The sequence below is a fragment of the Xenopus laevis genome, chromosome 2L, assembly GCF_017654675.1.
Source record: "Xenopus laevis strain J_2021 chromosome 2L, Xenopus_laevis_v10.1, whole genome shotgun sequence".
NCBI classification, from domain to species: Eukaryota; Metazoa; Chordata; class Amphibia; order Anura; family Pipidae; genus Xenopus; species Xenopus laevis.
The window spans coordinates 9,152,879-9,256,665 of NC_054373.1; the positions used below are offsets into that span (position 1 = coordinate 9,152,879).

Genomic DNA, 103,787 nt, shown 5'->3' on the forward strand with positions numbered 1-103,787 from the left:
GCAACTAAGCCAGGAGATGGAAGTGTTGGATCTCATGGGATGTTTATGTACAGACAAGGCCCTATATCAAATTGTGGGGTTGGTCCCCCTTGGGGTCCTCAAGAAATGTCCGTGGGGGGTGGGATTCAGCTAGAAGACTAATGAGTGAGATTTAGGGGAAAAGCTTATCTGCTCCCCAACTTGGAGAACCAACCGACTTGGGTTGTTTAACCTGAGGATACACCACATTCCAATCTATGTTGACTCTAACTGCAGAAATGGTTGGGTTTTAGTAGTACCTTATACATGTTAAATCTCTCTTAGCAAAATAATCTACAGACGATTCAGGGTTTTGCCCGATCTGATTTATTTGAGTTTTTTAATTAATAATAGGGATGCACCGAAGCCACTATTTGGGATTCGGTTGAATCCCCGAATCCTTTGTGAAAGATTCGGCCGAATACCGAAACGAATCCGAATCCCAATTTGCATATGCAAATTACGGTCAGGAAAGGAAAAAGTGTAAAAAATTCTTCTTTTGTGATAAAAAGTCACGTGATTTCCCTACCGCCCATAATTTACATATGCAAATTAGGATTCGGATTTTGTTCAGCCACACACAAGGATTTGCCCGAATCCTACTGAAAAAGGCCGAATCCTGGCCGATTCCCGAACCGAATCCCGCACCCCTAATTAATAAATAAGGTCAAATCAGGAGTTTGGTTGTGGTTTTTTTAATTAAAAAATTAGATAAATTCAGAGTTAAAAAAAAAACCCTCGGGTCCATTTATTAAAGGTCACATTTTAGTGGTATTTTAGCATTTTGAAACCACAATTAAACTCTATTTATCTAAAACCATGGTGACTTTCAGACTTTTATGGTTTAAACCTCCATATAGGTTTAGCATTCAGTCATCCGACTGTTCAGGTTGAGACTCTTGGGGGCAAATTCACTAAGATGCGAAGTTGCGCCAGGCGCAACTTCGCCACACTTCGCCGCACTTCGCCAGGCGTAGTTTCGCCAGGGCTCCGCAAATTCACTAAAATCCGAAGTTGCGCACAGGGGTAGCGTAAGGTTGCGGACTTGCGCTAGTGTTGATTCGCTATATAAAGCGAAGTTACGCTAGCGAAGGCTAATTTGCATACGGCGCGAAATTCATATTTCAATGGAGGAATACGTATCTGCACTACAAATGCCTAGAAAACCTTTAAATCAGCAAATAAAAATTGTATTTTGCCCTACACATGTGCCCACTGTCTAGGTAAGTTGCCATGAGTCAGGAAATGTAGGGGGGAGGAAGGGGAGCCCCAAAAAATTTTTGATCTTTTTCAGCCTATCAGCCATCATGTAGAAAACACGCCAGCGTTTTTTGGGACTTAGAAAAAAAATTGACTTTTTTTTAAACAATCCCTATCTACTCTATTGCGCTTCGCCAGGTCTGAGGTGGTGAAGGAAGTCTAGCGTAAAAGGTAGCGTTCAGTACACTGCGCAAGTTAGTGAATTTGCGTAGTTTCGTCGCTAGCGAAACTTCGCCTGGCGTAAGGTTGCGAAGTAACACTAGCGAAACTACGCCAGCGTTCGTTGGTGAATTTGTGCAGTAGCGAAAATGCCAAACGCTAGCGAATTAACGCTAGCATTCGGCGCTTCGCGGCTTGGGAATTTGCCCCTTGGGAGGATCACTAACATCTATGCATAGTCCCTGGAGGAGTAACAGGGAACAAGTGTAGGGTAATATAACTGGTCATTGGATGAATAATACCCTAAGGCAGTGATCCCCAAACTGTGGCTCATGAACAACATGATCCTCACCAATCCCTTGGATGTTGCTCCCAGTGGCCACAAAGCAGGTGTTTATTTTTGAATTCCTGGTTTGAAGGCAAGTTTTTGCTGCATAAAAACCAGGTGTACCACCAAACAGAGCCTCCTGTAGGCTGCCCGTCCACATTGGGGCTACCATTTGGGCATTTACAGCACTTATTTGGCACTCCAGGAACCCTTTACATGTTTAAGTTACTCTTCAACCTTTTTTACATTTGAATGTGGCCCATGGGTAAAAAAGATTGGGGACCCCTGCTCTAAGAGATTCTAATTCAGTCCTTTTTTTCTCTGGGATGAGAAGCAGCATTATGAGGGGTAATATATGAAGACCCAAGACAGAAGTGCAAGAGAGCACCCCTGAGTACTCATACAAAGAGCACTTATGTCCCGTCCCAGATCTGGGAAGGCCACCAAACCTTTCACTTCAGGAGGAGTCCTCTGCTACTTGGGTGCTGCCAGGTCTCATCGTGAGAAGACCATGGAGAGAGTTCTGGGCAGACAAGGCAGAACATTGTAACTGGAATAGAGAACAAGAAGCGTGGTCGAAGAACAGGCCGGGTCGATACCAATCAGGGGACAGGTAGGGGATAGAGGAGAATGCGCCCTGTAGAGAGAAATTCTCGCAGTACAATAGCTTATTTCTTACATTCCCATGCATAAAAACTGGGTATAATAGTAAGAAACAAATGAGTAAAGGTTCGTGTAAAGCCATGAGCTTACGTACATCTCTAGACACAGGAAACAGTTACACCTCTACATTTAAATTCAGCCCCGGAAATTCCAAATTAGCTGAACTTCTCTCAGGCATTGGTTGATGGACCCTGGAGAATAGAGAGCGTAACGCTTGCATTGCTGCTGTTGTGCGGTTATTCATAGAAGGCGATACTTGGAACATGAAGCATGACCGTTGTGCGTCACGTAGAAACAAGACTGCTTGTGGAAAGGCACAGAGCGTATCATGAAAGAGAACACAGACACAAGGTGAATCACAGGAATAAACTGGGGAAGGTGGGGGAGAAGCGTGCGGCCAGTAATAGGGGGCTTCAACAGTTTCACTGGATTCGAGTAGCATTTTATTCAAGATTGGTGCCAGCTATGCCCCAATTTTGTTGCAACTCCCGCACAACTGGCAACTTGCGCATTTTATTGACAACCTTCTGACCGAGCCGTGTGTCATGTTACATAATCATTACACATTCCATGGCTATTTCAGGCCCAAAATAGCAACACATTAGTTGCCTGAGCTAAAGGTGACTAATTGGAGGAGAACGCCGGGGCATGGGGTGAATTTCAGCATGAAAACCGAAAATTATGATAGATAGAGCAGTAAAGAAAACACTGTGTGCCACTGGCAGTCTAAAACTGCAGAAATCAAAAGAACTAAAAGAAAAAAATTCATTAAATTGCAAGAGTGCTCAGATGATTTTAAAATGAAAACAAATTAATGTTGCTCACAGTCTACTATATGTCAGACCAGTAGATCTTTTTCCATAGACTACTATACCTCAGACCAGTAGATCTTTTTCCATAGACTACTATACCTCAGACCAGTAGATCTTTTTCCATAGACTACTATACCTCAGATTAGTACAGGGCCAGAACTAGGGGTAGGCAGAGTAGGCACATGCCTAGGGTGCAAAGCTTGAGGGGTGCCAGGCACGTACCTTTCACTGCTACCTACCCCTAGTCTGAGTAAGGCAATTTGTGCGCATGCGCGTACATGAGGGGAGAGCGTACCTGGAGAGGAGAGGTCAACGCAGCCGGTTAGCGTGCCTCCTATGCGTGCGGTCAGTGCGCATGTGCAGCGAATGGGGCGTCATGGCTGGCTGGGTTGCCTGGGGTGCCCAGCCAGCATGGCCCGGCCCTGGACCAGTAGATCTATTTCCATATACTACTATTCCTCAGACCAGTAGATCTTTTTCCATAGACTACTATTCCTCAGACCAGTAGATCTTTTTCCATAGACTACTATTCCTCAGACCAGTAGATCTTTTTCCACAGACTACTATACCTCAGACCAATAGATCTTTTTTCATAGACTACTATACCTCAGACCAGTAGATCTTTTTTCATAGACCACTATACCTCAGACCAGTAGATCTTTTTTCATAGACTACTATACCTCAGACCAGTAGATCTTTTTTCATAGACTACTATACCTCAGACCAGTAGATCTTTTTTCATAGACCACTATACCTCAGACCAATAGATCTTTTTTCATAGACCACTATACCTCAGACCAGTAGATCTTTTTTCATAGACTACTATACCTCAGACCAGTAGATCTTTTTCCATAGACTACCATACTTCAGACCAGTAGATCTTTTTCCATAGACTACTATACCTCAGACCAATAGATCTTTTTTCATAGACTACTATACCTCAGACCAGTAGATCTTTTTCCATAGACTACCATACTTCAGACCAGTAGATCTTTTTTCATAGACTACCATACTTCAGCCCAGTAGATCTTTTTCCATAGACTACTATACCTCAGACCAATAGATCTTTTTCCATAGACTACCATACTTCAGACCAGTAGATCTTTTTCCATAGACTACTATACCTCAGACCAATAGATCTTTTTTCATAGACCACTATACCTCAGACCAGTATATCTTTTTTCATAGACTACTATACCTCAGACCAGTAGATCTTTTTCCATAGACTACCATACTTCAGACCAGTAGATCTTTTTCCATAGACTACTATACCTCAGACCAATAGATCTTTTTTCATAGACTACTATACCTCAGACCAGTAGATCTTTTTCCATAGACTACCATACTTCAGACCAGTAGATCTTTTTCCATAGTCTACTATATCTTACACCAGTAGATCTTTTTCCATAGACTACTATACCTCAGACCGGTGGATCTTTTTCCATAGACAACTATACCTCAGACCAGTAGATCTTTTGCCCATAGACTACTATACCACAGACCAGTAGATCTTTTTCCATAGTCTACTATATCTCACACCAGTAGATCTTTTTCCATTTTTTTGCCCATAGTCTACTATATTATAGATCAGTGTATTTTATTGCCCTACTATTCCTCAGACCATAATTCTGATTGTCATAGACCAGTAGATGTTATACTCCTTTGCCTACGATAACTCAGGCCAGTACATATGTCAGCAGACTTCATTTTCAAAGCCAGACTGACTCTTAAAAGGTACACTGTCGTCAGAATTAAGTGTTCACTTGTGCCTGAAAACAATGGGTAACATCATATAAATAAAGGTCATTCTTACGTTACTGCTTGGAAAGGTATTGTCACTTTTAATTCTTGCATGGAGGAAGCCATTTTTCTGGTAATCATGTGCCTTTTTCTATTTCCTTTCTGAGCAAATAACAGAAACCCCCATATTGTTTTGTGGCAGGGCTTCCAGATATATTCTCTCTGTCTCCATAGAATTCACTAGACTGACGCTTGGATGCCATTGGCTGAATAATAATTTTACCAATGACACCACGACAAATTGGCCACTTGCTTTTATTGGAGACAGTTTTTGAACATTCAGTTTTGGTGCCTTTCCTGGGGGGGGGGGGACTTTCAGTTTACCTAGGTAAACATTATATTATATTTTTCAGAACAACCTAAGCTTTTAATATATGCTAGAATTTTGATGCAATTCTACTTCTGTAACAAGATATAGGCTTCTAAATATCAAAAATGTAAATAAAAAAACATATTTATCCATTATATAAACTCATATAGTAGTAATGTCATGTATTTTATACATGAAAATACAACTGATTGTCCCATGTCTCCTGGGTGCACCAATACCAAAAATGTATAATTTTAAAGGAGATTACTGGGATTTCTAACTTGTATAGTTTAATAACTCCCAGTAGTACACCACCAAAATTCCAAGGTGCTGCTCTTGGAGCCCCAAAATGAAGACACCCCATTTCTGTTGTTCCAGCTACTGCAAAATCAACACATTTACTGCATTTTATGTAGGGCAAAGCTATAAATAAGTACATTAATCCCAGAAAGTCATATATTTTTGAAAATATACATTCCCCTGAATACAAAATTGGTAAATGTGTTTTTCTTCTTCAGAGTACCAACCCGCAAATGCTTTCCTAAATTTGTTGGTTTTAATGAAATTTCTGAAAATCACCTCAAAGCTCACCTCCCACATATCATTAGGTACCAAGATAAATCACCCTAAATATGAAGGTCAGGGGTCCACTGAACAGTTTGATGCCAAATGTCCATAGGGTTACCTAAGTGTGTGGCCTCTAGTGGAGTAAAGCTACAAAAAGGTAAGCTAACCCCAAAAAGCCACGTGTTTTTGGAAAGTACACAAACCCCCGCATCCAAAATTCAAAATGGGTAACCATGTCTTTCTAATACAATGTTCCAAACCACAATGATTTACTAAAGTTGTTGCTTTGTATGAACGGTGTATGAAATCACCTTAAAGCTTCCAATTTGCAGCATCTTTAGGTACCACCCTAAATTTAAAGGGCAGGGGTCAACTGAAGAGTTTGTTGCCCAATATGTATAGGTTTATGTGACATGTAGGGCCCCCAAAATGTACCTTGTGTATTCTAATTTGATGGCTTATACTTCACTAATTCATAAATACACCGCCAGATTTACATGTGGTAAAAGCTCCAAAAATAAGTATGGCAACCCGAGAAAAACGTATATTTTTGGAAAGCACACATTCTAAAGAATTTGAAATGGATACATACTGTATGTCTTTCTACTACCAAATTGTAAAACTTTACTACGTTGTCAATTTTAATGAAATTTTTAAAAATCAGCTAAAAAATTTAGAAATTTGCCGCATTTATCTCACACAATTATTTATATGCAAAGGCAAATCACCCTAAATATAAATGCCAGAGGTCTGCTGAACAGTTTGATGCCCAATATGTATAGATTTACCAAAGTATGTGGTATGCACAGACCCCAACAGAAAAAAATGCAAATTAATTTTCAAGCCTGCTACACACAGAGCCCACTGATTGCATATTATGTGCCATAATCTGGGTCGGGCCAAACCAACTGGGCACCCTAAACAACCCGGCTGGCTACCTTGCTTGAGGTGGGGGATCAGGATAGAGGCATCAGTGGTGAACCTGGGCAGCAGGAAACACTGAAACCCAGACTAGGGGTAGGCAGAGAGCCCTTCAACCGGCATCTGCTCAGTGCCCCCCCATTATTGCGCCTTAGGCAGGTGCTTTTTCTGCCTACCGTTAGTTCCAGCCCTTGGCTGTAAGACACCCTAACAAACAAAGACCACCAAGAACCATATATTTTTGGAAAGTACACATTCTGACAAATGCAATAATGAAAAATATGCCTTTTTATACCAAACCAACAAGCTGCAAAGCTAAGCTAAATAATACATATGGGACAATAATGCAGGGATAAAATTGCAATAAAACCACAAAAATTGTGCAAATCAATGAAATAACAAAATAATCCAACAGCATAATTAGTGGCCAAAATAGATGATCCATTAGTCATGCTGCCAAAATAAACATTTTAGTGGTAAAACAAAATACAAAATGGTAAAATGAATAAGAAAATGAGAAAAATGAAAAAAAAAACCTCTTTGTGATTTTTTCGTGTATACGTGTGTGTACTTTTCTAAAAGTTGTGTGACAGTGTGTATATAAGTGTATATAAGTATGCAAAAGAGTGTGCAAAATAAAAAAAACAAAAGAAAGGGAATCTTTACTAAAATGTGTATGTAAGAGTGTGTACATGTGTGTAAGTGTGTATAAAGGCCACTTATCATTCCTGGAGCAGGAGGGACAATGTCATCACTGGAGGGGTCCTGAAGGTCCATGCCTGCAGAGTGTTGTGCATCAGAAAGTGCATGGGCGGTGCTGGGGGAACAAGGCAACATAGCAGACGCATGATCCAATCGCTTCTGCTACTTGGAGGTCAACCCTGCAACAATTGCGTCCCAGGACCAACATGACAGCCCCCAGCCTCATTGCTGCACACTCTCTGCAGAGGTGGCCGAAGCCACTGATGTAGAGAACCATGCATCTGCATAAGAACGTACTTAGTACATTCTTGGCAGATAGAGCACCTGCCTGCGAGCTCGTATGTCGTATGCGCTTGCAAGGCAAAAGGATAAGGTGAAATATTTTAATAATAAATACTGTAAGTCACAGATTCATCTCATAAGAATCTTTCTAAGTTTTATCATTTCAAAAGCCAATTCAAATAATCACGTTGCCCTTCACTATCCCCCTCTCAGCAATCTGTCTCTCTACATGCAGCTTAGAGTCAGAGTCCGTTATATTGAAAAGCATTGATCTTTTGTACATTGCCTTGGCAAAGAAAGCAAAAACCAATGCATTTGACGTAACTGTTAAAGGGGTGGTTCACCTCTAGGATAATGTTTAGTATGTTATAGAATGGCCAATTCTAAGCAACTTTTCAATTGGACTTCATTATTTATTTTGATATTTTTTTTAATTATTTGCCTCCTTCTGATTCTTTCCAGCTTTCAAATGGGGATCATTGACCCCATCTACAAACAAAGGCTACAAGGCTACAAATGCATTGTTTTTACTTATTTTTTATTACTTATCTTTCTATTGAGGCCTCTCCTATTCATATTCCAGTCTCTTATTCAAATTGTCACGATCGCCGCCCGGAGCAGGACCAGGAGCTCCGGGCGGCGCAACTACTTCCTCCGACGCCGCTCCCAAAATGGCGGCGCCCATGGCCGCCACGTGGGTAGCGGCGCCGGCGCAGAGACGCCTGCGCGCAAGTGCGCAGGCGCGAAGACGTCACAACGGTGCGACGGACGCAGGCGCAGCGCGTCGGTCGCAGACGTGCTGACGCCGACGCAAGGGCGCCAAAAAACCCCTTTAAAAGGACGCCCGAGACGCCAAGATGGCGCCCGAAAATAGGATCTTGTTCCTGATTTGATTCCTGGGTTCCCTGTTGCTGTTTTCCCTGAGTATTCTATTGATTGACCTCTTGTTGTTGACCCCCTGCCTGGACTTTGGACTCTGTTTATATTCTGCCTGCCTTTTGACCTGTTGCCTGAACTTGATTACCCCTTCTGCTGAATCCCTGGATACCACGATCCTGATCCCTCCTGAGGGGCTTCCTCCTATATCCGGACAACTCCCCAGAGGGAACTCCCGGTTCCCTGACATTATTTTCGGGCCCATGGATTCCTCTGAGGAAGCTCAGCCAGATTTCGGCAGGGCCTTTCGGGGCCTACATTCCCGCATGGAGGCGTATGAAGCCCGGCAGAATTACGTGGGACACACGCTGGAGGCGATCTTGGAAAAGCTCTCCTTGTTGACACCAGCGACCCCCCTGCCGGCACCTCCTCCGCAAGCGGCTGCTGCCAAGGCTACCCAGCCCTCTACCTCTGGTCCACATATTCCTGCTCCGCCTCTCTACGATGGCGATCCTCAAGCCTGTCGAGGATTCGTGAATCAGTGCCAGATTCGATTTGCCCTACACCCCACTGAATTTGACTCTGAACGTGCCAAGGTGGGGTTTGTGATTACTCGTCTGGCAGGGAAAGCTCTCGAGTGGGCATCTCCACACTGGGAGAAGCAGTCCCCACTGATGGATGACGCGGAAACATTCCTCAAAGAATTTCGGATCGTTTTCGATGCTCCCGGCCGGGTGACATCCGCTGCTTCCCGTCTGTTCCAAATCCGCCAAGGGAGTCGCAGTGTAGCGGAGTATGCTATTGAATTCCGTACACTTGCTGCTGAGACTCGTTGGAACAACGACGCATACCATACTGCATTTTATAATGGTCTCTCCCTCCGCATCAAAGATGACCTGGTCTCCCGGGAATTACCCACGCAAGTTGAGGACCTTATCGCCTTGGCTGTTAAGGTGGACACTCTTCTGAGAGAGCATCAAACCCTGAGGGATCGTGTCAGGAAGTTTCAACCCACGTTGGCACCCCGCTTCCAGAGGCCTCTCCTGCAGGCTCCTGTCACCCCGCCTGCCCAAGCATCCATTTCTCTCCAGGAGGAACCCATGCAAGTGGGAAGAACTCGCCTCACTGAACAAGAGAGACTCCGCAGACGGACGTCAGGCCTGTGTATGTATTGTGGCGGACATTCCCACTTCGCTAATGCCTGTCCTGCAAAGGCTAAGAGTTTTGTACCCCGAGGTATGTCTATGGTAACTCATGTAGGGGGCACGACTCAAAAGTCTCGAGATTGGTCTCAGGGGAAGACCCAAGGAAACTCACACAGGTTTCTCCTTCCCTTCCAGATTCGTCTGACTGATAAGACCATCTTCGGGAATGCTTTCCTCGATTCCGGAGCCGGGGGTAACTTCATGGACGCTCTCTTTGCTAAGTACATGGGAATCCCCCTATTTCCTTTGCCTTCTCCCATGAGGATTTTCGCCATAGATGATAAACCCCTGGAGTCTGTACTCACGATGACCACTGGCGAACTACTTGTGCAGGTTGGGACCCTGCATAAAGAGAGACTTTCGTTTCTTATCATCTCTTGTCCCGATGTTCCTGTTGTTTTGGGTCTCCCCTGGCTGCGCCTGCACAATCCCACCATAGACTGGTCCACAGGGCAGGTTTCTCGTTGGAGCCCATTCTGCCTACAGCATTGCCTTCCTGATAAACCCCTCAAGAAGGTAACTATCTCCTCAACCGAGTTAAAGTCTCTGCCCTCCTGTTATAAGGAATTCTCCGATGTGTTCTGTAAGAAGTCTGCGGAATTCCTTCCTCCACATCGCTCTTATGACTGTCCTGTCGAACTCCTGCCAGGAGCCATGCCCCCCCCCCCTTTCTCCTGCTGAGACTTCCGCAATGAAGGAATATATCCAAGAAAATCTCCAGCGGGGGTTTATCCGCCCTTCTACCTCTCCTGCAGGGGCTGGGTTCTTCTTTGTGGAGAAGAAGGACGGAGGCCTTCGGCCATGCATAGACTACCGGGGCCTGAATAAAATCACTGTCAAAAACAGGTACCCTCTGCCCTTGATCGTAGAGCTCTTCGACCAGCTGAAGGGGGCGAAGATATTCTCTAAGTTGGATCTCCGAGGGGCGTACAATCTCATTCGCATCCGTGAGGGTGATGAATGGAAGACGGCATTCAACACTCGTGACGGGCACTATGAATATCTCGTTATGCCCTTCGGCCTTTGCAATGCCCCTGCCGTCTTCCAGGAGTTTGTTAACGATGTATTCCGGGATCTCCTAGGAAGGTTCGTAGTCGTATACCTGGACGACATCCTGATCTTCTCTAAAGACCTAGAAAGCCATCGCTCCCAGGTGAAGGAGGTACTCTCTCGTCTGAGGAAGAACTCTCTCTTCGCCAAGTTGGAGAAGTGCGTCTTCGAGGTGTCTAAGATCCCCTTCCTAGGATACATTATCTCTCCTGAAGGTTTTGAGATGGATCCCGTGAAAGTGTCTGCCATCCAGGAGTGACCTATCCCATTGAGTACCAAGGCAATCCAGAGATTTATCGGATTTGCTAACTACTATCGGCAGTTCATCCGGGGGTTCTCTTCCCGCATTGCACCTATCCTGGCCCTCATCCGGAAAGGGGGTAAACCCAGCTTGTGGCCCCCATCTGCCATTGAAGCTTTTCAGTCTTTGAAAGAGGCCTTCACGTCCGCTTCTGTCCTCCGACACCCCAATCCTGAACTACCCTTTAGGGATGTCGCGGACTGTTCGCCGGCGAACTTGTTCGCGCGAACATCGGCTGTTCGCGTCCGCCGCAAGTTCGCGAACGTCGCGCGACGTTCGCCATTTTGGGTTCGCCTTACCTGGCGCTTTTTTTTGACCTCTCACCCCAGACCAGCAGATACATGGCAGCCAATCAGGAAGCTCTCCCTCCTGGACCACCCCCACACCCCCTGGACCACTCCCCTTCCATATATAAACTGAAGCCCTGCAGCGTTTTTTCATTCTGCCTGTGTGTGCTTGGAAGAGCTAGTGTAGGGAGAGAGCTGCTAGTGATTTCACTGATTTGAGGGACAGTTGATAGTAAGTTTGCTGGCTAGTAATCTACTTGATACTGCTCTGTATTGGAGGGACAGAAGTCTGCAGGGATTTGAGGGACATTTTAGGGTAGCTTTGCTGGCTAGTAATCTACCTTCTACTGCAGTGCTCTGTATGTAGCTGCCTGCTGTGGGCACTGATCTCTTCTGATCTCATCTGCTGACTGCTGTAATAACCCAATAGTCCTTGTAAGGACTGCTTTTATTTTCTTTTTTGTTGTTTTACTTTGCTACTTTAACAGCCAAGTGCTATTAGTCTAGCAGTGTTGGGGAGTGGGACTGGTGTGCTACTGTGCTGCTCCTAGTAGTTCAGCAGCACCAACCCGAGAATATTTTTTTTTTTTAATATACATATAATTTTTTTTTTTATTTTACTTATCTTACTGTTCTTTAAGGTGTCCAGTGCTGTTTGCTGTTCTTCATAGTAGTGCACCAATAGTAGTGCACTTGCCGGCATTATTTGCCCAGTGGCCATCTAGCTGTGTGAGCTTGTTCACATTCTGTCTAAATATCAATAATAATACCGTCTCCAGAAACACCACCTGAGTGACGTTTTTCAAGCAGCAATAATATATTCCGTATCCACCACTGCTGTAGTGTATACGTTGACCTTGTAGGCATTATTTGCCCAGTGTGTTCTTCATTTTCAAACCACTGCCACTTAGCTGTGTGAGCTTTTTCACATTCTGTCTAAATATCAATAATAATACCGTCTCCAGAAACACCACCTGAGTGACGTTTTTCAAGCAGCAATAATATATTCCGTATCCACCACTGCTGTAGTGTATACGTTGACCTTGTAGGCATTATTTGCCCAGTGTGTTCTTCATTTTCAAACCACTGCCACTTAGCTGTGTGAGCTTGTTCACATTCTGTCTAAATATCAATAATAATACCGTCTCCAGAAACATCACCTGAGTGACGTTTTTCAAGCAGCAATAATATATTCCGTATCCACCACTGCTGTAGTGTATACGTTGACCTTGTAGGCATTATTTGCCCAGTGTGTTCTTCATTTTCAAACCACTGCCACTTAGCTGTGTGAGCTTTTTCACATTCTGTCTAAATATCAATAATAATACCGTCTCCAGAAACACCACCTGAGTGACGTTTTTCAAGCAGCAATAATATATTCCGTATCCACCACTGCTGTAGTGTATACGTTGACCTTGTAGGCATTATTTGCCCAGTGTGTTCTTCATTTTCAAACCACTGCCACTTAGCTGTGTGAGCTTGTTCACATTCTGTCTAAATATCAATAATAATACCGTCTCCAGAAACACCACCTGAGTGACGTTTTTCAAGCAGCAATAATATATTCCGTATCCACCACTGCTGTAGTGTATACGTTGACCTTGTAGGCATTATTTGCCCAGTGTGTTCTTCATTTTCAAACCACTGCCACTTAGCTGTGTGAGCTTGTTCACATTCTGTCTAAATATCAATAATAATACCGTCTCCAGAAACACCACCTGAGTGACGTTTTTCAAGCAGCAATAATATATTCCGTATCCACCACTGCTGTAGTGTATACGTTGACCTTGTAGGAATTATTTGCCCAGTGTGTTCTTCATTTTCAAACCACTGCCACTTAGCTGTGTGAGCTTTTTCACATTCTGTCTAAATATCAATAATAATACCGTCTCCAGAAACACCACCTGAGTGACGTTTTTCAAGCAGCAATAATATATTCCGTATCCACCACTGCTGTAGTGTATACGTTGACCTTGTAGGCATTATTTGCCCAGTGTGTTCTTCATTTTCAAACCACTGCCACTTAGCTGTGTGAGCTTGTTCACATTCTGTCTAAATATCAATAATAATACCGTCTCCAGAAACACCACCTGAGTGACGTTTTTCAAGCAGCAATAATATATTCCGTATCCACCACTGCTGTAGTGTATACGTTGACCTTGTAGGCATTATTTGCCCAGTGTGTTCTTCATTTTCAAACCACTGCCACTTAGCTGTGTGAGCTTTTTCACATTCTGTCTAAATATCAATAATAATACCGTCTCCAGAAACACCACCTGAGTGACGTTTTTCAAGCAGCAATAATATATTCCGTATCCACCACTGCTGTAGTGTATACGTTGACCTTGTAGGCATTATTTGCCCAGTGTGTTCTTCATTTTCAAACCACTGCCACTTAGCTGTGTGAGCTTGTTCACATTCTGTCTAAATATCAATAATAATACCGTCTCCAGAAACACCACCTGAGTGACGTTTTTCAAGCAGCAATAATATATTCCGTATCCACCACTGCTGTAGTGTATACGTTGACCTTGTAGGCATTATTTGCCCAGTGTGTTCTTCATTTTCAAACCACTGCCACTTAGCTGTGTGAGCTTTTTCACATTCTGTCTAAATATCAATAATAATACCGTCTCCAGAAACACCACCTGAGTGACGTTTTTCAAGCAGCAATAATATATACCGTATCCACCACTGCTGTAGTGTATACGTTGACCTTGTAGGCATTATTTGCCCAGTGTGTTCTTCATTTTCAAACCACTGCCACTTAGCTGTGTGAGCTTGTTCACATTCTGTCTAAATATCAATAATAATACCGTCTCCAGAAACACCACCTGAGTGACGTTTTTCAAGCAGCAATAATATATTCCGTATCCACCACTGCTGTAGTGTATACGTTGACCTTGTAGGCATTATTTGCCCAGTGTGTTCTTCATTTTCAAACCACTGCCACTTAGCTGTGTGAGCTTTTTCACATTCTGTCTAAATATCAATAATAATACCGTCTCCAGAAACACCACCTGAGTGACGTTTTTCAAGCAGCAATAATATATTCCGTATCCACCACTGCTGTAGTGTATACGTTGACCTTGTAGGCATTATTTGCCCAGTGTGTTCTTCATTTTCAAACCACTGCCACTTAGCTGTGTGAGCTTGTTCACATTCTGTCTAAATATCAATAATAATACCATCTCCAGAAACACCACCTGAGTGACGTTTTTCAAGCAGCAATAATATATTCCGTATCCACCACTGCTGTAGTGTATACGTTGACCTTGTAGGCATTATTTGCCCAGTGTGTTCTTCATTTTCAAACCACTGCCACTTAGCTGTGTGAGCTTTTTCACATTCTGTCTAAATATCAATAATAATACCGTCTCCAGAAACACCACCTGAGTGACGTTTTTCAAGCAGCAATAATATATTCCGTATCCACCACTGCTGTAGTGTATACGTTGACCTTGTAGGCATCATTTGCCCAGTGTGTTCTTCATTTTCAAACCACTGCCACTTAGCTGTGTGAGCTTGTTCACATTCTGTCTAAATATCAATAATAATACCGTCTCCAGAAACACCACCTGAGTGACGTTTTTCAAGCAGCAATAATATATTCCGTATCCACCACTGCTGTAGTGTATACGTTGACCTTGTAGGCATTATTTGCCCAGTGTGTTCTTCATTTTCAAACCACTGCCACTTAGCTGTGTGAGCTTGTTCACATTCTGTCTAAATATCAATAATAATACCGTCTCCAGAAACACCACCTGAGTGACGTTTTTCAAGCAGCAATAATATATTCCGTATCCACCACTGCTGTAGTGTATACGTTGACCTTGTAGGCATTATTTGCCCAGTGTGTTCTTCATTTTCAAACCACTGCCACTTAGCTGTGTGAGCTTTTTCACATTCTGTCTAAATATCAATAATAATACCGTCTCCAGAAACACCACCTGAGTGACGTTTTTCAGGCAGCAATAATATATTCCGTATCCACTGCTGTAGTAGTGTATACGTTGACCTTGTAGGCCTTGTTTGCCCAGTGTGTTCTTCTTCTTCTTCATTTTCAAACAACTCCCATCTAGCTGTGTGAGCTTGTTCACATTTTGTCTAAATATCAATAATAATACCGTCTCTAGAAACACCACCTGAGTGACGTTTTTCAAGCAGCAATAATATATTCCGTATCCACCACTGCTGTAGTGTATACGTTGACCTTGTAGGCCTTGTTTGCCCAGTGTGTTCTTCTTCTTCTTCATTTTCAAACAACTCCCATCTAGCTGTGTGAGCTTGTTCACATTCTGTCTAAATATCAATAATAATACCGTCTCCAGAAACACCACCTGAGTTGTTGTTGTTTTTGTTTTAAAAATAATGCCAGGCAAAGGCAGGCCGCCATGCAGAGGCACTAGGGGCCGTGCTGCTATGCTATCCTGTGGCCCTAGGAAATTGCCCAGTTTTATAAAGGCAATGACCCTGAACTCCCAAAATGCTGAAGAGGTAGTTGACTGGCTTACACAGCACACCCCATCCTCTACCGTTTCTAACTTTACCACAACATCCTCATCCTCCACTGCTATGGGCACCCCACGTAACACTTCCTCCACCACCGGCGCCCCTTCTTCACTGGAGTCAGAGGAGTTATTTTCACATGAGTTTCTTGAACTGAGTGATGCGCAACCATTATTGGCAGAAGAAGATGAAGGAGATGAGGACGTTACACCAGATTTAATTCTGGCAGAGAACACAACAGAGATGGACATAATGAGTGATGACGAGGAGGTCCCCGCTGCTGCTTCCTTCTGTGAGCTGTTAGAAGAAATTGATGCATCTGAGGAGAATGATGATGAGGAGATTGATGTTTTGTGGGTGCCCAGTAGAAGAGAGCAAGAGGAGGATAGTTCAGATAGAGAGACGGAGAGTCAGAGAGGCAGGAGGAGAATAAGACTTAGAAGAAGCAGGGAGGACAGCTCGCAGGGAACAGTAGGGCAACAACATGTATCGGCACCTGTGGTCAGCCGGCCAACGCACCCGCCAACGCCGCCGACTTCTACTTTTACCCCCAGATTGCCAGCCTCAAAAAGGTCAGCAGTGTGGGATTTTTTTAATGTGTGTGCCTCTGACAAAAGCGTTGTAATTTGCAATGAGTGCAGTCAGAAACTGAGTCTTGGGAAGCCCAACAGCCACATAGGTACAACTTCTATGCGAAGGCACATGAACGGCAAGCACAAAGCACTTTGGGAGCAACACCTCAAAGGCAACAGGCAAACTAAAAGCCACCCTCCTTCTGGTCCAGCATCTTACTGCTCTACCTCTGCTGTCCTTCACCCGTCTGAACCACCCTCCACTCCGCCTTCCACCTTGACCACCAGTTCCCATTCCCAGTCATCTGCCCCCAGCCAAGTTTCTGTGAGGGCCATGTTTGAGCGTAAGAAGCCAATGTCTGCGAGTCACCCCCTTGCCCGGCGTCTGACAGCTGGCTTGTCTGCACTCTTAGCCCGCCAGCTTTTACCATACCAGCTGGTGGACTCTGAGGCCTTCCGCAAATTTGTAGCAATTGGGACACCGCAGTGGAAGGTACCCAGCCGCAATTTTTTTTCAAAAAAGGGAATACCACACCTGTACCACCATGTGCAGAGCCAAGTCACCGCATCTCTGTCACTTAGTGTTGGGCCAAAGGTCCATATGACTACTGACGCATGGTCCTCCAAGCATGGTCAGGGCAGGTATGTCACCTACACTGCCCACTGGGTGAACTTGGTCATGGCTGGGAAGCAGGAAATGTGTGGCTCAACAACGACAGTGGAGTTGGTGTCACCGCCACGGATTGCACGCGGTTCTGCCACCACCTCTACTCCTCCTTCGCTCTCTACCTCGTCTTCTTCCTCTTCTTCGTCCTCTGCTGCTGGGTCCTCCTCCTCCTCCACACCTGTGCACCCCCAGCTCCCCCTAGGCTATTCGACGTGCCAGGTACGCCGTTGTCATGCTGTCTTGGGGATGACGTGCCTGGAAAGCAAAAACCATACCGGATCTGTACTCCTGTCATCTCTGCAGTCACAGGCCGATCGGTGGCTGACCCCACACCAACTGAAGATCGGAAAAGTGGTGTGTGACAATGGAAGCAATCTGTTGGCAGCACTGAGACTGGGCAATTTAACACATGTGCCCTGCATGGCACATGTTCTGAATTTAATAGTACAACGTTTTGTCTCAAAGTACCCAGGATTCCAGGACGTTCTCAGGCAGTCCAGGAAGGTGTCGGCCCATTTCAGACGTTCCTATACAGCCATGGCACGCCTTGCTGACATTCAGCAGCGGTACAACATGCCAGTCAGGCGTTTGATTTGCGACAGCCAGACTCGCTGGAATTCAACGCTCCTCATGTTGGAACGTCTGCTGCAACAACAAAGAGCCGTCAACGAATACCTGTTTGAACTGGGTGGTAGGACTGGATCTGCAGAGCTGGGGATTTTTTTCCCCCGTTACTGGGTGCTTATGCGCGATGCCTGCAGGCTCATGCGCCCTTTTGAAGAGGTTACAAATATGGTCAGTCGCACCGAAGGCACCATCAGCGACCTAATACCCTTTGCTTTCTTCCTGGAGCGTGCCGTGCGACGAGTGACAGATGAGGCTGTAGACCAGCGTGACGAGGAGCAGGAAGCGCACGATTTCTGGTCGGAATCACCAGAACGAACCCAGGCACCTGCTGCAACGCAGGGAGAGGTGTCAGAAGTGGAGTCAGAGGAGGAAGGTGGCTTTGTGGAGGAGGAGGACCAACAGGAGCAGGCTTCCCAGGGGGCTGGTGGTGACCTTTTGGGGGACCCCTGGTCTTGTACGTGGCTGGGGGGAGGAGACCGTGGATGATGCAGTCCTTGATAACGAGGAAGCGGAGATGGATACCTCTGCATCCAACCTTGTGAGAATGGGGTCTTTCATGCTGTCATGCCTGTTGAAGGACCCCCGTATCAAGAGGCTTAAGGAGAAGGACCTGTACTGGGTCGCGACTCTACTAGACCCTCGGTACAAGCATAAAGTGGCAGAAATGTTACCAACATACCACAAGTCTGAAAGGATGCTGCATTTACAAACCAGCCTGCAAAACATGTTGTACAATGCTTTTAAGGGTGATGTCACTTCAGGAACTCATCAACATTCCAGGGGCAGAGGTGCCAGTAATCCTGCCACGAGCGCACCTGCAAGGACAAAGCACTTTGGCCACTCTGTAACGTCAGACATGCAAATGTTTTTCAGCCCAAGGCAGCGGCAGAACCCTTCGGGATCCACCCTCAAAGAACGCCTCGACCGGCAGGTAGCGGACTACCTGGCATTAACTGCAGATATCGACACTCTGAGGAGCGATGAACCCCTGGACTACTGGGTGCGCAGGCTTGATCTGTGGCCAGAGCTGTCACAATTTGCCATGAACCTCTTGTCTTGCCCCGCCTCAAGTGTCCTCTCAGAAAGGACCTTCAGTGCAGCAGGAGGGATTGTAACTGAGAAGAGAACTCGCCTAGGTCACAAAAGTGTGGATTACCTGACCTTTATTAAAATGAATGAGGGGTGGATCTCGGAGGGTTACTGCACGCCGGAAGACTTGTTCTGAGTTTCTGATTCTGACTCCCCATGCAGCTGTCCTTCTCTGCACGCCTCATGACTCCACATACAGCTGTCCTTTAGCGTCCTCCTCCCTCCACCACCGTTACAAACTAGGGTGCAAACCCTACTGGTTTAATTTGAATCCAGGTAAATCCTGAGTTTTTCTGGCCTCTGTGCTTCAGTGGCTGCGACCAAAAAAAACAGAATATTTTCAGCATTTATATGGCATATTTTTTCTGGCCTCTGTGCTTCAGTGGCTGCGACCAAAAAAACAGAATATTTTCAGCATTTATATGGCATATTTTTCCTGGCCTCTGTGCTTCAGTGGCTGCGACCAAAAAAATTGAATATTTTCAGCATTTATATGGCATATTTTTTCTGGCCTCTGTGCTTCAGTGGCTGCGACTAAAAAAAACAGAATATTTTCAGCATTTATATGGCATATTTTTCCTGGCCTCTGTGCTTCAGTGGCTGCGACAAAAAAAATTTAATATTTTCAGCATTTATATGGCATATTTTTCCTGGCCTCTGTGCTTCAGTGGCTGCGACCAAAAAAATTGAATATTTTCAGCATTTAAATGGCATATTTTTTCTGGCCTCTGTGCTTCAGTGGCTGCGACTAAAAAAAACAGAATATTTTCAGCATTTATATGGCATATTTTTCCTGGCCTCTGTGCTTCAGTGGCTGCGACCAAAAAATTGAATATTTTCAGCATTTATATGGCATATTTTTTCTGGCCTCTGTGCTTCAGTGGCTGCGACAAAAATAAATGAATATTTTCAGCATTTATATGGCATATTTTTTCTGGCCTCTGTGCTTCAGTGGCTGTGACAAAAAAATGAATATTTTCAGCATTTATATGGCATATTTTTTCTGGCCTCTGTGCTTCAGTGGCTGCGACTAAAAAAAAACAGAATATTTCAGCATTTATATGGCATATTTTTCCTGGCCTCTGTGCTTCAGTGGCTGCGACCAAAAAAATTGAATATTTTCAGCATTTATATGGCATATTTTTTCTGGCCTCTGTGCTTCAGTGGCTGCGACAAAAATAAATGAATATTTTCAGCATTTATATGGCATATTTTTTCTGGCCTCTGTGCTTCAGTGGCTGTGACAAAAAAATGAATATTTTCAGCATTTATATGGCATATTTTTTCTGGCCTCTGTGCTTCAGTGGCTGCGACTAAAAAAAACAGAATATTTTCAGCATTTATATGGCATATTTTTCCTGGCCTCTGTGCTTCAGTGGCTGCGACCAAAAAAATTGAATATTTTCAGCATTTATATGGCATATTTTTTCTGGCCTCTGTGCTTCAGTGGCTGCGACAAAAATAAATGAATATTTTCAGCATTTATATGGCATATTTTTTCTGGCCTCTGTGCTTCAGTGGCTGTGACAAAAAAATGAATATTTTCAGCATTTATATGGCATATTTTTCCTGGCCTCTGTGCTTCAGTGGCTGCGACCAAAAAAACAGAATATTTTCAGCATTTATATGGCATATTTTTCCTGGCCTCTGTGCTTCAGTGGCTGCGACCAAAAAAATTTATATTGTTAGCATTTATATGGCATATTTTTCCTGGCCTCTGTGCTGCAGTGGCTGCGACAAAAAAAAATTAATATTGTTTGCATTTATATGGCATATTTTTTCTGGCCTCTGTGCTGCAGTGGCTGCCACAAAAAAAAATTAATATTTTCAGCATTTATATGGCATATTGTTTCTGGACTTCTGGTTCAGTGGCTGCGACAAAAAAAACATAATTTTTCAGGAAAGTACACATGCCTAATTTTTCAGGGTTCTGCAACAGTGGCAAAATCGCATCTTTTATGGTCACCGCAGGTGATCAATAAAGTAGACCAAAACTGGGCCCACACTGCAGAATCAGTGTTTTTTGGTTCGCTTCACTGTACATTGAATTACCTCTGCCTGACCGTGCACGTGCGCACAAGCACGGTGACTGCTAAACACACCACTACAGAAATATTGCCACCAACAGGACGAACATCCTGGAGGTGACAAGCAACTAGTAATTAAAAACTATTATTTGCTCACTTGACGGTATCATTCATTAAAGCTCTTTGCGTCTTTTTGCGTTGCAGTAAGCACCGCGTTTCGTCTTTGCGTGTGAACAGGCTGTAACTTTTACACGACTTGATTGGCATGTAGACGCCGGACGTTTTAAAGCATTTTATTACACAGGTTTAGAAATGTAGTGTGATTTCTGCCCTTTACAGCACAAAACGCAGCGCTGTGTCAACAATGGATTTTTTAGAAACATTTTTGCCCTTGATCCCCCTCTGGCATGGCACTGTCCAGGTCGTTGCACCCTTTAAACAACTTTAAAATCATTTTTCTGGCCAGAAATGTCTTTTCTAGCTTTTAAAATTCGCCTTCCCATTGAAGTCTATGGGGTTCGCGACGTCCGCATTTTTGACGCAAGTTCGCGAATATGTTCGCAAACTTTTTTTCCGACGTTCGCTACATCCCTACTACCCTTCTGCATCGAAGTAGATGCTTCTGAAGTCGGAGCCGGAGCCATCCTGTCTCAGAGACATCCCGCTGATGGGAAGTTGCATCCCTGTGCTTATTTCTCCAAGAAGTTCTCGTCCGCAGAGCAGAACTACGATGTCGGGAACCGAGAACTCTTGGCTGTTAAACTTGCCCTTGAAGAGTGGCGTCACCTCCTGGAGGGTTCTCTGATTCCTGTTCAGATTTTCACCGATCATAAGAATCTCGAGTTTATCCAGTCCCTCAAGAGGCTAAACCCCAGACAAGCAAGGTGGGCTCTCTTCTTCTCTCGGTTTAATTTTATCTTGACTTTTCGCCCAGGTTCCAAGAATCAGAAGGCCGATGCCTTGTCTCGTAGCTTCACTCCGGTGGACCGCTCTCCTGAGGGACAAGAGCCAATCATCCCTCCAGTCAAGATTATTGCCTCCCTGTATCCACAGTTTGCTGACCAAATCCTGGCTGGTCAGTCTTCTGCTCCTTCAGATACTCCCATTGGAATGGCATTTGTTCCTCCTGAGCTGCGTCTGCCTATTCTGCAACAGACCCATTGCTCCAGGCAAGCCGGACACCCTGGTCCAGCTAAGACTCTTGAACTATTACGACGCCTGGTCTGGTGGCCTGATATCCGCAAAGATGTGAAGGACTTTGTTGCTGCTTGTAATGTTTGTGCCACATCTAAGTCAAGCCATTCCCGCCCCAGTGGGTTACTACAGCCATTGCCGGTTCCTTCCCGTCCCTGGACCCACCTGTCCATGGACTTCATTGTCGAACTTCCTCCCTCTTGTGGGAACACTGTGATCTGGGTTGTCATTGATCGATTCTCCAAAATGGCCCATTTCATCCCTCTGAAGAAGTTGCCCTCTGCGGTGGAGTTGTCCCAGCTATTTATCCAGTACATCTTCCGCCTGCATGGGTTCCCGGTGGAAATCGTCTCCGATAGAGGCACCCAGTTTACTGCCAAATTCTGGCGTTCCCTATGCAAAGACCTGGGAATTGTTCTTCAGTTTTCATCTGCATACCATCCGCAGACGAATGGGGCAGCTGAACGTGTCAACCAAGCCCTGGAACAGTTCCTGAGGAACCACGTATCCCTCTGCCAGGATGACTGGTCTGATCTCCTCCCATGGGCGGAATTCGCTCATAATAATGCTTGTCATTCCTCTACAGGAAGGTCTCCGTTCATGTCGGTGTATGGGCAGCATCCTCAAGCTTTTCCCCAAGACTTTGTACTTTCTGACGTCCCGGCTGCTGACGATTCCGCAGCCCATATGTCTGCTATTTGGGCTGCTACCAAGTTGAACCTAGAGAAGAGCGCTCTTGTTCATAAGACTTTCGCGGATCGTCGTCGAAGATCCTCTCCTCCCTACAAGGTGGGTGATAATGTCTGGCTCTCTTCCAGGAATATCCGGTTGAAGATCCCATCTCCCAAGTTGGGTCCAAAATTCGTGGGTCCATTTCCCATCTTGGAGATAATCAACCCTGTGGCTGTCAGACTTCAGCTTCCACCAGAGATGAGAATCCCCAACGTGTTCCACGTGTCTCTGGTGAAACCCGCTATCACCAACCGGTTCTCTGGTGGTCAATCTCCTCCTCCTGCCATCTCTGTGGAGGGTCAACTCGAGTACGAGGTGGAGAAAATCCTAGACTCCAGGATCTCCAGAGGGTCCCTTCAGTACCTCATTCAGTGGAGGGGCTTCGGTCCTGAAGAATGCTCCTGGGAAGGACATTGTGATGTTCACGCTCCTCGTCTGGTGAGGGATTTTCACGCCAAGTTTCCCCAGAAGCCTTGTCTCGGTGGTCCTGAGGCCCCCCGTGAGGGGGGGGGGTACTGTCACGATCGCCGCCCGGAGCAGGACCAGGAGCTCCGGGCGGCGCAACTACTTCCTCCGACGCCGCTCCCAAAATGGCGGCGCCCATGGCCGCCACGTGGGTAGCGGCGCCGGCGCAGAGACGCCTGCGCGCAAGTGCGCAGGCGCGAAGACGTCACAACGGTGCGACGGACGCAGGCGCAGCGCGTCGGTCGCAGACGTGCTGACGCCGACGCAAGGGCGCCAAAAAACCCCTTTAAAAGGACGCCCGAGACGCCAAGATGGCGCCCGAAAATAGGATCTTGTTCCTGATTTGATTCCTGGGTTCCCTGTTGCTGTTTTCCCTGAGTATTCTATTGATTGACCTCTTGTTGTTGACCCCCTGCCTGGACTTTGGACTCTGTTTATATTCTGCCTGCCTTTTGACCTGTTGCCTGAACTTGATTACCCCTTCTGCTGAATCCCTGGATACCACGATCCTGATCCCTCCTGAGGGGCTTCCTCCTATATCCGGACAACTCCCCAGAGGGAACTCCCGGTTCCCTGACACAAATCAGTGCATGGACCCTGGCAACCAGATGGCTGAAATTGCAAACTAGAGAGCTGCTGAATAAAAAAGCTAAATAAACTCAAAAAATACCAATAATTAGAAAATGAAAATCAACTGCAAATGATCTCAGACTATCCCTCTATACATCGTACTAAAAGTTCATTTAAAGCTGAACAACCACTTTAAAATCTGAGGAGTTACTTATTTCAGAAGCAGTACAGAATTTCTTAGTTGATTATACCATTATTTTCATGAATTGAAACCACTACAAAAATGTTATTTTCATGACAGTTCACCTAATGCAAAAATGTCATAACTAAGGCAGGCGGCAAATGTGTTACATTATGTCACGGTCGGCACCCTAAATTCAGAACCAATGCTAAGCACCCTGTTCACGGCTCTTGCTTCTGCCTTTAACAGCCACCTTTCACCTCGGGAGGAGCCCTCGGCTAATTGTATGCCGCCAGGTCTTAATGAGAGCGGTGCCAAGCTAAGAACTCTGGATGAGCAAAGGGGCACGAACGTAAAGCGAAAGTCTTTTGGGCAGAAGGTCACAGTACAAGGCGTAGGCAGAAAGAGTAGTCAAATCAGGCCGGGTCAGGGCAGGCAGAGTACAGCGGAGTCAGACAGGCAAGGGTCAAACCATGAGATCAATCAGGAGGGATACGGATATAGAAGAGTCGGTTACCAGGCAGGGTCAGGATTTCAGAATTCAGAATTGTCAAAAAGAGGCAAGGGTCACAGCAGGTATCAGATAACAGGAGCTTTACAGCACAGAAGCACCAGGAAAACTCACAAAGAAGATCCTTTAACGGACACTGAGAAATACAATTTGTCCCTTTAAATACATTTAAATTTCGCAGCATTGCGAACTGGCGTCATCACGCCAGCGCGCCTGCGCCTATAAATAAAGCGCGCCCTTAGTTTACAGGCGCAACTAAGAAAGTAAGAGGAAGAGAATCCAGGATGCAATCCCTAGTAAATCAAGGCAAACGCTAAAAATGGACATGTCACTGAGGATCTAACAATCTACAACATATGTTACCTTTTCAAAGTTCATTTATAAGAAATCCCTATTCCCCTTTGCTGCTGATGAGACAAATCCCACTCACAGACATTGTTTCTATCTTATTAGATTTCTTCTGTGCAAGATATACAGTGAAATTGCTTCCATGAGGGAAAATGTCTTCTATCATGTTTTCTAACAACTGCTCTTTTGATGGATATTAAATCCCTATGGTAGAACAACGGCTTCTGCTATAAGGTAGAGGCTCCATCATGAGATTGTTGATTCTTTCATGGAATAATGACTGTGATAATGGAAAGATTGTTTGGAATCATAAACCTGGTATTTGTATCATGGAAATGTGTCTTCTGTGATAGAACAATGGCTTTCCTGGTGTAGGAGAACTTGGTGAACTTTCGAACAATCTTCAAATGAGAAAATACGTGGATACAAACTGTATTTAGAACTGTACTTATATATCATGGTTCTCTAATGGTAAAACACTTATAAAAACTTAAAGATAATCAAAAATGACCTTTTATGATGGAATGCAGGTCCAAAATGTCATATGTGAGCATTCATAAACAACCTGTCTTTCAAAATAATCTTTTTGAGAAAACAACCACTTATACATTTTTGCTAAAACTGTGGAATTATTTAGGGTGATGTGGCTCCAAAGAAAACCTAATTTCTTAGCAAAAATAAACAAATTGCTCCCATGTTGTGCAAAGGTGTCACTACTAATATTTTTTTTGCTAAAACTGTGCTTGGAATTATTTAGGGTGGTGTGGCTACAAACAAAACCTAATCTCTTAGTGAAAGCAAAGTAATTGCTCCCAAAGGTGTGACTACTAATACCATTTTGTGGTGTGCGTCCATTATCCACCTTGTCTGGGCACATGATTAGTGGAAGCCTTGAAGTATATTCTCTTTGCAGCTACACCCAACTAAATATATGCTTTGAACGCACAAAGGGAGACCAATGTACAGTTTGACATTTTTGGTTGTTTGCATTATTGTACGGCATGGTTTGGTGGAGTCAGGAGAAAGTTGTTGACACTGTGGAATGCACATAAATTTGTCTGCACAAACACATAAGTCACTGTGTAATTTTTGAAAGGTGAACACAAAAAATTTAGAAGCTTTTGGGCATACGACCTACCAGAGTTTAGAGGGAACGTTGGTGGCACAGTGGCTTGGTGGTTAGCACTGCTAGACAGTTTGTATGTTGCCTGTGGATACTTATAAAGGAAGCCATCCGAATCCTCAGTTTTGAGGGTTCTCAAATCGCTGCTGTAGTGTAAGGAACTCCCTGGTTTCACACCAGGAACCTATTGTGTTCCAGACACTGCTCCTCCTGCTTGAGCCACAGGAGGCGGTGTGGTGTTGGCCTGGCTCTAAGATGACTGTGGCTTTGCTTCCTCCTGGTCAGCCTGTCTTAGTGCACACCCTCAATCCAGCTGAGGGCAATTTGTCATTTGAGCATTATTTAAATCTGTTTTGCCCCACACCCTGTGCTGGATTATTAGCCCAAACGCTGAATCCAAGCCTCTTGTTTTCTTGTTCCTGAATCCTGTTTGTTCCTCAATCTGACCCAGTAACCTTTGTTCCTGAATCCTGTTTGTTCCTGAATCTGACCCGATAACCTACTTGTTTTTGTTGCTTTTTGTACTTGATCTCCCGGTTCTGATCTTGGCTCGATTTTTGCCCATCTTGACCTTTTTGCCCGTATCTCACACTGTTTTGTCTGCCGCCTGCCCTCGATTTTTTTCAGCCTAATTTTAGACTTGTGTTTTTGTTGCCTTACACCTGGATTTGTATTTTTTGCTGCATTATATCTTTCTGCAAAAGTCTACTTATATTTTTTGTTTAATAAATTACTCAGCACCCTGGCTCCTGTCTGCAAATCCTACCAGTCATTCCTAACATGTAGATAACAAAAAGTCTCCCAACACTGTAGTGTTGCTCTGGGATTTCCAGTTATTTCATCCTTACCATGAGTTAAGTAGAGTTCATAACCTAATTTTCCTATGACAAACCCACAACCATGACTTCAAGAATAATATCAGGAGTCAGTTAACATAACAGAATGTTATTGTGCTCTGGGGTGGAAACTAGAGCATTTTTCCAAGGGCAAGACATCCAAACTTCATGCAAGGGGTGGCATAGTAAGTAACAATTTCAAGTGATGGAAGGATACCAAGTTCTTAGTAAGGGCCTCTTGCTTCATTACTGTAAACATGGAACAACAATGCCATACAGAAATGGTTTCTAACTGACAGTTTGGCATCAAATAGCTCAAAGTCCTTATTTGTGCTGAATATAAATAAGGACACACCTGGTGGTTTTAGAACATAATGAAAAAGTGGGGTGGGGGGATTGGTAGGAAAATGTTAGGAGAAATGCAGATTGATACAGTATGTATATCTCTCTAAGTCATGATTTTATGTACTCCCTATTGTTAAAAAATAAGGTCTCTGAGGAGTTACATGACCATATTAAGGTACAAGGCTGAAGGCCAAGGGCTTTTAGACAGGTCTTGAAACTTCATTGTAGAGGAAAGGCTTCTGTAATAAGGTAGAGCCTCTGTAATGAGATTGTTGATTCTTTGATGGAATAATGACTGTGATAATGGAAAGATTGCATGGAATTGTAAACCTGGTATTTGTATCATGAAAATGTGTCTTCTGTGATAGAACAATGGCTATCCTTGTGTAGGAGAACCTGGTGAATGTTTCCTATAATGTTGGTCATCTTCAAATGAGAAAATACATTCATACAAACTGTATTTAGAATTGTACATATATCTTGTGGTTCTCTAATGGTAGAACACTTTTAAAAACTTAAAGATTATCAAAATGACCTTTTATGATGGAATGTGGGTCCAAAATGCCATATGTGAGCATTCATGAATAACCTGTCTTTCAAAATACTCTTTTTGAGAAAACAACCACGGATATGTTTTTGTTAAAACTGTGCTTGGAATTATTTAGGGTGGTGTGGCTCCAAAGAAAACCTAATCTCTTAGCAAAAATAAACAAATTGCTCCCATGTTGTGCAAAGGTGTCACTACTAATACTATTTTGTAATGTGCGTCCATTATCCACCTTGTCTGGGCACATGATTAGTGGAAGCCTTGCAGTACATCTCTTTGCAGCTACACCCAACTAAATATATGCTTTGAAATGTACAGTTTGACATATTTGGTTGTTTGCATTGTTGTACGGCATGGTTTGATGGAGTCAAGAGAAAGTTGTTGAAACTGTGGAATGCACATAAATTTGTATGCACAAACACATAAGCCACTATGTAGTGTTTGAAAGGTGAATACAAAATATAGAAGCTTTTGGGCACATGACCTACCAGAGAATAGAGGGACAGTTGGTGGCACAGTGGCTTGGTGTAATGTAGGGTATCCCAAACCCAGAACCAACACTAAGGTCCCAGTCAGGGCTCACTCTTTTGCCTATAACTGGCGCCTTTCATTTTCGGAGGTATCCTCCACTACTCAGATGCTGCCAGGTCTTAATGTGAGAGGACCAAGGAGAGAGTTCTGGGCAGGCAAGGGAACCAAACATGTACAGAATGGGAGCTGGTAGAGTAGTCGTGGGACAACCCAGGTCAATACCAAATTAGGAAGCAGAAGCATAGTTGAGATCACAGGCTGTAGTCAAAACCAGTAGCGTGGTAAAAAATCAGGATCCCAAGAGTGGTCAGTAACAGGCAGGAGCCAGTACAGGCGGCAGAACAGCAAGGGCAGGAACAGAGAAGGGTCAAGGACAAAGATCAGACAATATAAGCACAACCAGGAACTATGGAAATAGACCTACGATGGGCAAAGAACAGCTGCGGGCCATTTAAATATTTGAATTTTGCCCAGAGAGTGATGACGTCAGACAGAGCGATCTTGTAAAAACTGGAAACGGCGCATCTATTGCGCATCAGTGCACGAAAGATGAGGAAGCGGTGAGCGTCCCCACTTGACCAACAGGTATTCTCACACTTGTGGTTAGCACTGCTAGACAGTTTGTATGTTGCCCATGATTACTTATAAAGGAAGTCTTCTGAATACTCTGTTTTGATGGTTCTCAAATCACTGCTGTAGATAAAAAAAAGTCCTCTAACACTGTATGACTATATTAAGGTACAAGGATGAGGGCCAAGTGTTTTAACAGGTCTTGAAACTTCAAGGTTGACTTTTTATATCCTCATATTTTACAACAGGGGTGGCAATTCAAATACACAAGTTTCAGTGAGTCATGTGACAGAGATGACATCACTAAGCACCATTTATAAGGACATAATTTAGAGGATAATGATGGCTCTTGTGCATTATATACTTTTTTTTAAAGCAGGTTCTCTGGACAAGTCTCGTCTTTATGTCCAACTAAATATGAATAAGGCAACAGGGCAACTCACAGAAATATTCTCACACTCTTCTAACATGGGGCGGAACAGTATGAATAGCACTCGTGTCTTTGATACCAACATAAGTTGATAAGGATAAAGTGACGAAGAGAGGAACTAATACAGCCAACAAGAAGTGGTTACTGGAAACACTATTCTATTCATTTAAATAATGGTGGGGTAAGAAAAAGTATATAGTAAGGATGCGAAGTAACACTAGCGAATTTACGCCAGCGTTCGTTAGTCAATTTGCGAAGTAACGAAAATTACCAATGCTAGCGAATTGACACTAGCGTTAGGTGCTTCGGATTCGTAGTTGCGCCAGGCGTAACTTCGCCGCACTTCGCCAGGCGTAGTTTCGCCAGCACTCCGCAAATTCACTAAAATCCGAAGTTGGCCTCAGGGATATCGTAAGGTTGTGAAGTTGCGCTAGCGTTGATTCGCTAAGTGAAGCGAAGTTATGCTAGCGATGGTTAATTTGCATACGGCGCCAAATTCAAATTTCAATGGAGGAATACGTAGAATCACTACAAATGCCTGGGAAACCTTCAAAACATCAAATAAAATTTTTTATTTTGCCCTACACATGTGCCCACTGTATAGGCAAGTTGCCATGAGTTAGGAAATGTAGGGGGAAAGAGGGGAGCCCCAAAAAAATGTTCGATCTTTTTCAGCCATAATATAGATACCCATAATATAGAAAAAACGCCAGCGTTTTTTGGGACTTGGAAAAAATTTTAACTTTTTGTGAAGCAATCCCTATCTACTCTATTGCGCTTCGCCTGGTCTGAGGTGGCGAAGGAAGTCTAGCGTAAAGGGTAGCGTTCAGTACAATGCGCGTGTTAGTGAATTTGCGTAGTTAGTCCGTTGCGAAAATTCGCCAGGCGTAAGGGTGCGAAGTAACACTAGCGAATTTACGCCAGCGTTCGTTAGTGAATTTGCGAAGTAACCAAAAATGACCAACGCTAGCGAATTGACGCTAGTGTTAGGCGCTTCGGCGCTTAGTGAATTTGCCCCTATAAGTTTATAGAAACACAGTAGAACTCCCATTTTACATTTTCCAGGGGACCAAAACAAAAAGGTGCAAAATCTGGGAAAATGCTAAAACTGGGAAATATAAGATGCATAATATATTGGTGGGACCACAAAAATTTATGTGACATGAAAAACTTAAAATGAAAAACTTTAAATTAGCCAATGTAAAGTTGAGATTATACTGTAAAATGATTATTATGATATGAATATGGTGACATTTGCTTATATCACAGAAGCTTCTGGTGTTAAGAACCTGTAACAATGTGAAGTGCCTTAAAATAAAGGCAGTTGTTCCTTTTTGAGACAGATTAGTTCACATTTGCCTTTTATTTTTCTCAGGTCAATGCTCTCCTGGAATGTGAAACTGTTAGCTTTGTCTCAGGAACCCTATATAGTTAAATGGTTAATTTGTTTTAAAAAGAAAAAATAGTCCACGATGTTCAACCCTTCCAAATAAACCACATGATATATATTTATAAATAGCCCCAAAGAAGGAGCACTCACACAAAAATAGATTGTCTGCCTGGGTGCTGGTAAGAAATAATGCAGTAGCCCCACGAAGTATAACACTCAACAGGTCTTTTGCGAACAAATATAAAGGTTTTTTAATGTTTTGACATTTTCTGATAATTTTAGTAAAAACTGAATAATTGCCTTGGTGAAGATGAAGTAAAATGTACAGGAACACAGCACCGCACTCAACAGGAGCTGTCAAAAGTGATTTATTCCAAACAAAAATGTCCAATGTTTTGATCACGTGATCTTTCTTGGGGAAAAACAAACAGAAGTGTGGATCAAACAAACACTTAACTAACACCCCCCACAGTGAAACGATGTTGTTACTATATTAACACTTCAGCAAACCTATAAAAACCTGCAATACAGACAAATAATGAATATTATGCTTGTCCACTAAATCATCCAAGTCCCTCTTATAGTCATTAACTGAATCAGCATCACAACATCACCCGGCAGTGCATTCCCCAACCTCACTGTCCTGACTGTGAAGAACCCCCTACGTTGCTTCAAGTGAAAGTTCTTTTCTTCTAGTCTGAAGGGGAGGCCTCTGGTATGGTGATCCACTTTATGGGTAAAAAGGTCCCCTGCTATTTGTCTATAATGTCCTCTAATGTACTTGTAAAGTCTAATCATGTCCCCTCGCAAGTGCCTTTTTTCCAGAGAAAACAACCCCAACCTTGTCAGTCTCCCCTCATAATTTAACTCTTCCCTCCCTCTAACCAGTTTAGTTGCACTTAGTCTCTGCACTGTCTCCAGCTCATTTATATCCCTCTTGAAGGAAAACTATACCCCGAAATACTTAAGCAACAGATAGTTTACATCAAGTGGCATATTAAAGAATCTTATCAAACTGGTATATATATATTTAAGAAAATATTGACCTTTCACATCTCTTGCCTTGAACCACCATTTCATGATGATCTATGTGCTGACTCAGAGATCACCTGACCAGAAATACTGCAGCTCTAACTGTAACAGGAAGAAGTTTGGAAGCAAAAGACAGAACTCTGTCTGTTAATTGGCTCATGTGACCTAACAAGTATGGTTTATTTGGTATGTTTGTGTGCACATTGAATCTTATGATCCCAGGGGGGGGGCCTTATTTTTTAAAATGGCAATTTTCTATTTATGATTACCCAATGGCACATACTACTAGAAAAGTATATTTGTCACGACCGGCACCCAATACCAGAACAAGTGCCAAGCACCCTGGTCTCAGCTCGGCTTCACCAGTAGTGTGACCACCGTTGGGCTTCGGGAGGAGCCGTCAGCTTACTTGGGTGCCACCTGGACTTAACAAGGGGTAGAAGGCGAGATGTTTTGGCTGGCAAAGGGGCACGGCTGTTAGCAAAGTCTTTTGGGCCGAAGGTTACGGTACAAAAGGATTAGGCAGAAGGATGGTCAGACAGGCTGGGTCGAGGCAGGCGGATATCAGAATCGTCAGGCAGGCAAGGGTCAAACCGGGTTGTCAATCAAGGGGTTAAGCAGGAAGAGTTGTCGTAGGCAGGCAAGGGTCAGGATACAGAATGCAGAGTAGTCAGGAACAGGCAGGATCAAACACGGGTAATCAAACAGACAGGATACAGATCAGATGCACAAGGCTCAGGAAACCACTAGAAAACAAGTTCTATCACGGGCCCTGGCTGGGAGTCAGAATGGGCCTTATATACAGACAACGTTCGCACCAAAAACGTGCACATTCGCGCCAAAACGGGCTGCCCTAAGGAAGACAAGATGGCGTAGGAAGAGGACCACGCGGCGGGCGTCCCCGACACTCCACTAGACCACCAAGGCAGGTAGGTTTTATTACAATATTATTATGAAAATGTTTTATTTTCATGAAGCAGGGTTTAACATATGAGCTGTTTTGTGCAATATCTTTTCATAGAGACCTACATTGTTTGGGGGGTATAGTTTTCCTTTAAAGACTGGAGTCCAAAACTGCACTGCATACTCCAGATGAAGCCTTATCAGGGACCTATAAAGAGGCAAAATGTGTTCATTGCTAGCTTTAATGTTCTCTATTTTATTTAACAGCCTAGAGTAATGTTAACTAGAGTTACACAGTATTTTATCCACAGAAATCCCCAAAAAGCAGAGTGTGCCTGAAAAGTTCAAATGTAACTGCTAGCAAGTGACCAATTTCTTGCTGATTTCTTATTCTGTGCTTGCAATTATTCTGACATATTAGGGTCAGGCACTGGGGTAACAAGCAGTTGTCTGCCCCCCAGCTAAAAAAAATTTGGAAGGGCCTGGCCCGCACACCAGCCTGGTTCCTACTCGTATATTATCTCACTAGCAAGTCAAGGCGTCCACATGCACACATTTTTACCTATAGAAGTGCCTGCAGAGGGGAGATTTTTGTGCTGTCTCTATAGATACGCCACTGGGGTCAGGAATGTACAGAAAACATATTGAATACTCATAGAAGTACAGACACACACGTTGTTGGTATTCAAGGGGATTACCAGATGCCTAAAGAGAAATTCTCAGACACAGAAACTAAGTATTTCAGCATGTTTTATACAAGGACCTGTGACACTTTGTTCATCCTCCTGACATTTAGTTGGTAAGACACCCAAGTCCACTTTATTGGTAGAACAGTTGTCCCCCAAGTTCTTGGCTCAAACAATTACTCACTTGGAGCCTCTGATACGCATTTACATCAGATTGCAAAAACAAAGTGAATATTATTTGTTAATATATTTATATATATTTTACTTTGGGTCTTGCAATTTCCCTAGCCACACACACACAGTTTGTAGCTTCTTCACATCATAGAGCCCGAAAGGTCCAATATGCAAGGACAACAACTAAAGTTCCTTGAAGCTTAGGTTCTCATCTAGGTTCCTTCCACAGCAAAAATGAGCGGCTATGAACCCACCACCTCCCTTTATTTGTATCGTGCTCGGGTTTCTTTTCCAAATTGTATTGTCTTTTCAGTGTAGCTTGGAGGAGAGGCAAACATGAAATTATTATTCTTAAGGTCACAAGACTGTGAGGCACGTTCATTGCCAATGATCCTTTCCATCACGGCTTTAAAAATATCTTCTTCAGAAAGTTCTAGCACAGACGTCTTGTTTATAAGCGTTAGTATGAAAGCAGCTTATTGTTTAGCTATGTATTGAGATAATTGGAAACGTTTCAAAAGAGGCAGTTAATGGTCTGAAGCAGTTACACAATAATGATTCAGGAGTACTCAAGCATACAGTTGCGCATATACAGGGCCAAGTAAACCATACTGTAACATAGGGAGTTACATGGCCTTTATATGTATAACATCCTCATATTATACAACAGGGGATACATCGTTTGGTATAATACACAGGTTTTAACCTCACTTTTTGCTAATGGTTTAAATTATTTCCCCCCCCCCTAAGCTTAGCCTATCAACAGCAGCCCAGGGCACACTGAGCATGTGCAGTGCCACTGACACACAAAAAATGTCTAGCAAGATCCAAAATGTGGAAGCTGCTGGGGATGTATTTGAAGGCTTGGGTCATCTATTATAGAGCTATTGAACCTCTGGGCTGGTACGGTAAGTTCAGTATATAAAATACAGCATTTTTGGCCGTATTAATTTTAAGGCTTTAGTTCTCCTTTAGAATAGAACATCTTTCCTACCTCTTTATATCAGAAGTAAATATTTAGATCTCCTATAAATTCTATCCTGTTCATCTCATGCATTACTGACATCTCATTCTGCACAGGGATTAAAGGGTAACTGTAACCAAGGAAAACAAATTCTGTGTTCTAATTTTAGTAAACCTGTTTCAGAAACCCATAATTATTTCTTTTCAGAGATTCAGTAAATGTCATATCCTGTGTCTTTAGCATTTATCTACTTGTTTCTGCTTTTCCCATTTTATGCTCACTGTGTTTAACACCCCCTGTGCCATTCTCTCTCCACTTGTGTTTCATTTTCATTTAGATCCCTTTTACCTTCCCTTCCCTCTCTCCTCATCTCCACCACACTCGTTCCTCTCCCTCTGCTGTTATCTCTAGGTTTTTAATTGCTGAGCATTAAAATTACACCTGTGTGTGATTCTATAGGCACAAATCTGCTAAGCCAGTTGATACAACCAGCAGTAAGATCCCTGCAATTGCCCTTTGCTTGATGTATGGCAGTAGCTCTGTGGTTCCGATTCGTCAGTGAGCATGATTCAGAACAGAAGGTGGGATAGATGCATTGGTGCCGAGTGCAAATATAGACGAGTGCAAGTTGTGTGTTTAGAAGAAGTCCCTTTAGTGATTGGTTTAAATGAGTGCAATGACCACATAAATTTTGCATGATGCCAACCTCCATTGTGCACCTACATGAGCCAACATGGAGTGGTTCTTTAATCTACTACAATTATAATTATTTAGAGCAGCGATTGTTGGACTTTTTTAATTTAAGCTCTATCAGGAGTACCAGATGGTGATCCCTTCCTCTTCAGAGCTCCACGAGGGCTGCGGCACCGGTGAATTGACGTTGGCATGCAGACGCAAGATGTCATCACACCGCATCTGGAGCGAAAATTTAAAACAAAAGGATACCGAGTTCATGGGTTCAATGTGTGATTATAGGTCACTAGTGTTCCTGGGTGCTCCTTAATTTGTGTATTATTGATTCCTGGACTTTTGACAACTTGCCTTTACTCTGACTATGCTGAATGTCTTCTGAACTTTTGCCTCAATCCTGATTACACTTATTCTGAAATTTGGCTACAGTGAACTGGACTTCGGACTGGAATTCATGTGCTTCCTCCTTGGTCCGGAAATCTCCACAATCTGAGCCAAAAGGCCCCTGACTAGCTCCCCTTGGAGGTCCAGTCTTTGGTCAGGGCAACCTTTCCTGCATGACACAGTTACAGATATAAGAAACCATTGGCCATTCAGCCAAGTTCCAAGAATATTTAGAACTGAAAATAGTATCTCAACCCAAATATCACCATAATAGTCCTTCAAGCTGGACTTTTAGAGGTTCCTAGAGAAGCAAATAAGTAATTTCAACAGATATCTCCCCATCATAGCCTCAATGCCATTAATATAAGACCAGTTCCATGGAAGCCAGCCTAACAGTTTGGGAACCACTGGAGAGAGTCCGGTGGTAGTTTATTATGAGTTGTACAGATAGGTTATAGCCTGGTTTCTGAGTTTCTTGTATACATCATCTTAAACTGGCCATAGATGCAAAGATCTGATCGTACGAATCGAGGATTCGTACGATTTTCGGCCTGTGTGTGGAGAGCCCCGACATTTTTTTTTGTACTTTATTTGATCGGAATGGTTAGTGGCAGGTGGGGAGATGGGAAAGTCCGATCGTACGATGATTCGTACGATCGGATCTTTGCGTCTATGGCCAGCTTTAGCAGCTTCTGGAGTATCAGTGGGTTTAGACATATTTCTACTAGATACTGTATATCATGGACTGAATGATTGAGAATCTTCATAGACACCGGTCATTTAGTTATCACACAATCTCGAGTTTAGAAGTGAAATGTTTTCCGAGGACCAGTAAGTTGCCTATGGCATACGGTCATTTGTGATAAGACCTTGTACCTTTGATAATAATACAGGTAAATGTCCGGAAATCCCCCGGATCAGCTAAAGCTGTGTATTTTTTCCCTTTGCCATATAATAATAAACTGGCTTTTATTACTATGTAAGTTCCCCTTTCTTGATGCCTCATAGAAAGAATTTTCTGAAATAAAAAGGGTGTATATCTAACAACAATGTGTAATTATCATATTATAAAAGGCAATGCTGACACACCAGCTGAATTATATGTCTTTGTAATTCTGTAGAAGAAAATGGAGCCGTTATGCACATGTGCCATCTTGTGGACATTGGTGGATTTTTGTAATTCCAAATATTTTGAGCATGGGCTCCAAGTGAAGTCAGCGAAACCCCTACTGTTTTGAGCAACAAACAAATTACACCAACATCTTGCATGAAAACCATAAACATGGGGCCTTTTTGTTGTCCTTCAACACAAAGCACTGTGATTCTGAGCTTCATGAAAACCATAAAAACCATGGTGAGTGGGAGAAGAAAATGACCTATCTACTTTTTTCCTGTTACAAGTTTCTAGGGTTGTCTATTGCTGTTTCTGCCATGAGGCTATGTAAGACCATTGACCTCCTTTGCCTTATTTGAGCACTTGAGGCATAGGAAAGGTGGGGTTTGAGGTGAGGCAGCCCTTCTAATTATTAAGGGTATCAATATCCTTGGTTTTGCCAAGGTTTCCATGAGATATTAGAACATTGTTGGTGGGTTTGATTCTATCCAGCCACAACAAGTTTGGAAAATATGACAACAGTGACCAGGCCCAGTTCACAGTCGGTGTTCCAATGCATCCCCCAGGGGTTCAGTTGAGTTGAGGTAAGAACTCTGAGCAGGCCAATGAAGTTCTTCTACTACCATCTCAGCAAACTAATTCTGCATGGAACTCTATTTGTGCTGGGGGTTATTGTCTTGAGTAAACAGGACCTTCCTAAAACTGGTTCCTCAAACAGTTCACCCTGATATGGTTTCTAAGGATCGCTGCATTACTGATGGTTGCATCTATACTACCCACAGTAAAAGTAATAGTGAAAGCATTCAACCTTATAAGCAAGAATAGAGATGTTATTATCGCAACCAACCGGCAATGCTTCTGTTAAATTAAAGTATGCAGAGAAACAATGTTCTAGGTACACAATCACCTACAGTATATGCCTTTACTGTATATGGAGTGTCTATTTAGGGTAATTGAGCTCCTTTTTAAATGGAGATGATAAACAACCTTTAAATTGGAATATTTTTTTGAATACACTTAACAAACAGCTTCTTCTTGATCTATTCTAGATACCTGCAACTCACAGCTTTACCTACTTGAACCTGCTACCCAATCAAACCAAACCTATCTGCAGCCCAACCTGCCAGCCACCATAAAACTAGAAGTGATGTCATCATAGTCCGGCAGTTATCTAAGGACAGAGAAGCCTACCTTGAGATCCAAAGCCTGCCCCATATACACAGTTTTTGCCCATAACCTGCATTTTTACCTACCGGCTTCTCAGTCTAACTGCTTTATCTTTCATCCATCCCACTTTAAGTACCTAACCAAACTCATCAAAGCCCAGTACTTTTGGGCAGAGGAAGCCTACATTGGGATCTACAACTTGCAGACCTGCCAACCTACCCCATATAACAAATTCCTCTTTACAACCCACATTCTTACCTGAACCTGCTACCCAATATAAACTACACCTTCTTTATCTGAAACCCAACCTGCTGGCCACCATAAAAATAGAAGTGATGTCATAATAGATAAGCAGTAATATCAGGGCAGGTGAAGCTAATAAGTGGGCCAAGACATTATAGCAATGAGAGAAGCTTATGTGGAGGAGTCAGGAAGAAGTTTAACTCAGGTGATAAATTGTTTACAATGTCAAATGCAGGAGAACCTCACAAAGTTGGGAAATTTGTGTGTTGGTCAACAGGCAGCAGATACTGATATCAGAAGATCGGTAGATCTCCCCTGCTTAAAGCCAGATTGATCAAGGTGGCTTAAATCCATTGTGATTCTGTTGGCCAGAATTGTTGCCTGTATTTTGGTGTCTGTGTTGAGGAGAGACATTGGGCAATAGGAAGAGCAGAATCTGTCCCTAGTTTCAGGATAGCCACAACCAAGGATTGGAAGAAGGATGGGGGAAGTGTCTTGTCATCAAAAGCAGGGTTTCCTGAAAGTGAATTAAATATAGGGTTGGTACCAATCGGAGGAAGACGATCAGGGCCAGGGGATTTGTTGGTAGATTTGCAACCTACATTCTTACCTACATGCTACCTAATCCGACACTTGTTTTATCTGAAACCCAACCTGCTGCCCACCATAAAACTAGAAGCAACATCAGCATAGCCTAGTAAATATCTAAGGTTAGGGAAACCTACTTTGAGATCCATGATCCACTCCCTGGTTTTAAACCAGGAACCTGTTATGTTCCGAGCACTGCTCCTCCTGCTTGAGCCACAGGAGGCAGTGTGGTGGCACCCTACCTTTGACAGGATGCCTTTTGCTTTGATGCCTTCATGTCAGTTTCTGCAAGTACTCGCCCTCTATCCAGATGAGGGCAATTATTCATTTGAGGGCTGTTAAAACCTAAAACCAAGCTGTTGTCTTGTTCCTGCCTTGTTTCCCTGCTCTGTTTCATCTCTGCTCTCTGTTACTCCTGATTTTTGGATCTCCTGGTATTGACCCCAGCCTGTTTTTGACCTTGTATGAACTCTGCCCGCCCTGGCCTTTGGCCTGTCCCTCATGTGTTTGTCTGCGACCTTCCCTTGAATTTTGGCCTGTACCTGGACTTGTTTTTGCTGCTGTTTAAATCTTTCTGCAAAGGTCTGTGCACATTTTTGTTTAATAAACACCTTGAAGTTATTCAGCACATAGGCTCTTATCTGTGAATCCTTACATCCACAGACCTGCCAACCCACTCCCATATTAGCATATTCACAATCTGCCAAATTCCTGCATTTTTTCAAAAATAACCCAGGGTTACTTACCCAACTGCAGGACTGTGTAATGGCCCTCAGACCTGCTATCTGACATGTTTATTGGCAAGTGGATTTCCTATCATTTCAACATACATTTAGCAAAATATGGTTCCGCTTTATAAGTTACATACATAGATAATTGACTCTTTTTATTATGTAGAACAGTAAGCTGCACCAAGGCAACTCTTGAAAGGACAATGCACAAACACAACAAGCAAAGAAGACCGTTCCCTTCATTTATCAACCAACACAAGGCATTCAGATATCTTGCACAATGGCATGAAGCTTTCCTCACAAATATACGCAACTGTTACAGAATACTTTATAGCATTTATAATTTATTTTTTCAAATATTTGATAAGTAAATCTTTAGTCCAAAATAACTGATATAAACCGACTGTGGAGATTAAATATCATTTTACTCCGGAAGAGACTATAAAAATAATGTTTTATAAATATATTTCTGAGTACATGAGAATATGGGTATAAATATAAAGGTCTGTCTTCACGTGTAGAAGGAGTATTTTAATTACAATATGCTCTTTCAGGTTAGTTCTTGATCTACATATAATATAAATGCTAAGTTCAGTAAGTATTGACCCCATAGCTGCTAATGACTAATGAGGCCTGACAAGGTTTGAGTAATTCATATATTTATCAAATTAAAAGAACATACTAGAACTATTTCAGACTTTTAAATGATTTTATCATTCTCACCTACTTTTAACCAGAAGAATTCCAATTAGGCTTAATTTTTTGTTATTTTGAAAGCATTTCCCGCTCTCTAGACTACACTTTAAAATGCTTTTTGGTTGCTAGAATCAGTGAGCCTACCTACCAGAAGACAGGTTGATTCTAAGGATAGATTTTCATTTTTATTTACCTTTCTCTTTTGGTTCCCAAACGACCCCCATACTATAGGTCTGATCCCGCCTGAAATTGCTGGAAGCACTTTCACATGGAAGGCCAATTAGGGTGAATGATTATTTGATGTTTTTACTATCCTTGGTCACTATTAAGGGGGTTTGAGTATCCCATGGCCACTATCAGGGGGATACAGGGTCTGCTGTCAGGGACCCCATGGCAGAGGGTACCCAGGAGATGCAAAATTTGATTTACAGGTTGCAGAGGGGTATGGCTTGCAAGATGGTGGGTGGGGTTTGTATAGTTTGTGGGTGTGGTTTTATTATAATGAATGTGACTGGGGGGGATCATGGCCATGGCCATACATCTGCACAGGGCCCTCTACCAAGGTGGCCCAGGATCAGTAATCATTTGCTGGTAACACAAGATGCTGACTAAGACCCATCAAATATCTCCATTGCCTGCGGGTAAACCCATAGCACTGATCAACATTGTGGACTTGCCCATGTTTTATAAGTCTGTGACCTTGTTATGGATCTATGGGAAGGGGTAGTAAATGTGTACCTGCAAAGGGCGGACTAAATACAAAAGGTCTGAAGACATGTGCTTTGGACTTTCTTCTATTGGTCTTCATGTTACCTAATCCTATTACAAAATCACTGCCTAGCTGTTCTTGCCACTCTAGCGCCCCAATAGCAGTTTAAACACTAACCAAACTGGAGAAATGCAGAACAAGAAGAAAATAAGTGAAATGGGAAAGACCATTTGCTAGTTGTCCTAGAATGCCACTACCAACACTTTTGTAAAAGATTCTAAGATGAATTGTTTAATATTTTTAAAGCATCACAAAACTAAAATGCAGTTTGTTCCTAAACAAGACTGTATCCATCAGCTCATGTTGAATTCTGAATTTTACATAACTAGTTAGAGAATACTTGGTATCCAACATCCTGACACTTAAAGGTGAACTTGTACTTTCCAGTTCTTCTCTCGTGCCAGCAGATGAAAATGGCCACCAGAACTGCCACAAAGGCAAGGACAACTACAATAATAAGAGCAATGTAGCCCGGTCCCATTTTGGTCGTCTTGGGGGTTTCTTCCTTTAATGCTGGGAAACGAAGGCAGGGGGTTATTATTAGACAAGCAATAGGAAGCAGCGAAATTAGCCTTTTACATAAACAATATGGTGGGTAATGTCACCAGCAGGTGAGGGACAGAATCCATGAGGAAAAGAAGAATTTTTATGTACAAATTTGGAGGTACAGACATTCATTATCAGTGGGTTCCTGTACCTCCAAGTTAGTACCATGAACCTTAGCACTGGGCAGGTCATTTGTAACACAGTCCTACTTGGAGATTAATTTGCCTTGAGAAAAGCAACAATCGGATCAAAATGAAGGCCATCAGATGGGACTGCATTAACAAGCCAACGCTGTATTTGCCCCAATGGGATTTTCAAACTTGCCCAATAAATATCTGGATGGTTTTGGGTACATATATGTTGGGGAGAATATCAGGGTGGGTTGACATTGACAAATGAGCCCAATTGTAAGTCTAAATCTGCCCATTAGTGATGTGCGGGTCAGCAAAAACCCACGAGATCCTAAACTGAGCCCTCCAATCACAAACCCTACCTGACCCCGTGCAGCAGCTCTATTTATAGATTCGCGCCTGACCTGCCCATCTCTGATGTCACGAAAGGGGGCAGGTGTGGACCTGTAAATAGAGGTTGCCAAAAGCAGAAGCCGACAGTGTAAGGTTGCAGGTGGGGAGAGCAGAAGTATGAGGTCAACCTGAGATCTTCCGAAACACGGCAATCTTCTGCAGAAGTTGGCCCAAACCACCCGTAAATCCACGGGTTTTACATTACTACTTCCTGTGTATGGCCAGCAGGGCTAGCTTCCCCAAGGGTGGGCCAGAGCAGTGGGTGTGTGAGGGTCCAGTCAGAAGACAAGTTTGGGAGATATTTGTCAGAATGTCTTCTGCTTATCAATGGAAACCTTATTTAATGGTTATTAATGAAATATAAATGCTGTTTAATAAGTTGTAAAACAATTTACAAACATTCCTAGTATTGTATGGTAAATTGATAGAACCAAAATTCTAAAGCTGATTCAGGAACATGAAAAATACAGTTAAAATAATTCATCCATTCAAGAATACCACTAAAGTCCACTTCTTGTCCTACAGATCCCACTAAGGGCAGATGCCAATCAAGAAGCCAGTTGTACTTACATTGTGGAGTTTGGTGTATGGGCCCTAATCGAGCAAGGCCTGTGTATATATTTGGCGAGCTGCTTCTTGCTGAAATCGCACCGCAGATCTGTTGTAAATAATAAGAAGAAATGTAAGATTACAACAGTTCTACAAATTTTCATGCAGGGGCTGGTTTGCAACGTTTTGGTATTCTTACCATGCAGTAACGTAATGTTTAACCACAAAAATAAAGAAGCTTTCAGGTTTTACAATTTGTATGCCAAGATGGAATGATTCAATTGTCTGAATTATTAATCCTTGCTTGCTATTTGTGTCAGGGATTAATGGTTCGGAATGGTGTTAGAGTTCAGTTGAGCGCTAACAACTAGTGATCTGCAGCAGATTTGAAATCCTTTAAGCAGGGTAAACTCAAACCAGCAATAAAATAACCTGTCTGTCACACTTTTTACACCTGAGCCCACCCACTATGTGATGTAAGAGGTAGGTAGGGTTTTTGCAGAGATGTCTCTGAAGGGGGTGGGATGAATTTGTTGACGGTATTCCACACACGATTCACATTTAATGTCAACCCAAACTAGGGGTGCACCAATTCCAGGATTCTTTTCGGGATTCGGGTAGGATTCTGTCCTTTTCAGCAGGATTCGGATTCGGCCGAATCCTTGTGCCTGGTCGAACTAAATCTGAATCCTAATTTGCATATGCAAATTGGGGGGGAAGGGATATAATGTGACTTTTCATCACAAAATAAAGAAGTAAAAAAATGTTTTCAACATTTTCCTTTCCAGCTCCTAATGTGCATATGCAATATGAGAATATGGTTCACTACAGTATTCGGCCAATTCTTTCACAAAGGATTCGGGGATTTGGCCGAATCCAACATAGTGGATTTGGTGGATCCCTAACCCAAACTCACCAATCACGACTAACAACCCACAGAGCAGGATGGTTTGACTGCTGAAAGAACCCCATCCTTTAACCCACCCTCTTTTTATCTCTGTCCTGCTCTCTCCATCTTTGTTTTTCTTTGTCTTCAATCTCTCTCTTTCCCCATTGCTGATTTCTCTCTGTATTTCTTCTTGCTTTCTTATGTCTCCCTTCCTTTCTGTTTTTCCACTCCCCATCCGTCATAGAATTTTAAAATTAAATATATCTATGAATTTCCCCAGAATTCATGGCCCATACAGTGATGGACAGGCACATACCGGTTTACAGGTCGAGCCCTCGGTTTCCTTGCACACATGAAGCCGACAATGAATGTACACAACGGAAAGATCCCCAACAAATGAAAAGATCTTTGTCTCAAATGTAGCATTATTAGAGATGCCATTTGTATGGATGATGGTGGACGTTTCTGTCACAGCACAGCTGAAATGACAAATGATGTTGATATTATAATATTATGACCAATAGAGATGTCGCGAACTGTTCGCCGGCGAACTTGTTCGCGCGAACATCGGGTGTTCGCGCTCGCCGGAAGTTCGCGAACGTCGCGCGACGTTCGCCATTTTGGGTTCGCCATTGTTGGCGCTTTTTTTTGCCCTCTCACCCCAGACCAGCAGGTACATGGCAGCCAATCAGGAAGCTCTCCCCTGGACCACTCCCCTTCCCTATAAAAACCGAAGCCCTGCAGCGTTTTTTCACTCTGCCTGTGTGTGCTGAAGAGATAGTGTAGGGAGAGAGCTGCTGCCTGTTAGTGATTTCAGGGACAGTTGAAAGTTTGCTGGCTAGTAATCGTTTTGATACTGCTCTGTTATTGGAGGGACAGAAGTCTGCAGGGGTTTTGAGGGACATTTAAGCTTAGGTAGCTTTGCTGGCTAGTAATCTACCTTCTACTGCAGTGCTCTGTATGTAGCTGCAGTGGGCAGCTGTCCTGCTTCTGATCTCATCTGCTGACTGCTGCAATAACAGTAGTCCTTGTAAGGACTGCTTTTATTTATTTTTTTGTTGTTTTACTACTACTACTACTACTACTACTATAAGAGCCCAGTGCTATTAGTCTAGCAGTGTTGGGGAGTGGGACTGGTGTGCTAATCTGCTGCTCCTAGTAGTTCAGCAGCACCAACTTTAATTTTTTTTTTTTAATATTCATTTTTTTTTTATTTTACTTTTTTTTATTTTACTACCGCTGTAGTAGTGTATAAGTTGACCTTTTAGGCATTATTTGCCCTGTAGGCATTATTTGCACACTGTTTTCTTCAACCCGCCATCTAGCTGTGTGACCTTGTTCCCATTCTGTCTAAATATCCATAATATTACCGTCTCCAGAAAAAACACCGGAGTCACTTTTTTCAAGCAGCCATAATATATTTTACGTAATCCGTATCCACCGCTGTAGTAGTGTATACGTTGGCCTTGTAGGCATTATTTGCACACTGTTTTCTTCAACCCGCCATCGAGCTGTGTGACCTTGTTCCCATTCTGTCTAAATATCCATAATATTACCGTCTCCAGAAAAAACACCGGAGTCACTTTTTTCAAGCAGCATTCATATATTTTACGTAATCCGTATCCACCGCTGTAGTAGTGTATACGTTGACCTTGTAGGCATTGTTTGCCCAGTTTTTTTGGCCACAGCCACTGAAGCACAGAGGCCAGAAAAAATATGCCATATAAATGCTGAAAATAGTCATTTTTTGCCATACGTTGACTCAACGTATATGGCAAAAAATGACTATTTTCAGCATTTATGTGGCATATTTTTTCTGGCAACTGTGCTTCAGTGGCTGCAACCAAAAAAACTGGGCAAACAATGTCTACAAGGTCAACGTATGGCGAAAAATTACTATTTTCAGCATTTATATGGCATATTTTTTCTGGCAACTGTGCTTCAGTGGCTGCGTCCAAAAAAACTGGGCAAACAATGTCTACAAGGTCAACGTATGGCGAAAAATGACTATTTTCAGCATTTATATGGCATATTTTTTCTGGCAACTGTGCTTCAGTGGCTGCGTCCAAAAAAACTGGGCAAACAATGCCTACAAGGTCAACGTATGGCAGTTGTTTAAAGAGAACAGTAGATTACTAGCCAGCAAAGCTACCTAAGCTAAAATGTCCCTCAAATCCCTGCAGACTTCTGTCCCTCCAATACAGAGCAGTATCAAGCAGATTACTAGCCAGCAAACTTACTATCATCTGTCCCTGAAATCACTAACAGCTCTCCCCCTACACTATCTCTTCCAAGCACACACAGGCAGATTTTTCAGATACATTTTTGCCCTTGATCCCCCTCTGGCATGCCACTGTCCAGGTCGTTGCACCCTTTAAACAACTTTAAAATCATTTTTCTGGCCAGAAATGTCTTTTCTAGATGTTAAAGTTCGCCTTCCCATTGAAGTCTATGGGGTTCGCGAACCGTTCGCGAACCGCTCGCATTTTTGCGCAAGTTCGCGAATATGTTCGCGAACTTTTTTTCCGACGTTCGCTACATCCCTAATGACCAACTGCTAGAAAGCAGTTTATTTCAGCCTTTGCAAAAACCCACAGTAATTTAGACACATTAAAAAGAAATCTTGGTGATTATATGACCAAAAGTATGTAAACTTCTGCCAATCCAACATCTCATTCCCAAACCAAAGGCTATAACTGCCACTACTTTTCTGGGAAGTTTCCACTAGATGTTGGATCATTGTTGTTGGGAGTTGCTGCCACAAGAGCAATAGTGAGGTTGGGCAGTGATGTTGGAGATCAGGCTCACAGTCCAAATCATCCCACAGTGCGTGGAGATGTATAAATCAAAGGTGAGTGTTCAAAGCAAAGACACCAAAATGTGGACATCGATGGCCATACCTTTGTTTAATAAAGGGAAAAGATATTGGATCCTCAGAATTCCAACTTGGCGTGGCCCAACAATCACTGATCACAACCTTCAGTTGGCTGTCATCTGCCTTGATTCTAATCTGAACCTTGATGTTATCAGTCGCATTGAATGTGAGGTTTTCTGAAATTGGTTGGTCTCCACTAAAGAGCTGAAATTCCGGCAGAAATGTTCCACCCCCTTCCAGTTTTTCAATGATGGTAAGAAACCTAAAGATAAAAGAGGCACAATCAATTCTTAACCAGACTGAAACTAACCTAGTTATCAGTTATTCACCCCTGCAACTGCAATATACACAATATGAGGACCTCTGGTTTCTTCAAAAAGATATAAGCAATTTCCAAAAATATCCTGGCCTACCCAAAGCTATTGTCCCAGTGCTCTATGAGCACTAAGCAGAATATTCTTGCCTTGAACTTCAGCACAGGGGCATAGTAATTGCCAACCTAGAGTATTCAACAATAGATGCTATCCTGCCACTAGCTTTACCTCATTCATGGGGTCCTCCATCCCCAACTTTACTAAGTGTCAAGTAACCTCCCAACTGCAATATACACAATATGAGGACCTCTGGTTTTTTCAAGAAGATATTAGCAATATCCAAAAATATCCTGGCCTGGACAATGCTATTCTCCCAGGCAGAAGTGCTCTATGAGCACTAAGCAGAATGCTCTTGCCTTGAACTTCAGCCCGGGGGCAGAGTAATTGCCCACCTAGAGTGTTCCACAATAGATGCTATCCTGCCACTAGCTTTATCTAATTCATGGGGTCCTCCATCCCCAACTTTACTAAGTGTCAAGTAACCTTAGGGGCTCAAACCTTTTATGATGGCCTCCTGCCCCAGGGCCAGATGGATTCTGGATTCTCTTTTATAGACTAGGGAACAGGAACTACAATCACTACCCCTGAGCCTATGGGAACATGTCCCTCCCTCAGGGCACTTCTTACAGTAGAGATGGATAACCCTTTATATGCTCTGCAAGTTAATTTTTTTTTTTTAAATTGGGGAATCTTTCTGGATTTCCCACTACAATCTTTCATTTATCTTCCCCATACTGCCCCAAAAGTGCAACATTATTTACCCTCCGGAAGGCGTGTATCCGGTCGATGCCAGAATATCATTTGCAAAAACACAGAAAATTGAGCTCAGCTGACGAGCAGTAGGATACGGATACGTCGGTATGTTATGGTACAAGGAAGTATTCACCATTACGTTTGTTTTATTCTGCAAAAGGAAATAAATGAAAATTATGCCAGATGATGACTTTTTGATGCCCCTACTCAGTACCTACTCATCTGTGCTTGGATGAAGGTTTTAGAGCTTCTGCACAAACTTACACTGTGTTCTACTGTACCACACTCATTCCATCCTGCCTGCAGTAAGACATGGGTGCCATTAGTCTGGGTAACATTGCATTCCGGATTCCCAAGATAAAGAGAGCTCTCATCAATAAATTTCTGCTTCAGGTAAGTCCTTTGGATGATGATCCCAATCCTCCCCACGTCACAGATCAATGTGCTTGCATCCCTTAATAGCACAGGCACAGGAACCTGGATTGCTGGTGGTTGGGACATCTCCATAGTTCCAGCTTTAGTGGTAGAGTTGGATGTGGTGGACATCAATGGAGTACCAGTGGTATCTATGGAAAAGCAATAGAACTGGCCACATTGAGGAGGCAACCTTACTACTAAACAAGAGCACAAAAGGAAATAAAGGAAAGCCCATCTGTTGAATTGTGCTTTTTACTTATCCTGGTCTTTCTGTACCTTTCCATAGAGCTTTGGGCAAACTTAAGCTGTAGCTGCTTTTCTTGGTCTTTGCCATAACCAGCATCTACTGGCTGACCACCTCCCTAGTGGCATCAAAACATGGCCCTAAACCAGGCCTATTATTTTTTTCTTGAATAGGAATTAATAAATGAACAGAAGTAGCCTGTAGCATCTGCTTTTAGTGCATCGTATACAAATTTAGAGATCAAAGCAACTTTGGTCATGAATCTTTGTGGTTAGTTGTAGCAGTACATTTGTTAAATTAAACCATCCCCTGACCCTCTCTAGTCTGGTTGTTAGTGGCAGGCCAAAGGGCAAGGGAGCCCAAGGGAAACCCCACTTTCCCCAGTGATGTAACAATTGGCGAGTTAAATGGGGGAGCACATGGGTGTTGGATGGGGGGCTCATCACTCCACCCCAGCCCACTCATCATCATTAAGCACAAATCCTGCCTCAGAAAACAGCTGGAATTATAGATAGCCTATAACTAGGCATACACTGGTGTGAAAGAGATGTTCCTAGTGCCCCCGCCACCACCATTGGGCTCTAGACACTTCTCCTGCTTATCCCAAGTCCTGTCCCTGTTGTGACTTTAGAGATACGTGAGTACCAGTAAAGAAAGATATTTGGGCTCATTTGCATTATCCCAGTTGGAAATTCTAGAGCACTAAACCAAAAGTGCACCCCTAAGAGTTCATGCAAGGGTGGACTCCATAGCTTGCACTATATGCAGGGTGTGAGTGAGGGGCCCTACTGTACCTTGTCACTGCTGCTGTTTATTATTAATTGGTCAGAGCATGTAAAACAGTATAAGAGTTGTGTCAGGATCCTGAAGTGCAATGTGCATGGTTTGGGCTCAAAGGGAAATTTCCCAATTTATGAGGCAGAGAATATTTAGTTTATAATGGAGTTCTGAACTTTCTCTTCTAAACAGTCCATAAACTATCACCTACCTGTATGTACAAAAGACGCCATAGGAGGGCCCATGGTGGTTCCATTTGGAGTTTTCAAATTGGTAACCATGGAAGATGTGGGACTTTCTGTTGATGATTGGCTTGAGACATAAGTGGTAGAAGATTGAGTGACATCATGGGGGGTGGTCGTATTCCAGACAGACAACTTGCTCTTATTCTGAGTAGGAACTGGATCAGGTAAAGCAGCAGTTGGGTTTGTTACATTTTCACTTTTGGGTTGTTCCATTATTGATCTGGTACTGTTCCCAACATCGGAGTTCTCTACAGAATGGCTCATGTCTTTATCTCCAGTTTCATGGGTTGGGGTAATTGTATTTGCAGTAATGACAAGTAATGATGGCTCAGAGGTGATTGACGGTTGGAATGATGTATCTGCTGAGCTTGTAGGAGATGGTTCATTTATTGTTCCTGGCTGTGTAGCATTGAGTAATGGCGGGCCAACAAAACCTGCAGAGGACATAAGGACACATACTTAATGTTAATTCTATATATATATATATATATATATATATATATATATATATATATATATAGAAGGAAATCATGTGAATGGTGGCAGGGGATAATGAAGACCACATACGTATAGAGGTAGTAAATGGGTGAAGTTATATGGGAAAGATCAGTAGAGGGTGTTAGAGAAGAGTTATGGGGGGAGGAAGGGGTGTTGGAGAAGGAGGTATGAGGATGGGTTTGGATAGGACTTATAGGGATGGATGGGAAGGAATCAAAGGAGGTAGGTAGATAGAGGGTGGGTGCTGGAAAGGGCTATGTGCATAGTCAGTAGGTGGGTTTGAATAGGAGTTATGAGTATGGTGGGTGGGGTGGAATTAAAAGATGTATGGTTATAGCAAATGTTTGGATAAGAAGTATGAAATAGGGGATGGCTATAACACACCACAAACAGTAACATAAACCAAACTTCTTACACAATTAAAGGGGTTGTTCACCTTTAATTAACTTTTAGTATGATGTAGAAATTGACATTCTGCAATTGGTTTTGATTTTATATTTTTTGTGGGTTTTTTTTTTTGTTATTTCGCTTTTTTTTCAGCAGCTCTCCAGTTTGGAACGTCAATAGCAATTTGATTGCTAGGGTCTTGTTTACCTTAGCAACCAGGGAGTAGTTTAAATGAGGGACTAGAGTATGAATAGGCGAGGGACTGAATATAAAGAAAGAATATCTTTTGCTTTTGGGGTCAGTGACCCCCAATCCAAAAGCTGGAAAGTTGTAAAAGTGGAAGGCAAATAATTTGAAACTATAAAAAAATAAATGATAAAGGCCAGTTGCATTATAGAATAGGGCATTCTATAAAATACTTAAAGTTAACGTAAAGGTGAACCACCCTTTTAAGTCTACTAGAAAATCATATAAACATTAAATAAACCCAATAGGCTGGTTTTGCCTCCAATAAGAATTAATTATATCTTAGTTGGGATACTGTCATGGGAAAAAAAGTTTTTTCAAAACGCATCAGTTAATAGTGCTGCTCCAGCAGAATTCTGCACTGAAATCCATTTCTCAAAAGAGCAAACGGATTTTTTTATATTTCATTTTGAAATCTGACATGGGGCTAGACATATTGTCAGTTTCCCAGCTGCCCCAAGACTTGTGCTCTGGTAAACTTCAGTCACTCTTTACTGTCCGTACTACAAGTTGGAGTGAGATTATTGGACTAAAGATAAGGTAAGTTTGACTAACCACTGCTCCACTTTTGTGATGTAAAGGGGTGGCCCACTTTTAAGTTAACTTTTAGTATGTTATAGAATGGCTAATTCTAAGCAACTTTTCAATTGGTCTTCATTTTTTCTTTTTTTTAAAATTTAGAATTTTTTGCCTTCTTCTTCTTTAGCTTTCAAATGGGGGTGCTGACCCCATCTAAAAACAGATGCTCTGTAAGGCTACACATTTATTGTTATTGCTAATTTTTATTACTCTGCTTCCTATTCAGGCCTTTCTTATTTGTGTTCCAGTCTCTTATACAAATCAATGCATGTTGCCAGAGTAAATTGGACCCTAGCAACCAGACTGCTGAAATTGCAAACTGGAGAGCTGCTGAATAAAAAGCTAAATAACTCAAAAAACACAAATAATAAAAAAAAATTAAAACCAATCGCAAATTGTCTCAGAATATCCCTCTCTACATCATATTAAAAGTTTAATTTAAAGGTGACCAACCCCTTTAACTAGAACAATACATATTAACAGATTGATTTCTATTGCTTAGAGGGCAAATACTGCTCTGATTGGTGCATAACCCTGAATGATTATTCTAAAAAACTATAGGACATACTTACCCATCTTCCCTACACAATTCCTTCCAGGCCGGCTGGGGTTAATGTCGATAAACTCTTCTAGACACTGACAGGTATAGGACAGGTAAAGGTTAATGCACTGTGCACTCTCATGGCAGTCGTTATCCAGAGGTGATGAACAATCATTGAAATCTGCAGTGGAATAACAACCGTGGGGTTAACATAATCAGAGAAGGACTGAGGGACAACGTGCTGAGCTGATAGGGTTAATGTGCATGCCATCATTAGAAATAGGTAAGGGGGGGTAGGAAAAAAAATGCTGTTTAGTATTTGTTAGGTCCAGATAGAGGTTGATTCATCCAGCTGGAGATTGGTAGGCGGCAGTAAGAGAGTTAGGGATATCTTCCAAAATCACAAGAACTCAACAATAGATTTAGATCTTAAAGGGATACTGTCATGGGGAAAAAAAACGTTTTTTCAAACGCATCAGCTAATAGTGCTGCTCCAGCAGAATTCTGCTCTGAAATCCATTTCTCAAAAGAGCAAACAGATTTTTTTTATATTTCATTTTGAAATCTGACATGGGGCTAGACATATTGTCAGTTTCCCAGCTGCCCCAAGACATGTGACTTGTGCTCTGATAAACTTCAGTCACTCTTTACTGCTGTACTGCAAATTGGAGTGAGATTACCCCCTCCCCAGCAGCCTTACAACAGAACAATGGGAAGATAGCAGCTCCCTAAAACTGGCCATACACGGGTCCTTAAGACCAATTCAGCAGCTTATCTGCCCATGTGTGGGGGCTCCAGACGGGTCCTCCGGATCTATATCAGGCCAAAAATCAGTCAAGTTTAATTTTTTAGTACGATCCAGGACCGCATTGGCTAGTTGATGAGGTCCTGAGACAAGTCGGAGCCCATTCGTAGCATTGTAATTCGATCATTTGGCCCCAGGGCCGAACTTTTCGATTCACCCGATATCGCCCAGCCGTTAGTGGGCATATCGGGTTAAATTCCGCTCATTTGGCGACCTTGCCAAACGAGCGGCTATTATAGTGTATTGCCACCTAAACATCTGCCTGGTAGATTGAGTACTATTACTCAATAGTTAAATCCATGTCCCACTGAGACACATTCAGTTACATTGAGTAGGAGAAACAACAGCCTGCCAGAAAGCAGTTCCATCCTAAAGTGCTGGCTCTTTCTGAAATCACATGACCAGGCAAAATGACCTGAGATGCAACTACACACCAATATTACAACTAAATACACTTGTTGGTTCAGGAATTAAATGTTATATTGTAGAGTGAATTATTTGCCGTATAAACAGAGTCATTTAGAAATAAAAAAATACATCATGAAAATCACGACAGAATGCCTTTACTAAAACAAAAATCCTAGTATTGATTTATTTAGCTTTCTATAATGATTTCACTGGCTGGAGCTACAGATTTTATTTTCTTATATAAGAATAAAGTCATTTCGGAGGTTTATCAAATTTGATTTCATTTGTTCCTCACCCGTTATAGAAACAGATTTGCTGTCGATGACAAATGAGCCGCTTTCGTTCCTAAATGAGAATGACGATTGGGAGAGATTGAGTGGCGCCTGGGAGCCAATGAGAGCTACAGTGAAATAAACGAGGATACTTCCAGCTTTTAGGGATTCAACCTCTACCATCAGCTGGGTGGGATCAAAGTCCTTGGATAGCGCCTGTTTGGTCTGTGGGTTAAAAAACAGCAAAACATTTAAGTGATGAAAAAAAAAAGTACTATGTTTTGGATTACGAACATTTAGGTTTTTTATTACATAACATGATGTAATAGGTCTTAAAGGAGAAGAAAAGGTCTTTTAACTTGGGGGTGCCAAAAGTTAGGAAGCCAGAAGACGATCTCTCCGTGGTGCTCGCCGGAAGAATTCCGGGCCGGTGCAGTTAACTGCCTGGGGGTTTCAGGTAACTACATACAATCACTTGGCCTAACATTTTGCACCCCCAAGAAAAAAGACCTTTCCTTCTCTTTTAAAGGGTAACTATCACAAAAATTAAAATAAGAAACTTTCTAAATGCAATCAATTAAATATTCTGCATTGTTTCTGGAATAATCAAGTTTATCTTCACTATTCCTCTCTCAGCATCTGTTTCTCCTCATTCTCTCTTCATGCAGCAGTTGGGTGTCAGATATTTATTGACAGTTAGATCCAATATATCTTATAGGAGGGCTTCCTTTCCTAGTAGATGAATTAGAGCTCACTCAAATAACTGATTCCAGTACAAACAAAATTTTGCAAAAATTCTGCATGTAGAAAGACATGATGTCTGGTGATTTTAATAGAGTGAGCTCTAATACATCTTCTAGGCAAAAGGAGCCCCCCTATAAGATATATTGGATCTAACTGTCAATGAATATCTGACACCCAACTGCTGAATGAAGACAGAATGAAGAGAAACAGATGCTGAGAGAGGAATAGTGAAGATAAACTTGATTATTTCAGAAACGATGCAAAAGATTTAATTGAGTGTATTCAGAAAGTTTCTTATTTCAGTATGCTGAAGCTTCTATTAAATTTTCATTTTCGCGATAGTTCCCCTTTAAAGGAGAGGGAAGTAAGTTTTGTCAGAAAGGTCTATATAAATACACCAGTAAACCCTCAAAGTAATGCTGCTCTGAGTCCTCTGTCAAAAGAAACAAAGCATTTCTTTCCTTCTATTGTGTACACATGGGGGAAAATTACCTAACTGGCGAAAATTCGCCAGCGACGGTTTCACAGTCATCGCAACACTTGGCCAGGTGTAAATTTGCTAGGACAACACTAATTCACTAAAATGGGAAGTTGCGTACAGGGCGCCACATTTTTGCAACCATTACTTCAGTGATCGAAGCGAAGTTGCGCTAGTGTTACCTTATTTGCATAAGGCGGGAAATGATAAATTTGAATGGACGTATATGTTGCAGCAAATACATTACATTACACAAGTCCAAGGAGCCTTAATAAAGACAATAGAGTTGTTATATTGCCCTACACATGAGCCCACTGTATAGTTTATGTTCCATATGTCAGAAAATGCAGAGGGGGAACCCGGTTACCCAAAAAAATTTTATGGGCCTTTGCAGGTTATCACTCTGAAAAAGTGCAGTCAAATTGCACTTGGCCTGGTCTAAAGTGGCGAAGTGAATGGTGAATGAGGTAACATTCAGTAAAATCTGCATCTTAGTGAATTTGCAGAGTTACGTCCACCAGTGCGAATGATCGATATCGTCTTTCTCTTTCGCTAGTGAAGTTACGCCTGCACCTGTTAGTGAATAGGCAAAGTGCCCTTCGCCCTTTAGCAAATCTGCCCCATGGGCTTCTGTATCAGACTTCCTGCCTTCAGCTTAAACCTCCTTGCCCCAGGCGTGAGCATGCTCAGTTTGCTCCTCTCCCCCTCCCTTCTCTGCTGTAATCTGAGCCCAGAGCTATGAGTGATCAGGGAGAGACTCAGGCAGGAAGTGATGTCACACCAAGCTAATATGGCAGCTGCTATCCTAAACAAACAGAGAGCTTCTAGAGCTTTTTACTCAGGTATGGTAAAGCATTCTACAGAATAAATATAGTGTTGTAGCTTGCACTATTGCAGCTAATCTGTTGGCAATAAAATGCCTCTGTAGCTTTTATTCTCCTTTAAGGAAAGCAGAAAACGAGAAAGGGTTGAATGCCGAGGAAAGGGGAGTAGAGTAGTTGTTGATTAAAGTACAAGAAGTGAGAAGGAACGATAGGGGGGGGCGATGGGGACAAATGACTGAAATATTAATATACATTATCTCCTCCTTATAAGGAAGTTTTAGATTCACATTATTTTACTTATAATGAGCAAGAAAGCCTGTTTATTATCAAGAAATGCAATATACAAAATATAAAAGGCACCTCAATGTCAGTAAGGAGCTGAAAGCTTTACTGAAATGGCTTTTAGTTTTATGAACTTCAAGCTAAAAACTGTTCTATCAACGGCACAATGGGTAGGGTTGCCACCTTTTGCCAAAAAAAATTCCGGCTAGTGGGGGCGGGTACAAAAAGGGGGCGTGGCGTGATGTCAAATGGGACGGGGTTGTGCCGCAAAGGGGTGGGGGCATGGCACGGCCAGGACAAGAACCGAAGGACAAGGTAAGTTTACAGGGGATTGGGGGAGGGCCGAGGGGGTCTTTTTAAGGGTATAACAAATTTACCGGCAGCTATATTGCCGGTAAATTTGTAATACCGGCCCCGGCCTTGGCAGGGTGGCAACCCTAACAATGGGCCTTTAACAAAATAATATTCCAGGGGTGACCAGCACCCTATCCCACCTCCACTCCCCCATGCATGTGCACCCGCAGCTCTCTCAACACTGGCAGATGCACTTGTGGAATGTGCAATTCTTACTAAGACCAGACCCCGCTCAGGTTGCAGGGTGGACTCTATAGTAGTCACATAACTGTGTTCTACTGCTGAGAAACTGCTCACAAAGACATGTTGCTTCATAATATATTAAAAAAACTGACTTTAAAAGGAATTTTACCTCTTGGACAAATTTGGTTACAAAGTCCAAATATTCTGTGGAGCTGGTGTTGCTGAGAGCCTCAGTTAAGTTATAGTTTGTTATTTTAAGTGTAACATTTAGTATTTGTGCATCTGTAAGAGAAGAGAACACATTATTCCATTTATTATCCATTATTACAAGAAATGCATATTTAAAGGGGTTGTTCACCTTTATATTAACTTTTAGTATGATGCAAAGAGTGATATTCTGAGACAATTTATAATTGGTTTTCATTTGTTATTATTTGTGGTTTTTGAGTTATTTAGCTTTTTATTCAGCAGCTCTCCAGTTTCAGCCATGTGGTTGCTAGGGTCCAAATTACCCTAGCAACCATGCACTGGAATATGAATAGGAGAGGCCTGAATAGAAAGATGCGTAATAAAGAGTAGCAATAACAATAAATTGGTAGCCTTAAGGAGCATCTGTTTTTTTAGATGGGGCCACTGACCCCCATTTGAAAGCTGTAAAGAATCAGAAGAAGGCAAATAATTCAAAAACTATAAAAATGAAAAAAAAACAGAGGCCAATTCAAAAGTTGCTTAGAATTTGCAATTCTATAACATACGAAAAGTTAACTTATATGTGAACCACCCGTTTAAGGCAACGGCACACAAGGAAAATATGGAGGCTTTGGTTGGCACAATATTTAGTAGTTGAGGAGGAAGGTTCAGGTAATCACCACATACCCTCGTGTGCTCGAAGGTCTCTGCTCCCCAAAATAGTACAGATCTGCCGATTACAAATTCATGTAAATATTTACCGTGTTTTACTCTTCCTTCCGTCCAGTGAACGTGCCCCATGCAGTCCATGAAGCTGACATTGACCATATACAAGTCACCTGCCATTAATCCACTTATTTCCATGTGGGACCGGCTGATTTCATGCCTGCTGCTAAATCCGTTCTGTGTATAGACATGTACATGATACGTCTGGTTCTCCGGGCAGTCTGTGCTCCAGTCCATGTAAAATCCACTGCCGCTGACATTGGAGATTCTGAGATACTTAAACATTGAGCAGTCTGTAATGATACGAAACCCATCAATGAGAGTGATACCTGCACTTAAAGCATCTAGGAGTCACCATACACACACCGACCGGTCCTGTTTTTTTTAAAAATATTATGGTGTGGGCAAGAGGAACTCCTCCCAGATAATTTGCGACACCAGCACCTGCAACCAACCTGCAAATGTTGGAGACTATTTTAAATCTTGGCCTTTACACTACTGCACAACAGTGGCAGAACAATACTACTTTGCATCAATTCATTTGGGCTAAAAGTGAATTTAGATTTTTTAAAGTAAAAGTTGAAAACCATTTACTTTCCTAGGAGAGCAATAACATTTCATCACAAATCTCACCCTAACTGGCCTTCAAGTTGGGGTTCCGTGACTGAGAGCATATGGATATTCTCCTCGTATCTCTCCCTGGGGCAAATTCACTAAGATGCGAAGTTGCGCCAGGCGCAACTTCGCCGCACTTCGCCAGGCGTAGTTTCGCCAGGGCTCCGCAAATTCACTAAAATCCGAAGTTGCGCACAGGGGTAGCGAAAGGTTGCGAAGTTGCACTAGCGTTGATTCGCTATATAAAGCGAAGTTACGCTAGCGAAGGCTAATTTGCATACGGCGCGAAATTCAAATTTCAATGGAGGAACACGTATCACCACTTCAAATGCCTAGAAAACCTTCAAATCTGCAAATAAAATTTTTATTTTGCCCTACACATGTGCCTACTGTATAGGTAAGTTGCCATGAGTCAGGAAATGTAGGGGGAGGAAGGGGAGCACCAAAAAATTTTCGATCTTTTTCAGCCTATCAGCCATCATGTAGAAAACACACCAGCGTTTTTTTGGGACTTAGAAAAAAAATTGACTTTTTTTTAAACAAACCCTATCTACTCTATTGCGCTTCGCCAGGTCTGAGGTGGCGAAGGAAGTCTAGCGTAAAAGGTAGCGTTCAGTACACTGCGCAAGTTAGTGTATTTGCGTAGTTTCGTCGCTAGCGAAAATCCGCCTGGAGTAAGGTTGCGAAGTAACACTAGCGAAACTACGCCAGCGTTCGTTAGTGAATTTGCGCAGTAGCAAAAATGCCAAACGCTAGCGAATTAACGCTAGCGTTCGGCGCTACGCATCTTAGTGAATTTGCCCCCCTGTGGTCTTCATGCTGGGCCCCCAGTTACACTTGAGGGGCTAGTTTTGGGAACACTGATGTAACAGATACCTGGCAACATTCTCATTTGAAAATTATTGATATTTCAGCTCTTCCACACTAAGGGGCTGATCCACTAAGGGACGAATATCGAGGGTTAATTAACCCTCGATATTCGACTGGGAATATCGAAGGATTCAGCGCAAATACTGCGATTGCACGATCAAAGGAATAATCGTTCGATCGGACGATTAAATCCTTCGAAACGAACGATCCGAAGGATTTAAATCCAACGATCGAAGGATTATCCTTCGATCAAAAAAACTTAGCCAAGCCTATGGGGACCTTCCCCATAGGCTAACATTGAGTTCGGTAGCTTTTAGATGGCGAACTAGGGGGTCGAAGTTTTTTTCAAAGAGACAGTACTTCGACTATCGAATGGTCGAATAGTCGAACGATTTTTACTTCGAATCTTTCGATTCGAAGTCGTAGTCGTAGTCGAAGGTCGAAGTAGCCCAAAAAAAACTTCGAAATTCGAAGTTTTTTACCTTCGAATCCTTCACTCAAAGTTAGTGAATCGGCCCCTAAATCATTGTCTGTCCTTATTCATAAAGAACTCCCCTAAACAAATTATTCCACCACCACCATTATGAAGATGTACAAAATTAGGGGCATTGTATTAATTTTAAATTTAGTTATAATTGCCCCCTGCACCTATTATGACCTGCTCTTCAATCGACCACTGAGCTTTGCTCTAAAATAGACTTACTGCAGAAAAGCCTGGTTCCATTGCTGCCGACTGGAGGTGGAAGGAGTCGAGAAGAAAGGTTTTCATGTCCTGGTTCATGAGAAGCCATTAGAGGGGATTCTGATAAACACAAAAGACACGCCAATGACAATAATCTTGGGGCATTCTTAGTTAGCGGGTCCTGTGCCCTTGGTTTAAATCTTCCAGTGGACATTCTTTACAAATAGGCACATTTACCTGTCTACATGCCCACAGGTCAGTTATGAACACTTGGAAATTCCACTACCTGACCCAAAGCCTTTTCCTGGCAGAGAACTAAAATACAACGCTTGTTCCTCACCAGAGAACACACTAACTTTGATATCATAACAGGTAATTTACCCCACTAATAAAATGAATCAGGTGGCCTCCAGAACAAAGGTCTGCTAAGTCCTTCCCTTTTTAACACATGCAATTCTGATTCATTTACAGAACTAGTTTTCTCCAAATGTTCCTATGAAAACACATGTACAGGTAGGTGTTTGTATAAATGTTTATTCTCATCATCCTGTTACCTGTTGTCCAATAAGATGGGTGCAAAGGAGGTTTGATCTGTTCAGTGGTACTGGTTCTGCTGCAGTAATATGAGCCATTCTCCTTGGTGCAGAGCTCATCCGGCAGACAAGGGTGAAGCTCCTGGTGCAAACATTCGTTTATATCTGTCAAGGCAAACAGGATGGTTTAGAATAGGGAAATGGACCCCTCACGCTTTCTCTTGTTCATTTGGTGGATCCTAAAGTTGGGTTAGCCCAACCAGAAAACTGTCCAGCAGTGTAGATTGATAGATGGATGGATGGATAGATAGATAGATGATAGATAGATAATAGATAGATAGATAGATAGATAGATAGATAGATAGATAATAGATCAGCAAACTGTCTACCAGTGTAGGTATGTTTTACAAATGCTAGAAATAACCTACCCCTGGTATATCCTAAATTCTGAGATATTACTGGGACTTCAGTTAGTGTACCTTCAATTATGTGACACAATCAAATTGATATAAATTGCTGGAAAAAATGCTATGTTTGACTAGAAAGCAAAAAGAAATATAGACCATGGTCTCCCTGAATTAAGGTCCATTTAGTGGTCATTTTAGTTGGATCCAAAACCTGTTAGAATGAATTCAAATCCCAGAATTACTCAGGATTTGGCGCAGCTCTACAGCCAATACTTTAACTAATTGTAACATGTATATATGAAATTGATTTGAATGTCTGTTCAATTGATTAGATAGATGATGATGATAGATAGATAGATAGATAGATAGATAGATAGATGATAGATAGATAGATAGATAGATAGATAGATAGATAGATAGATAGATAGAAAGATAGATGAGAGATAGATAGATAGATAGATAGATAGATAGATAGATAGATGATAGATAGATAGATAGATAGATAGATAGATAGATAGATAGATAGATAGATAGATAGATGATAGAAAGATAGATGAGAGATAGATAGATAGATAGATAGATAGATAGATAGATAGATAGATGATAGATAGATAGATAGATAGATAGATAGATAGATAGATAGATGATAGATAGATAGATAGATAGATAGATAGAAAGATAGATGAGAGATAGATAGATAGATAGATAGATAGATAGATAGATAGATAGACAGACAGATAGATGATAGATAGATAGATAGATAGATAGATAGATAGATAGATAGATAGATGGATGATAGATAGATAGATAGATAGATAGATAGATAGAGATAGATGATAGATAGATAGATAGATAGATAGATAGATAGATAGATAGATAGATAGATAGATAGATAGATAGAAAGATAGATGAGAGATAGATAGATAGATAGATAGATAGATAGATAGACAGATAGATGATAGATAGATAGATAGATAGATAGATAGATAGATGATAGATAGATAGATAGAAAGATAGATGAGAGATAGATAGATAGATAGATAGATAGATAGATAGATAGATGATAGATAGATAGATAGATAGATAGATAGATAGATGATAGATAGATAGATAGAAAGATAGATGAGAGATAGATAGATAGATAGATAGATAGACAGATAGATGATAGATAGTAGATAGATAGATAGATAGATAGATAGATGATAGATAGAAGATAGATAGATAGATAGATAGATAGATAGATAGATAGATAGATAGATAATAGATAGATAGATAATAGATAGATAGATAGATAGATAGATAGATAGATAGATAGATAGATAGATAGATAGATAGATAGATAGATAGATAGATAGATAGATGATAGATAGATAGATAGATAGATAGATAGATGATGATGACCACATAGTGTGAAATATAACTGCTCCCATGAAGAAATGTTTTCCTGTGCCTGGTCAAGTTAATAACAGGTTGGGCACATGTTTCACTTTGGTGCCCCAGTAGGAGAGTTTTAATGCCACTCTGAACCTAAACCTTCATGTTTGCATTCTTTGACTAATATTCCATCCCAGGAGAAAACCATAGACTGGATTTCTTTAAGTATATAGGTGTTAAGTTTGCACCAGATATAATGATTTCTAAAGATTTATAGCAACCAAGTAGCATTGACCGGTCTACTGTTTAAAAGCAAATATTTGATTGGTTGCTTTAGGTTTCTTGATGCCAATATGGTGCCCCTACTAAAGTATCCCCTGAAGTCTTCATGTGTAACAAATTGGGAAATAAGCACCTTCTAGGTGTATGCTGATTATTTCTGGTATGCGGGTCACAATGCTGTTAAGCGTAGCCAAAATATTAGGCAGAGATTCTGATTCATTTATCCCAATGAGGATCTGAGACTTCACTGCAAAGGTTCCATCAGGCTTTGTAGAGATGTGATGGATGGAGGTGTTTAGAGGACACAATGCCCCACTAATCTGGAAATAAATACATTATTAATAATAAATAAATAAAAATAATAATAAGTTATTGGCATTGCAAAGACTAAATTAATTATAACCTGATTTCACATTGGTCCAGTGGCTCCAGAGCCTTCAGAGAATCTTGTTCTCAGGACAAACAAATCAAAAAGTTGGTAATGTAATAAAAGGTTCCAGTGATTGGTTGCTATGGGTTACAAAACACCCTGTTCATTTTTATTACATTAGTCTAAAAGGCTTGGATAGCAGTTGTGGCCCCTGGCGGCATTACAATGACAAACAAAAGAAAGGCTTGAAGAACAGTTGGTGTCACAAAATCAAACAAGGAAGGGAGGCTCTTTCCCCAACTGAATTCCCATCTCTTTATTCCCCCCACATAAACAGTCATAAACATCTCCCAGGAAAACTGGTTTAACAGGAATTTGTCAAACATATGAAAACCTAAGAGATAAAGGATATGGTGACATCTATTGGATATGATCCAACGCAGCAGGATCATGAAAGATAATTGAGACCAACATTTCAAGGACAACACTGACACCTACTGGAGAATCTATTACCCTGGATATTGGGTGTTTAGTGACTATAAGGGACCAGACAACAGGGTTGTCTCCTTTCTGGTGGAACCTTATCGGCCTCCAGTGAATGGGAGGATCTGGGCAGGGTCAAGGATATTTAAAGGGTGGGAGCAAAGATGGAAAGACCTGGTCATTATATATTTAGTGGTTATTGTGTAATAGCTGCCCAGGTTGGTGCAGGTGAAAAACCCTTGGAGTGACATGCCTACCTGGACATCATGAAGGCCACACTTGTTATAAAGAAGGAAAGGAAGAAACAAGGAACAAACGATGAAATAGAAGCAGTAACCCTACTAAGGAGAGCTGCATTTAGTCATAATAGTACATACATGTGCACCAAAGGGCTTATTTGTGGCGTAGATGCAAGGTGCAAAGAGGTGGCACATGGGGCACCACCAAATATGAGAAAGCCAGAGGAACCTTGTGCCTTATGAGCCTGAAGGAACAGAACAATAGTAAGGTGGAGGTATCCATGTGGGATCATTGGGTGGATACCATTGAGGATTGGCCAGTGGACTGGTCTTAAACAATAAGTTACTGTTAACCCTGTGCTACAATGTGGCACACAAAGACTTTCAATAAAGAGGAATGAGTGAATAACAGAGAAAACGTACTGGCCCAGTCGGGTACCTACCATGGAATGTAATAATCTCGTGTGATTGTAGAATCCAGGGTCCACATGGCAGAGCTCACTAAATCCCATTTTTATGATGATGGTGCCATTGTACCAATACTTGATTGTGTTCCTGTCCAGAGCTAAAGGCCAACAAACAATTAAAGGGCAACTTTACCTTCTAATAAATACATGCTTATTATTTAGAATGTCCAACCCAAGTTGCATGTGTAATTATTTCACATACACATTTGTAAAGGCCATTCTGCCCGAACACTTACCAGGAGCTGCGGGAGGGACACATAATGATCCATGGGAGAATCCACAGCATTTCTGCAGTCCAGGACAGTCAGAGTCAAATTCACAGCTGGGTCCTGCCATTCCCTCAGGTATTGTGGAACATTTACCAGGTCTTGAATTGACTCCACCACCTGTATCTAAAGCTGAGGGGTGAGAAGTAAACATCTCTAACCGATACCTTAATTAAATATATAAATATAGAGAGAGAGAGATTCATACATAAATATATAGTGCATAATGTACCCTCTGTTGTAAATGATAAGGATATTAGAAGTCACTAAGTGGTTGTTCTGTGACCATATAAAGTCACAAGGCTGCAGGCTGAGTTATACAGGGAACTCTGAGTATCACTCATGTATTATAAGGGATAATGTACCCCCTACTGTAAATGATAAGGATATTAGAAGTTACTGAGGGGTTGTTCTGTGACCATATAAAGGCACAAGGCTGCAGGCTGAGTTATACAGGGAACTCTGAGTATCACTCATGTATTATAAGGGATAATGTACCCCCCTACTGTAAATGATAAGGATATTAGAAGTCACTGAGGGGTTGTTCTGTGACCATATAAAGGCACAAGGCTGCAGGCTGAGTTATACAGGGAACTCTGAGTATCACTCATGTATTATAAGGGATAATGTACCCCCTACTGTAAATGATAAGGATATTAGAAGTCACTGAGGGGTTGTTCTGTGACCATATAAAGGCACAAGGCTGCAGGCTGAGTTATACAGGGAACTCTGAGTATCACTCATGTATTATAAGGCATAATGTACCCCCTACTGTAAATGATAAGGATATTAGAAGTCACTGAGGGGTTCTGTAACGATATAAAGGCACAAGGCTGCAGGCTGAGTTATACAGGGAACTCTGAGTATCACTCATGTATTATAAGGGATAATGTACCCCCTACTGTAAATGATAAGGATATTAGAAGTCACTGAGGGGTTGTTATGTGACCATATAAAGACACAAGGCTGCAGGCTGAGTTATACAGGGAACTCTGAGTATCACTCATGTATTATAAGGGATAATGTACCCCCTACTGTAAATGATAAGGATATTAGAAATCTCTCTGAGGGGTTCTGTGACCATATAAAGGCACAAGGCTGCAGGCTGAGTTATACAGGGAACTCTGAGTATCACTCATGTATTATAAATGATAAGCATATTAGAAGTCACTGAAGAGTTCCATGACATTAGTATGAGGATGCTACAAGTTGAGGGCTTCCATACAGGTCAAAGAACTCTGATTTGACTTGTAGTATTGAACAGGGGTTACATTAGAGCAGGCATATCCAAAGTCAGGCCCGGGGGCCAATTGCGACCCCTTTTCAAATTTATACTGGCCCTCAGCCTCTGTCATGAAATTAATAATAATGCGGCCCTCAAGCACAGTGCGATCAGGAATCAGGTAGCCGTAGTAATAATATTTGGGCACATTAGTGAAATGATCTGCCACTTGGTCTATACTGCTGCCAGTGTGCTGAAGGTGTTAGTAATAGACACATACTGGAATGTAGTGACGCTCCGCTTCACATACTTCTTTGGGGCTGAAGGTGTCAATAGACATAGTGACGTGCCAGTACTGTAAACGTAAGAATTATGCGAGATCGATGCGTCACTATGTGCCAGTATGTGTGTCTATTACTAACACCTTCAGCACACAGGCAGCAGTATAGACCAAGTGGCAGATCATTTCACTAATGTATCACATCCAGCAAACCTTAGCGTGGTATTGTGGAGCTCTCCCAACCTCGCTTCTCCCTGTGATCGCTGCTCTCGCGACAACCCGGTCCCTTCTCTACCGGCTCGAACAGTACTGCTTTTTCCTCACTGCTGTAATATTGATATATGTGCTTGAATAAAAGCCTACTTTGATAATAGAATGCCTCCTCTATCTGGAGCAGAGCTCAGAAGCGAGGAAATAGCAGTACATTTCACTAATGTGGCCAAATATTACTGCTACGGCTACACAATTCCTTGAGTTAAATGATGTTAATGGTTCAAAGAATGTCAGGCTGAATGGTCGGCCCCCACACATTTTCACCTCGCCAAATCTGGCCCTCGTTACAAAAATGTTGGACACCCCTGCATTAGAGTCTATAATACACACGTTTCAGTGAGTAACTGTATGTGACACAAGTTACAACAGTAAGGACTCATAATTGATGACATCACAAAACATACATATATATAATATATAAATATATATATATATATATATATATATATATATATATATATATATATATATATATATATATATATATATATATATAAATAGAGAGAGTGATCATTCTGCATATGTTTCCCCAGCACATTTTCATTTATATGAAAGTAATACTGACATTTTGCACAATAGTGACCCACATTCTCGTATCCCTCGCAGCACCGGGTCACGTTGGTGGTTTCCGCGAGGAATATGGTGCGGTATTCCATCCTATAATGTGTTTTTGAACAAAGTCTCCAGGGGAGCCACCCAGGACAGGGCACTGCTGCTTCGTAAGGAGTTTGGAAAGCAACCACTTTGGAAACGTTCCGTGTCACCGGGTACTCACAGACGTGATAGCTGTAAGGAGAAATCATACTCTCTGCAGGAATAAAAGAGTTAATAATATATAATTGTAATTTAGGATTATATGAAATTATTGGGTTGATCATAAATATTGTGCAGTTGCAGTAACAAGCTTCAGAAGTTAACGTTGTAATAAAGGACAACTAGAACCTGACAAATCAATTGGCTAGAATAAATGTACCTTAAACAAGAGTTATCATTGCACTAGAACAGAAGTAAATGAATTTTTTTAATCATAGGACCAATGAGGCATCTGCCCAGGGCCCTCTAATCTGGAGGACCCACTATGCCTCAATGGTTTTTATAATTCCCTCCCTGAAACCCATGCTAAAGTCACCACCACTTGCGCTGCCCTCCTTACCCCCATAGCTCTTCTGTGGTTCGTGAAGCCTGTGCATTCCACTGTGGAGCACACGGCCATCTTGGATTTTCAGCAGAGTATTGAGCAGACAGAGAGAGAGAGAGCCTGCTAAGCATCTGTGAGAGCACAAGTAAAGAAGAAAACTGCACTACTGGTATTCTGCTTGTGCAAATGTAAGGTAATGTCTGTAATAACTGGAATGTCTGGAGTTAATGGAGTGCTTATTTAGCATTTTTACAGTGATCTTACTGGCATGTCTGGGACTGATGGATTTAATTATTTGACGTTTCTACAGTGATTATACTGGCTCGTTTAATATTTAATATGCTGATTATATATTTCCTTTTCTGTAGTGATTGTACTAGCATGTTTGAGGTTAATATGCTGATATTTTATTTTCTGTAGTATTTATACTGGCACGTCTGGGGTTAACATGCTGATTGTTCATTTTCTATAGAATTATACTGGCACGTCTAAGGTTAATATGCCCGTTATCCATTTTACTTAGTTAAAGGAAAACTATACCCCCAAAATGAATACTTAAGCAACAGATAGTTTATATCAAATTGAATGACATATTAAAGAATCTTACCAAACTGGAAGATATATTTACATAAATATTGCCCTTTTATCTCTCTTGCATTGAACCACCATTTCGTGACTCTATCTGTGCTGCCTCAGAGATCACCTGACCAGAAATACTACAACTCTAACTGTAACAGGAAGAAGTGAGGAAGCAAAAGGCAGAACTCTGTCTGTTAATTGGCTCATGTGACCTTACATGTGGTTTGTATGTGTGCACAGTGAATCTTACGATCTCAGGGGGCGGCCCTTATTTTTTAAAATGGCAATTTTCTATTTATGATTACCCAATGGCACATACTACTAAAAAATTATATTATTATGATAATGGTTCATTTACATGAAGCAGGGTTTTACACATGAGCTGTTTTACTCAGTATCTTTTAATAGAGACCTACATTGTTTGGGGGGTATAGTTTTCCTTTAATAAATTTGCACGGCTGGAGTTAATATCCTCATTATCTATTACTGTATTGTAATTATATTGGCACCCCGGGGTTGAGTTGTAATAAAATGGGTGCTGTATTTATGGGTGTAGTGAAAAAGTAGGTCTGGTTTCCAAAAAATGTTGCTGTGCTACGTGCAACACAATAATGTGCAACACTATTTGGATCTTTTCCCAGGGCCGACCAAGGCCTTAAAACACATAGCTTGATACCTTGCTGATGTTGATCCACCCTCTCCCTAGTGTCAGTGGCACTGCACATGCTCAGTATGCTGACATGTAACATGATTACTGGGTTGATCAGTATAATCCGTGCCTGGTTGATCATGTCTTCACAAGGAAGACCAATGTCAGACTGGAGTATGTTGGGCCCACCACAGAACTAGACCTCTAGGCCCCTTCCAGGGCCCCCAACCACCCACTACCAACCATGACACCGTCCTTGAGAGGTGCTGTGGGACTCATGCCAGGGAGTGGCCAGAACTAGCCAGAGACACCAGGATCCAGCAGAACCAGGACCCTCTGGCATTTTTCCCAGTATCTTTATGGATCAGTCTGACCCTGAAGAAGTGAATATCAGAGGGTTGCTGTTTGCCGTGGTTGTTACACCACTCTTTTCCTAAGATTGCAGACTGTCTTAACTGCTGTTGGCTACATTATACTAGAAGTTAGTTTTAAGTGAACTGCTCCATGAAACTTCACCCCTTTTGGACCTTGTCTACTGAAATGACATCTTTTATGGGTTGTATTTGGATTCAGTGCTACCCCTAAGCACTGAATCCCAGTCCGTCACCTCTTTCGTGCCACTGGATCTTGTACAGGACACTCTGCATATGATGCAAGGATTAGAAATAATGAGGTAACCCCTCACCCCTCCGTTCTCCCCTCTGCAACCCCTTAAATCAGCTGTTGTACCACTGCCCTGAAAGACTTTCTCTAGAAATGAGAAACAGCACAGGCTCTTGACTGGGAATGAGCAACACTGGTGCTACACGTCTGTGTCGTTTCTGATGTCAGAACTGGGAATGAGTTACATCAGCTGCACAGAAGCACAAATGAGAGGGAGAAGATGCGCAGTGTCCCAGGTGTATGGGATCCGTTATCTGGAAACCTGTTTTCCAGAAAGCTCTGAATTACAGGAAGGTCATCTCTCATAGACTCCATTTTAATCAAATAACTAAAAATGTTATGATTTCCTTTTTCTTTGTGTAATAATAAAACAGTAGCTTGTAGTTGATCCCAACTATGATATAATTAATCCTAATTGGAAGCAATAACAATCTTATTAGGTTTATTCAATGTTTAAATATTTTCTTTTAATAGTGTTAAGGTATGGAGATCTAAATTATGGAAAGAGACCTTATTCGGCCCCATACCTGAACTAAACAGCATCGTTTCTATGGAAGCTGACGAATAGAGAAAAGCTAAACTTTATTAAACCTTATTAAAAGGAGAACTAAACCCTAAAAATGAATGTGGCAAAAAAACGCCATATTTTATATACTGCACATTTTGCACCAGCCTAAAGTTTGAGCTTGTCAATAGCAGCAATGATCCAGGACTTCAAACTTGTCACAGGGGGTCACCATCTTGGAAAGTGTCTGTGACACTCACATGCTCAGTGGGCTCTGATTGGCTGTTGAGAAGCTAAGCTTAGGGCTCGTCACTAATTATCCAGCAGAAAATGAGCTTCCCCTGTAATATAAGCTGATGCTACAGGTTTGCTGATTATTAAATTCTGATGCTAATTGCACTGGTTTCTGTGCTGCCATGTAGTAATTATCTGTATTAATTACTAATCAGCCTTATATTGTGACATTTCTATTCTATGTGTACTGTATATTGTGAGTGGCTCCCTAAGCTCAGTAAGTGACAGCAGCACAGAGCATGTGCAGTGAATCAGCAGAAAAGAAGTTGGGGAGCTACTGGGGCATCTTTGGAGACACAGATCTTTACTGCTAAATGGCTGTGGTTGCCTTGGGCTGGTACAGAAGCACAAAACATAATGTACAACATTTCTACCTACTTCTTTAGTTAGGCTTTAGTTCTCCTTTAAAGATCCCGTAACTGGCTAGGCATTCAGTTATATATCAGTTTAGTAAATAATCAGAAAAAAACAACCTCTCCAGCTCACCGCTCTTCCCCTTGACCAGGTGTTACATCAACAGTGTCCCCACTGTATATACATCAAAACACTCCACAGGCAGACGGCACTTCTGGACAATGTTTAGTATGGTGAACTGCTGCAAATGGCCTAACGCAGGGATTAGATCCCTTAATCATAGGCTCCTATGTGCAAGGTCCTTTTCCATTATGGATTTGCCTAGTGCAGTCCCATTAAGGGTATAAGTGGATATTGTTACATCCCAGGTGCAGGACTTTACATTTATCAACTTTGAATCTCATTTGTCACTTAGCTGCCCAGATTGCCAGTTTGTCAAGATCATGTTGCAAGTGCCACATCCTGGATGGAATTAATTGGGCTGATAGTTTTATGTCATCTGCAAACACTGATACATTACATACAACACCCTCCCCTAAGTCATTAATGAACAAGTTAAATAAAAGTGCACTAAATACCGAGCCTTGAGGGACCCCACTAAGAACCTTACTCCAAGTAGAGAATGTCCCATTAACAACCACCCTCTGTACCTGATCCTGTAGACAGTTTCCTATCCATGTGCAAACGACTTCATTAATCCCAACGGACCTTAGTTTAGAAAGCAGTCGTTTGTAGGGCACAGTATCAAACGCTTTGGCAAAATCCAAATAGATCACATCTATTGCTATATAAAAAGCAATCAAATTCGTCTGACATGACCTATCCTTCATAAAGCCATGCTGATTGTTGCTCCTAATGCCATTCATTAGGACAAAATTTTAAATGTGATCCCTTAACAAGCCTTCAAATAATTTGCCCACCACAGATGTCAATCTTACTGGCCTATAATTGCCAGGCTGAGATCGTTATGCCTTTTTAAATATTGGAATAACATCATCTTTTCTCCAATCCATAGGCACCATACCAGATGAAAGTGAATCTGAGAAAATCAGAAATAGGGGCTGGTCTAAAACTGAACTAAACTCTCTTAGAATTCGGGGGTGTATGCCATCTGGCCCTAGAGCCTTGTTTACATTAATTTTTATTAAAGCTTTATGAATCATATCCTGAGTCAGCCACTGACTAGATTGAACTGAACCATTCGTGCAGTCATTAAGTGAGCCTGTGAACCCAGACTCCTCTATTGTATACACTGAAGAAAAGAACTGATTTAACACATTTGCCTTTTCTGTATCTGTTACAACCATACTGGTACCATTATTTAATGGAGCAACATTCTCAACCTGCATCTTTTTACTATTAATATATTTGAAAAACTTTTTAGGGTTAGTTTTCACTTCCACCGCAATTAACTCTTCATTTCCTTTCTTTGCCTTCCAGATTGCTGATTGCTTCTGTCCCAACAGATTTGTAGTTTTTAAATGCCTCTCTCTTCTTTCCTATTAACTTCTTTCCTTCTGTATTAAGCCACATAGGATGATTCTTACAGGTTATACATTTACTCCTTAAGGGAATAAATTAAGAACAGTAATGATTTAATATCATTTTAAATGACAACCATTTCTGTTCAGTGTTTTTAGCTGAAAACTTAATGCCCCAATCAATGCTCTGTAGGGCAGCCCTCAAGGCACTAAAATTAGCTTTTCCAAAATTCATGGTTTTTGTTGCCCCAGTGTACATTTGTTTTTTGCACCAGACATTAAATGATACAACATTATGGTCACTATTCCCCAGGGATAAAGTTGCCACCCGGCCGGTATTTTACCGGCCTAGCCGGTAAAACACCTGCCAAGGCCGGGGCCGGTATTACAAATTTACCGGCAATTGCTGGTAATTTGTAATACCCTTTAAAAAAAGCCCCTGGCCTGCCCCCAATTTTTTTTTCCAGCGCCGTGGACGTCTCTGCGATGTTGCTCCGCCCCTTTTGTGGCATGCTGTGTAGCTCCGCCCCTTTTTGCACCACAGACCGCCCCCTTTTGGTGCCCGCCCCCCACTGGCCGGTAATATTTTTTAGTAAAGGTGGCAACCCTACCCAGGGGTTCAATGAGTTGCACATTTGCTATAAGTTCTGGGTCATTTGAGATCACTAGATCCAGAATAGCATTTTTTCTGGTTGGCTCCTCAACAACCAGTGCCATAAAATTGTCATGCAACAAGTTTATAAATTTGTTCCCAATAACTGATCTAGCAGTACTGTTGCTCCAGTCAATATCTGGGTAATTAAAATTCCCCATTTTCATTACTTTACCCAAACTAGCAGCCTTTTCTATTTGCATCAGGAGCTTTGCCTCCTCCTCTTCACTTACATTAGGGGGTCTATAGCATACGCCTACAATTAATTTGCTGGACTCTTTACAATTGGTGAAGAACTCCACCCATAAGACTTCTGTCCCCTCATTTTCTAACATAACCTCCTCCTTTATATGAGCTTTTAAATCCTGCCTAACAAACAGACATACCCCTCCTCCTTTTCTATTGCTTCTGTCCCTCTGAAACAAAGTATTGCCACTGATATTAACTGCCCAGTCATGTGACTCATTCAGCCATGTTTCGGCCACACCAATCACATCATATTTTCCCTCCAGCACCTCCAGCTCTCCAATTTTACCAGACTTGTTGCATTTGCAAACATAGATGTAATACTGGTACCACATTGAGCATATGACATGTGCTCCTCCCTATCCTTAAAAGTACCCCCAGCCAAATCTCCTCCTCCATTTTCCCTTTCTTTGCCCACTATCTCATCTAACCTGTCTTCCACTGAATCTTTTACTGAACCCTCCCCCGCCACACCTAGTTTAAAATCTCCTCCAACCGTCTAGCCATCTTCTCTCCCAAAACAGCTGCACCATCATCATTGAGGTGCAGCCCATCCCTAGCAAAGAGCCTGTAGCCGACTGAGAAAGCAGCCCAGTTCTCCAAAAACCCAAAACCCTCCTCCATACACCAATCTCTCAGCCACGCATTAATCTCCCTACGCTCCAACTAAGATATAATTAATCCTTATTGGAAGCAAAACCAGCCAATTGGATTTATTTAATGTTTACATGTTTTACTAGTAGACTTAAGGTATGAAGATCTAAATTATGGATCAATTATCCAGAAACCCCCATGTCCAGAGCATTGTGGAGCATTTTTTCATAATTTGAATTACTTGTTTACAATAGAGTCTATGGGAGACAGCCTTCGCCGTAATGGGTTACCGGATAACAGATCCGATACATCTCCAAACACATAGAGCATCTTGGTACACTTGTTGGCAATGTTATATTTCCCTAGCTTTTATGAAGCAGAAGGTGGGGAGATAAGAACACTGACATTGATTGACAACAATTGACACATTAAATAATAAAACATGAATGATGTAGTGATTTGCAAAAGAATCCTGACTATATCCTACGAAACTAGTCATTTCTGCCACCTTGAACTTCACCCTATGAAGCTGGAATAGCTGTAGAATAAACCACCCGTTAGCGGATATATGCCCCATGTTGTGTTTTTATAATAAATGGCCACTTACCAAGCATCTCCCCGCTGGCCAGTCCCGCAGTCAGGCAAAGAGCCGCCACGCATAATATAGTTGCCCCAAACATTTCCAGGGGTTTCTAGTGTGGATCAACAAGAAGACTGAGACGACTCAGCCCTGAGAAACAAGAGCTTTTGCGTTTCACCTGCAGCGGATAACATGGAACTGGGATCACAAGAGAAACCCCACTGGGAATTCCTTTCCGTGCAACCTCATTAAGTTGTTCTTGGAGACCCAATCCCCTTCGCCTGCACCACCTGTGCCTCTTTCAGGCACAATAATTGCCTCTTATGTGTGAATTGGGATCTGTCATGCAAGTGACTTGCAAAGGATTCAACATCTCTATGAATCATAATGATAGGAGTTCATTGCAAATGTGCATTATTGTATGTGTGCCCCACTTTGGACATGGTGCTCTTTGCACTATCGTTGCACACAAGGACCAAAGAAGATCTTTGACTGGACACCTGTAAAGATTATGGTGATCATTTACTAAAACATCGACGCACGTTCTGGAAAGCTATGGGGTGCATAATTGTTCCTCTTAAACATCCCCATATACTAAGCACTGTTGTATGCCCTTTGTACAGCCATGTAGTAAATCCGGTAGTATACATTTACACATACAAGGTACTTAAAGGCGTTGACCTCTCAATTAACTTTTACTATGATTTAGAGAGTGATATTCTGAGACAATTTGCCATGGGTTTCCATTTTCTATTATTTGTGGTTTTTCAGTTATTTAGCTTTTTATTCAGCAGCTCTCCAGTTTGCAATTTCAGCCATCTGGGTGCTAGGGTTCCGAATTCCCCTAGCAACCATGCATTGATTTGAATAAGAGACTGGAAAATGAATAGGAGGGGAATGAATTGAAAGAGGAGTAATAAAAAGTAGCAATATTTATAAATGTGTTGCCTTACATATCAGAGGGTCAGTGGCCCTCGTCTGAGTCAGAAGAAGAAGGCAAATAATTCAAAAACTATACAAAAGAAAAAATGAAGTCAAATTGAAAAGTTGTTTAGGATTAACCATTCCACAATATACAAAACATTAACTTAAAGATGAACCACTCCTTTAACTAGCATGTTGTATTGGAGAAGTGCAGTTCTTTAATATCTGCCTTCAGCAATTCCAGTTGGATCCTTCCTTCAATATCTTGACCATATAGTCCTGGCACCCAGTCACAGATAATCAGGCCTAAGCTCCACAGAACATGCTGCCCAATCAATACCTAGGCCAAATATGTATTGGACAGGTTAGAAAATCCCATTGGATAAAGACCATGTAGACATGTTCCTCTCCGCATGCTGATGTGATCTTCCCAGTATGTTATGGCCAAATCAGGTAAAGATCCACTGGTTTTGTCTAAGGTGTGTAATATACCACCAAATATAACCCTCCTCCCTTTTAATATGGAAAAGGCATTAGGGGGGACACTCAAAGAAGGTTTTAGGGCAAAGACTCCCAAATTGATGGGCTAATGCCTACGAGTTGGGCCCCAAGTAGCGCTTGGGGGGGGGATCCAGTGTAAAGGAACATCTGCTATTTGCTGCTTTTGATTTGATATTGCTGTAACTATAATGTGAATGTTCCAATGGCCGTATTTAATGTCATCTTCATAATGAGCACTGGGCACCTGACCAAATGTTGGATGGAAAGGGTTGAAATCGATTGAATCTGAAAAGCTTAAAGTACAAGTAGATCTCTAAAGCTTCCAAAAGCTTCCACAAATCCACTGATGCAGAGTATTGAGGTTCATTGGTTGAGTATTCATTAACCTCATTTGTAAATAGGAGTAAGCCTTCAGGCATTGGGGAGTAACCTGGCAATGAAACGGTTACACAATTGAGAGCCCTGGAAAGTATAACCTGCTCTCCATGGTAAAATAATGCCGTTCTCATTTGATAATTCCCATGAGCCTCTCTTGAGCTCCTTGTATTTCCTCTAATCCTCTCCTGTGAAAAGGCGGCTCCATGACAACCCACAATGCACTGCAGTCAGTTACTAATTAATCCTAATTCTCTGTCGTAACGATTGGCTTCCTTGTAATATAGACTAGTGAAAATTTTTAGCAAGTCAATGTATTATTTCTATAATATTTTGTGGCTAGCCAAAATCAGATCTATCTGCAGCAGGAACAGCCCCCTAAGTTTTCTAATAGAAATAATTATTGAGAAATGATTGGCTGATTGAGCATGTATTGCTTGTCAAACCAAAGTGACCAATCTTCCAGTGCAATGCCAAGAATCATTAAAGGGCAAATAACAAGCAAAATGAAAATGACTGATTTGACATAAAATATGATGTATTTCTGGCCTTTAGATGGGTGTGAGTTTTCTATCAGTTGGTGCCCAGTCATCAAAAAGTCAATACATTTTATTAAATGGAAATATATGTCTTTGAATAAATGGTACAGACTAGGGTAGTTTATGACAAGCCTTTACTGCTCTCGCAGAGAACACGATTGTCTGGGATTTGGACACCAACATTCCACCCTTTCTGCCCCTCAAGAAGCACTGCGGACACAAGCGATACTGTATTCATGGGGTGGCTGCATTAGTCTGACCGAAACAGAGAGCCCAGACATGTGGTGTTCATGTGGTCTGACAAAGGGGCACGCCCCCGAAACATAACGTTGCAATAAACACGCAGGGCTTTGCCCGCAAGCATTGAGCTCTGAGTGCCGGTCTTCTTCTTGTAACATGTAGGCAAGAAGTCAGTATGCAAATTGGTTTTGTTAATTTTTTCCACTTTGCTGTCTTCCCGGGTGTAAATGACCCAGTAGATGTCCGTGCATTTTTCTGTTTGCAAACTATAGTGTTGGCCACCAGGGGGAGCCCAAGATGGGGCTCAGCCAATAGCTTGCAAGCTTGGGTAGTAGATGTGGGTGAATGAGTGTGTTTCTGTGACTGCACCCACTCACTCACTTTCCACTGGAAGCCACAATGAATCATGTCCTGGGAACTAGAGATTGGTACATAATCACCCCATGTAGGATCTGTCAGTATTAATTAACTGTTAATGAGAAAAAACAAAACTGTATCAGTGTATACTATGTCTATTATTAATGTTAGGGCCAGGCTGATACCCGCAGGTCAGGTGCGTTCGGGCCGACCTCGCTGCACCTCTTGCAGGTCGTGGGCAGGTTTGGGTTGAGCTCTTCTGCCTGCTCTCCCTGGCCGCAATCTTAGACCGTGGCTTCCAATTTTATAGACTCGTGCCTGCCCGTTTTGTGATGTCATCAGCGGGGCAGGTCTATAAATGGAGGGCGGAAGCCAGGTGCAGGTCCGGTTTTTCTCGACCCATACATTACTAATATCTATATCATGTTTTTAAAGGGCAAGTCAAGCCTGCATCTAAGATGTCCAAATAATATGGCTGAATGTAGCCCTCCTAAAGCAGCTCCTCTGCCTGCCCCATTTCTAATGCATCCCAGTCGGTTGACACTTAGTCTTTTACAATGCAATGACATGTATGACATCACCACAGATTGCATCATCCATGACATTTGAAAATCATAATTATTGATTATTCAGGTAAAAGGAGCCCCCCAGTATTAAAGTAAAAATGTAAGAAACAGAACCCTACTACTGAACGGTCAATGCAATTCAGAAAATAGTGACTAGCGTTATTTTCTTTAACACCATTCAGATGTGCTACAGTCTCTTGGTTCCATTTATATGCTTTGTGGAATTTTATAGCCGTTATGAAACTGAGTGGCCTTTCGGTGGATGATGAGTAAAACAAGCGGCAAAAACCAAGGCTCCCACTGCCTTGCTAGCTACTTATTAGGATCAGGCTGAAATTAGAACAGTCTTCCTACAACGTATGTCCTCCATTCTCCAGCTTACAGACATCAAGAGGATGCAGTGCTCATTTCAAGATGAATGAATATAATCAGTACTTACATAAGCACACACTGTATGACAAAAGGCAACCATACATGGGCAGTACAAAGAGCAGTATGGCTGCCTTTACGTTTTTATTAGCCAATGGCTTGATTCTAAATGGAACAGAAGTGAAGAGAAGCTGCAACAACCCTATAGATATTGCTCAGGATCTTTGTGCCACCATACCCGCACTGAAAATCGTACAAACACGAATGGTTTTACTGTATGCGTGATGAACACAGGCTCGTCTTAAATTACAACTGGTCGGATATCAGTGCAATTCAACCACACAAAGCGACTGGGACAAACACTGTGGATGGATGGATCACCCGTTGGCCAACGTTATTTATAAACATAACACAGATATCCAGCCTATCGCATTTTGCGCTTTCCTAGTACTTAATTTGGCCGTAAACATTTAGGGGCAAATTCACTAAGATTCGTAGTTGCGCCAGGCGTAACTTCGCCGCACTTCGCCAGGCGTAGTTTCGCCAGCGCTTCGCAAATTCACTAAAATCCGAAGTTGCGCTCGGGTAGCGTAAGGTTGCGAAGTTGCGCTAGCTTTGATTCGCTAAGCGAAGTTACGCTAGTGATGGTTAATTTGCATACGGCGCCAAATTCAAATTTCAATGGAGGAATACGTAGAATCACTACAAATGCCTGGGAAACCTTCAAAACATCAAATAAAAATTTTATTTTGCCCTACACATGTGCCCACTGTATAGGTAAGTTGCCATGAGTCAGGAAATGTAGGGGGGAAGGAGGGGAGCCCCAAAAAATGTTTCAATCTTTTTCAGCCTATCACCCATAATGTAGAAAACACGCCAGCGTTTTTTGGGACTTAGAAAAGATTTTGACTTTTTTTGAAGCAATCCCTATCTACTCTATTGCGCTTCGCCTGGTCTGAGGTGGCGAAGGAAGTCTAGCGTAAAAGGTAGCGTTCAGAACACTGCGCGCGTTAGTGAATTTGCGTAGTTACGCCAGGGTGCGAAGTAACACTAGCGAATCTACGCCAGCGTTCGTTAGTGAATTTGCGCAGTAACGAAAATGCATTTTTGAATATTGATCACTTGTTTTAATGCCAAGATCTTTAACTATAGGATTAAAGTCAGGAAAAAAATCAGACATATTCTGGACTTTACTTGACAGACAACACTAATACGAAAGTTGTGTCCCAGAAGTAGTACTGACAGTCACCCACGGATTTCATCAGACAGGCAATACACGCAGAGATATTATCGTTAGCCCACAGAAACGTTCTAACCGGTACGATAGACTAAACGACCAATCGCCATGGAAAATCATTTATATCTGTGCCAGTTTTACTATGTACCTATGACTAAGCGCCAGGGAAACATAAAACACATCTGACTGATTACTGTTCATTTAATAAATGCTGTTTTTACAGACATCTTCCAGAGGAGCCGAGCAGGTAACGTTCGGTGCGAGACTTGTAAAGACAGCATTTATTAAATTAACAATGAGACACTCCAATCTCCTAATTCCATTTTATCAGCACTTTCAGATAATACTCACGGCAGTGCCCCCGGGCCGTCCTTTTACCTTGGCGAATTGTGAGTGTGCACAAAGTGCAGATCGCCCAGAATACATTCTGAAGGCCATTGAGTGTGAGAACAACTTTCTCTCCATCCTGTAGGTAAATTAGGTAGGACACTAGGTGAAACTAATCTCATGGTTTAGATATTCTTGGAAATGGGCCTAAATGACTGAATAAAACAATGTTTGCTTAACTCCTAACAAGGTTACAGAAATAGGCAAAGACCCGACCTAAGGTTGAACTTATAAGGGAGGTGTGAAACTGTAAAGACCTACAGCTACTATTTATCTGAGGAAATATATGTTCAAACTCTGAAGTAGATTCTTGCATCGGGTTGGGTACCCGTGGAAAACCCGCAAAGTGGTTGGGTTTTGAGCAAAAAGTCCCCGAATCCTCAGCCATGCGGGCAGTCCGCGGGTAACCCGCTGTTATCTAACAAAGGTGTGGACTTGGTCCCTCTCACCCACCCTTGTGGTTTTTACAGTTAATTTTTTGTGAAGATTCAGTGACGTCACATCCGGTTTTGCGCATACCCCCGGTTCGGAAGGTTAGTTGGCCTATTATGGGTCGGGTAGCAGTAACATGTGGATCAAATTGCGGGTTCAGGTTGAGGGTACGGGTCGGGTTCCAAAAATGAACTTACTCTGAAGAGTCACCTGATTCAGCGTCGGACTGGGGTGCCAACCAGGGCTGCTCCACTGGGTTTTTTCCTGGTATCCCGCCAGTCCAGTCAGACCCTGCCCGGATTTAACATAGTTGTTTGGATTTGTGCAAAAAAAGCAGAACTTTCAGATTGGGACCCATGGGAAGAGATCACCACCGTCCTTGTCCAACAGGATATTCACACCTGCCCTATCAATATCTGGGCAGGACATCTCAGGAACACCATACACGGGCCAATAACATATCGACAGAGACCAATCAACAGCTTGTTTACGACAAGCGTTACTTATACTCTCTGGTCACATCACTATCCAAAAAGATACAGAATTCATGTCAAGTGAGGTTTTTTTTTTCCTATGAAAACATAGCCACAGTGGGTTTCCAAAAATTAGTGGATAATGCACTGCCCTGAACACCCTGCTGTAGAAAATACACAGAGTAACCCTCAGCTGTCACTTTGACCACAACTCAACTAAACTTCCACTAGCCCATACAAAACATTTAACAGAATTTGAACCATTTTGTGGAACATGGCTCAGCCAAGAAAACAGCTAAGATACTGCTCGATGAGGCCATCACACTTCATATACATTTTTCAGTACAAAATAACCAGGTAGTTAAATGGCTACTTGCTGTCTGTGCTTTGCACACCCATGCCGAATGACTTCATGCTGACCTCACTACCTCAATGATGTTATAAGGGATGTAACATTTCTCCCATAAAATCCATGTCCTTCCATAGAGAAACGAATACATTAGTGGCAATTAAAAACACAGTCATCCAGTATAGAATGTATTACATCAGGGGTGGCTTATGATCTCTATACTCACACGTTTATTAATCTGCTAACTTCTATACAGGTAGGATTTTTTTAACGGCCTGGCTAGTAAAAATGATGCTTGATGTCAATATTATTAATGGAGAAAAGAAATCAAAAGAATATGGGAAGGCATGTATTTTTTTATTTTCTAAGAGGCTGCTACCCTATTCAAGCGCCATCACTTTCAGGTGCCTACTGCGTGTAGAAACCAGAACTTCATCTGTACGAAGCAGGCGACATTTAGGAAGATAAAAGAAGATGGCGGCACTCAGCACCCCATTATGGTGTTTTTTTTTTAAATAAGAGAAGCACCAGTATAGGGTAACAGCACTAGGGTGCCTACCAGCTTGTCACCCAGCAATTCTACCTTTCCTTCCCCCTTATGGCTTTTGCTTACATTGAAACATTAAAAAAAAAAAATCCAATAGAATTGTTTTGTTGCTGACACAGATTGATGCAGCTAACAAGGTACCGTTTCATTAAAACAGGAAAAAAAACAACAGATTTTCTACTTCTATTCATTGAATTCCCTGGGGGAGAGAAAGGTTTCCAAGCAACAAGCCAGCAGTTACAGCTTCATACTGACTTTTCTGGATCCGGCACAAATGGACAACAGAACAACAGAAACTTGCCCTATTATTCCCAAGCCACTTTACTGGGGTTTGTTCACAGAGTGTGTTTTGATAATGATGGGGGAGGGGGGGTTAGTCCCAAAACAGAGGAAGAGAGAAAAGCAGCTCTAACCGATTTAAACATGATTGAAACGTTTGGAAAATATTGTGAATTCTTCAGTTCTTCAGGCACGTGCCGGCCCCTTCCATGCCAAAAACAGCAGCTGGCGGGCAGGATCCTGGCAATTGTTATCTGCTTCTTGCATCGTACTCAACCAACGCTGCTGTTATTAAACCTATAATTGTGCCAGCCGGGGCTAACCCATCCTCTTCTACAGTGTCCCAATATTTAATCATAATATGAAACACAAATGATTCAATAGTGCATGTTATACAATATCGGAATATAAAAAGCAAAGAAAATAAATACTAAAGAAACATTGCAGTAAAAGGGGAAGTATACCCCTCGTTCACATGAATTGAGCATGTGACAAACATATTACATGCATAAAACAATAGTCTGTTCAGCACAAGCCCTATTCACTGAACTCACGTGGGAGTGTACTGTAACTTTAAGTGGTCTATGAGGGATGACTTGTGACTCCCGATTGCTGCGTTATAAGATCTGAACATGTAGCCGCTACCAGGGGCGATCCTGGCCCCTCCGCCGCCTGAGGCAGCAGCAGTTGCCGCCGCCCCCCTCCATCGTGCGCTTACCGTTTTGGTGGGGTCCAGGGGGATCCACGAGGGCGGCAGAGAGGGCCAGCACGCTCGTGCAGAGAGCCTAAGTGCACTCTCTGTGGTAGATGAGCCGGAAATTCAGCTCTTAAAGTACCATGAGCGGCAGGGCCGGCCTTAGGCCAATTGGACCAATTGGGCCCAATTGGGCCCCGCACCGCTGGGGGCCCCGCACTGCCCCTTTCCTTTCTATTTTGTGCCTGTATGCCCTTATTTTCCTAAATACTTGCTGTGTCAGTAGCCAGCAACACTTTGTCTAGGGGCCCCGCCAACATGGTCCCAATTGGGCCCCACATTTGATAGGACCAGCCCTGATGAGCGGCATTTTTGCTGCCCCTGGTACCTAGCGGGGCGCTGCCGCCTGAAGCGACAGCCTCATCTCGCCTCATTGGCAAAGCGACTCTGGCCGCTACGGTATCATCCCTGGCTTTCAGTTAGTCGGTATAGTTCTCTCACTGCACCACATGGTTCCTATATCTATTTCAAAGAACTGGAACAGTTAGGGGCAGATTTATTAAGGGTCGAATTGAAAATTAAATTTTTGCTCAAAACTCTCAAATTCGACTAGGGAATAAACTCAATTCCTGTTTTTTTAAAAAAAAAAAAAAAAAGATTTTTGAGATTTATCATACTCTGGCCTTTAAGAATTCAAATTCGACTTTTTGCCACCCAAATCCTGACGAAATCTTGAAAGTCAATGGGAGAGGTCCAGTGACCAATATGGAGATGTTTGTAGCCTTCCTGAAATTCGGAGAAAAAACTGGAATCAAATTCGATTCATGTGTTGGGTCGGTAAAATTTATCCGAGTCTTAGATATCCAAATTATTTAATAAAAAACCGTCCAATCGAATTTCGATTAGAGTTTTTGGGTCGGTAAAATTCATCTGAGTCTTAGATATCCACATTTTTTAATAAATAACCCCCCAATCGAATTTTGAAGAAAATCTAATTCAATAGGTTTAAAAAACCTCACATGAATTCAAACCTTGATAAATGTGCTACTTAATGTGGCTGCTGATTGATGAATGAGCAACTGGCCCCCAACTTGTGCCGTAGCCGTTTACAGACTCACGGCCCCTATAAAACAATGCCTCACTATTCCGGGGTATCCAATCATCTTGTAGGCAACGATTCAACTGCAGAGCCTGTCACACTAGCATAGTCCAAAAATCTGTTTGTAAAATGTTGGCAGGGGATGCTGGGAGTTGTAGTTAAGTCCCTTATTTAGAAATGCCTGGGTGGGTTACCTTTAAAGGAGAACTAAACCACTAAAAATGGCATATTTTATATACTGAACTTATTGCACGAGGCTAAAGTTTCAGCTTGTCAATAGCAGCAATGATCCAGGACTTCAAACTTGTCACAGGGGGTCACCATCTTGGAAAGTGTCTGTGACACTCACATGCTCAGTGGGCTCTGATTGGCTGTTGAGAAGCTAAGCTTAGGGCTCGTCACTAATTATCCAGCAGAAAATGAGCTTCCCCTGTAATATAAGCTGATGCTACAGGTTTGCTGATTATTAAATTCTGATGCTAATTGCACTGGTTTCTGTGCTGCCATGTAGTAATTATGTGTATTAATTACTAATCAGCCTTATATTGTGACATTTCTATTCTATGTGTACTGTATATTGTGAGTGGGTCCCTAAGCTCAGTAAGTGACAGCAGCACAGAGCATGTGCAGTGAATCAGCAGAAAAGAAGATGGGGAGCTACATATAAGCCATGAATATCTTGTACATTATATCCTTATAAACGGTGAGTTCTGAGGTCATCAGTTATAAACGGTGAGTTCTGATGTCATTTCTGTCACATGACTCATTGAAACTTGTGTATTATAATAAATAAAGTACCCCCAGTTGTAAAATATGAGGATATTAGAAGTTACCTTGGAGTTCCATGACCTGTATAAAAACACTCGGCCTTCTGCCTCATCTTTTTATATGGTCATGAAACTCCTCGGTAACTTATAATAACCTTATATTTTACAAGAGGGGGTACTTTATTCACTATATAAACTGTTTTGATGTCATCAGTTATAAACGGTAAGTAGTGATGTCATTTCTGTCACATGACTCACTGAAATGTGTGTATGATAATAAATAAAGTACCCCCAGTTGCAAAATATGAGGATATTAGAAGACACCTCGGAATTCCATGACCTGTATAAAAACACTTTATATGGTCATGAAACTCCTCGGTAACTTATAATATCCTTATATTTTACAAGAGGGGCTACTTTTTTTTATATATATATATATATATATATATATATATTATAGTTTTTTTAATTGTTTGCCTTCTTCTGAAGCTTTTCAGCTTTCAAACAAGGGTCACTGACCCCATCTAAAAAACGAATGCTCTGTTAGGGCAGGGGCACACAGGCAGATTCAGGGAGATTTGGTCGCCTGCCGATTAATCAACTATTCTTCGGGGCGACAATCTCCCTGAACTGCCTTCACCCTGCTAAAATGAAAAATCGCCTGCGGCAATGCACGCTCGGCTCTTCGCCCCAAAGTTCGGAAATCAAAGTGCCGCGAGTGCCATTGCGCTGGCGTTTTCTCATTATAGCAGGCGGAAGGCAGTTCAGGGAGATTGTCGCCCCATAGAATAGGCGATTAGTCGCCAGGTGACTAAATCTCCCCGTGTGCCCCTGCCCTAAGGCTACAAATGTATTGTTACTTTTTATCACTAAGCTTTCTATTCAGTGTCTCTCCTATTCATATTCCAGCCTCTTATTCAAATAAGTGCATGGTTGCTAGGGGGATTTGGAGCCTAGCAACCAGATAGCTGAAATTGGAAACTGGAAACTGCAGAGTTGATGACTAAGAAGCTAAAGAAGTCAAAAACCAATAGCAACACAGAACACCCTTCTCTACATCAGGCGTAAAGTTAATTTAAAGCTGAACAAGCCCACTGAGCGGTTCCCTAGTTACACAGGAAGTTCCCGTGAGCCTCAGCTGGAGCGCCAGTGAGTCAGCAGATTAATCCCCAATGAGCAGTGACAAACACTGAAGTAACCGGAGGCAAAGCCAAGGCACGTGAGGGCCTATAACCCACGGCAATGTGTCACACACCCTCCCCACCAGTCCCAGCGGCTTCCTCCTCCCCCATCAGGGCGGAGCGCGCGCTCGATCCCGCTCAGAGATGACCTCATCTGTGGTGTGGGATGACGTCAAATTCAAGATGGATGGAATCACAGCGGCAGCCGCGCGCCAGCGACTCGCAGAATAAACCCGAGAGGCAGCGGAAGAAGACGAAAGCGCTACGAAACGAACAAGCTGTGAGGTACGGGTGGTTTCGGGGAAGTCTTATTACGGCCCCAGCGGCGGGTTTTTGGATCGACATAGATTTCCCTCGCTCGGATGTAACTTTGTTGTTTTATCCGACTCTTTTTTGCTTTCCTGAGCCCCTGTTTAAAGTCATCTTCGTTCTTTATGAGCCGTCAGCTTCCTCGGCGCCCCTTATTCAACCGCTTACTGCGCATGCGTCAGCTGTCCCAGCCTGGCGAGCGCTTCAGCGCAGGCTTCGGCGGGAGATGGCCACGTGACCCTCCCAGCGAGCGCCTATTGGCTGGCTTCAACACCTTTCTAGATACGTCCCTTGTTGTGTCAGTGCTGAAACGGTCGTTATGGTGACGTGATCGCTTTAACCCGTTCCATCACCGTAGCTTCTCACAATCATTACAGGGTGAAATAATAATTTCTAAAAAGATTCCCCAGAAGTCAGCTGATGCCTGAAGTAATGACCGAGGTCACGTGCGTACAAAGAAAGTTTTGTCTTTTTGTTTTTTTTGGTCATTCTCCGAGGCGGTTACGTGCCGCGTGAGTGAGCTGAGTAGCCGTGACGTCACCGTCTCGCGAGATGAGAGCTATGACGTCAGGGTTAGCTGTCAGGCAGGAGTTGCAGTTTGATGGCGTTGCGGGACGTTTAAGCTTCGATGCTGGACTGTGTGGCCGGTATGATTATTATATGATTATTCTATAGTTGTGCTTCTAATCTCATTAGTCACATCCCTGTCTGTGTGTTACTCTCTGTGTCCCAAACTTCCCTCACTTATTTCTCCTCATAAGTGCCCTGCCCCCTCTTCTCTTCTACTTCCGCCTCTTATTCTCCCTCTTTACTTCTTGTCTCTTCCACGTTCTCTCCTCCCTCTTCCACTCACCTTCTTTTCACTCTCTCACTTAAATCACAGCTCTCTCTTTATTCTCTTCCAATTCTTTCCTTTTGCTTCTCTTCTTGTTCTTCCCTCTTCCATTTTGCTCCATAAATTTTCTGTTATTTATTGTTTCCATTCAGCAACTTCTTGTCCTTCATCTCAGTTCTCTTTCCTTTTCTTATTGTCCTGTCCCCCTGTTCGCTCCTTTACTTTAAAGGAAAACTATACCCCTCAAACACGTAATATATAAAAAGATATTGCATCAAACAGCTCATATATAAAACCCTGCTTGATGTAAATAAAACATTTTCATAATAATATACTTTTATAGAAGTATGTGCCATTGGGTAATATAAATAGAAAATTGCCATTTAAAAAAAATAAGGATCGTATGATTCACGGTGCACACAAACAAACCACACATGTTAGGTCACATGAGCCAATTAACAGACAGAGTTCTGTCTTTTGCTTCCACACTTCTTCCTGTTACAGTTAGAGCTGCAGTATTTCTGGTCAGGTGATCTCTTCCTGTTACAGTTAGAGCTGCAGTATTTCTGGTCAGGTGATCTCTTCCTGTTACAGTTAGAGCTGCAGTATTTCTGGTCAGGTGATCTCTGAGGCAACACACAGGCCGTCACAAAATGGTGGCTCAAGGCAAGAGATGTAAAAGGGCGATATTTACTTAAATATATACTCCAGGTTAAGATTCTTTAATATGCCGCTTAATTTGATATAAACTATCTGTTGCTCAAGTATTCATTTTGGGGGTATAGTTTTCCTTTAAAGGGGTGATTCACCTTCAGATTAACTTTTAGTATGTTATATAATGACCAATTCTAAGAAACTTTTAAATTGGTCTTTATTAGGGATGCACCGAATCCACTATTTTGGATTCGGCTGAACCCATAAATCCTTCCCAAAAGATTCGGCCGAATACCAAACCGAATCCTTATTTGCATATGCAAATTAGGCGTGGGAAGGGGGAAAACATTTGTTACTTCCTTGTTATTTGAGCAAAAAGTCACGCGATTTCCCTCCCACCCCTAATTAACATATGCAAATTAGGATTCGGCCTGGCAGAAAGATTCGGCCGAATACTGCTGAAAAATCCCGAACCGAATCCTGGATTCGGTGCATCCCTAGTCTTAATTTATTTTTATATAGTTTATGAATTATTTGCCTTCTTCTTCTGACTCTTTCTAACTTTCAAGACGGGCTCACTGACCCCCTCTAAAAACAAATCCTCTCTAAAGCTACACTTTCACAATTACATTTTATTGTTATTGCTATTTATCACTAATCTTTCTGTTCCGGCCCTCTCCTATTAATATGCCATAATCTGATTCAAAGCCATGCATGGTTGCTAGGGTAATTTGAACCCAGCAACCAGATTGCGGACACTGCAAACTGTTGAACTGCTGAATAAAAAGCTAAATAAGTCAAAATAAGTCAATAAGTCAAAAGCCACAAATAATAAAAAATTAAAACCAGTTGCAAATTGTTGTAGAATATCGCTCCCTACATCATACTAAAAGTTAACGCAAAGGTGAATAACCACCTGTTGGATAAAAATGTTATCCCCAAACAAAGGTGCAGGCTAATGGAGCCCGTATTTCTCCGCAATACCAATCCTTGTCTAATCAAAGCCTTAATTCACCTATTTAATCTTTCGCTCTCAACTGGACTGTTTCCTTCTCAACTAAAACATGCTCTTGTCACCCCCATTCTGAAAATCCTCTCTTGATCCCTCCAATCTTGACAAACTCCGACCTATCTCTCTGCTACCTTTCATCTCTAAACTACTTGAGCGCCTAGTCTACAACCGACTAACCTCATTCCTCTCTGACAATAACCTGCTGGACCCCCTACAATCTGGTTTTAAGCCACAACACTCCACGGAAACTGCCCTGACCCGACTGACTAATGACCTTTTAACTGCTAAAGCCAACAATCATTTCTCACTACTAATACCGCTTGATCTCTCAGCTGCATTTGACACTGTAGATCACCCTCTCCTGCTCCAGTCCCTCCATTCGCTTGGCCTTCGTGACACAGCCCTGTCCTGGTTCTCTTCTTACATCACCAATCTTTCCTTCAGTGTCTCCTACAACGGAGTATCATCTTCTCCCCTACCTCTTTCTGTTGGAGTTCCTCAAGGCTCTGTCCTGGGACCATTACTCTTCTCCCTCTATACTTCCTTGGCAAATTAATCAACTGGTATGGTTTCTACTACCACCTCTATAATGACGATACTCAGATCTATCTCTCATCTGATCTCAATCCAGAACTCCTAACTCGCATCTCCTCCTGCCTGTCCACTTTATCTACCTGGATGTCGCAACGCTACCTCAAATTAAACTTCTCTAAAACTGAAATGGTTCTCCAACTAACACCAGTAACATCCTGGAAGTATCCATCATAGCTAACAATTCCACCCCCTCTCCCCAGGCCTTGGGGTTATCCTAGATTCTGCTCTGTCATTCACTCCTCATATCCAGTCACTTATTAAATCATGTCACTTCCACCTAAGGAACATATCCAAAATACGATCATTTATCACCCAAGATGCTGCCAAAATTCTTATTCACTCTCTCATCATATCACGTCTAGACTACTGTAACTCTTTTAATCGGCCTTCCCCTCCAGAGACTGTCACCTCTCCAGTCCATAATGAACACTGCTGCGAGGCTCATACACCTCAGCATCCGCTCCTCCTCTGCCTCGCCATTCTGTCAATCCCTGCACTGACTTCCGTTACCTTTCAGAATCAAATTCAAATTAATGACCCTGACTTTCAAAGCACTTCATAACTCTGCCCCTCCCTACATTTCTGAACTCATCTCTATATACTCACCCAACCGCTTACTACGCTCCTCTACTGACCTGCTACTCAACTCTTCTCTCATTACCTCCTCACATGCTCGCATTCAAGACTTTGCAAGGGCTGCACCCCTCCTCTGGAACTCTCTCCCACAGTCTGTCCGACTTTCTCCCAACCTTTCTGCTTTCAGGAAATCTCTTAAAACGCACTTCTTTCGAGAAGCCTACCCTCACTCTGCTTAACTACCAAACCCAACACCACATACAATACCACATTTCTCACCCACTTAATTCGATCTTGCCCACTCCCACACCTTGTGTATTACTCCCTTCCCTTTAGAGTGTAAGCTCTTTCTGAATAGGGCCTTCCTCACCTTTTGTACCGGTATTGATTGTGATGTATGTAACTCCATATGTTCTATGTATATATTTCATGTGATTTAGTTGTATAATTACATTTACTTTATAGTGCTACGCAATATGTAGGCGCTATATAAATACACGTTAATAATAATTAATAATAAAGTTTTCCGGTTGGGTAGAACTTTTTTTTTTTTTAAAAAAAATAAAAATAATAATCTGCCACAAATTGCTCATTATGTGCGTGACGTCAAATGTGCGTTGTGCTCATGCGCGTTACTTAACATGGCTGTTCTCACAGGAGCTCCCTCCTGGTGCAGGAAGCATAGCGCTGGCAGGGTGCATTAAAAAAAAAAATACTTATATCCCCAACCAAAATACGGGCTCTGCACCTTTGGTTTGGGATAACATTTTTACCCAACAGATACCTTCTGATACCAACAGATGTTACCTTCCCATTGTTTGGCTGATATCACTCCAACTTGGAGTACAGCAGTAAAGAGTGACTGAAGTTTATCAGAGCACAAGTCACATGACTGGGGGCAGCTGGGAAACTTGCAATATGTCTAGCCTCATGTCAGATTTCAAAATTAAATATAAAAAATCTGTTTGCTCTTTTGAGAAATGTATTTTAGTGCAGAATTCTGCTGAAACCGCTCTATTAACTGTTGCGTTCTGAAAAAAACATGTTTTCCCATGACAGTATCCCTTTAAATCCAATTTGTCGCTATCCCCCTACTCCTGCCACCCATAGTCCTCATCTTCTGCTCAGTTCCTCTCCTTTAGACAATTTCTTCTCTTCTGCCTCCCATCTTAGCTGCTTCCAAGCATCACAACCCTTATCTCTGCTTTCCCATTTTACCCACCCTGTGTTCTCCTGCTACAGTGAGACATTGCATCACAAACATAGGTGTCACATGGAGTCATCGTTCTATTGGCTGTCCAAATGAATTTGTTGGGACACTGCTTGTTCCCCACTGCTTCCTTATTTTCAGTATTCAAACCCAAACCAACTCTCTGCCTTCCCCTTTTTTCTCATGCCCCTTTAATTTCTAAATTATCCTTTCTCCCTTTCCTAATAATTCCTGTTCTCTTTGTGGTACAACTAGAGTCAGTCTTTTACCTTTTAGACTACCTTGTGTTCTCCTGCTACAGTGAGACCGCATCATAAGCGAGGGTGTATCATAGAGTCAACAGTCAATCATGGTTCCAAGTGAACGAGCGGTAAAAGTTGACAGGTCTCTAAATCTCGATCTGCTTGTTAAATCCAGCTCCCTTATTTGCAATATGCAAACTCTGTTTTACAGTGACCGTAAAAACACTGGGAAGCTGCTGCTGATCAGAATTAAATGAGAGGTGCTGGCTAAGGATCAGAGCAGTATTAGAGTACTGGAAAAGGTGAAGGTGCAAATGCTAGGCATCCCCTAGTGTTTATAATCACTTACCTAATACCCTGCCAGCTGCCTTTGTTTGCTGAAACTGCTCTGGCCCATGATTCTGTCTGAGCATTACAGATCGATGCTCCTTTATTCTTCAATTGCTCCAGGCCAACGCATGCGCAATACAGTGAAATAGCTGGATTTTTGCTTAAAGGAGAAGGAAAGGTTAAAATTAAGTAAGCTTTATCAGAAAGGTCTATATATAAATACACCAGTAAACCCTCAAAGTAATGCTGTTCTGGGTCAAAATAAACACAGCACTTCTTTCCTTCTATTGTGTACTCATGGGCTTCTGTATCAGACTTCAGGTTTTCAGCTTAAACCTCCTTGCCCTGGGCGTGAACATGCTCCGTTTGCTTCTCTCTCCCCCTCCCTTTTCCCCTTCTCTCCTCCCCTCCCCGCTGTAATCTGAACCAAGATCTATGAGTGATCAGGGAGAGACTAAGTCAGGAAGTGATGTCACACCAAGCTAATATGGCAGCTGCTATCCTAAACAGAGAGCTTCTAGAGCTGTTTACTCGGGTATGGTAAAGCATTCTGCAGAATAAATATAGTTTTATAGCTTGCACTATTGTGGCTAATCTATTGGCAATATATGCTTCAGTAGCTTTCCTTCTCCTTTAAAGTTCAGCTTTTCACTCTACTGCACATGCACTTGTCCAGAAGGTAACACACTTCTCCTACTGAAGTACTACATGGGCAGCTGAGTTTTTAGCAACAAGGTGCAGAGGCCTGGGGTATCAGGTTAGTGATTAGGCACCCCCAGTGATTTCACTTTTTTATTTTTTCTTTAACAAGAGTCTAAAATGAATTTTATTTTGGTGCTTTTTGAGATATTCGAATAATATTATACTGCTAGGCAGGCTTTTAGCTCCGCAGTTTTATGAAGGCCTTCCTTCATAAAACTCCTCTCATTTGAGGCAAAAGTCAGCTATTAGCAATCTAAAAATGCAGATAACTCAGGAACTGCTAAAAATAGAAAATTAATGTACATGGCAAAACGTAAGGGAAGCACACCGAGTACGTTTACATAAATTTTCTTCAGTTTAGATTGCCTAGAAGTCAACTTGGACCACATAAAGGGTCCTACAGAAATTGTAAGAGATAGGAGCTGCCTAGTGCAAAATGTGTGCACTAAAAAAAACACATATGGGCTGGACACTTGAAGTGGTGAAAATGGTGGGGTGACAATTTGGACTTCATGTCAAACGTCTTGTCAAATATGCTTCTTTAAGATGATCAACAGACGTTGAGATATTGTCCTTAACATAAAAACCATGCTCAATGAAGCAGAAACCTTGTGGTCTTCAACCACCTTTATTTTCATACTTTGTAGGAATTATTAGACCAAACTGATGACGGTAGATCTTGAAATCCCCATCTCTGCCTGGAATTACCATTGAAACCACATATAAACCATAAAGGGTTGGGAATCCCCTACTTCTGTGATTTGTATTAGAGGCAACGCAATAGCATTCGGAAACTGAGAAATGGATGGGCGTACAGTTGAGAATAAATGAGAGGTGCATGCTAGCTTGGGGTGGGTGGTTATGGTTGATCTGGTAAAGCATGTAGACAAATTTGCATGCTCATTGTGTAGGTATATTTATTTGTACCAAACCGTAAGGTTGATAGCAACACTTCTGTCCAACTGGGGGCCCACATGTTGTGTCTGTTTACCATGTGTAAAATTTAAAAGGTATCACTACAGAGATTAACTGGCCCCTTCAGACTCTAATCCCCTGTATTGTTGACACCTGTGATCTTGCATTGTTCACACTTGTGACACCTCTATTGTTTATATCCTAAAGCCCTGCCATTCTCTGCTTACTCAGTGCTGCTTGTGTGTGTCATTCTCTGCTTACTCAGTGCTGCTTGTGTGTGCCATTCTCTGCTTACTCAGTGCTGCTTGTGTGTGCCATTCTCTGCTTACTCAGTGCTGCTTGTGTGTGCCATTCTCTGCTTGCCCAGTACTGCTTGTGTGTGCCATTCTCTGCTTACTCAGTGCTGCTTGTGTGTGCTATTCTCTGCTTACTCAGTGCTGCTTGTGTGTGCTATTCTCTGCTTACTCAGTGCTGCTTGTGTGTGTCATTCTCTGCTTACTCAGTGCTGCTTGTGTGTGCCATTCTCTGCTTACTCAGTGCTGCTTGTGTGTGTCATTCTCTGCTTGCCCAGTACTGCTTGTGTGTGCCATTCTCTGCTTACTCAGTGCTGCTTGTGTGTGCTATTCTCTGCTTACTCAGTGCTGCTTGTGTGTGTCATTCTCTGCTTACTCAGTGCTGCTTGTGTGTGCCATTCTCTGCTTACTCAGTGCTGCTTGTGTGTGCCATTCTCTGCTTGCCCAGTGCTGCTTGTGTGTGTGCCATTCTCTGCTTGCCCAGTGCTGCTTGTGTGTGCCATTCTCTGCTTGCCCAGTGCTGCTTGTGTGTGCCATTCTCTGCTTGCCCAGTGATGCTTGTGTGTGTCATTCTCTGCTTGCCCAGTGATGCTTGTGTGTGCCATTCTTTGCTTGCCCAGTGTTGCTTGTGTGTGCCATTCTCTGCTTGCCCAGTGCATGCTTGTGTGTGCCATTATTTGCTTGCCCTACGCTACCTGTGGAATGTAACCCTGTTAGGGGGTTTGTTAGCATTTGGAAATTGTTGTTAAGGGCCCCTAAGGTTTTTAATCATGTGATGGGGGTTGTTGTATAGCCACAGGGGAGGGTGAGGCATATGGATTTAAGGGTATGCTTTAACATAACTTACATTTTTCTCATATGAGTGATGAGGGATTTCCCTGCAGTGAGCACCAACCATTTGGTTTTTTGGTGTGCTACCACCGTTAATGTGGATATGATCTTAAAAGTTCTTGTGGTAACATTGGTGTGGTTTAAAGTGGGTGTGGTTTAAAAGGGGAGTGGCCAACACTGACATCTATTATCGGCCCTCCACCACATAGGCCAGTAAAGTACCACAGAAGTTGGACAGCACTGATGTAGAACATAAGGAAAGTAATACTTATCATTTTGTGTCTCTGGGGGGGGGGGGGAGTTGTCAAGGAAGACTCCAATGTCAGCCCTGATGTCCTTTTGAATTATATTGCAAAGTTATTGATACGTGGAAGGGTTTATATACTGTAATAAGTAGGGATGCACCAAAACCACTATTTGGGATTCAGCAGAATCTTTCGTGAAAGATTCAGCCAAATAGCGAACCAAATCAGAATTTGAATATGCAGTTTAGGGGCAGGAAACTAAAAAGTGAGGAAAAAAATTTTACTTCCTTTTTTTGTGCCGAAAACTCGTGTTTTCCCTTCCCACTCCTAATTTGCATATACAAATTAAGATTTGGGTTCAGTTCGACCAGGCACAATGATTCAGCCAAATCTTGCTGAAAAAGGCAAAATCCTGGATTCGGTGCATTCCTAGTAATAAGCCCAGTGACCCACCAGCAGTTTGTTTTCCTTCTAACTATATCAGGGATTGGGTGCTGATTGGTTGATGTGTTACTTGGAAGGAGCAATTTTTTCACTGATATGGGGATAGTCTGTTCACATAAATTTTGCATCAAGTTCAGCACGCCCGCGTCAAATGCGCATGCCACGTCAAATGCGGGCTAGGCGCCCCAGTTTAGGTATGTCTGCAGCCCAGCGGTTGGGGATTTAGAAGATCTCACTGCCCGATTAATATTATGATGGTCATAGATTATATTCTCTTGTTTCATATAGTTTTCTTGTGTTGAAAGTGTATGTTTAATTATATTTACATTTTGTTTTTTTCCAGATACATCTGAAAAAATGGAAGGACTCATACATTACATAAATCAAGAGCATGCAAGCTCCATGCTAAGTGCTTTAAATGAAGGACGTCTAAAAGAACAATTTTGTGATGTTCTTCTAATTGTCGGGGACCAGAAATTCCGTGCTCACAAAAATATATTGGCTGCTACAAGTGAATACTTCCAAAGCCTGTTTGCTGAAAAGAATAATGAATCCCAAACAGTCTTTCAGCTGGACTTTTGCGAGGCAGATGCATTTGAAAGTGTTTTAAACTACATATATTCCTCCTCAATACTCGTGGAAAACAGTGGTCTCGCAGCTGTACAGGAACTGGGCTATAGCCTGGGTATCAATTTTCTGACAAATATACTTTCCAAAACCCCACAAACACCTTTTTCTTCCATTGAAAATGCAGATTTTAAAGAAGAGGATGAAAGTGGCTCTCAGCAAAGAAGCGTTATTGTTTGTCAGAACCGACTTGAGGCTCAAGATAGAGACAACAGTCATTTGCGGCGTGACAAAAGCCGGCCTTTAAAACCTTCATTATTGCCTCAAGGGAAGATACATGGAAATAGGCAGCACTTGAGGTTATCAGAACCACCGAACCGTTTGCTTGCAGAAAGAAAATGGCATAACTCTTATGCCTCAGATGATCAAGGTGTAAGCAGGTGTTTAAAAAGAAAATCCACTGTGCCTCAAAAATCATCTCCCCAACTAGACAGCGAGGACCAGCCTGGCATAAGTGGATGTTTGTTGGAAAATGCACCCGAAACATTTGAGAATCAAATGTTCGCATCTGTACCACCTTCTTACTCGTCATCGGAATATCCATATTCCAGTTTAGTAAGCAAAAAGGAAAGTGTTCCAGTTAAAGAGGAAGAAGAAGAAAGCGTGGTATATTACACTAAGCTTGGACTGAATTCTTCTGCTGGGTCAACAAATAAAAACACTGACCGCAGTGGCCCGCTTGTCAAAAGTCTTCTTCGGAGGTCTTTATCTATGGATGGTCAAGTTCCGGCATACTCACATTCTACAGATTTTCAATCTGTAGAAGCAATTATTGATAACTGTAACAAGGCAATAGTCAGTGCAGGATCGCAAAACCAATTAAAAACCGGGTCAGACCTAGATTTTAGAGACCAAGCACAAGAAAAATCCAATTTAAAAATATCATTTACATCTTCCAAGTCACACTCCAGGGAATCGATACCAGAAAAGGATGTTCAAGTAAAGAAAGAACCTGGTAGTCCTCCTTCAGAATCAAGTGAGATATTTAGGGTTACAGTGGGAGATGCTTCACCACCTTTAAAAAGAGTGATTCCTAATAAAGGTGACGACCCTCCAAATATAATTAAAATGCCAATTAAAAGAAAGCTTCAAGCTGACAGGCGTATGCTGCCTTTTAGAAGAGTAAAAATGAAAGCAGACGCCCCCCCTGATCAAGATACTTCTCTTGGTGAAGGATCTTTGATTTTGGATGCTGACTCTTCAGATTCAGAAAGCAGCAAAGAGCTCTATGGAGTAGTGAGTGAAACAAGACAAAATAAAAAGTTTAAGTGTAAACATTGCCTTAAAATATTTCGGTCAACGGCCGGGCTTAACCGCCATGTAAACATGTACCACAACCCAGAGAAACCATATGCCTGTGACATTTGTCATAAAAGGTTTCACACAAACTTTAAAGTATGGACACACTGTCAGACCCAGCATGGCATTGTTCGGAATCCATCTCCTGCATCGAGTGGCAGCACTGTGTTGGATGACAAATTTCAACGAAAACTAGTTGACATTGTAAGAGAACGAGAGATTAAAAAAACACTTTTGTTTAGGTTAAGGCGTGGCAAACAGGGCTTTCAGGGATCTTCTGGTAGTCCAGCACAAGCCCTCAGAAGAAGTTTACGGTCAAGATCTAAGAGCTCTTACATATGTAATCATTGCGGAAAATCTTACCGCTTCCTCTCTCAGTTTAAACAGCACTGCAAGATGCACCCAGGGGAAAAAAATCCATTTGGGAGCAAGGAAAATAAACCCAAAGAGCCTTCTCCTCCAAAGAGCCCAGTGGAAAATGAAGAGCTCTTCAACTGCCGCCTTTGCAATGCCAAGTTTCCGTCTTTTGTGGAGCAAGGTAACCATGAACGTATGTGTAGAAATGCAACACTCTGCCCTTACTGTAGTCTTCGTTTTGCCTCGCCCGATCTGAAAAATGAGCACGAAAGCAAATGTGAGTACAAGAAGCTTACATGTCTTGAGTGTATGCGTACATTTAAGTCTTCTTTCAGTATCTGGCGGCATCAGGTCGAAGTTCATAACCAAAACACAATGGCTCCAACAGAGAACATATCGTTGCCGTTGATCGATCACAATGGAGAAGTAAGGACTGTGTCGAGCATGAGATCGTTGGCAGAGTCAAGCAAAGTGAGTAGCTTTCTTTCGTCGAAAGAAGAGGGGATTTACAGTGACTCGTCGGACCATATGAACTTCGATTCCGAAGACTCCAGTTGTCTGCCTGAGGATCTCAGCCTTTCCAAGCAGTTTGATGTACAGGTCAAAGAAGAACCTGCAGACGACATGGAAGATGGCAGCGAATCAAACTTTGGTCCCAAAGATGAGCTCTCAGATTCTGAAAGGGGTGTGTGGGCTTGTGAAAAGTGTGGAAAGATTTTTACAGTGCATAAGCAGCTGGAGCGACACCAGGAGCTGCTGTGTTCCGTGAAGCCATTCATTTGTCACATATGCAACAAAGCATTCCGAACCAACTTCCGCCTGTGGAGTCATTTTCAGTCACATATGTCACACGCGGGAGACTCTCCTTTGAAAGAACCTGAAAATAGTGCTCCTGTAAGCTCCCCATCACCACCTCCTCCTGCTCCTCCACAACCACCACCGCCGCCACCACCACCACCTCCTCCTCCCCCTAAACTTCAACCTGCAGTACGGGCCAGCCGCACAACTTACCCCGATAAGATCGCTCCTCCAAAAATGTTTGCACCTCAAGAGTCGGACACTCTCTTTTATCATGCTCCCCCCCTTTCAGCCATCACTTTTAAAAGGCAGTTCATGTGTAAACTTTGTCACAGGACATTCAAGACCGCTTTCAGCTTGTGGAGTCATGAACAGACACACAATTAAACTTCTTTGTACGCTGGTGCTAAATGAATAAATTTGTATGAAATACCACTTAGAAAAAATAGCCTCCGAAGATCTTGACATCTGACCAATCTCTCTTGGTGTTAAATAAATAAGATGATGTGCAGTTACATGGTCTAATATGTTGTTAGTTGAGCTGTTAATAATCAATGTTTTTTTTCCGTGTGCATCAATACCTGTCCCTTTCTTAGTGCTTTTTTTTGAATATTTTTTGTTTTTTCCCCTTTATAATTGGAGATGTGCACAGACTTAAAAGTATTAGACATCAGTGTGAATACACTGCGTAAAGGGGATGCAAATCCCAAAATTAACTTTGGCCTAATGAAAGAAAATGTAGTATATAGCAACAGATTTTTATTGGTCTTCATTTTAGTTGTTAATGCTGTTGACTGCAATATTTAGCGGATATTTACAAAGACCCAGGGCAGGTGCAAAAGCTTGCCTCTTCGTGCTTTATGTGGAATGAAAGTTAGTGTGCAGGAGGGAATGCCGTCATGCCTGCCCCTCATGGATACAGAGTCAGACGCTGGCAGTGCTGTATTCATGAGGGCTGCTGTGAAATGCATAGACCTGAGGCAATTTAAAGGGAGTGGAAGGCAGGATGCAAAAAAAAAAATGGTGAATTGTGCATTTTTGCACTTTGCACCCTGCCTTTCACTTGGTAAATGAGTCCTTTTTGTTAGGAGCAAAGGTCAGCCCTTATGTTTCTTGTTTCTCCTGCTGACCGGCTGTCTTCTGCTGCATCGTTACAAAAGTCAGAGCCACCAGGGCCGAGAATAAAATGGGATAAACACTGCTGTCCATCGCCATTCCACTTGCAGTTTGACAAGTACAAATTTAAAAAGGACATGTACAAATTTAATCAATAAATATTGGAAATGTGCTTAGAATTACATTTTGGATCATTAGGCAGTTTTTATTTTTAGGTTTGCATCCCGTTTAATTTTTTTTTTCTTTTTTGTGGTTATATTTTTACCAAGTACAAATATTTGTAAAACTCGGATATAGATTGCCTGGAGTGCAGGTTGTGAATATTCTGTTCAGTTTTATTGAAGAGATTGCTAATAAGGTATTGGGAGGGGAGGAAAGTCAAATATTTCACCCCAGGTAATTTACCTTTATGGGATGCCTACCCAGCAGCCACTGTTGCTAATTTTTTTTCTTTGGTCAGAGTATATATATATTTTTTTTAATTTGTAAGACTTCCTTTTCTTTAAAAACAGTGGCAACCTAATTTTTTTTTTGTTTCTGTGAAAATGTTTCATTATTATAGTTAATTTGACCTAAAACATAAACTAAAACTTCTCTCTATCCAAAGGTAACATTAATGCCCATCTGGACTACATTTGCTCTGCAGATAACTATGCTGTGTGTTTAGCGCCTTAAACGTGTGCACATAGTTATATATATATTTTGTTAAGAGGGTTACGTTCGGAATTGGATGACCCTCAACTTTCCTATTTGTCATCAGAGAGTAGGGAGATTCTCATCGCAGCGTTCCAGCGTTCATGTAACGTTCTCCGTAATAGTTGTAGGACTGCTGCTTTATTTATTATTCGCTATTATCCTTATAAAATAAAAAAGGAATTCTACAAATAAGGTGAAAACAGGAAAAAAAAGCACAATAATTGCTCTAACAATTTACACAATGTTTGATGTTTAAGTATTTCAAATTAAACATTTTTAAATGAAATGGTGGAAGTAGTCATTTGTGTTGCCTTCAAAGGATTCATTATCTTGAATGATAAAGGACCAGTAACATGAAAATTTAAAAAAAATTTGTTGGTATACAACGAAAAAAAAAACACTTTGAAAGTCTTTATTAAGAAATAGCTTGCGCTCCTCTTCAGAAAAGGCGATCCATCGTGCAGCGCTCTATTTCTCCTCCCTGCCTTCCTTTTAGGAGTTAGGGAGAAGAAATAGAGTGCCGCACAATGGATCGTCGCCTTTTCTGCAGAGGAGCGCAAGCGGAGATTCAATAAGTTATTTCTTAATAAAGACTTAGCAATTTCAAAGTTGAATTTGTCTTGTGGGTTTTTTTTATTGTATACTAACAGATTTGTTTTTTAAAAAAATTGATGTTACTGGTCCTTTAAGCTGGCCATACATGGGCTCATAAATATGCCGACTTGGTGCCTTTGGGCTGAATATGTGGCTCTCTTGAATGTAATTGAAATTCGGAGGAAAACGGATAGGTTTAAAGATCCCGTCGCTAACCCCATCATGTGGTCCTCTGCCGACAGGTCATTGTGATCAACCCCAATTTGGCACATCATTTTGGTGGCAAAAACAAGATAAAGATGTGTTCAGTTGTTGAACTCACTAAACAAGTGTATTCTCAACAAGTGTGTGGTCGGCTTTAGACTGAAGGAATGTAGTAGAGGGGCCTGGCCCTTGAAGACAAATATGTGTGTGAATTTTTATCTGCTACTATTTGGTTACTACTTGCCTTAGCAACCAGGCAGCCGTTAGAAAGAATTACATCAATGGGAGACGTCATGGCCCTGGGTTATTCCCACGAGGCAAATCCCACATGGAATGTGGTTGCTGTGGTAAATTGTGCAGTGCAGAAGGTTTAAATTTGCTATATAGATATATGTTTCTTTAACGCACGATCAGAGGTATGAGTAGGGGTGAGTAACAAAGGGTTACATGATGGAAGGGGGTTGAGGTCACAGCAGTAAAGCATCATATCCAAGAAGGTAAAATCAATCCGCAATCATTTTTCATTGACCTGGCAGTTCATACGTAGGATTTTATGCACCGTAAATTAATTACATCCGGTTTCAGAATTAGATATAGCCAAAGGGAAAACACTGATTTGTAAGTATGGAGATGGGCTTTGTGAGCTATGGTGCAAATGCTATTGTGATATCTACTAATACTCGGATTTTTATTCTACTCTGAAGTATAGGGCTATGTGGGCCTGATCTCCCCGTACTTCTCTGTATTTTCTCCATCTTGTGTACTGTAATGATTTATATTTGGAGTGGTTCTTTTAATGGGGGATTTCTGCTTTAGCAGTTTGTAGCATATGAGAAGTCGTATGTTTTTGTAAGTCCTAGGAGCTCTGTTGTTACTGATTAGATTCTAACTTTCTTACCTCTTTGCCATGTGTAAGGAACTGGTTCCAAAAGGGCTGGATGATGCACCTAGATCGCCTATGTGTAATGGAGTATTTTTCAAACCTAGTCAACCCTAGTGATGCCGTGCTAGCTTCCTGGATTTTAGCACTTCTCATTGCCCACTTGTATTGCTAAGAAAGATTGTGTCTAGAGGAGTGAGGCATGGGAGGCTCATGGCAGCCACACATGAGCTCATCGTCGCAGGTATCTGACCAATCTGGATGGGATACCTTTACAAAGGGCCAATAATTGCATGGCTGCCTTCTATTGTTCTGGTCGTTCAGGTAGAAATCCCAAATGATCAGAATAAAGCTGGCCATAGACGCAAAGATCTGATCGTACGAATCGAGGATTCGTACGATTTTCGAACCGTGTGTGGAGAGTCCCGACATTTTTCGCCCGGCGGAGATCGGTCGTTTGGTCGATCGGACAGGTTAGAAAATTTCGGTCGGCTGCCGATAATATCTCTGCGTGTATTGCCGATCGTACGATTTTCAATGGGAGACTGTCACCAGCTTTGGTTGGACATAGATATCGTACGATTGCTGTCAGGGGCAGAACATTGCTGATCTGTTCTTTAACTAATTTGACTGGTAAGACTTTGATCTGAATGGTTAGTGGCGGGTCGGGAGATGGGAAAGTCTGATCGTACGATGATTCGTACGATCGGATCATTGCATCTATGGGCAGCTTAAGAGGCGGTGAAGTTCACATCCTCATCTGTCAATGTGTCATACACAGGCAGATATGGTGCATAAGAAGCTTAGATTTTCCAGCATGCCCAATCCCTGAACCGACTGATATTCATAATTTTTAACATTATTTTCGGTATGTGTATGGCCATTTAAAGGCAAGTCACAAAGGAAAAATAAAAATGATCTAGTTGTTTACCACCATCCCTCAACCTAGGAAAAGTGCCCTGGTTTGGCCTTAAAGCAGATGTGTGGGTTTGGACCTTAGGCTGAAAAGGGAGTACCAGGAATGGTAGGTCATCTCCAAAGGTTAGACTTCCAATAGCCATGATCGGGCTAAAGATCCTGGAGTGAGGGTTCAGAGATGTGTAGGCCGAACGTATATGCTCCCTTCAGGTAATGGTTGTGCAGAATCTGCAGTCAGATAGTGACTTCAGTGATTTAAAGATAGTTTAGGTACATTCCTAGTATTGTGTCAACTGTTGGAGACTTTACTTGTAAACAGTAACAGCTCATACATAGATTCCTGGATATTTCCTGCCCTGGGCAAGTCTCTATTGAACGTGTTTCCGATGCTACGTCTGGGTCTAGCAATAGCCTGGAGATTCTGGTATTAATATTAATTGTTGCAACTTGCATCATGACCCACCAGAGAACATTCACCAGTAAACACTTTGGGGTTCTGTCTAGACTTGACAGAAACTATACGATCAATATCTATGACAACGGAAACTGGATGTCAGTTCGTCTTCCCATTATCCTTTTCCCAGAATACTTGCAGGGATGGGTGATGAGAGCAAACGCCGCCCAAATGTTAGGCAGTGCCATCACATCTTAAGGTTGGGTCTCCAAATAGTAACCCATATCAAGGAAGAGGCCCAGGTGCACCACCCTAAGCCCTCAGCACAGGGAGAGGACAAACCGAAAATTCTTTGGAGCAGGCACTCAGTAGGACTATGACCTATGAAATGAATAAGGCTGTGGACACAATAAAATATTTCACTTTGATTCAAATGCCTGGAGGAAGATTGCCTTTATTGAGTGCCTGCTCCAAAGAATTTTCAGTGCCATCACCATCATCTGATATCCACAGATAGAAGGTGAGACACCATGAGGCTGAACAAAAACAGATTGGAGTTAACCCATCTCTATTTCACCTTGTTATTCAAGAATTATTCCATATGTTCTATTGATTTGACAAAGATCTATAGTAGTTATTGTCCAACCTTTAGTGTCATTTTCCAGACCTCCCTAAATCACAACTGGTTTGAGATGTTCAAATCAATCAAAATGAACACTGTCCTGGTTGTTCAATCACAATTCTATATCGATGCGAGATGGATTAGACAGGATTTGGGTTTGTTATTTAGCATAAGAAATGCCCACGTCATTATGTTACGATCAGAATATATTGATCCGTCGCAATTTATGATATTTTTCAAAACTTACAAAACTCTTCACCAAAGCAAGTCCCCAGGTGTTTAGCGGTGTATTTGGACATCCTCATTGGAAACACATAATACCATGTTCCAAACTGTCTCTGGAAGCATCAGCATGAGGACTGTTGATCTGGAACATTTTTTGAGGGCTAGATCACAAGGCTGACATCACATGACAATACCAAACATCCCCTGGAGAGTCATCTAGAGGTCACCACTGTGGACTCTGGAGCAGTGGGATCCGATGAAGGAGTAAACGATTCTGGCAACCCAACTGAACCCCTGTCAGATGAATTAGAACCGCAGCTGTGAGCCAGGCATGATCCCCAACATCGGCGTCCAACCCACAAGTGCCACCAACAATGTTCCATTATCTAGTGGGGCTGTGAGAGCAAAGGGAGGAGCAACTTCATATTACAAAGTAACATAGTTAGAGAATGAGATGTAAATACCCCTATACACAGGCAGAGAGAAGCTGCCGACATATTAAGTGGCAGTGTATGGTGCCCTCCAAGGATTTCCCTGATCGATATCTGGTCGAAAGTTGCTTAGATGTCGATTGGCCAGGCTTAAAAATTCTGTCGGATCGAGGACCACATTGGTTCATTAATGCGGTACTTGATCCCACTGCCCGTTTTCTCCTCCTTATGATCTGATCGTTGGGCCCTAGGGCCCGTGATCGAATCAGCCTATCACCCACTTCAAGTTGGGCATATTTGGCAACCTCACCAAACAAGCGGATCTGCATATGTATGGCCAGTTTTATGCAGTCGGCTCCTGACAATTTAGTCCATATATAGGACATTAATGATCAGTCAAAAAGTCTCAATCTATGGGATGTCCACAGTTTACCTTAAAGGGATCCTGTCATTGGAAAACATGTTTTTTTCAAAACACATCAGTTAATAGTGCTGCTCCAGCAGAATTCTGCGCTGAAATCCATTTCTCAAAAGAGCAAACAGAATTTTTTATATTCAATTTTGAAATCTGACATGGGGCTAGACATTTTGTCAATTTCCCAGCTGCCCCTGGTCATGTGACTTGTGCCTGCACTTTAGGAGAGAAATGCTTTCTGGCAGGCTGCTGTTTTTCCTTCTCAATGTAACTGAATGTGTCTCAGTGGGACATGGGTTTTTACTATTGTGTGTTGTTCTTAGATCTACCAGGCAGCTGGGCAGATAAAGCTGGCGATATTGGTCGTTTGGACCAATTTGACAGCTTATCTGCTCGTGTATGGGGGCTTCCGACGGGTCTTCCCGACCGATATCTGGCCACGATTTTGATCGGGAAGGTTTGATTTTTAACCGACTGACCCGTCTGAGCCCCTTGGCGTATCGTAATTCGATCATTCGGCCATATGGCTGAATGATCGAATCACCCCCCATATAGCCATGCCGTTAGTGGCATATCGGGGAAAGATCCACTTGTTTGGCGATGTTGCCAAACGAGCGGATCTTTGAGTCTATGGCCAGCTTTAGGGAGCTGCTATCTGGTTAACTTCCCATTGTTCTTTTGTTTGGCTGCTGGGGGGGAGGAAGGGAGGGGCTGATATCACTCCAACTTACAGTACAGCAGTAAAGAGTGATTGAAGTTTATCAGAGCACAAGTCGCATGACTGGGGGCAGCTGGGAAATTGACAATATGTCTAGCCCCATGTCACATTTCAAAATTGAATATAAAAAAAAATCTGTTTGCTCTTTTGAGAAATGGATTTCAGTGCAGAATTCTGCTGGAGCAGCACTAACTGATTCATTTTGAAAAAAAAAAATTCCCATGACAGTATC

The 103,787-nt window shown here is 42.1% G+C and overlaps 2 protein-coding genes across 3 annotated transcripts; one reads left to right on the forward strand and one right to left on the reverse strand.

The window, feature by feature from the left end:
• Positions 1 to 39,580: 39,580 nt before the first annotated feature.
• Positions 39,581 to 73,388, reverse strand: LOC108707848 (uromodulin-like 1). Its single transcript, XM_018245873.2, has 18 exons — positions 72,781 to 73,388; positions 65,584 to 65,826; positions 63,214 to 63,375; positions 62,954 to 63,075; positions 61,552 to 61,738; positions 59,377 to 59,520; positions 58,844 to 58,942; positions 56,691 to 56,948; positions 55,910 to 56,022; positions 52,899 to 53,100; positions 51,422 to 51,571; positions 49,106 to 49,573; positions 47,721 to 48,022; positions 47,465 to 47,607; positions 46,355 to 46,591; positions 43,771 to 43,933; positions 42,587 to 42,674; positions 39,581 to 41,459 (listed from the first exon to the last, which is right to left on the reverse strand). The coding sequence occupies exons 1-18, from the start codon at positions 72,851 to 72,853 to the stop codon at positions 41,272 to 41,274; spliced, it is 3,342 nt and encodes a 1,113-aa protein (XP_018101362.2). The 5' UTR covers positions 72,854 to 73,388; the 3' UTR covers positions 39,581 to 41,271.
• A 10,562-nt stretch (positions 73,389 to 83,950) lies between these two features.
• On the forward strand, positions 83,951 to 98,440 carry zbtb21.L (zinc finger and BTB domain containing 21 L homeolog). Of its 2 annotated transcripts, none has more exons than XM_018245875.2 (2): positions 83,951 to 84,354; positions 93,605 to 98,440. In XM_018245875.2, exon 2 carries the CDS (start codon positions 93,619 to 93,621, stop codon positions 96,727 to 96,729), a length of 3,111 nt encoding a protein of 1,036 aa, XP_018101364.1. In that variant the 5' UTR covers positions 83,951 to 84,354; positions 93,605 to 93,618; the 3' UTR covers positions 96,730 to 98,440. The 2 variants fall into 2 exon arrangements, with proteins under 2 accessions (XP_018101364.1, XP_018101363.1); XM_018245874.1 differs by lacking the exon at positions 83,951 to 84,354 and adding an exon at positions 84,361 to 85,025.
• The last annotated feature ends 5,347 nt before the right edge of the window (positions 98,441 to 103,787 follow it).

What these genes read in the sequence shown, in the direction of transcription:
- LOC108707848 (XM_018245873.2), bottom strand. Translation starts at nt 72,853, where the DNA reads ATGTTTGGGGCAACTATATTATGCGTGGCGGCTCTTTGCCTGACTGCG. An exon ending in AGGGCTCGACCTGTAAACCG is followed by an intron (nt 42,675 to 43,770) that starts GTATGTGCCTGT and finishes TATTTACAACAG; the next exon opens with ATCTGCGGTGCGATTTCAGC. An exon ending in CATACACCAAACTCCACAAT is followed by an intron (nt 41,460 to 42,586) that starts GTAAGTACAACT and finishes TTCGTTTCCCAG; the next exon opens with CATTAAAGGAAGAAACCCCC.